Source organism: Calliopsis andreniformis, unplaced genomic scaffold (assembly GCF_051401765.1).
Source record: "Calliopsis andreniformis isolate RMS-2024a unplaced genomic scaffold, iyCalAndr_principal scaffold0001, whole genome shotgun sequence".
In the NCBI taxonomy this organism is placed as follows: Eukaryota; Metazoa; Arthropoda; class Insecta; order Hymenoptera; family Andrenidae; genus Calliopsis; species Calliopsis andreniformis.
Window position 1 is genome coordinate 15,661,577 of NW_027480422.1, and position 144,179 is coordinate 15,805,755.

Here is a 144,179-nt window from a genome sequence, read left to right on the forward strand (position 1 = left end):
ACAAACTGTTGGATTTTTATTGTACTTTATGCTTCTGGCGTTGACTTCTTAGGCCCTAACTATTCCATCTGGTGGAGCAACGCCCTAGAGTGAAGCCTAGGTTGCCCGAAGCGTAGAAATGTCCATTACTTTCACTCTGGTTGCAATTATTCCAGTTATACGATGAAAAAACTGTTCTATTTTTATTGTATTTTATGCTTCAGGCGTTGACTTCTAAGGCCGTAGCTAATCGATGTGGTGGGGCAACGCTCCACAGTGATGCCTAGGTTGCCCGGAACGCAGAAATGGCCATTACTTTCACACTGGTTGCATTTATTCGTTTTATACGATGGAAAAACTGTTGTATTTATTTTGTATTTGGTGCTTCTGGCGTTGACTTCTAAGGCCCTAACTATTCGATGTGGAGGAGCAACGCCATAGAGCAAAACCTAGGTTGCTCGGAACGTAGAAATGATCATTACTTTCACACTGGTTGCAATTATTCCTGTTATACGATGGACAAACTGTTGGATTTTTATTGTACTTTATGCTTCTGGCGTTGACTTCTTAGGCCCTAACTATTCGATCTGGTGGAGCAACGCCCTAGAGTGAAGCCTAGGTTGCCCGGAATGTAGAAATGACCATCACTTTCAGACTGGTTGCAATTATTCTTGTTATACGATGGAAAAACTGTTGTATTTATATTATATTTTATGCTTCAGCCGTTGGCTTCTAAGGCCGTAGCTATTCGATGTGGTGGAGCAACGCCCTAGAGTGAAGCCTAGGTTCCCCAGAAAGTAGAAATGACCATTACTTCCACACTGTTTGCAGTTATTCATTTTATACAATGGAAAAACTGTTGTATTTATATTGTTTTTTATAGTTATGGCGTTGACTTCTAAGGCCGTAGCTATTCTATCTGGAGGAGCAACGCCCTAGAGTGAAGCCTAGGTTGCCCGGAATGCAGAAATGACCATCACCTTCACACTGGTGGCAATTATTCCTTTTATACGATGGAAAAACTGTTGTATTTATATTATATTTTATGCTTCAGCCGTTGACTTCTAAGGCCGTAGCTATTCGATATGGTGGAGCAACGCCCTAGAGTGAAGCCTAGTTTGCCCGGAAAGTAGAAATGACCATTACATCCACACTGTTTGCAATTATTCATTTTATACGATGGAAAAACTGTTGTATTTTTATTGTATTTTAGGTTTCGGGCGTTGACTTCTAAGGCCCTAGGTATTCGATCTTGTGGAGCAACGCCTTAGAGTGAAGCCTAGGTTGCCCGAAGCGTAGAAATGTCCATTACTTTCACTCTGGTTGCAATTATTCCAGTTATACGATGAAAAAACTGTTCTATTTTTATTGTATTTTATGCTTCAGGCGTTGACTTCTAAGGCCGTAGCTAATCGATGTGGTGGGGCAACGCTCCACAGTGATGCCTAGGTTGCCCGGAACGCAGAAATGGCCATTACTTTCACACTGGTTGCATTTATTCGTTTTATACGATGGAAAAACTGTTGTATTTATTTTGTATTTGGTGCTTCTGGCGTTGACTTCTAAGGCCCTAACTATTCGATGTGGAGGAGCAACGCCATAGAGCGAAACCTAGGTTGCTCGGAACGTAGAAATGATCATTACTTTCACACTGGTTGCAATTATTCCCGTTATACGACGGACAAACTGTTGGATTTTTATTGTACTTTATGCTTCTGGCGTTGACTTCTTAGGCCCTAACTATTCGATCTGGTGGAGCAACGCCCTAGAGTGAAGCCTAGGTTGCCCGGAATGTAGAAATGACCATCACTTTCAGACTGGTTGCAATTATTCTTGTTATACGATGGAAAAACTGTTGTATTTATATTATATTTTATGCTTCAGCCGTTGGCTTCTAAGGCCGTAGCTATTCGATGTGGTGGAGCAACGCCCTAGAGTGAAGCCTAGGTTCCCCAGAAAGTAGAAATGACCATTACTTCCACACTGTTTGCAGTTATTCATTTTATACAATGGAAAAACTGTTGTATTTATATTGTTTTTTATAGTTATGGCGTTGACTTCTAAGGCCGTAGCTATTCTATCTGGAGGAGCAACGCCCTAGAGTGAAGCCTAGGTTGCCCGGAATGCAGAAATGACCATTACTTCACACTGGTGGCAATTATTCCTTTTATACGATGGAAAAACTGTTGTAGTTATATTATATTTTATGCTTCAGCCGTTGACTTCTAAGGCCGTAGCTAGTCGATATGGTGGAGTAACGCCCTAGAGTGAAGCCTAGTTTGCCCGGAAAGTAGATATGACCATTACATCCACACTGTTTGCAATTATTCATTTTATACGATGGAAAAACTGTTCTATTTTTATTGTATTTTATGCTTCTGGCGTTGACTTCTAAGTCCCTTGCTTTTCGATCTGGTGGAGCAACGCCATTGATCGAAGCCTATGTTGCCCGGAACGTAGAAATGACCTGTACTTTCAGAGTGTTTGCAATTATTCCTGTTATACGATGGGAAAACTGTTGTACTTACGTTGTATTTTATGCTTCTGGAGTCGAATTCTAAGTCCCTAACTATTCGATCTGGTGGAGCAACGCCCTAGGGTGAAGCCTAGTTTGCCCTGAACGTAGAAATGACCGTTACTTTCACACTGTTTGCAAATATACATTATATACGATGTAAATGCTGTTGTATTTATATTGTATTTTATGCTTCTGCCGTTCACTTCTTAGGTCCTAACTATTTGATCTGGTGGAACAACGCACTAGAGTGAAGCCTCAGTTGCACGGAACGTGGTAATGATCATCACTTTCACATTTGTTGCAATTATTCCCGTTATACGATGGATTAGCTGCTGTATTTTTATTGTATTTTAGGTTTCGGGCGATGACTTCTAAGGCCCTAGCTATTCGATCTTGTGGAGCAACGCCCTAGAGTGAAGCCTAGGTTGCCCGAAGCGTAGAAATGTCCATTACTTTCACTCTGGTTGCAATTATTCCAGTTATACGATGAAAAAACTGTTCTATTTTTATTGTATTTTATGCTTCAGGCGTTGACTTCTAAGGCCGTAGCTAATCGATGTGGTGGGGCAACGCTCCACAGTGATGCCTAGGTTGCCCGGAACGCAGAAATGGCCATTACTTTCACACTGGTTGCAATTATTCGTTTTATACGATGGAAAAACTGTTGTATTTATCTTGTATTTGGTGCTTCTGGCGTTGACCTCGTATGCCACAACTACTCCATCTGGTGGAACAACGCCCTAGGGTGAAGCCTAGGTTGCCCGGAACGTAGAAATGGAAATAACTTTCACACCGGTAGCAATTATTCGTTTTATACGATGGAAAAACAGTTCTATTTATTTTGTATTTTATGCTTCGGCCGTTGACTTCTAAGGCCCTAACTATTCGATCTGCTGGACCAACGCCCTAGAGTGAAGCCTAGGTTGCCCGGAACGTAGAAATGACCATCACTTTCAAACTGGTTGCAATTAATCCTTTTATACGATGGAAGAACTGTTGTATTTTTATTGCATTTTATGCTTCGGGCGTTGACTTCTAAGGCCCTAACTATTCAATCTGTTGGGTCAACGCCCTAGAGTGAAGCCTAGGTTGCTCGGAATGTAGAAATGACCATAACATTCACACTGGTTGAAATTATTCGTTTTATATGATGGAAGAACTGTTGTATTTATATTGTATTTTATGCTGCTGGCGTTCACTTCTTAGGCCCTAACTATTCGACATGGTGGAAGAACGCCCTGGGGTGAAGCCTAGGTTGCCCGGAACGTAGAAATGACCATAACTTTGACACTGGTAGCTATTATTCGTTTTATACGATGGAAAAACTGTTCTATTAATTTTGTATTTTATGCTTCGGGCGTTGAATTCTAAGGCCCTAACTGTTTGATCTGGTGAAGCAACGCCCTAGAGTGAAGCCTAGGTTGCCCGGAACGTAGAAATGACCTTAACTTTCACACTGGATGCTATTATTCGTTCTATACGATGGAAAAACTGGTATATTTATATTGTATCTTATGCTTCTGGCGATGACTTCTTAGGCCCTAACAATTCGATCTCGTGGAACAACGCTCTCGAGTGAAGCCTAGGTTGCCTGGAACATACAAATGTCCATCACTTACACACGGGTTACAATTATTCCAGTTATAGGATGGAAAGGCTGTTGTATTTTTATTGTATTTTATGCTTCAGGCGTTGACTTCTGAGGCCGTAGCTATTCGATGTGGTGGAAGAACGCCATAGAGTGAAGCCTAGGTTGCCGGGAACGTAGAAATGACCATAACTTTCATACTGGTTGCAATTATTCGTTTTATATGATGGAAAAACTGTTGCATTTATATTGTATTTTATGCTGCTGGCGTTCACTTCTTAGGCCCTAACTATTCGATCTGGTGGAACAACGTCCTGGGGTGAAGCCTTGGTTGCCGCGAACGGAGAAATGACCATAACTTTCACACTGGTTGCTATTATTCGTTTTATACGATGGAAAAACTGTTGCATCTTTATTGTATTTTATGCTTCTGTCGTTGACGTCTAAGGCCGTAGCTATTAGATGTGGTGGAGCAACGCACTATAGTGACGCCTAGGTTGCCCGGAACGTGGAATGACCATTACTTTCGCAATGTTTGCAATTATTCATTTTATACGTTGGAAAAACTGTTGTACTTATACTGTATTTTATGCTTCTGGCGTTGACCTCGTATGCCACAACTATTCCATCTGGTGGAACAACGCCCTAGGGTGAAGCCTAGGTTGCCCAGAACGTAGAAATGACCATAACTTTCACACTGGTTGCAAATATTCGTTTTATACGATGGAAAAACTGTTGTATTTATATTGTATTTTATGTTTCTGGCGTTGACTTCTAAGGCCGCAGCTATTCGATGTGGTGGAACGACGCCCTAGAGTGAAGCCTAGGTTGCCCGGAACGTAGAAATGACCTTTACTTTCACACTGTTTGCAAATATACATTACATACGATATAAAAGCTGTTGTATTTATATTGTATTTGCTGTTTCGGGCGCAGACTTCTAAGGCCCTAACTATTCGATCTGGTGGAGCAACGCCCAAGAGTGATGCCTAGGTTGCCCGGAACGTAGAAATGACCATTACCTTCACACTGTTTGTGATTATTCATTTTATACGATGGAAAAACTGCTGTACTTATGTTGTAGTTTATTCTACTGGCGTTGAATTCTAAGTCCCTACCTATTCGATCAGGTGGAGCAACGCCCTAGAGTGGAGTCTAGGTTACCCGGAACATAGAAATGTCCCGTACTTTCACACTGGTGGCAGCTTTCCTGTTATACGATGGAAAAACTGTTGCATTTTTATTGTATTTTATGCTTCTGGCGTTGTATTCAAAGTCCCTAAATATTCGATCTGGTGGAGCAACGCCCTGCAGTGAAGCCTAGCTTGCCCGGAACGTAGAAATGACCATTACCATCACACTGTTTGCGATTATTCATTTTATACGATGGTAAAACTGTTTTACAAATATCGTGTTTTATGCTTCTGGCGTTGACTTCTTAGTCCCTAGCTATTCGGTCAGGTGGAGCATCGCCCTAGGGTGAAGCCTAGGTTGCCCGGAACGTAGAAATGACCATAACTTTCATACTGGTTGCAATTATTCGTTTTATACGATGGAAAAACTGTTGTATTTATTTTGTATTTGGTGCTTCTGGCGTTGACTTCTAAGGCCGTAGCTACTCGATGTGGTGGGACAACGCCCTAGGGTGAAGCCTAGGTTGCCGGGAACGTAGAAATGGCCATAACTTTCACACTGGTTGCAATTATTCGTTTTATACGATGGAAAAACTGTTCTATTTATTTTGTATTTTATGCTTCTGGCGCTGACTTCTAAGTCCCTAGCTATTCGATCTGGTGGAGCAACGCCCTAGAGTGAGGCCTCGGTTGCCTGGAATGTAGAAATGACCAGTACTTTCACACTGTTTGCAAATATACATTATATACGATGGAAATGCTGTTGTATTTATATTGTATTTTATGCTTCTGGCGTTGACTTCTAAGGCCCTATGTATTCGATCTGGTGGAGCAATGCCTCAGAGTTAAGTCTAGGATGCCCGGAACGTAGAAATGGCCATTACTCTCCTACTGGTTGGAATTATTCGTTTCATACGATGGAAAAACTGTTGTATTTGTATTGTGTTTTATGTTTCTGGCGTTGACTTCTAAGGCAGCAGCTATTCGATGTGGTGGAAAAACGCCCTAGAGTGAAGCCTAGGTTGCCCGGAAAGTAGAAATGACCATTACCTTCACACTGTTTGCCATTATTCATTTTATACGATGATAAAACTGTTGTATTCTTATTGCATTTTATGCTTCTGTAGTTGACTTCTAAGTCCGTTGCTTTTCGATCTGGTGGGGCAATGCCCTTGAGCGAAGCCTAGGTTGCCCGGAACGTAGAAATGACCTGTACTTTCACACTGGTTGCAATTATTCCTGTTATACGATGGGAAAACTGTTGTACTTATGATGTATTTTATGCTTCAGACGTTGACTTCTAAGGCCGTAGCTATTCGATATGGTGGAGCAACGCCCTAGAGTGAAGCCTAGGTTGCGCGGAACGTAGAAATGACCATGCCTTTCACACTGGTTGCATTTATTCCTGTTATACGATGGAAAAACTGTTGTACTTATATTATATTTTATGCTTCAGCCGTTGACTTCTAAGGCCGTAGCTATTCGATATGGTGGAGCAACGCCCTAGAGTGAAGCCCAGGTTGCCCGGGAAGTAGAAATGACAATAGCTTTCACACTGTTTGCAATCATTCATTTTATACGATGGAAATGCTGTTGTATTTATATTGTATTTTATGCTTCTGGAGTTGACTTCTAAAGCCGTAGCTATTCGATGTGATGGAGCAACGCCCAAGAGTGATGCCTAGGTTGCCCGGAACGTAGAAATGACCATTACCTTCACACTGTTTGTGATTATTCATTGTATACGATGGTAAAACTGTTGTACTTATGTTATATTTTATTCTTCTGGCGTTGAATTCTAAGACCCTAGCTATTCCATCTGGTGGAGCGACGCCCTCGAGTGAAGACTAGGTTACCCGGAACGTAGAAATGACCAGTACTTTCACACTGGTTGCAGTTATTCCTGTTATACAATGGAAAAACTGTTGCATTTTTATTGTATTTTATGCTTCTGGCGTTGTATTCAAAGTCGCTAACTATGCGATCTGGTGGAGCAACGCCCTACAGTTAAGCCTAGGTTGCCCGGAACGTAGAAATGACCTTTACTTTCACACTCTTTGCAAATATACATCATAGTCAATGGAAAAGCTGTTGTATTTATATTGTATTTTATGCTTCTGGCGACGACTTCTTAGGCCCTAACTATTCGATCTGTTGGAACAACGCCCTAGAGTGAAGCCTAGGTTGCCCGGAACGTAGAAATGACCGTAACTTTCACACTGGTTGCAAATATTCGTTTTATACAGTGGAAAAACTGTTCTATTTATTTTGTAAGTTATGCTTCGGGCGTTGACTTCTAAGGCCCTAAATATTCGATCTGGTTTAGCAACGCTCTAGAGTGAAGCCTAGGTTGCCCGGAACGTAGAAGTGACCATTACCTCGCACAGTTTGCATATACACATTATATACCATGGAAAAGCTGTTGTATCTATTTTGTATTTTATGCTTCTGGCGCTGACTTCTTAGGTCCTAACTATTGGATCTGGTGGAGCAACGCCCTGCAGTGAAGCCTAGGTTGTCCGGAACGTAGAATAGACCATTACCTTCACACTGTTTGCAAATATACATTATATACCATGGAAAAGCTGTTGTATCTATTTTGTATTTTATGCTTCTGGCGCTGACTTCTTAGGTCCTAACTATTGGATCTGGTGGAGCAACGCCCAGATGTGAAGCCTAGGTTGCGCGGAACGTAGAAATGACCATAACTTTCACACTGGTTTCAATTATTCGTTTTATACGATGGAAAAACTGTTGCATTTTTATTGTATTTTATGCTTCTGGCGTTGACTTCTTAGGCCCTAACTATTCGATCTGGTGGAGCACCTCCCTAGAGTGAAGCCTAGGTTGCCCGGAACGTAGAAATGACCATTACCTCGCACTGTTTGCGATTATTCATTTTATACGATGGTAAAACTGTTGGACTTATGTTGTATTTCATTCTTCTGGCGTTGAGTTCTAAGTTCCTAACTACTCGATCTGGTGGAACATGCCCTAGAGTGAAGCCTAGTTTGCCCGGAACGTAGAAATGACCGTTGCTTTCACACTGTTTGCAAATATACATTACAGACGATGGAAATGCTGTTGTATTTATATTGTATTTCATGCTTCTGGCGTTGACTTCTTAGGTCCTAACTATTTGATCTGGTGGAGCACCGCCATAGAGCGAAACCTAGGTTGCTCGGAACGTAGAAATGACCATTACTTTCACACTGCTTGCAATTATTCCTGTTACACGATGGACAAACTGTTGGATTTTGATTGTACTTTATGCTTCTGGCGCTTACTTCTAAGGTCCTGTGTATTCGGTCTCGTGGAGCAATGTCTCAGAGTTAAGTCTAGGATGCCCGGAACGTAGAAATGGCCATTACTTTCACACTGGTTGCAATTATTCGTTTTATACGATTGAAAAACTGTTGTATTTATATTGTATTTTATGTTTCTGGCGTTGACTTCTAAGGCCGCAGCTATTCGATGTGGTGGAACAACGCCCTAGAGTGAAGCCTAGGTTACCCGGAACGTAGAAATGACCAATACTTTCACACTGGTTGCAGTTATTCCTCTTATACGATGGAAAAACTGTTGCATTTTTATTGTATTTTATGCTTATGGCGTTGAATCCTATGTCCCTAACTATGCGTTCTGGTGGAGCAACGCCCTACAGTTAAGTCTAGGTTGCCCGGAACGTAGAAATGACCTTCACTTTCACACTGTTTGCAAATTTACATTATATACGATGGAAAAACTGTTGTACTTATATTATATTTTATGCTTCAGCCGTTGACTTCTAAGGCCGTAGCTATTCGATATGGTGGAGCAACGCCCTAGAGTGAAGCCCAGGTTGCCCGGGAAGTAGAAATGACAATAGCTTTCACACTGTTTGCAATCATTCATTTTATACGATGGAAATGCTGTTGTATTTATATTGTATTTTATGCTTCTGGAGTTGACTTCTAAAGCCAGAGCTATTCGATGTGATGGAGGAACGCCCAAGAGTGATGCCTAGGTTGCCCGGAACGTAGAAATGACCATTACCTTCACACTGTTTGTGATTATTCATTCTATACGATGGTAAAACTGTTGTACTTATGTTATATTTTATTCTTCTGGCGTTGAATTCTAAGACCCTAGCTATTCCATCTGGTGGAGCGACGCCCTAGAGTGAAGACTAGGTTACCCGGAACGTAGAAATGACCAGTACTTTCACACTGGTTGCAGTTATTCCTGTTATACAATGGAAAAACTGTTGCATTTTTATTGTATTTTATGCTTCTGGCGTTGTATTCAAAGTCGCTAACTATGCGATCTGGTGGAGCAACGCCCTACAGTTAAGCCTAGGTTGCCCGGAACGTAGAAATGACCTTTACTTTCACACTCTTTGCAAATATACATCATAGTCGATGGAAAAGCTGTTGTATTTATATTGTATTTTATGCTTCTGGCGACGACTTCTTAGGCCCTAACTATTCGATCTGTTGGAACAACGCCCTAGAGTGAAGCCTAGGTTGCCCGGAACGTAGAAATGACCGTAACTTTCACACTGGTTGCAAATATTCGTTTTATACAGTGGAAAAACTGTTCTATTTATTTTGTAAGTTATGCTTCGGGTGTTGACTTCTAAGGCCCTAAATATTCGATCTGGTTTAGCAACGCTCTAGAGTGAAGCCTAGGTTGCCCGGAACGTAGAAGTGACCATTACCTCGCACAGTTTGCATATATACATTATATACCATGGAAAAGCTGTTGTATCTATTTTGTATTTTATGCTTCTGGCGCTGACTTCTTAGGTCCTAACTATTGGATCTGGTGGAGCAACGCCCAGATGTGAAGCCTAGGTTGCGCGGAACGTAGAAATGACCATAACTTTCACACTGGTTTCAATTATTCGTTTTATACGATGGAAAAACTGTTGCATTTTTATTGTATTTTATGCTTCTGGCGTTGACTTCTTAGGCCCTAACTATTCGATCTGGTGGAGCACCTCCCTAGAGTGAAGCCTAGGTTGCCCGGAACGTAGAAATGACCATTACCTCGCACTGTTTGCGATTATTCATTTTATACGATGGTAAAACTGTTGGACTTATGTTGTATTTCATTCTTCTGGCGTTGAGTTCTAAGTTCCTAACTACTCGATCTGGTGGAACATGCCCTAGAGTGAAGCCTAGTTTGCCCGGAACGTATAAATGACCGTTGCTTTCACACTGTTTGCAAATATACATTACAGACGATGGAAATGCTGTTGTATTTATATTGTATTTCACGCTTCTGGCGTTGACTTCTTAGGTCCTAACTATTTGATCTGGTGGAGCACCGCCATAGAGCGAAACCTAGGTTGCTCGGAACGTAGAAATGACCATTACTTTCACACTGCTTGCAATTATTCCTGTTACACGATGGACAAACTGTTGGATTTTGATTGTACTTTATGCTTCTGGCGCTTACTTCTAAGGTCCTGTGTATTCGGTCTCGTGGAGCAATGTCTCAGAGTTAAGTCTAGGATGCCCGGAACGTAGAAATGGCCATTACTTTCACACTGGTTGCAATTATTCGTTTTATACGATTGAAAAACTGTTGTATTTATATTGTTTTTTGTAGTTATGGCGTTGACTTCTAAGGCCGTAGCTATTCTATCTGGAGGAGCAACGCCCTAGAGTGAAGCCTAGGTTGCCCGGAATGCAGAAATGACCATTACCTTCACACTGGTGGCAATTATTCCTTTTATACGATGGAAAAACTGTTGTATTTATTTTATATTTTATGCTTCAGCCGTTGACTTCTAAGGCCGTAGCTATTCGATATGGTGGAGCAACGCCCTAGAGTGAAGCCTAGTTTGCCCGGAAAGTAGAAATGACCATTACATCCACACTGTTTGCAATTATTCATTTTATACGATGGAAAAACTGTTCTATTTTTATTGTATTTTATGCTTCTGGCGTTGACTTCTAAGTCCCTTGCTTTTCGATCTGGTGGAGCAACGCCATTGATCGAAGCCTATGTTGCCCGGAACGTAGAAATGGCCTGTACTTTCAGAGTGGTTGCAATTATTCCTGTTATACGATGGGAAAACTGTTGTACTTATGTTGTATTTTATGCTTCTGGAGTCGAATTCTAAGTCCCTAACTATTCGATCTGGTGGAGCAACGCCCTAGGGTGAAGCCTAGTTTGCCCTGAACGTAGAAATGACCGTTACTTTCACACTGTTTGCAAATATACATTATATACGATGTAAATGCTGTTGTATTTATATTGTATTTTATGCTTCTGCCGTTCACTTCTTAGGTCCTAACTATTTGATCTGGTGGAACAACGCACTAGAGTGAAGCCTCAGTTGCACGGAACGTGGTAATGATCATCACTTTCACATTTGTTGCAATTATTCCCGTTATACGATGGATTAGCTGTTGTATTTTTATTGTATTTTAGGTTTCGGGCGATGACTTCTAAGGCCCTAGCTATTCGATCTTGTGGAGCAACGCCCTAGAGTGAAGCCTAGGTTGCCCGAAGCGTAGAAATGTCCATTACTTTCACTCTGGTTGCAATTATTCCAGTTATACGATGATAAAACTGTTCTATTTTTATTGTATTTTATGCTTCAGGCGTTGACTTCTAAGGCCGTAGCTAATCGATGTGGTGGGGCAACGCTCCACAGTGATGCCTAGGTTGCCCGGAACGCAGAAATGGCCATTACTTTCACACTGGTTGCAATTATTCGTTTTATACGATGGAAAAACTGTTGTATTTATCTTGTATTTGGTGCTTCTAGCGTTGACTTCTAAGGCCCTAACTATTCGATGTGGAGGAGCAACGCCATAGAGCGAAACCTAGGTTGCTCGGAACGTAGAAATGATCATTACTTTCACACTGGTTGCAATTATTCCTGTTATACGATGGACAAACTGTTGGATTTTTATTGTACTTTAAGCTTCTGGCGTTGACTTCTTAGGCCCTAAATATTCGATCTGGTGGAGCAACGCCCTAGAGTGAAGCCTAGGTTGCCCGGAATGTAGAAATGACCATCACATTCAGACTGGTTGCAATTATTCTTGTTATACGATGGAAAAACTGTTGTATTTATATTATATTTTATGCTTCAGCCGCTGACTTCTAAGGCCGTAGCTATTCGATGTGGTGGAGCAACGCCCTAGAGTGAAGCCTAGGTTCGCCAGAAAGTAGAAATGACCATTACTTCCACACTGTTTGCAGTTATTCATTTTATACAATGGAAAAACTGTTGTACTTATATTGTTTTTTATAGTTATGGCGTTGACTTCTAAGGCCGTAGCTATTCGATCTGGTAGAGAAACGCCCTAGAGTGAAGCCTGGGTTGCCCGGAACGTAGAAATGACCATCACCTTCACACTGGTTGCAGTTATTCCTGTTATACGATTGAAAAGCTGGTGCATTTTTATTGTATTTTATGCTTCTGGCGGTGAATTCATAGTGCCTAACTACTCGAGCTGGTGCAGCATGCCCTAGAGTTAAGCCTAGGATGCCTGGAAAGTACAAATGACAATAGCTTTCACACTGTTTGCAATCATTCATTTTATACGATGGAAAAGCTGTTGTATTTATATTGTATTTTATGCTTCTGGAGTTGACTTCTAAGGCCGTAGCTATTCGATGTGATGGAGCAACGCCCAAGAGTGTAGCCTAGGTAGCCCGGAACGTAGAATTGACCATAACTTTCACACTGGGTGCAATTATTCGTTTTATACCATGGAAAAACTGTTCTATTTATTTAGTATTTTATGGTTCTGGCGCTGACTTCTAAGTCCGTAGCTATTCGATCTGGTGGAGCAACGCCCTAGAGTGAAGCCTAGGTTACCCGGGACATAGAAATGCCCCGTACTTTCACACTGGTTGCAGCTTTCCTGTTATACGATTGAAAAGCTGGTGCATTTTTATTGTATTTTATGCTTCTGGCGTTGAATTCATAGCGCCTAACTACACGATCTGGTGGAGTATGCCCTAGAGTTAAGCCTAGGATGCCCGGAAAGTAGAAATGACCATAGCTTTCACACTGTTTGCAATCATTCATTTTATACGATGGAAATGCTGTTGTATTTATATTGTATTTCATGTTTCTGGAGTTGACTTCTAAGGCCGTAGCTAATCGATGTGATGGAGCAACGCCCAAGAGTGAAGCCTAGGTAGCCCGGAACGTAGAAATGACCAGTACTTTCACAGTGGTTGCAGTTACTCCTGTTATACGGTGGAAAAACTGTTGCATTTTAATTGTATTATATGCGTCTGGAATTGCTTTCTAAGGCCCTAACTATCCGACATGGTGGAGCAACGCCCTAGAGTGAAGCCTAGGTTGCCCGGAACGTAGAAATGACCATTACTTTCACACTGTTTGCAATTATTCATTTTATACAATGGAAAAACTGCTGTATTTATATTGTATTCTATGCTTCTGGCGTTGACTTCTAAGGTCCTAGCTATTCGATCTCTTGGAGCAACGTCCAAGAGTGAAGCCTATGTTGCCCGGAACGTAGAAATGACCATTACCTTCACTCTGGTTGCATTATTCGTTTTGTACAATGGAAAACCTGTTGTATTTTTCCTGTATTTTATGCGTCTGGCCTTGTTTTCTAAGCCCCTAACTATTCGATCTGGTGGAGCACGCCCTAGAGTGTAGCCTAGGTTTCCCGGAACGTAGATATGACCATTACCTTCACGCTGCTTGCAATTATAAATTTTATACGATGGAAAAGCTGTTGTACTTATGTTGTAGTTTATTCTTCTGGCGTTGAATTCTAAGTCCCTAGCTATACGATCTGGTGGAGCAACGCCCTAGAGTGGAGCCTAGGTTACCCGGGACATAGAAATGTTCCGTACTTTCACACTGGTTGCAGCTTTCCTGTTATACGGTGGAAAAACTGTTGCATTGTTATTGTATTTTATGCTTCTGGCATTGACTTCTAAGGTCCTAACTATTCGATGTGGTGGAGCATCGCCCTAGAGTGAAGCCTAGGTTGCCCGGAACGTAGAAATGACCATAGCCTTCACACTGGTTGCAATTATACCTTTTATACGATGGAAAAGCTGTTGTATTTGTATTGTATTTTATGCGTCTGCCGTTGTTTTCTAAGGCCCTAACTATTCGACCTGGTGGAGCAACGCCCTAGTGTGAAGCCTAGGTTGCCCGGAACGTAGAAATGACCATTACCTCGCACTGTTTGCGATTATTCATTTTATACGATGGTAAAACTGTTGGACTTATGTTGTATTTCATTCTTCTGGCGTTGAGTTCTAAGTTCCTAACTACTCGATCTGGTGGAACATGCCCTAGAGTGAAGCCTAGTTTGCCCGGAACGTAGAAATGACCGTTGCTTTCACACTGTTTGCAAATATACATTACAGACGATGGAAATGCTGTTGTATTTATATTGTATTTCACGCTTCTGGCGTTGACTTCTTAGGTCCTAACTATTTGATCTGGTGGAGCACCGCCATAGAGCGAAACCTAGGTTGCTCGGAACGTAGAAATGACCATTACTTTCACACTGCTTGCAATTATTCCTGTTACACGATGGACAAACTGTTGGATTTTGATTGTACTTTATGCTTCTGGCGCTTACTTCTAAGGTCCTGTGTATTCGGTCTCGTAGAGCAATGTCTCAGAGTTAAGTCTAGGATGCCCGGAACGTAGAAATGGCCATTACTTTCACACTGGTTGCAATTATTCGTTTTATACGATTGAAAAACTGTTGTATTTATATTGTTTTTTGTAGTTATGGCGTTGACTTCTAAGGCCGTAGCTATTCTATCTGGAGGAGCAACGCCCTAGAGTGAAGCCTAGGTTGCCCGGAATGCAGAAATGACCATCACCTTCACACTGGTGGCAATTATTCCTTTTATACGATGGAAAAACTGTTGTATTTATTTTATATTTTATGCTTCAGCCGTTGACTTCTAAGGCCGTAGCTATTCGATATGGTGGAGCAACGCCCTAGAGTGAAGCCTAGTTTGCCCGGAAAGTAGAAATGACCATTACATCCACACTGTTTGCAATTATTCATTTTATACGATGGAAAAACTGTTCTATTTTTATTGTATTTTATGCTTCTGGCGTTGACTTCTAAGTCCCTTGCTTTTCGATCTGGTGGAGCAACGCCATTGATCGAAGCCTATGTTGCCCGGAACGTAGAAATGACCTGTACTTTCGGAGTGGTTGCAATTATTCCTGTTATACGATGGGAAAACTGTTGTACTTATGTTGTATTTTATGCTTCTGGAGTCGAATTCTAAGTCCCTAACTATTCGATCTGGTGGAGCAACGCCCTAGGGTGAAGCCTAGTTTGCCCTGAACGTAGAAATGACCGTTACTTTCACACTGTTTGCAAATATACATTATATACGATGTAAATGCTGTTGTATTTATATTGTATTTTATGCTTCTGCCGTTCACTTCTTAGGTCCTAACTATTTGATCTGGTGGAACAACGCACTAGAGTGAAGCCTCAGTTGCACGGAACGTGGTAATGATCATCACTTTCACATTTGTTGCAATTATTCCCGTTATACGATGGATTAGCTGTTGTATTTTTATTGTATTTTAGGTTTCGGGCGATGACTTCTAAGGCCCTAGCTATTCGATCTTGTGGAGCAACGCCCTAGAGTGAAGCCTAGGTTGCCCGAAGCGTAGAAATGTCCATTACTTTCACTCTGGTTGCAATTATTCCAGTTATACGATGATAAAACTGTTCTATTTTTATTGTATTTTATGCTTCAGGCGTTGACTTCTAAGGCCGTAGCTAATCGATGTGGTGGGGCAACGCTCCACAGTGATGCCTAGGTTGCCCGGAACGCAGAAATGGCCATTACTTTCACACTGGTTGCAATTATTCGTTTTATACGATGGAAAAACTGTTGTATTTATCTTGTATTTGGTGCTTCTGGCGTTGACTTCTAAGGCCCTAACTATTCGATGTGGAGGAGCAACGCCATAGAGCGAAACCTAGGTTGCTCGGAACGTAGAAATGATCATTACTTTCACACTGGTTGCAATTATTCCTGTTATACGATGGACAAACTGTTGGATTTTTATTGTACTTTAAGCTTCTGGCGTTGACTTCTTAGGCCCTAAATATTCGATCTGGTGGAGCAACGCCCTAGAGTGAAGCCTAGGTTGCCCGGAATGTAGAAATGACCATCACATTCAGACTGGTTGCAATTATTCTTGTTATACGATGGAAAAACTGTTGTATTTATATTATATTTTATGCTTCAGCCGCTGACTTCTAAGGCCGTAGCTATTCGATGTGGTGGAGCAACGCCCTAGAGTGAAGCCTAGGTTCGCCAGAAAGTAGAAATGACCATTACTTCCACACTGTTTGCAGTTATTCATTTTATACAATGGAAAAACTGTTGTACTTATATTGTTTTTTATAGTTATGGCGTTGACTTCTAAGGCCGTAGCTATTCGATCTGGTAGAGAAACGCCCTAGAGTGAAGCCTGGGTTGCCCGGAACGTAGAAATGACCATCACCTTCACTCTGGTTGCAATTATTCCTGTTATACGATGGAAAAACTGTTGTATTTATATTATATTTTATGCTTCAGGCGTTGGCTTCTTAGGCCCTTGCTATTCGATCTGGTGGAGCAGCGACCTTGAGTGAAGCCTATGTTGCCCGGAACGTAGAAATGACCATTACTTCCACACTGTTTGCAATTATTCATATTATACAGTGGAAAAACTGTTGTACTTATGTTGTATTTTATTCTTCTGGCGTTGAGTTCTAAGTCCCTAGCTGTTCGATCTGGTGGAGCAACGCTCGAGAGTGAAGCCAGGGTTAACCGGAACGTAGAAATGACCAGTACCTTCACACTGGTTGCAGTTATTCCTGTTATACGATTGAAAAGCTGGTGCATTTTTATTGTATTTTATGCTTCTGGCGGTGAATTCATAGTGCCTAACTACTCGAGCTGGTGCAGCATGCCCTAGAGTTAAGCCTAGGATGCCCGGAAAGTACAAATGACAATAGCTTTCACACTGTTTGCAATCATTCATTTTATACGATGGAAAAGCTGTTGTATTTATATTGTATTTTATGCTTCTGGAGTTGACTTCTAAGGCCGTAGCTATTCGATGTGATGGAGCAACGCCCAAGAGTGTAGCCTAGGTAGCCCGGAACGTAGAATTGACCATAACTTTCACACTGGGTGCAATTATTCGTTTTATACCATGGAAAAACTGTTCTATTTATTTAGTATTTTATGGTTCTGGCGCTGACTTCTAAGTCCGTAGCTATTCGATCTGGTGGAGCAACGCCCTAGAGTGAAGCCTAGGTTACCCGGGACATAGAAATGCCCCGTACTTTCACACTGGTTGCAGCTTTCCTGTTATACGATTGAAAAGCTGGTGCATTTTTATTGTATTTTATGCTTCTGGCGTTGAATTCATAGCGCCTAACTACACGATCTGGTGGAGTATGCCCTAGAGTTAAGCCTAGGATGCCCGGAAAGTAGAAATGACCATAGCTTTCACACTGTTTGCAATCATTCATTTTATACGATGGAAATGCTGTTGTATTTATATTGTATTTCATGTTTCTGGAGTTGACTTCTAAGGCCGTAGCTAATCGATGTGATGGAGCAACGCCCAAGAGTGAAGCCTAGGTAGCCCGGAACGTAGAAATGACCTGTACTTTCGGAGTGGTTGCAATTATTCCTGTTATACGATGGGAAAACTGTTGTACTTATGTTGTATTTTATGCTTCTGGAGTCGAATTCTAAGTCCCTAACTATTCGATCTGGTGGAGCAACGCCCTAGGGTGAAGCCTAGTTTGCCCTGAACGTAGAAATGACCGTTACTTTCACACTGTTTGCAAATATACATTATATACGATGTAAATGCTGTTGTATTTATATTGTATTTTATGCTTCTGCCGTTCACTTCTTAGGTCCTAACTATTTGATCTGGTGGAACAACGCACTAGAGTGAAGCCTCAGTTGCACGGAACGTGGTAATGATCATCACTTTCACATTTGTTGCAATTATTCCCGTTATACGATGGATTAGCTGTTGTATTTTTATTGTATTTTAGGTTTCGGGCGATGACTTCTAAGGCCCTAGCTATTCGATCTTGTGGAGCAACGCCCTAGAGTGAAGCCTAGGTTGCCCGAAGCGTAGAAATGTCCATTACTTTCACTCTGGTTGCAATTATTCGTTTTATATGATGGAAAAACTGTTGCATTTATATTGTATTTTATGCTGCTGGCGTTCACTTCTTAGGCCCTAACTCTTCGATCTGGTGGAACAACGCCCTGGGGTGAAGCCTAGGTTGCCGGGAACGGAGAAATGACCATAACTTTCACACTGGTTGCTATTATTCGTTTTAAACGATGGAAAAACTGTTGCATTTTTATTGCATTTTATGCTTCGGGCACTGACTTCTAATGTCCTAACTATTCAATCTGTTGGAGCAACGCCCTAGGGTGAAGCCTAGGTTGCCCGCAACGTAGAAATGGAAATAACTTTCACACCGGTAGCAATTATTCGTTTTATACGATAGAAAAACTGTTCTATTTATTTTGTATTTTATGCTACGGCCGTTGACTTCTAAGGCCCTAACTATTCAATCTGTTGAAGCAGCGCCCTAGGGTGAAGCCTAGGTTGCCCGGAAAGTAGAAATGACCATAACTTTCATACAGCTTGCAATTATTCGTTTTATTCGATGGAAAAACTGTTGTATTTATATTGTATTTTATACTTCGGGCGTTGACTTCTAAGGCCCTAACTATTCAATCTGTTGGATCAACGCCCTAGAGTGAAGCCTAGGTTGCTCGGAATGTAGAAATGACCATAACATTCACACTGGTGAAATTATTCGTTTTATACGATGGAAATGCTATTGTATTTATATTGTATTTTATGCGTCTGGCGTTGACTTCTTAGCCCCTAACAATTCGATGTGGTGGAACAACGCCCAGGGGTGAAGCCTAGGTTGCCCGGAACGTAGAAATGACCATAACTTTCACACTGGTTGCTATTATTCGTTTTATGCGATGGAAAAACTGTTATATTTATATTGTACTTTATGCTTCTGGCGTTGCCTTCTTCGGCCCTAACTGTTCGATCTGGTGGAACAACGCCCTAGAGTGAAGCCTAGGTTACCCGGAAGGTAGAAACGACCAGTATTTTCACACTGTTTGCAGTGACTCCTGTTATACGATGGAAAAACTGTTGCATCTTTATTGAATTTCATGCTTCTGGCGTTTACTTCTACGGCCCTAACTATTCTATCTCGTGTATCAACGCCCTAGAGTGAAGCCTAGGTTGCTCGGAATGTAAAAATGACCATAACATTCACACTGGTTGAAATTATTCGTTTTATACGATGGAAAAGCTGTTGTATTTAAATTGTATTTTATGCTTCTGGCGTTGATTTCTTAGGCCCTAACTATTCAACCTGGTGGAACAACACCCTAGAGTGAGGCCTAGGTTGCCCGGAACGTAGAAATGACCATCACTTCCATCCTGGTAGCAATCATTCGTTTTATACGATGGAAAAACTGTTGTCTTTTTATTGCATTTTATGCTTCGGGCACTGACTTATAAGGTCCTAATTATTCAATCTGTTGGAGCAACGCCCTAGGGTGAAGCCTAGGTTGCCCGGAATGTAGAAGTGACAATAACTTTCACACTGGTTGCAATTATTCATTTTATACGATGGAAAAGCTGTTGCATCTTTATTGTATTTTATGCTTCTGTCGCTGACGTCTAAGGCCGTAGCTATTAGATGTGGTGGAGCAACGCACTAGAGTGACGCCTAGGTTGCCCGGAACGTAGAAATGACCATTACTTTCGCAATGTTTGCAATTATTCATTTTATACGTTGGAAAAACTGTTGTACTTATATTGTATTTTATGCTTCTGGCGTTGACCTCGTATGCCACAACTATTCCATCTGGTGGAACAACGCCCTAGGGTGAAGCCTAGGTTGCCCGGAACGTAGAAATGGAAATAACTTTCACACCGGTACCAATTATTCGTTTTATACGATGGAAAAACAGTTCTATTTATTTTGTATTTTATGCTTCGGCCGTTGGCTTCTAAGGCCCTAACTATTCGATCTGCTGGAGCAGCGCCCTAGAGTGAAGCCTAGGTTGCCCGGAACGTAGAAATGACCATCACTTTCAAACTGGTTGCAATTAATCCTTTTATACGATGGAAGAACTGTTGTATTTTTATTGCATTTTATGCTTCGGGCGTTGACTTCTAAGGCCCTAACTATTCAATCTGTTGGGTCAACGCCCTAGAGTGAAGCCTAGGTTGCTCGGAATGTAGAAATGACCATAACATTCACACTGGTTGAAATTATTCGTTTTATATGATGGAAGAACTGTTGTATTTATATTGTATTTTATGCTGCTGGCGTTCACTTCTTAGGCCCTAACTATTCGATCTGGTGGAACAACGCCCTGGGGTGAAGCCTAGGTTGCCCGGAACGTAGAAATGACCATAACTTTGACACTGGTTGCTATTATTCGTTTTATACGATGGAAAAGCTGTTCTATTAATTTTGTATTTTATGCTTCGGGCGTTGACTTCTAAGGCCCTAACTGTTTGATCTGGTGAAGCAACGCCCTAGAGTGAAGCCTAGGTTGCCCGGAACGTAGAAATGACCTTAACTTTCACACTGGATGCTATTATTCGTTCCATACGATGGAAAAACTGTTATATTTATATTGTATCTTATGCTTCTGGCGATGACTTCTTAGGCCCTAACAATTCGATCTCGTGGAACAACGCTCTAGAGTGAAGCCTAGGTTGCCTGGAACATACAAATGACCATCACTTTCACACGGGTTGCAATTATTCCAGTTATAGGATGGAAAGGCTGTTGTATTTTTATTGTATTTTATGCTTCAGGCGTTGACTTCTGAGGCCGTAGCTATTCGATGTGGTGGAAGAACGCCATAGAGTGAAGCCTAGGTTGCCGGGAACGTAGAAATGACCATAACTTTCATACTGGTTGCAATTATTCGTTTTATATCATGGAAGAAGTGTTGTATTTATATTGTATTTTATGCATCGGGCGTTGAATTCTAAGGCCCTAACTATTCAATCTGTTGGAGCAACGCCCTAGGGTGAAGCCTAGGTTGCCCGGAAAGTAGAAATGACGTTAACTTTCACACCAGTAGCAATTATTCGTTTTACATGACGGAAAAACTGTTATATTTATATTGTATCTTATGCTTCTGGCGTTGACTTCTTAGGCCCTAACAATTCGATCTGGTGGAACAACGACCTAGAGTGAGGCCTAGGTTGTCCGGAACGTAGACCTGACCATAACTTTTAGACTGGTAGCAATTATTCGTTTTATACAATGGAAAAACTGTTGTATTTATATTGTATTTTATGCTTCTGGCGTTGACTTCTAAGGCACTAACTATTCGATCTGGTGGAGCAACGTCCTAGAGTGAAGCCTAGGTTGCCCGGAACGTAGAAATGACCATAACTTTCACACTGGTTGCTATTATTCGTTCTATACGATGGAAAAACTGTTATATTTATACTGTATCTTATGCTTCTGGCGCTGACTTCTTAGGCCCTAACAATTCGATCTGGTGGAACAACGCCCTAGAGAGAAGCCTAGGTTGCCTGGAACGTACAAATGACCATCACTTTCACACGGGTTGCAATTATTCCAGTTATAGGATGGAAAGGCTGTTGTATTTTTATTGTATTTTATGCTTCAGGCGTTGACTTCTGAGGCCGTAGCTATTCGATGTGGTGGAGCAACGCCCTAGAGTGAAGCCTAGGTTGCCCGGAACGTAGAAATGACCATCACTTTCAAACTGGTTGCAATTAATCCTTTTATACGATGGAAGAACTGTTGTATTTTTATTGCATTTTATGCTTCGGGCGTTGACTTCTAAGGCCCTAACTATTCAATCTGTTGGGTCAACGCCCTAGAGTGAAGCCTAGGTTGCTCGGAATGTAGAAATGACCATAACATTCACACTGGTTGAAATTATTCGTTTTATATGATGGAAGAACTGTTGTATTTATATTGTATTTTATGCTGCTGGCGTTCACTTCTTAGGCCCTAACTATTCGATCTGGTGGAACAACGCCCTGGGGTGAAGCCTAGGTTGCCCAGAACGTACAAATGACCATAACTTTCACACTGGTTGCTATTATTCGTTCTATACGATGGAAAAACTGTTATATTTATACTGTATCTTATGCTTCTGGCGCTGACTTCTTAGGCCCTAACAATTCGATCTGGTGGAACAACACCCTAGAGAGAAGCCTAGGTTGCCTGGAACGTACAAATGACCATCACTTTCACACGGGTTGCAATTATTCCAGTTATAGGATGGAAACGCTGTTGTATTTTTATTGTATTTTATGCTACGGCCGTTGACTTCTAAGGCCCTAACTATTCAATCTGTTGGAGCAACGCCCTAGGGTGAAGCCTAGGTTGCCCGGAAAGTAGAAATGACGTTAACTTTCACACCAGTAGCAATTATTCGTTTTACACGACGGAAAAACTGTTATATTTATATTGTATCTTATGCTTCTGGCGTTGACTTCTTAGGCCCTAACAATTCGATCTGGTGGAACAACGACCTAGAGTGAGGCCTAGGTTGTCCGGAACGTAGAACTGACCATAACTTTTACACTGGTAGCAATTATTCGTTTTATACAATGGAAAAACTGTTGTATTTATATTGTATTTTATGCTTCTGGCGTTGACTTCTAAGGCACTAACTATTCGATCTGGTGGAGCAACGTCCTAGAGTGAAGCCTAGGTTGCCCGGAACGTAGAAATGACCATAACTTTCACACTGGTTGCTATTATTCGTTCTATACGATGGAAAAACTGTTATATTTATACTGTATCTTATGCTTCTGGCGCTGACTTCTTAGGCCCTAACAATTCGATCTGGTGGAACAACGCCCTAGAGAGAAGCCTAGGTTGCCTGGAACGTACAAATGACCATCACTTTCACACGGGTTGCAATTATTCCAGTTATAGGATGGAAAGTCTGTTGTATTTTTATTGTATTTTATGCTTCAGGCGTTGACTTCTGAGGCCGTAGCTATTCGATGTGGTGGAAGAACGCCATAGAGTGAAGCCTAGGTTGCCGGGAACGTATAAATGACCATAACTTTCATACTGGTTGCAATTATTCGTTTTATATGATGGAAGAAATGTTGTATTTATATTGTATATTATGCTGCTGGCGTTCACTTCTTAGGCCCTAACTAGTTGATCTGGTTGAACAACATCCTAAGGTGAAGCCTACGTTGCCCGGAAAGTAGAAATGACCATAACTTTCATACTGGTTGCAATTATTCGTTTTATACGATGGAAAAGCTGTTGTACTTATATTGTATTTTATTCCTCTGGCGTTGTCTTCTTTGGCCCTAACTATTCGATCTGGTGGAACAACACCCTAGGGTGAAGCCTAGGTTCCCGGGAAACTAGAAATGACCATAACTTTCATACTGGTTGCCATTATTCGTTTTATACAATGGAAAATCTGTTGTATTTATATTGTATTTTATGCTTCTGATGTTGACTTCTAAGGCCCTAACTATTCGATCTGGTGGAGCGACGCCCTACAGCGAAGCCTAGGTTGCTCAGAATGTAAAAATGACCATAACATTCACACTGGTTGAAATTATCCGTTTTATACGATGGAAAAGCTGTTGTATTTAAATTGTATTTTATGCTTCTGGCGTTGATTTCTTAGGCCCTAACTATTCAACCTGGTGGAACAACACCCTAGAGTGAGGCCTAGGTTGCCCGGAACGTAGAAATGACCATTACTTCCATCCTGGTAGCAATTATTCGTTTTATACGATGGAAAAACTGTTGTATTTTTATTGCATGTTATGCTTCGGGCACTGACTTATAAGGTCCTAACTATTCAATCTGTTGGAGCAACGCTCTAGGGTGAAGCCTAGGTTGCCCGGAATGTAGAAGTGACAATAACTTTCACACTGGTTGCAATTATTCATTTTATACGATGGAAAAACTGTTGTATTTATATTGTATTTTATGCTGCTCGCGTTCACTTCTTAGGCCCTAACTATTCGATCTGTTGGATCAACGCCCTAGAGTGAAGCCTAGGTTGCTCGGAATGTAGAAATGACCATAACATTCACACTGGTGAAATTATTCGTCTTATACGATGGAAATGCTATTGTATTTATATTGTATTTTATGCAGCTGGCGTTCACTTCTTAGGCCCTAGCTATTCGATCTGGTGGAACAACGCCCTGGGGTGAAGCCTAGGTTGCCGGGAACGTAGAAATTACCTTAACTTTCACACTGGTCGCTATTATTCGTTTTATACGATGGAGAAACTGTTATATTTATATTGTATTTTATGCTTCTGGCGTTGCCTTCTTAGGCCATAGCTGTTCCATCTGGTGGAACAACGCCCTAGAGTGAAGCCTAGGTTGCCCGGAACGTACAAATGACCATAACTTTCACTCTGGTTGCTATTATTCCTTCTATACGATATAAAAACTGTTATATTTATATTGTATCTTATGCTTCTGGCGTTGACTTCTTAGGCCCTAACAATTCGATCTGGTGGAACAACGCCCTAGAGTGAAGCCTAGGTTGCCTGGAACGTACAAATGACCAGCACTTTCACACGGGTTGCAATTATTCCTATTATAGGATGGAAAGACTGTTGTATTTATATTGTATTTTATGCTGCTGGCGTTCACTTCTTAGGCCCTAACTATTCGATGTGGTGGTACAACGCCCTGGGGTGAAGCCTAGGTTGCCCGGAACGTAGAAATGACCATAACTTTCACACTGGTTGCTATTATTCGTTCTATACGATGGAAAAACTGTAATATTTATATTGTATCTTATGCGTCTGGCGTTGACTTCTTAGCCCCTAACAATTCGATGTGGTGGAACAACGCCCAGGGGTGAAGCCTAGGTTGCCCGGAACGTAGAAATGACCATAACTTTCACACTGGTTGCTATTATTCGTTTTATGCGATGGAAAAACTGTTATATTTATATTGTACTTTATGCTTCTGGCGTTGCCTTCTTCGGCCCTAACTGTTCGATCTGGTGGAACAACGCCCTAGAGTGAAGCCTAGGTTACCCGGAAGGTAGAAACGACCAGTATTTTCACACTGTTTGCAGTGACTCCTGTTATACGATGGAAAAACTGTTGCATCTATATTGAATTTTATGCTTCTGGCGTTTACTTCTAAGGCCCTAACTATTCTATCTGGTGTATCAACGCCCTAGAGTGAAGCCTAGGTTGCTCGGAATGTAAAAATGACCATAACATTCACACTGGTTGAAATTATTCGTTTTATACGATGGAAAAGCTGTTGTATTTAAATTGTATTTTATGCTTCTGGCGTTGATTTCTTAGGCCCTAACTATTCAACCTGGTGGAACAACACCCTAGAGTGAGGCCTAGGTTGCCCGGAACGTAGAAATGACCATCACTTCCATCCTGGTAGCAATCATTCGTTTTATGCGATGGAAAAACTGTTGTATTTATATTGTATTTTATGCTGCTGGCGTTCACTTCTTAGGCCCTAACTATTCGATCTGGTGGAACAACGCCCTGTGGTGAAGCCTAGGTTGCCGGGAACGGAGAAATGACCATAACTTTCACACTGGTTGCTATTATTCGTTTTATACGATGGAAAAACTGTTGCATCTTTATTGTATTTTATGCTTCTGTCGTTGACGTCTAAGGCCGTAGCTATTAGATGTGGTGGAGCAATGCACTAGAGTGACGCCTAGGTTGCCCGGAACGTGGAATGACCATTACATTCGCAATGTTTGCAATTATTCATTTTATACGATGGAAAAACTGTTGTACTTATATTGTATTTTATGCTTCTGGCGTTGACTTCTTATGCCCTAACAATTCCATCTGGTGGAACAACGACCTAGAGTGAGGCCTAGGTTGTCCGGAACGTAGAAATTACCATCACTACCTTACTGGTAGCAATTATTCGTTTTATACGATGGAAAAACTGTTGGATTTATACTGTATTTTATGCCTCTGGCGTTGCCTTCTTCGGCCCTAACTGTTCGATCTGGTGGAACAACGCCCTAGAGTGAAGCCTAGGTTACCCGGAAGGTAGAAACGACCAGTATTTTCACACTGTTTGCAGTGACTCCTGTTATACGATGGAAAAACTGTTGCATCTTTATTGAATTTCATGCTTCTGGCGTTTACTTCTACGGCCCTAACTATTCTATCTCGTGTATCAACGCCCTAGAGTGAAGCCTAGGTTGCTCGGAATGTAAAAATGACCATAACATTCACACTGGTTGAAATTATTCGTTTTATACGATGGAAAAGCTGTTGTATTTAAATTGTATTTTATGCTTCTGGCGTTGATTTCTTAGGCCCTAACTATTCAACCTGGTGGAACAACACCCTAGAGTGAGGCCTAGGTTGCCCGGAACGTAGAAATGACCATCACTTCCATCCTGGTAGCAATCATTCGTTTTATACGATGGAAAAACTGTTGTCTTTTTATTGCATTTTATGCTTCGGGCACTGACTTATAAGGTCCTAATTATTCAATCTGTTGGAGCAACGCCCTAGGGTGAAGCCTAGGTTGCCCGGAATGTAGAAGTGACAATAACTTTCACACTGGTTGCAATTATTCATTTTATACGATGGAAAAGCTGTTGCATCTTTATTGTATTTTATGCTTCTGTCGCTGACGTCTAAGGCCGTAGCTATTAGATGTGGTGGAGCAACGCACTAGAGTGACGCCTAGGTTGCCCGGAACGTAGAAATGACCATTACTTTCGCAATGTTTGCAGTTATTCATTTTATACGTTGGAAAAACTGTTGTACTTATATTGTATTTTATGCTTCTGGCGTTGACCTCGTATGCCACAACTATTCCATCTGGTGGAACAACGCCCTAGGGTGAAGCCTAGGTTGCCCGGAACGTAGAAATGGAAATAACTTTCACACCGGTACCAATTATTCGTTTTATACGATGGAAAAACAGTTCTATTTATTTTGTATTTTATGCTTCGGCCGTTGGCTTCTAAGGCCCTAACTATTCGATCTGCTGGAGCAGCGCCCTAGAGTGAAGCCTAGGTTGCCCGGAACGTAGAAATGACCATCACTTTCAAACTGGTTGCAATTAATCCTTTTATACGATGGAAGAACTGTTGTATTTTTATTGCATTTTATGCTTCGGGCGTTGACTTCTAAGGCCCTAACTATTCAATCTGTTGGGTCAACGCCCTAGAGTGAAGCCTAGGTTGCTCGGAATGTAGAAATGACCATAACATTCACACTGGTTGAAATTATTCGTTTTATATGATGGAAGAACTGTTGTATTTATATTGTATTTTATGCTGCTGGCGTTCACTTCTTAGGCCCTAACTATTCGATCTGGTGGAACAACGCCCTGGGGTGAAGCCTAGGTTGCCCGGAACGTAGAAATGACCATAACTTTGACACTGGTTGCTATTATTCGTTTTATACGATGGAAAAGCTGTTCTATTAATTTTGTATTTTATGCTTCGGGCGTTGACTTCTAAGGCCCTAACTGTTTGATCTGGTGAAGCAACGCCCTAGAGTGAAGCCTAGGTTGCCCGGAACGTAGAAATGACCTTAACTTTCACACTGGATGCTATTATTCGTTCCATACGATGGAAAAACTGTTATATTTATATTGTATCTTATGCTTCTGGCGATGACTTCTTAGGCCCTAACAATTCGATCTCGTGGAACAACGCTCTAGAGTGAAGCCTAGGTTGCCTGGAACATACAAATGACCATCACTTTCACACGGGTTGCAATTATTCCAGTTATAGGATGGAAAGGCTGTTGTATTTTTATTGTATTTTATGCTTCAGGCGTTGACTTCTGAGGCCGTAGCTATTCGATGTGGTGGAAGAACGCCATAGAGTGAAGCCTAGGTTGCCGGGAACGTAGAAATGACCATAACTTTCATACTGGTTGCAATTATTCGTTTTATATCATGGAAGAAGTGTTGTATTTATATTGTATTTTATGCATCGGGCGTTGAATTCTAAGGCCCTAACTATTCAATCTGTTGGAGCAACGCCCTAGGGTGAAGCCTAGGTTGCCCGGAAAGTAGAAATGACGTTAACTTTCACACCAGTAGCAATTATTCGTTTTACATGACGGAAAAACTGTTATATTTATATTGTATCTTATGCTTCTGGCGTTGACTTCTTAGGCCCTAACAATTCGATCTGGTGGAACAACGACCTAGAGTGAGGCCTAGGTTGTCCGGAACGTAGACCTGACCATAACTTTTAGACTGGTAGCAATTATTCGTTTTATACAATGGAAAAACTGTTGTATTTATATTGTATTTTATGCTTCTGGCGTTGACTTCTAAGGCACTAACTATTCGATCTGGTGGAGCAACGTCCTAGAGTGAAGCCTAGGTTGCCCGGAACGTAGAAATGACCATAACTTTCACACTGGTTGCTATTATTCGTTCTATACGATGGAAAAACTGTTATATTTATACTGTATCTTATGCTTCTGGCGCTGACTTCTTAGGCCCTAACAATTCGATCTGGTGGAACAACGCCCTAGAGAGAAGCCTAGGTTGCCTGGAACGTACAAATGACCATCACTTTCACACGGGTTGCAATTATTCCAGTTATAGGATGGAAAGGCTGTTGTATTTTTATTGTATTTTATGCTTCAGGCGTTGACTTCTGAGGCCGTAGCTATTCGATGTGGTGGAGCAACGCCCTAGAGTGAAGCCTAGGTTGCCCGGAACGTAGAAATGACCATCACTTTCAAACTGGTTGCAATTAATCCTTTTATACGATGGAAGAACTGTTGTATTTTTATTGCATTTTATGCTTCGGGCGTTGACTTCTAAGGCCCTAACTATTCAATCTGTTGGGTCAACGCCCTAGAGTGAAGCCTAGGTTGCTCGGAATGTAGAAATGACCATAACATTCACACTGGTTGAAATTATTCGTTTTATATGATGGAAGAACTGTTGTATTTATATTGTATTTTATGCTGCTGGCGTTCACTTCTTAGGCCCTAACTATTCGATCTGGTGGAACAACGCCCTGGGGTGAAGCCTAGGTTGCCCAGAACGTACAAATGACCATAACTTTCACACTGGTTGCTATTATTCGTTCTATACGATGGAAAAACTGTTATATTTATACTGTATCTTATGCTTCTGGCGCTGACTTCTTAGGCCCTAACAATTCGATCTGGTGGAACAACACCCTAGAGAGAAGCCTAGGTTGCCTGGAACGTACAAATGACCATCACTTTCACACGGGTTGCAATTATTCCAGTTATAGGATGGAAACGCTGTTGTATTTTTATTGTATTTTATGCTACGGCCGTTGACTTCTAAGGCCCTAACTATTCAATCTGTTGGAGCAACGCCCTAGGGTGAAGCCTAGGTTGCCCGGAAAGTAGAAATGACGTTAACTTTCACACCAGTAGCAATTATTCGTTTTACACGACGGAAAAACTGTTATATTTATATTGTATCTTATGCTTCTGGCGTTGACTTCTTAGGCCCTAACAATTCGATCTGGTGGAACAACGACCTAGAGTGAGGCCTAGGTTGTCCGGAACGTAGAACTGACCATAACTTTTACACTGGTAGCAATTATTCGTTTTATACAATGGAAAAACTGTTGTATTTATATTGTATTTTATGCTTCTGGCGTTGACTTCTAAGGCACTAACTATTCGATCTGGTGGAGCAACGTCCTAGAGTGAAGCCTAGGTTGCCCGGAACGTAGAAATGACCATAACTTTCACACTGGTTGCTATTATTCGTTCTATACGATGGAAAAACTGTTATATTTATACTGTATCTTATGCTTCTGGCGCTGACTTCTTAGGCCCTAACAATTCGATCTGGTGGAACAACGCCCTAGAGAGAAGCCTAGGTTGCCTGGAACGTACAAATGACCATCACTTTCACACGGGTTGCAATTATTCCAGTTATAGGATGGAAAGTCTGTTGTATTTTTATTGTATTTTATGCTTCAGGCGTTGACTTCTGAGGCCGTAGCTATTCGATGTGGTGGAAGAACGCCATAGAGTGAAGCCTAGGTTGCCGGGAACGTATAAATGACCATAACTTTCATACTGGTTGCAATTATTCGTTTTATATGATGGAAGAAATGTTGTATTTATATTGTATATTATGCTGCTGGCGTTCACTTCTTAGGCCCTAACTAGTTGATCTGGTTGAACAACATCCTAAGGTGAAGCCTACGTTGCCCGGAAAGTAGAAATGACCATAACTTTCATACTGGTTGCAATTATTCGTTTTATACGATGGAAAAGCTGTTGTACTTATATTGTATTTTATTCCTCTGGCGTTGTCTTCTTTGGCCCTAACTATTCGATCTGGTGGAACAACACCCTAGGGTGAAGCCTAGGTTCCCGGGAAACTAGAAATGACCATAACTTTCATACTGGTTGCCATTATTCGTTTTATACAATGGAAAATCTGTTGTATTTATATTGTATTTTATGCTTCTGATGTTGACTTCTAAGGCCCTAACTATTCGATCTGGTGGAGCGACGCCCTACAGCGAAGCCTAGGTTGCTCAGAATGTAAAAATGACCATAACATTCACACTGGTTGAAATTATCCGTTTTATACGATGGAAAAGCTGTTGTATTTAAATTGTATTTTATGCTTCTGGCGTTGATTTCTTAGGCCCTAACTATTCAACCTGGTGGAACAACACCCTAGAGTGAGGCCTAGGTTGCCCGGAACGTAGAAATGACCATTACTTCCATCCTGGTAGCAATTATTCGTTTTATACGATGGAAAAACTGTTGTATTTTTATTGCATGTTATGCTTCGGGCACTGACTTATAAGGTCCTAACTATTCAATCTGTTGGAGCAACGCTCTAGGGTGAAGCCTAGGTTGCCCGGAATGTAGAAGTGACAATAACTTTCACACTGGTTGCAATTATTCATTTTATACGATGGAAAAACTGTTGTATTTATATTGTATTTTATGCTGCTCGCGTTCACTTCTTAGGCCCTAACTATTCGATCTGTTGGATCAACGCCCTAGAGTGAAGCCTAGGTTGCTCGGAATGTAGAAATGACCATAACATTCACACTGGTGAAATTATTCGTCTTATACGATGGAAATGCTATTGTATTTATATTGTATTTTATGCAGCTGGCGTTCACTTCTTAGGCCCTAGCTATTCGATCTGGTGGAACAACGCCCTGGGGTGAAGCCTAGGTTGCCGGGAACGTAGAAATTACCTTAACTTTCACACTGGTCGCTATTATTCGTTTTATACGATGGAGAAACTGTTATATTTATATTGTATTTTATGCTTCTGGCGTTGCCTTCTTAGGCCATAGCTGTTCCATCTGGTGGAACAACGCCCTAGAGTGAAGCCTAGGTTGCCCGGAACGTACAAATGACCATAACTTTCACTCTGGTTGCTATTATTCCTTCTATACGATATAAAAACTGTTATATTTATATTGTATCTTATGCTTCTGGCGTTGACTTCTTAGGCCCTAACAATTCGATCTGGTGGAACAACGCCCTAGAGTGAAGCCTAGGTTGCCTGGAACGTACAAATGACCAGCACTTTCACACGGGTTGCAATTATTCCTATTATAGGATGGAAAGACTGTTGTATTTATATTGTATTTTATGCTGCTGGCGTTCACTTCTTAGGCCCTAACTATTCGATGTGGTGGTACAACGCCCTGGGGTGAAGCCTAGGTTGCCCGGAACGTAGAAATGACCATAACTTTCACACTGGTTGCTATTATTCGTTCTATACGATGGAAAAACTGTAATATTTATATTGTATCTTATGCGTCTGGCGTTGACTTCTTAGCCCCTAACAATTCGATGTGGTGGAACAACGCCCAGGGGTGAAGCCTAGGTTGCCCGGAACGTAGAAATGACCATAACTTTCACACTGGTTGCTATTATTCGTTTTATGCGATGGAAAAACTGTTATATTTATATTGTACTTTATGCTTCTGGCGTTGCCTTCTTCGGCCCTAACTGTTCGATCTGGTGGAACAACGCCCTAGAGTGAAGCCTAGGTTACCCGGAAGGTAGAAACGACCAGTATTTTCACACTGTTTGCAGTGACTCCTGTTATACGATGGAAAAACTGTTGCATCTATATTGAATTTTATGCTTCTGGCGTTTACTTCTAAGGCCCTAACTATTCTATCTGGTGTATCAACGCCCTAGAGTGAAGCCTAGGTTGCTCGGAATGTAAAAATGACCATAACATTCACACTGGTTGAAATTATTCGTTTTATACGATGGAAAAGCTGTTGTATTTAAATTGTATTTTATGCTTCTGGCGTTGATTTCTTAGGCCCTAACTATTCAACCTGGTGGAACAACACCCTAGAGTGAGGCCTAGGTTGCCCGGAACGTAGAAATGACCATCACTTCCATCCTGGTAGCAATCATTCGTTTTATGCGATGGAAAAACTGTTGTATTTATATTGTATTTTATGCTGCTGGCGTTCACTTCTTAGGCCCTAACTATTCGATCTGGTGGAACAACGCCCTGTGGTGAAGCCTAGGTTGCCGGGAACGGAGAAATGACCATAACTTTCACACTGGTTGCTATTATTCGTTTTATACGATGGAAAAACTGTTGCATCTTTATTGTATTTTATGCTTCTGTCGTTGACGTCTAAGGCCGTAGCTATTAGATGTGGTGGAGCAATGCACTAGAGTGACGCCTAGGTTGCCCGGAACGTGGAATGACCATTACATTCGCAATGTTTGCAATTATTCATTTTATACGATGGAAAAACTGTTGTACTTATATTGTATTTTATGCTTCTGGCGTTGACTTCTTATGCCCTAACAATTCCATCTGGTGGAACAACGACCTAGAGTGAGGCCTAGGTTGTCCGGAACGTAGAAATTACCATCACTACCTTACTGGTAGCAATTATTCGTTTTATACGATGGAAAAACTGTTGGATTTATACTGTATTTTATGCCTCTGGCGTTGACTTCTAAGGCACTAACTATTCGATCTGGTGGTGCAACGCCCTAGAGTGAAGCCTAGGTTGCCCGGAACGTAGAAATGACCATCACTTTCAAACTGGTTGCAATTATTCCTGTTATATGATGGAAAAACTGTTGTATTTTTATTGCATTTTATGCTTCGGGCATTGACTTCTAAGGTCCTAACTATTCAATCTGTTGGAACAACGCGTTAGGGTGAAGCCTAGGTCGCGCGGAAAGTAGAAATGACAATAACTTTCACACTGGTTGCAATTATTCGCTTTATACGATGGAAAAGCTGTTGCATCTTTATTGTATTTTATGATTCTGTCGTTGACGTCTAAGGCCGTAGCTAGTAGATGTGGTGGAGCAACGCACTAGAGTGACGCCTAGGTTGCCCGGAACGTGGAATGACCATTACTTTCGCAATGTTTGCTATTGTACATTTTATACGATGAAAAAACTGTTGTACTTATATTGTATTCTATGCTTCTGGCGCTGACTTCTAGGGCCCTAACTATTCGATCTGGTGGAGCAACGCCCTAGAGTGAAGCCTAGGTTGCCTGGAACATACAAATGACCATCACTTTCACACGGGTTGCAATTATTCCTGTTATAGGACGGAATGACTGTTGTATTTTTATTGTATTTTATGCTTCAGGCGTTGACTTCTGAGGCCGTAGCTATTCGATGTAGTGGAAGGACGCCATGAAGTGAAGCCTAGGTTGCCCGGAACGTAGAAAGGACCATAACTTTCATACTGGTTGCAATTATTCGTTTTATATGATGGAAAAACTGTTGCATTTATATTGTATTTTATGCTGCTGGCGTTCACTTCTTAGGCCCTAACTATTCGATCTGGTGGAACAACGCCCTGGGGTGAAGCCTAGGTTGCCGGGAACGGAGAAATGGCCATAACTTTCACACTGGTTGCTATTATTCGTTTTAAACGATGGAAAAACTGTTGCATTTTTATTGCATTTTATGCTTCGGGCACTGACTTCTAATGTCCTAACTATTCAATCTGTTGGAGCAACGCCCTAGGGTGAAGCCTAGGTTGCGCGGGATGTAGAAATGACAATAACTTTCACACCGGTAGCAATTATTCGTTTTATACGATGGAAAAACAGTTCTATTTATTTTGTATTTTATGCTTCGGCCGTTGACTTCTAAGGCCCTAACTATTCGATCTGCTGCAGCAACGCCCTAGAGTGAAGCCTAGGTTGCCCGGAACGTAGAAATGACCATCACTTTCAAACTGGTTGCAATTAATCCTTTTATACGATGGAAGAACTGTTGTATTTTTATTGCATTTTATGCTTCGGGCGTTGACTTCTAAGGCCCTAACTATTCAATCTGTTGGGTCAACGCCCTAGAGTGAAGCCTAGGTTGCTCGGAATGTAGAAATGACCATAACATTCACACTGGTTGAAATTATTCGTTTTATATGATGGAAGAACTGTTGTATTTATATTGTATTTTATGCTGCTGGCGTTCACTTCTTAGGCCCTAACTATTCGATCTGGTGGAACAACGCCCTGGGGTGAAGCCTAGGTTGCCCGGAACGTAGAAATGACCATAACTTTGACACTGGTTGCTATTATTCGTTTTATACGACGGAAAAACTGTTCTATTAATTTTGTATTTTATGCTTCGGGCGTTGACTTCTAAGGCCCTAACTGTTTGATCTGGTGAAGCAACGCCCTAGAGTGAAGCCTAGGTTGCCCGGAACGTAGAAATGACCTTAACTTTCACACGGGTTGCAATTATTCCAGTTATAGGATGGAAAGGCTGTTGTATTTTTATTGTATTTTATGCTTCAGGCGTTGACTTCTGAGGCCGTAGCTATTCGATGTGGTGGAAGAACGCCATAGAGTGAAGCCTAGGTTGCCGGGAACGTAGAAATGACCATAACTTTCATACTGGTTGCAATTATTCGTTTTATATGATGGAAGAAGTGTTGTATTTATATTGTATTTTATGCATCGGGCGTTGACTTCTAAGGCCCTAACTATTCAATCTGTTGGAGCAACGCCCTAGGGTGAAGCCTAGGTTGCCCGGAAAGTAGAAATGACGTTAACTTTCACACCAGTAGCAATTATTCGTTTTACACGACGGAAAAACTGTTATATTTATATTGTATCTTATGCTTCTGGCGCTGACTTCTTAGGCCCTAACAATTCGATCTGGAGGAACAACGCCCTAGAGAGAAGCCTAGGTTGCCTGGAACGTACAAATGACCATCACTTTCACACGGGTTGCAATTATTCCAGTTATAGGATGGAAAGGCTGTTGTATTTTTATTGTATTTTATGCTTCAGGCGTTGACTTCTGAGGCCGTAGCTATTCGATGTGGTGGAAGAACGCCATAGAGTGAAGCCTAGGTTGCCGGGAACGTATAAATGACCATATCTTTCATACTGGTTGCAATTATTCGTTTTATATGATGGAAGAAATGTTGTATTAATATTGTATTTTATGCTGCTGGCGTTCACTTCTTAGGCCCTAACTAGTCGATCTGGTGGAACAACGCCCTGGAGTGAAGCCTAGGTTGCCCGGAACGTAGAAATGACCATAACTTTCACACTGGTTGCTATTATTCGTTTTATACGATGGAAAAACTGTTATATTTATATTGTATTTTTTGCTACCGGCGTTGACTTCTAAGGCCCTAACTATTCGATCTGGTGGAGCAACGCCCTAGAGTGAAGCCGAGGTTGCCCGGAACGTAGAAATGACAATCACTTTCAAACTGGTTGCAATTATTCCGGTTATATGATGGAAAAACTGTTGTATCTTTATTGTACTTTATGTTTCGAGCTTTGACTTCTAAGGCCCTAACTATTCGATCTGGTGGAGCAGCGCCCTAGAGTGAAGCCTAGGTTGCCCGGAACGTAGAAGTGGCCATTACGTTCACATTGGATGCAATTATGCGTTCTATACGATGGGAAAACTGCTGTATTTATATTGTATTTTATGATTCTGGCGTTGACTTCTTAGGCCCTAACTATTCGACCTGGTGGAGCAATGCCCTAGAGTGAAGCCTAGGTTGCCGGGAACGTAGAAATGACCGTTACTTTCACATTGTTTGCAATTATTCAGTATATACGATGGAAAAACTGTTTAATTGTATTGTATTTTATGCTTCTGGCGTTGACTTCTAAGGCCATATCTATTCGATGTGGTGTAGCAACGCCCTAGTGTGAACCCTAGGTTGCCCGGTACGTAGAAATGGCCATAACTTTCACGCTGGTTGCAATTATTCCTGTTATACGATGGAAGGACTGTTGCATTGTTATTGTATTTTATGCTTCTGGCGTTGACTTCTCAGGCCCTAACTATTCGGTCTGGTGGAGCAAAGGCCTAGAGTGAAGCCTAGGTTGCCCGGAACGTAGAAATGACCTTAGCTTTCATACTGGATGCAATTATTTGTTTTATGCGATGGAAAAACTGTTGTAATTATATTGTATTTTATGCTTGTGGCGATGACTTCTTAGGCCCTAACTATTCGGTTTGGTGTAGCAACGCCCTAGGGTGAAGCCTAGGTTGCCCCGAACGTAGAAATGGCAATGTCTTTCACGCTGGTTGCAATGATTCCTGTTATACGATGGAAAAACTGTTGTATTTTTATTGTATTTTATGCTTCAGGCGTTGTCTTCTAAAGTCGCAGCTATTCGACGTGGTGGAGCAACGCCCTAGAGTGAAGCCTAGGTTGACCGGAACGTAGAAATGACCATCACTTTCAAACTGGTTGCAATTAATCCTTTTATACGATGGAAGAACTGTTGTATTTTTATTGCATTTTATGCTTCGGGCGTTGACTTCTAAGGCCCTAACTATTCAATCTGTTGGGTCAACGCCCTAGAGTGAAGCCTAGGTTGCTCGGAATGTAGAAATGACCATAACATTCACACTGGTTGAAATTATTCGTTTTATATGATGGAAGAACTGTTGTATTTATATTGTATTTTATGCTGCTGGCGTTCACTTCTTAGGCCCTAACTATTCGATCTGGTGGAACAACGCCCTGGGGTGAAGCCTAGGTTGCCCGGAACGTAGAAATGACCATAACTTTGACACTGGTTGCTATTATTCGTTTTATGCGATGGAAAGACTGTTATATTTATATTGTACTTTATGCTTCTGGCGTTGCCTTCTTAGGCCCTAACTGTTCGATCTGGTGGAACAACGCCCTAGAGTGAAGCCTAGGTTACCCGGAAGGTAGAAACGACCAGTACTTTCACACTGTTTGCAGTGACTCCTGTTATACGATGGAAAAACTGTTGCATCTTTATTGAATTTTATGCTTCTGGCGTTTACTTCTAAGGCCCTAACTATTCTATCTTGTGTATCAACACCCTAGAGTGAAGCCTAGGTTGCTCGGAATGTAAAAATGACCATAACATTCACACTGGTTGAAATTATTCGTTTTATACGATGGAAAAGCTGTTGTATTTAAATTGTATTTTATGCTTCTGGCGTTGATTTCTTAGGCCCTAACTATTCAACCTGGTGGAGCAACACCCTAGAGTGAGGCCTAGGTTGCCCGGAACGTAGAAATGACCATCACTTCCATCCTGGTAGCAATCATTCGTTTTATACGATGGAAAAACTGTTGTATTTTTATTGCATTTTATGCTTCGGGCACTGACTTATAAGGTCCTAACTATTCAATCTGTTGGAGCAACGCCCTAGGTTGAAGCCTAGGTTGCCCGGAATGTAGAAGTGACAATAACTTTCACACTGGTTGCAATTATTCATTTTATACGATGGAAAAACTGTTGTATTTATATTGTATTTTATGCTGCTGGCGTTCACTTCTTAGGCCCTAACTATTCGATCTGGTGGAACAACACCCTGGGGTGAAGCCTAGGTTGCCCGGAACGTAGAAATGACCATCACTTCCATCCTGGTAGCAATCATTCGTTTTATACGATGGAAAAACTGTTGTATTTATATTGTATTTTATGCTGCTGGCGTTCACTTCTTAGGCCCTAACTATTCGATCTGGTGGAACAACGCCCTGGGGTGAAGCCTTGGTTGCCGCGAACGGAGAAATGACCATAACTTTCACACTGGTTGCTATTATTCGTTTTATACGATGGAAAAGCTGTTGCATCTTTATTGTATTTAATGCTTCTGTCGTTGACGTCTAAGGCCGTAGCTATTAGATGTGGTGGAGCAACGCACTAGAGTGACGCCTAGGTTGCCCGGAACGTGGAATGACCATTACTTTCGCAATGTTTGCAATTATTCATTTTATACGTTGGAAAAACTGTTGTACTTATACTGTATTTTATGCTTCTGGCGTTGACCTCGTATGCCACAACTATTCCATCTGGTGGAACAACGCCCTAGGGTGAAGCCTAGGTTGCCCGGAACGTAGAAATGGAAATAACTTTCACACCGGTAGCAATTATTCGTTTTATACGATGGAAAAACAGTTCTATTTATTTGGTATTTTATGCTTCGGCCGTTGACTTCTAAGGCCCTAACTATTCGATCTGCTGGAGCAACGCCCTAGAGTGAAGCCTAGGTTGCCCGGAACGTAGAAATGACCATCACTTTCAAACTGGTTGCAATTAATCCTTTTATACGATGGAAGAACTGTTGTATTTTTATTGCATTTTATGCTTCGGGCGTTGACTTCTAAGGCCCTAACTATTCAATCTGTTGGGTCAACGCCCTAGAGTGAAGCCTAGGTTGCTCGGAATGTAGAAATGACCATAACATTCACACTGGTTGAAATTATTCGTTTTATATGATGGAAGAACTGTTGTATTTATATTGTATTTTATGCTGCTGGCGTTCACTTCTTAGGCCCTAACTATTCGATCTGGTGGAACAACGCCCTGGGGTGAAGCCTAGGTTGCCCGGAACGTAGAAATGACCATAACTTTGACACTGGTTGCTATTATTCGTTTTATACGATGGAAAAACTGTTCTATTAATTTTGTATTTTATGCTTCGGGCGTTGACTTCTAAGGCCCTAACTGTTTGATCTGGTGAAGCAACGCCCTAGAGTGAAGCCTAGGTTGCCCGGAACGTAGAAATGACCTTAACTTTCACACTGGATGCTATTATTCGTTCTATACGATGGAAAAACTGTTATATTTATATTGTATCTTATGCTTCTGTCGATGACTTCTTAGGCCCTAACAATTCGATCTCGTGGAACAACGCCCTAGAGTGAAGCCTAGGTTGCCTGGAACATACAAATGACCATCACTTTCACACGGGTTGCAATTATTCCAGTTATAGGATGGAAAGGCAGTTGTATTTTTATTGTATTTTATGCTTCAGGCGTTGACTTCTGAGGCCGTAGCTATTCGATGTGGTGGAAGAACGCCATAGAGTGAAGCCTAGGTTGCCGGGAACGTAGAAATGACCATAACTTTCATACTGGTTGCAATTATCCGTTTTATATGATGGAAGAAGTGTTGTATTTATATTGTATTTTATGCATCGGGCGTTGACTTCTAAGGCCCTAACTATTCAATCTGTTGGAGCAACGCCCTAGTGTGAAGCCTAGGTTGCCCGGAAAGTAGAAATGACGTTAACTTTCACACCAGTAGCAATTATTCGTTTTACACGACGGAAAAACTGTTATATTTATATTGTATCTTATGCTTCTGGCGCTGACTTCTTAGGCCCTAACAATTCGATCTGGTGGAACAACGCCCTAGAGAGAAGCCTAGGTTGCCTGGAACGTACAAATGACCATCACTTTCACAGGGGTTGCAATTATTCCAGTTATAGGATGGAAAGGCTGTTGTATTTTTATTGTATTTTATGCTTCAGGCGTTGACTTCTGAGGCCGTAGCTATTCGATGTGGTGGAAGAACGCCATAGAGTGAAGCCTAGGTTGCCGGGAACGTATAAATGACCATAACTTTCATACTGGTTGCAATTATTCGTTTTATATGATGGAAGAAATGTTGTATTTATATTGTATTTTATGCTGCTGGCGTTCACTTCTTAGGCCCTAACTATTCGATCTGGTGGAACAACGCCCTAGAGTGAAGCCTAGGTTGCCCGGAACGTAGAAATGACCTTAACTTTCACACTGGATGCTATTATTCGTTCTATACGATGGAAAAACTGTTATATTTATATTGTATCTTATGCTTCTGGCGATGACTTCTTAGGCCCTAACAATTCGATCTCGTGGAACAACGCCCTAGAGTGAAGCCTAGGTTGCCTGGAACATACAAATGACCATCACTTTCACACGGGTTGCAATTATTCCTGTTATAGGACGGAATGACTGTTGTATTTTTATTGTATTTTATGCTTCAGGCGTTGACTTCTGAGGCCGTAGCTATTCGATGTAGTGGAAGGACGCCATGAAGTGAAGCCTAGGTTGCCCGGAACGTAGAAAGGACCATAACTTTCATACTGGTTGCAATTATTCGTTTTATATGATGGAAAAACTGTTGCATTTATATTGTATTTTATGCTGCTGGCGTTCACTTCTTAGGCCCTAACTATTCGATCTGGTGGAACAACGCCCTGGGGTGAAGCCTAGGTTGCCGGGAACGGAGAAATGACCATAACTTTCACACTGGTTGCTATTATTCGTTTTATACGATGGAAAAACTGTTGCATTTTTATTGCATTTTATGCTTCGGGCACTGACTTCTAATGTCCTAACTATTCAATGTGTTGGAGCAACGCCCTAGGGTGAAGCCTAGGTTGCGCGGGATGTAGAAATGACAATAACTTTCACACTGGTTGCAATTATTCGTTTTATACGATGGAAAAGCTGTTGCATCTTTATTGTATTTTATGCTTCTGTCGTTGACGTCTAAGGCCGTAGCTATTAGATGTGGTGGAGCAACGCACTAGAGTGACGCCTAGTTTGCCCGGAACGTGGAATGACCATTACTTTCGCAATGTTTGCAATTATTCATTTTATACGATGGAAAAACTGTTGTACTTATATTGTATTTTATGCTTCTGGCGTTGACTTCTTATGCCCTAACTATTCCATCTGGTGGAACAACGCCCTAGAGTGAAGCCTAGGTTGCCCGCAACGTAGAAATGAATATAACTTTCACACCGGTAGCAATTATTCGTTTTATACGATAGAAAAACAGTTCTATTTATTTTGTATTTTATGCTACGGCCGTTGACTTCTAAGGCGCTAACTATTCAATCTGTTGAAGCAACGCCCTAGGGTGAAGCCTAGGTTGCCCGGAAAGTAGAAATGACCATAACTTTCATACAGCTTGCAATTATTCGTTTTATTCGATGGAAAAACTGTTGTATTTATATTGTATTTTATAGTTCGGGCGTTGACTTCTAAGGCCCTAACTATTCAATCTGTTGGATCAACGCCCTAGAGTGAAGCCTAGGTTGCTCGGAATGTAGAAATGACCATAACATTCACACTGGTGAAATTATTCGTTTTATACGATGGAAATGCTATTGTATTTATATTGTATTTTATGCAGCAGGCGTTCACTTCTTAGGCCCTAACTATTCGATCTGGTGGAACAACGCCCTGGGGTGAAGCCTAGGTTGCCGGGAACGTAGAAATTACCTTAACTTTCACACTGGTCGCAATTATTCGTTTTATACGATGGAGAAACTGTTATATTTATATTGTATTTTATGCTTCTGGCGTTGCCTTCTTAGGCCATAGCTGTTCGATCTGGTGGAACAACGCCCTAGAGTGAAGCCTAGGTTGCCCGGAACGTACAAATGACCATAACTTTCACTCTGGTTGCTATTATTCCTTCTATACGATATAAAAACTGTTATATTTATATTGTATCTTATGCTTCTGGCGTTGACTTCTTAGGCCCTAACAATTCGATCTGGTGGAACAACGCCCTAGAGTGAAGCCTAGGTTGCCTGGAACGTACAAATGACCAGCACTTTCACACGGGTTGCAATTATTCCTATTATAGGATGGAAAGACTGTTGTATTTATATTGTATTTTATGCTGCTGGCGTTCACTTCTTAGGCCCTAACTATTCGATGTGGTGGTACAACGCCCTGGGGTGAAGCCTAGGTTGCCGGGAACGTAGAAATTACCTTAACTTTCACACTGGTTGCTATTATTCGTTCTATACGATGGAAAAACTGTAATATTTATATTGTATCTTATGCGTCTGGCGTTGACTTCTTAGCCCCTAACAATTCGATGTGGTGGAACAACGCCCAGGGGTGAAGCCTAGGTTGCCCGGAACGTAGAAATGACCATAACTTTAACACTGGTTGCTATTATTCGTTTTATGCGATGGAAAAACTGTTATATTTATATTGTACTTTATGCTTGTGGCGTTGCCTTCTTCGGCCCTAACTGTTCTATCTGGTGGAACAACGCCCTAGAGTGAAGTCTAGGTTACCCGGAATGTAGAAACGACCAGTATTTTCACACTGTTTGCAGAGTCTCCTGTTATACGATGGAAAAACTGTTGCATCTTTATTGAATTTTATGCTTCTGGCGTTTACTTCTAAGGCCCTAACTATTCTATCTGGTGTATCAACGCCCTAGAGTGAAGCCTAGGTTGCTCGGAATGTAAAAATGACCATAACATTCACACTGGTTGAAATTATTCGTTTTATACGATGGAAAAGCTGTTGTATTTAAATTGTATTTTATGCTTCTGGCGTTGATTTCTTAGGCCCTAACTATTCAACCTGGTGGAACAACACCCTAGAGTGAGGCCTAGGTTGCCCGCAACGTAGAAATGACCATCACTTCCATCCTGGTAGCAATCATTCGTTTTATACGATGGAAAAACTGTTGTATTTATATTGTATTTTATGCTGCTGGCGTTCACTTCTTAGGCCCTAACTATTCGATCTGGTGGAACAACGCCCTGGGGTGAAGCCTAGGTTGCCGGGAACGGAGAAATGACCATAACTTTCACACTGGTTGCTATTATTCGTTTTATACGATGGAAAAACTGTTGCATCTTTATTGTATTTTATGCTTCTGTCGTTGACGTCTAAGGCCGTAGCTATTAGATGTGGTGGAGCAATGCACTAGAGTGACGCCTAGGTTGCCCGGAACGTGGAATGACCATTACTTTCGCAATGTTTGCAATTATTCATTTTATACGATGGAAAAACTGTTGTACTTATATTGTATTTTATGCTTCTGGCGTTGACTTCTTATGCCCTAACAATTCCATCTGGTGGAACAACGCCCTAGGGTGAAGCCTAGGTTGCCCGGAACGTAGAAATGGAAATAACTTTCACACCGGTAGCAATTATTCGTTTTATACGATGGAAAAACAGTTCTATTTATTTTGTATTTTATGCTTCGGCCGTTGACTTCTAAGGCCCTAACTATTCGATCTGCTGGACCAACGCCCTAGAGTGAAGCCTAGGTTGCCCGGAACGTAGAAATGACCATCACTTTCAAACTGGTTGCAATTAATCCTTTTATACGATGGAAGAACTGTTGTATTTTTATTGCATTTTATGCTTCGGGCGTTGACTTCTAAGGCCCTAACTATTCAATCTGTTGGGTCAACGCCCTAGAGTGAAGCCTAGGTTGCTCGGAATGTAGAAATGACCATAACATTCACACTGGTTGAAATTATTCGTTTTATATGATGGAAGAACTGTTGTATTTATATTGTATTTTATGCTGCTGGCGTTCACTTCTTAGGCCCTAACTATTCGACCTGGTGGAAGAACGCCCTGGGGTGAAGCCTAGGTTGCCCGGAACGTAGAAATGACCATAACTTTGACACTGGTAGCTATTATTCGTTTTATACGATGGAAAAACTGTTCTATTAATTTTGTATTTTATGCTTCGGGCGTTGAATTCTAAGGCCCTAACTGTTTGATCTGGTGAAGCAACGCCCTAGAGTGAAGCCTAGGTTGCCCGGAACGTAGAAATGACCTTAACTTTCAGACTGGATGCTATTATTCGTTCTATACGATGGAAAAACTGTTATATTTATATTGTATCTTATGCTTCTGGCGATGACTTCTTAGGCCCTAACAATTCGATCTCGTGGAACAACGCTCTCGAGTGAAGCCTAGGTTGCCTGGAACATACAAATGACCATCACTTTCACACGGGTTGCAATTATTCCAGTTATAGGATGGAAAGGCTGTTGTATTTTTATTGTATTTTATGCTTCAGGCGTTGACTTCTGAGGCCGTAGCTATTCGATGTGGTGGAAGAACGTCATAGAGTGAAGCCTAGGTTGCCGGGAACGTAGAAATGACCATAACTTTCATACTGGTTGCAATTATTCGTTTTATATGATGGAAAAACTGTTGCATTTATATTGTATTTTATGCTGCTGGCGTTCACTTCTTAGGCCCTAACTATTCGATCTGGTGGAACAACGTCCTGGGGTGAAGCCTTGGTTGCCGCGAACGGAGAAATGACCATAACTTTGACACTGGTAGCTATTATTCGTTTTATACGATGGAAAAACTGTTCTATTAATTTTGTATTTTATGCTTCGGGCGTTGAATTCTAAGGCCCTAACTGTTTGATCTGGTGAAGCAACGCCCTAGAGTGAAGCCTAGGTTGCCCGGAACGTAGAAATGACCTTAACTTTCAGACTGGATGCTATTATTCGTTCTATACGATGGAAAAACTGTTATATTTATATTGTATCTTATGCTTCTGGCGATGACTTCTTAGGCCCTAACAATTCGATCTCGTGGAACAACGCTCTCGAGTGAAGCCTAGGTTGCCTGGAACATACAAATGACCATCACTTTCACACGGGTTGCAATTATTCCAGTTATAGGATGGAAAGGCTGTTGTATTTTTATTGTATTTTATGCTTCAGGCGTTGACTTCTGAGGCCGTAGCTATTCGATGTGGTGGAAGAACGTCATAGAGTGAAGCCTAGGTTGCCGGGAACGTAGAAATGACCATAACTTTCATACTGGTTGCAATTATTCGTTTTATATGATGGAAAAACTGTTGCATTTATATTGTATTTTATGCTGCTGGCGTTCACTTCTTAGGCCCTAACTATTCGATCTGGTGGAACAACGTCCTGGGGTGAAGCCTTGGTTGCCGCGAACGGAGAAATGACCATAACTTTCACACTGGTTGCTATTATTCGTTTTATACGATGGAAAAACTGTTGCATCTTTATTGTATTTTATGCTTCTGTCGTTGACGTCTAAGGCCGTAGCTATTAGATGTGGTGGAGCAACGCACTATAGTGACGCCTAGGTTGCCCGGAACGTGGAATGACCATTACTTTCGCAATGTTTGCAATTATTCATTTTATACGTTGGAAAAACTGTTGTACTTATACTGTATTTTATGCTTCTGGCGTTGACCTCGTATGCCACAACTATTCCATCTGGTGGAACAACGCCCTAGGGTGAAGCCTAGGTTGCCCGGAACGTAGAAATGACCATAACTTTCACACTGGTTGCAAATATTCGTTTTATACGATGGAAAAACTGTTGTATTTATATTGTATTTTATGTTTCTGGCGTTGACTTCTAAGGCCGCAGCTATTCGATCTGGTGGAGCAACGCCCTGCAGTGAAGCCTAGCTTGCCCGGAACGTAGAAATGACCATTACCATCACACTGTTTGCGATTATTCATTTTATACGATGGTAAAACTGTTTTACAAATATCGTGTTTTATGCTTCTGGCGTTGACTTCTTAGTCCCTAGCTATTCGGTCAGGTGGAGCATCGCCCTAGGGTGAAGCCTAGGTTGCCCGGAACGTAGAAATGACCATAACTTTCATACTGGTTGCAATTATTCGTTTTATACGATGGAAAAACTGTTGTATTTATTTTGTATTTGGTGCTTCTGGCGTTGACTTCTAAGGCCGTAGCTACTCGATGTGGTGGGACAACGCCCTAGGGTGAAGCCTAGGTTGCCGGGAACGTAGAAATGGCCATAACTTTCACACTGGTTGCAATTATTCGTTTTATACGATGGAAAAACTGTTCTATTTATTTTGTATTTTATGCTTCTGGCGCTGACTTCTAAGTCCCTAGCTATTCGATCTGGTGGAACAACGCCCTAGAGTGAAGCCTAGGTTGCCCGGAACGTAGAAATGACCGTAACTTTCACACTGGTTGCAAATATTCGTTTTATACAGTGGAAAAACTGTTCTATTTATTTTGTAAGTTATGCTTCGGGCGTTGACTTCTAAGGCCCTAAATATTCGATCTGGTTTAGCAACGCTCTAGAGTGAAGCCTAGGTTGCCCGGAACGTAGAAGTGACCATTACCTCGCACAGTTTGCATATATACATTATATACCATGGAAAAGCTGTTGTATCTATTTTGTATTTTATGCTTCTGGCGCTCACTTCTTAGGTCCTAACTATTGGATCTGGTGGAGCAACGCCCTGCAGTGAAGCCTAGGTTGTCCGGAACGTAGAATAGACCATTACCTTCACACTGTTTGCAAATATACATTATATACCATGGAAAAGCTGTTGTATCTATTTTGTATTTTATGCTTCTGGCGCTGACTTCTTAGGTCCTAACTATTGGATCTGGTGGAGCAACGCCCAGATGTGAAGCCTAGGTTGCGCGGAACGTAGAAATGACCATAACTTTCACACTGGTTTCAATTATTCGTTTTATACGATGGAAAAACTGTTGAATTTTTATTGTATTTTATGCTTCTGGCGTTGACTTCTTAGGCCCTAACTATTCGATCTGGTGGAGCACCTCCCTAGAGTGAAGCCTAGGTTGCCCGGAACGTAGAAATGACCATAACTTTCATACTGGTTGCAATTATTCGTTTTATACGATGGAAAAACTGTTGTATTTATTTTGTATTTGGTGCTTCTGGCGTTGACTTCTAAGGCCGTAGCTACTCGATGTGGTGGGACAACGCCCTAGGGTGAAGCCTAGGTTGCCGGGAACGTAGAAATGGCCATAACTTTCACACTGGTTGCAATTATTCGTTTTATACGATGGAAAAACTGTTCTATTTATTTTGTATTTTATGCTTCTGGCGCTGACTTCTAAGTCCCTAGCTATTCGATCTGGTGGAACAACGCCCTAGAGTGAAGCCTAGGTTGCCCGGAACGTAGAAATGACCGTAACTTTCACACTGGTTGCAAATATTCGTTTTATACAGTGGAAAAACTGTTCTATTTATTTTGTAAGTTATGCTTCGGGCGTTGACTTCTAAGGCCCTAAATATTCGATCTGGTTTAGCAACGCTCTAGAGTGAAGCCTAGGTTGCCCGGAACGTAGAAGTGACCATTACCTCGCACAGTTTGCATATATACATTATATACCATGGAAAAGCTGTTGTATCTATTTTGTATTTTATGCTTCTGGCGCTCACTTCTTAGGTCCTAACTATTGGATCTGGTGGAGCAACGCCCTGCAGTGAAGCCTAGGTTGTCCGGAACGTAGAATAGACCATTACCTTCACACTGTTTGCAAATATACATTATATACCATGGAAAAGCTGTTGTATCTATTTTGTATTTTATGCTTCTGGCGCTGACTTCTTAGGTCCTAACTATTGGATCTGGTGGAGCAACGCCCAGATGTGAAGCCTAGGTTGCGCGGAACGTAGAAATGACCATAACTTTCACACTGGTTTCAATTATTCGTTTTATACGATGGAAAAACTGTTGAATTTTTATTGTATTTTATGCTTCTGGCGTTGACTTCTTAGGCCCTAACTATTCGATCTGGTGGAGCACCTCCCTAGAGTGAAGCCTAGGTTGCCCGGAACGTAGAAATGACCATTACCTCGCACTGTTTGCGATTATTCATTTTATACGATGGTAAAACTGTTGGACTTATGTTGTATTTCATTCTTCTGGCGTTGAGTTCTAAGTTCCTAACTACTCGATCTGGTGGAACATGCCCTAGAGTGAAGCCTAGTTTGCCCGGAACGTAGAAATGACCGTTGCTTTCACACTGTTTGCAAATATACATTACAGACGATGGAAATGCTGTTGTATTTATATTGTATTTCACGCTTCTGGCGTTGACTTCTTAGGTCCTAACTATTTGATCTGGTGGAGCACCGCCATAGAGCGAAACCTAGGTTGCTCGGAACGTAGAAATGACCATTACTTTCACACTGCTTGCAATTATTCCTGTTACACGATGGACAAACTGTTGGATTTTGATTGTACTTTATGCTTCTGGCGCTTACTTCTAAGGTCCTGTGTATTCGGTCTCGTGGAGCAATGTCTCAGAGTTAAGTCTAGGATGCCCGGAACGTAGAAATGGCCATTACTTTCACACTGGTTGCAATTATTCGTTTTATACGATTGAAAAACTGTTGTATTTATATTGTTTTTTGTAGTTATGGCGTTGACTTCTAAGGCCGTAGCTATTCTATCTGGAGGAGCAACGCCCTAGAGTGAAGCCTAGGTTGCCCGGAATGCAGAAATGACCATCACCTTCACACTGGTGGCAATTATTCCTTTTATACGATGGAAAAACTGTTGTATTTATTTTATATTTTATGCTTCAGCCGTTGACTTCTAAGGCCGTAGCTATTCGATATGGTGGAGCAACGCCCTAGAGTGAAGCCTAGTTTGCCCGGAAAGTAGAAATGACCATTACATCCACACTGTTTGCAATTATTCATTTTATACGATGGAAAAACTGTTCTATTTTTATTGTATTTTATGCTTCTGGCGTTGACTTCTAAGTCCCTTGCTTTTCGATCTGGTGGAGCAACGCCCGAGAGTGAAGCCAGGGTTAACCGGAACGTAGAAATGACCAGTACCTTCACACTGGTTGCAGTTATTCCTGTTATACGATTGAAAAGCTGGTGCATTTTTATTGTATTTTATGCTTCTGGCGGTGAATTCATAGTGCCTAACTACTCGAGCTGGTGCAGCATGCCCTAGAGTTAAGCCTAGGATGCCCGGAAAGTAGAAATGACAATAGCTTTCACACTGTTTGCAATCATTCATTTTATACGATGGAAAAGCTGTTGTATTTATATTGTATATTATGCTTCTGGAGTTGACTTCTAAGGCCGTAGCTATTCGATGTGATGGAGCAACGCCCAAGAGTGTAGCCTAGGTAGCCCGGAACGTAGAATTGACCATAACTTTCACACTGGGTGCAATTATTCGTTTTATACCATGGAAAAACTGTTCTATTTATTTAGTATTTTATGCTTCTGGCGCTGACTTCTAAGTCCGTAGCTATTCGATCTGGTGGAGCAACGCCCTAGAGTGAAGCCTAGGTTACCCGGGACATAGAAATGCCCCGTACTTTCACACTGGTTGCAGCTTTCCTGTTATACGATTGAAAAGCTGGTGCATTTTTATTGTATTTTATGCTTCTGGCGTTGAATTCATAGCGCCTAACTACTCGATCTGGTGGAGTATGCCCTAGAGTTAAGCCTAGGATGCCCGGAAAGTAGAAATGACCATAGCTTTCACACTGTTTGCAATCATTCATTTTATACGATGGAAATGCTGTTGTATTTATATTGTATTTCATGTTTCTGGAGTTGACTTCTAAGGCCGTAGCTAATCGATGTGATGGAGCAACGCCCAAGAGTGAAGCCTAGGTAGCCCGGAACGTAGAAATGACCAGTACTTTCACAGTGGTTGCAGTTACTCCTGTTATACGGTGGAAAAACTGTTGCATTTTAATTGTATTATATGCGTCTGGAATTGCTTTCTAAGGCCCTAACTATCCGACCTGGTGGAGCAACGCCCTAGAGTGAAGCCTAGGTTGCCCGGAACGTAGAAATGACCATTACTTTCACACTGTTTGCAATTATTCATTTTATACAATGGAAAAACTGCTGTATTTATATTGTATTCTATGCTTCTGGCGTTGACTTCTAAGGTCCTAGCTATTCGATCTCTTGGAGCAACGTCCAAGAGTGAAGCCTATGTTGCCCGGAACGTAGAAATGACCATTACCTTCACTCTGGTTGAATTATTCGTTTTGTACAATGGAAAACCTGTTGTATTTTTCCTGTATTTTATGCGTCTAGCCTTGTTTTCTAAGCCCCTAACTATTCGATCTGGTGGAGCACGCCCTAGAGTGTAGCCTAGGTTTCCCGGAACGTAGATATGACCATTACCTTCACGCTGCTTGCAATTATAAATTTTATACGATGGAAAAGCTGTTGTACTTATGTTGTAGTTTATTCTTCTGGCGTTGAATTCTAAGTCCCTAGCTATACGATCTGGTGGAGCAACGCCCTAGAGTGGAGCCTAGGTTACCCGGGACATAGAAATGTTCCGTACTTTCACACTGGTTGCAGCTTTCCTGTTATACGGTGGAAAAACTGTTGCATTGTTATTGTATTTTATGCTTCTGGCATTGACTTCTAAGGTCCTAACTATTCGATGTGGTGGAGCATCGCCCTAGAGTGAAGCCTAGGTTGCCCGGAACGTAGAAATGACCATAGCCTTCACACTGGTTGCAATTATACCTTTTATACGATGGAAAAGCTGTTGTATTTGTATTGTATTTTATGCGTCTGCCGTTGTTTTCTAAGGCCCTAACTATTCGACCTGGTGGAGCAACGCCCTAGTGTGAGGCCTAGGTTGCCCGGAACGTAGAAATGACCATTACCTCGCACTGTTTGCGATTATTCATTTTATACGATGGTAAAACTGTTGGACTTATGTTGTATTTCATTCTTCTGGCGTTGAGTTCTAAGTTCCTAACTACTCGATCTGGTGGAACATGCCCTAGAGTGAAGCCTAGTTTGCCCGGAACGTAGAAATGACCGTTGCTTTCACACTGTTTGCAAATATACATTACAGACGATGGAAATGCTGTTGTATTTATATTGTATTTCACGCTTCTGGCGTTGACTTCTTAGGTCCTAACTATTTGATCTGGTGGAGCACCGCCATAGAGCGAAACCTAGGTTGCTCGGAACGTAGAAATGACCATTACTTTCACACTGCTTGCAATTATTCCTGTTACACGATGGACAAACTGTTGGATTTTGATTGTACTTTATGCTTCTGGCGCTTACTTCTAAGGTCCTGTGTATTCGGTCTCGTGGAGCAATGTCTCAGAGTTAAGTCTAGGATGCCCGGAACGTAGAAATGGCCATTACTTTCACACTGGTTGCAATTATTCGTTTTATACGATTGAAAAACTGTTGTATTTATATTGTTTTTTGTTGTTATGGCGTTGACTTCTAAGGCCGTAGCTATTCTATCTGGAGCAGCAACGCCCTAGAGTGAAGCCTAGGTTGCCCGGAATGCAGAAATGACCATCACCTTCACACTGGTGGCAATTATTCCTTTTATACGATGGAAAAACTGTTGTATTTATTTTATATTTTATGCTTCAGCCGTTGACTTCTAAGGCCGTAGCTATTCGATATGGTGGAGCAACGCCCTAGAGTGAAGCCTAGTTTGCCCGGAAAGTAGAAATGACCATTACATCCACACTGTTTGCAATTATTCATTTTATACGATGGAAAAACTGTTCTATTTTTATTGTATTTTATGCTTCTGGCGTTGACTTCTAAGTCCCTTGCTTTTCGATCTGGTGGAGCAACGCCATTGATCGAAGCCTATGTTGCCCGGAACGTAGAAATGACCTGTACTTTCAGAGTGGTTGCAATTATTCCTGTTATACGATGGGAAAACTGTTGTACTTATGTTGTATTTTATGCTTCTGGAGTCGAATTCTAAGTCCCTAACTATTCGATCTGGTGGAGCAACGCCCTAGGGTGAAGCCTAGTTTGCCCTGAACGTAGAAATGACCGTTACTTTCACACTGTTTGCAAATATACATTATATACGATGTAAATGCTGTTGTATTTATATTGTATTTTATGCTTCTGCCGTTCACTTCTTAGGTCCTAACTATTTGATCTGGTGGAACAACGCACTAGAGTGAAGCCTCAGTTGCACGGAACGTGGTAATGATCATCACTTTCACATTTGTTGCAATTATTCTCGTTATACGATGGATTAGCTGTTGTATTTTTATTGTATTTTAGGTTTCGGGCGATGACTTCTAAGGCCCTAGCTATTCGATCTTGTGGAGCAACGCCCTAGAGTGAAGCCTAGGTTGCCCGAAGCGTAGAAATGTCCATTACTTTCACTCTGGTTGCAATTATTCCAGTTATAGGATGATAAAACTGTTCTATTTTTATTGTATTTTATGCTTCAGGCGTTGACTTCTAAGGCCGTAGCTAATCGATGTGGTGGGGCAACGCTCCACAGTGTTGCCTAGGTTGCCCGGAACGCAGAAATGGCCATTACTTTCACACTGGTTGCAATTATTCGTTTTATACGATGGAAAAACTGTTGTATTTATCTTGTATTTGGTGCTTCTGGCGTTGACTTCTAAGGCCCTAACTATTCGATGTGGAGGAGCAACGGCATAGAGCGAAACCTAGGTTGCTCGGAACGTAGAAATGATCATTACTTTCACACTGGTTGCAATTATTCCTGTTATACGATGGACAAACTGTTGGATTTTTATTGTACTTTAAGCTTCTGGCGTTGACTTCTTAGGTCCTAAATATTCGATCTGGTGGAGCAACGCCCTAGAGTGAAGCCTAGGTTGCCCGGAATGTAGAAATGACCATCACATTCAGACTGGTTGCAATTATTCTTGTTATACGATGGAAAAACTGTTGTATTTATATTATATTTTATGCTTCAGCCGCTGACTTCTAAGGCCGTAGCTATTCGATGTGGTGGAGCAACGCCCTAGAGTGAAGCCTAGGTTCCCCAGAAAGTAGAAATGACCATTACTTCCACACTGTTTGCAGTTATTCATTTTATACAATGGAAAAACTGTTGTACTTATATTGTTTTTTATAGTTATGGCGTTGACTTCTAAGGCCGTAGCTATTCGATCTGGTAGAGAAACGCCCTAGAGTGAAGCCTGGGTTGCCCGGAACGTAGAAATGACCATCACCTTCACTCTGGTTGCAATTATTCCTGTTATACGATGGAAAAACTGTTGTATTTATATTATATTTTATGCTTCAGGCGTTGGCTTCTTAGGCCCTTGCTATTCGATCTGGTGGAGCAGCGACCTAGAGTGAAGCCTATGTTGCCCGGAACGTAGAAATGACCATTACTTCCACACTGTTTGCAATTATTCATATTATACAGTGGAAAAACTGTTGTACTTATGTTGTATTTTATTCTTCTGGCGTTGAGTTCTAAGTCCCTAGCTGTTCGATCTGGTGGAGCAACGCCCGAGAGTGAAGCCAGGGTTAACCGGAACGTAGAAATGACCAGTACCTTCACACTGGTTGCAGTTATTCCTGTTATACGATTGAAAAGCTGGTGCATTTTTATTGTATTTTATGCTTCTGGCGGTGAATTCATAGTGCCTAACTACTCGAGCTGGTGCAGCATGCCCTAGAGTTAAGCCTAGGATGCCCGGAAAGTAGAAATGACAATAGCTTTCACACTGTTTGCAATCATTCATTTTATACGATGGAAAAGCTGTTGTATTTATATTGTATTTTATGCTTCTGGAGTTGACTTCTAAGGCCGTAGCTATTCGATGTGATGGAGCAACGCCCAAGAGTGTAGCCTAGGTAGCCCGGAACGTAGAATTGACCATAACTTTCACACTGGGTGCAATTATTCGTTTTATACCATGGAAAAACTGTTCTATTTATTTAGTATTTTATGCTTCTGGCGCTGACTTCTAAGTCCGTAGCTATTCGATCTGGTGGAGCAACGCCCTAGAGTGAAGCCTAGGTTACCCGGGACATAGAAATGCCCCGTACTTTCACACTGGTTGCAGCTTTCCTGTTATACGATTGAAAAGCTGGTGCATTTTTATTGTATTTTATGCTTCTGGCGTTGAATTCATAGCGCCTAACTACTCGATCTGGTGGAGTATGCCCTAGAGTTAAGCCTAGGATGCCCGGAAAGTAGAAATGACCATAGCTTTCACACTGTTTGCAATCATTCATTTTATACGATGGAAATGCTGTTGTATTTATATTGTATTTCATGTTTCTGGAGTTGACTTCTAAGGCCGTAGCTAATCGATGTGATGGAGCAACGCCCAAGAGTGAAGCCTAGGTAGCCCGGAACGTAGAAATGACCAGTACTTTCACAGTGGTTGCAGTTACTCCTGTTATACGGTGGAAAAACTGTTGCATTTTAATTGTATTATATGCGTCTGGAATTGCTTTCTAAGGCCCTAACTATCCGACCTGGTGGAGCAACGCCCTAGAGTGAAACCTAGGTTGCCCGGAACGTAGAAATGACCATTACTTTCACACTGTTTGCAATTATTCATTTTATACAATGGAAAAACTGCTGTATTTATATTGTATTCTATGCTTCTGGCGTTGACTTCTAAGGTCCTAGCTATTCGATCTCTTGGAGCAACGTCCAAGAGTGAAGCCTATGTTGCCCGGAACGTAGAAATGACCATTACCTTCACTCTGGTTGAATTATTCGTTTTGTACAATGGAAAACCTGTTGTATTTTTCCTGTATTTTATGCGTCTGGCCTTGTTTTCTAAGCCCCTAACTATTCGATCTGGTGGAGCACGCCCTAGAGTGTAGCCTAGGTTTCCCGGAACGTAGATATGACCATTACCTTCACGCTGCTTGCAATTATAAATTTTATACGATGGAAAAGCTGTTGTACTTATGTTGTAGTTTATTCTTCTGGCGTTGAATTCTAAGTCCCTAGCTATACGATCTGGTGGAGCAACGCCCTAGAGTGGAGCCTAGGTTACCCGGGACATAGAAATGTTCCGTACTTTCACACTGGTTGCAGCTTTCCTGTTATACGGTGGAAAAACTGTTGCATTGTTATTGTATTTTATGCTTCTGGCATTGACTTCTAAGGTCCTAACTATTCGATGTGGTGGAGCATCGCCCTAGAGTGAAGCCTAGGTTGCCCGGAACGTAGAAATGACCATAGCCTTCACACTGGTTGCAATTATACCTTTTATACGATGGAAAAGCTGTTGTATTTGTATTGTATTTTATGCGTCTGCCGTTGTTTTCTAAGGCCCTAACTATTCGACCTGGTGGAGCAACGCCCTAGTGTGAAGCCTAGGTTGCCCGGAACGTAGAAACGACCATCACCTTCACTCTGGTTGCAATTAGTCCTGTTATACGATGGAAAAACTGTTGTATTTATATTATATTTTATGGTTCTGGCGTTGATTTCTTAGGCCGTAACTATTCGATCTGGTGGAGCAACGTCCTAGAGTGAGGCCTAGGTTGCAGGAACGTAGAAATGACTATCACGTTCACACTGGTTGCAGTTGCTCCTGTGATACGATGGAAAAGCTGTTGCATCTTTATTGTATTTTATGCGTCTGGCGTTGTTTTCTAAGGACGTAAATATTCGAACTGGTGGAGCAACGCCCTAGGGTGAAACCTAGGTTGACCGGAACGTAGAAATGACCTTAACTTTCACACCGGTAGCAATTACTCGTTTTACTCGATGGAAAAACTGTTCTATTTATTTTGTATTTCATGCATCGGGCGTTGACTTCTAAGGCCCTAACTATTCAATCTGTTGGAGCAACGCCCTAGGGTGAAGCCTAGGTTGCCCGGAAAGTAGAAATGACGTTAACTTTCACACCGGTAGCAATTATTCGTTTTACACGACGGAAAAACTGTTATATTTATATTGTATCTTATGCTTCTGGCGTTGACTTCTTAGGCCCTAACAATTCGATCTGGTGGAACAACGACCTAGAGTGAGGCATAGGTTGTCCGGAACGTAGAACTGACCATAACTTTTACACTGGTAGCAATTATTCGTTTTATACAATGGAAAAACTGTTGTATTTATATTGTATTTTATGCTTCTGGCGTTGACTTCTAAGGCACTAACTATTCGATCTGGTGGAGCAACGTCCTAGAGTGAAGCCTAGGTTGCCCGGAACGTAGAAATGACCATAACTTTCACACTGGTTGCTATTATTCGTTCTAAACGATGGAAAAACTGTTATATTTATACTGTATCTTATGCTTCTGGCGCTGACTTCTTAGGCCCTAACAATTCGATCTGGTGGAACAACGACCTAGAGTGAGGCCTAGGTAGCCCGGAACGTAGAAATGACCATCACTTCCTTACTGGTAGCAATTATTCGTTTTATACGATGGAAAAACTGTTGGATTTATACTGTATTTTATGCCTCTGGCGTTGACTTCTAAGGCACTAACTATTCGATCTGGTGGTGCAACGCCCTAGAGTGAAGCCTAGGTTGCCCGGAACGTAGAAATGACCATCACTTTCAAACTGGTTGCAATTAATCCTTTTATACGATGGAAGAACTGTTGTATTTTTATTGCATTTTATGCTTCGGGCGTTGACTTCTAAGGCCCTAACTATTCAATCTGTTGGGTCAACGCCCTAGAGTGAAGCCTAGGTTGCTCGGAATGTAGAAATGACCATAACATTCACACTGGTTGAAATTATTCGTTTTATATGATGGAAGAACTGTTGTATTTATATTGTATTTTATGCTGCTGGCGTTCACTTCTTAGGCCCTAACTGTTTGATCTGGTGAAGCAACGCCCTAGAGTGAAGCCTAGGTTGCCCGGAACGTAGAAATGACCTTAACTTTCACACTGGATGCTATTATTCGTTCTATACGATGGAAAAACTGTTATATTTATATTGTATCTTATGCTTCTGGCGATGACTTCTTAGGCCCTAACAATTCGATCTCGTGGAACAACGCTCTAGAGTGAAGCCTAGGTTGCCTGGAACATACAAATGACCATCACTTTCACACGGGTTGCAATTATTCCAGTTATAGGATGGAAAGGCTGTTGTATTTTTATTGTATTTTATGCTTCAGGCGTTGACTTCTGAGGCCGTAGCTATTCGATGTGGTGGAAGAACGCCATAGAGTGAAGCCTAGGTTGCCGGGAACGTAGAAATGACCATAACTTTCATACTGGTTGCAATTATTCGTTTTATATCATGGAAGAAGTGTTGTATTTATATTGTATTTTATGCATCGGGCGTTGAATTCTAAGGCCCTAACTATTCAATCTGTTGGAGCAACGCCCTAGGGTGAAGCCTAGGTTGCCCGGAAAGTAGAAATGACGTTAACTTTCACACCAGTAGCAATTATTCGTTTTACACGACGGAAAAACTGTTATATTTATATTGTATCTTATGCTTCTGGCGTTGACTTCTTAGGCCCTAACAATTCGATCTGGTGGAACAACGACCTAGAGTGAGGCCTAGGTTGTCCGGAACGTAGACCTGACCATAACTTTTACACTGGTAGCAATTATTCGTTTTATACAATGGAAAAACTGTTGTATTTATATTGTATTTTATGCTTCTGGCGTTGACTTCTAAGGCACTAACTATTCGATCTGGTGGAGCAACGTCCTAGAGTGAAGCCTAGGTTGCCCGGAACGTAGAAATGACCATAACTTTCACACTGGTTGCTATTATTCGTTCTATACGATGGAAAAACTGTTATATTTATACTGTATCTTATGCTTCTGGCGCTGACTTCTTAGGCCCTAACAATTCGATCTGGTGGAACAACGCCCTAGAGAGAAGCCTAGGTTGCCTGGAACGTACAAATGACCATCACTTTCACACGGGTTGCAATTATTCCAGTTATAGGATGGAAAGGCTGTTGTATTTTTATTGTATTTTATGCTTCAGGCGTTGACTTCTGAGGCCGTAGCTATTCGATGTGGTGGAGCAACGCCCTAGAGTGAAGCCTAGGTTGCCCGGAACGTAGAAATGACCATCACTTTCAAACTGGTTGCAATTAATCCTTTTATACGATGGAAGAACTGTTGTATTTTTATTGCATTTTATGCTTCGGGCGTTGACTTCTAAGGCCCTAACTATTCAATCTGTTGGGTCAACGCCCTAGAGTGAAGCCTAGGTTGCTCGGAATGTAGAAATGACCATAACATTCACACTGGTTGAAATTATTCGTTTTATATGATGGAAGAACTGTTGTATTTATATTGTATTTTATGCTGCTGGCGTTCACTTCTTAGGCCCTAACTATTCGATCTGGTGGAACAACGCCCTGGGGTGAAGCCTAGGTTGCCCGGAACGTACAAATGACCATAACTTTCACACTGGTTGCTATTATTCGTTCTATACGATGGAAAAACTGTTATATTTATACTGTATCTTATGCTTCTGGCGCTGACTTCTTAGGCCCTAACAATTCGATCTGGTGGAACAACACCCTAGAGAGAAGCCTAGGTTGCCTGGAACGTACAAATGACCATCACTTTCACACGGGTTGCAATTATTCCAGTTATAGGATGGAAAGGCTGTTGTATTTTTATTGTATTTTATGCTACGGCCGTTGACTTCTAAGGCCCTAACTATTCAATCTGTTGAAGCAACGCCCTAGGGTGAAGCCTAGGTTGCCCAGAAAGTAGAAATGACCATAACTTTCATACAGCTTGCAATTATTCGTTTTATTCGATGGAAAAACTGTTGTATTTATATTGTATTTTATACTTCGGGCGTTGACTTCTAAGGCCCTAACTATTCAATCTGTTGGATCAACGCCCTAGAGTGAAGCCTAGGTTGCTCGGAATGTAGAAATGACCATAACATTCACACTGGTGAAATTATTCGTTTTATACGATGGAAATGCTATTGTATTTATATTGTATTTTATGCGTCTGGCGTTGACTTCTTAGCCCCTAACAATTCGATGTGGTGGAACAACGCCCAGGGGTGAAGCCTAGGTTGCTCGGAATATAAAAATGACCATAACATTCACACTGGTTGAAATTATTCGTTTTATACGATGGAAAAGCTGTTGTATTTAAATTGTATTTTATGCTTCTGGCGTTGATTTCTTAGGCCCTAACTATTCAACCTGGTGGAACAACACCCTAGAGTGAGGCCTAGGTTGCCCGGAACGTAGAAATGACCATCACTTCCATCCTGGTAGCAATCATTCGTTTTATACGATGGAAAAACTGTTGTATTTTTATTGCATTTTATGCTGCTGGCGTTCACTTCTTAGGCCCTAACTATTCGATCTGGTGGAACAACGCCCTGGGGTGAAGCCTAGGTTGCCCGGAACGTAGAAATGACCATAACTTTGACACTGGTTGCAATTATTCATTTTATACGATGGAAAAACTGTTGTATTTATATTGTATTTTATGCTGCTGGCGTTCACTTCTTAGGCCCTAACTATTCGATCTGGTGGAACAACACCCTGGGGTGAAGCCTAGGTTGCCCGGAACGTAGAAATGACCATCACTTCCATCCTGGTAGCAATCATTCGTTTTATACGATGGAAAAACTGTTGTATTTATATTGTATTTTATGCTGCTGGCGTTCACTTCTTAGGCCCTAACTATTCGATCTGGTGGAACAACGCCCTGGGGTGAAGCCTAGGTTGCCCGGAACGTAGAAATGACCATAACTTTGACACTGGTTGCTATTATTCGTTTTATACGATGGAAAAACTGTTCTATTAATTTTGTATTTTATGCTTCGGGCGTTGACTTCTAAGGCCCTAACTGTTTGATCTGGTGAAGCAACGCCCTAGAGTGAAGCCTAGGTTGCCCGGAACGTAGAAATGACCTTAACTTTCACACTGGATGCTATTATTCGTTCTATACGATGGAAAAACTGTTATATTTATATTGTATCTTATGCTTCTGGCGATGACTTCTTAGGCCCTAACAATTCGATCTCGTGGAACAACGCCCTAGAGTGAAGCCTAGGTTGCCTGGAACATACAAATGACCATCACTTTCACACGGGTTGCAATTATTCCAGTTATAGGATGGAAAGGCTGTTGTATTTTTATTGTATTTTATGCTTCAGGCGTTGACTTCTGAGGCCGTCGCTATTCGATGTGGTGGAAGAACGCCATAGAGTGAAGCCTAGGTTGCCGGGAACGTAGAAATGACCATAACTTTCATACTGGTTGCAATTATTCGTTTTATATGATGGAAGAAGTGTTGTATTTATATTGTATTTTATGCATCGGGCGTTGACTTCTAAGGCCCTAACTATTCAATCTGTTGGAACAACGCCCTAGGGTGAAGCCTAGGTTGCCCGGAAAGTAGAAATGACGTTAACTTTCACACCAGTAGCAATTATTCGTTTTACACGACGGAAAAACTGTTATATTTATATTGTATCTTATGCTTCTGGCGTTGACTTCTTAGGCCCTAACAATTCGATCTGGTGGAACAACGACCTAGAGTGAGGCCTAGGTTGTCCGGAACGTAGAACTGACCATAACTTTTACACTGGTAGCAATTATTCGTTTTATACAATGGAAAAACTGTTGTATTTATATTGTATTTTATGCTTCTGGCGTTGACTTCTAAGGCACTAACTATTCGATCTGGTGGAGCAACGTCCTAGAGTGAAGCCTAGGTTGCCCGGAACGTAGAAATGACCATAACTTTCACACTGGTTGCTATTATTCGTTCTATACGATGGAAAAACTGTTATATTTATACTGTATCTTATGCTTCTGGCGCTGACTTCTTAGGCCCTAGCAATTCGATCTGGTGGAACAACGCCCTAGAGAGAAGCCTAGGTTGCGTGGAACGTACAAATGACCATCACTTTCACACGGGTTGCAATTATTCCAGTTATAGGATGGAAAGGCTGTTGTATTTTTATTGTATGTTATGCTTCAGGCGTTGACTTCTGAGGCCGTAGCTATTCGATGTGGTGGAAGAACGCCATAGAGTGAAGCCTAGGTTGCCGGGAACGTATAAATAACCATAACTTTCATACTGGTTGCAATTATTCGTTTTATATGATGGAAGAAATGTTGTATTTATATTGTATTTTATGCTGCTGGCGTTCACTTCTTAGGCCCTAACTAGTCGATCTGGTGGAACAACGCCCTGGAGTGAAGCCTAGGTTGCCCGGAACGTAGAAATGACCATAACTTTCACACTGGTTGCTATTATTCATTTTATACGATGGAAAAACTGTTATATTTATATTGTATTTTTTGCTACCGGCGTTGACTTCTTAGGCCCTAACAATTCGATCTAGTGGAACAACGCCCTAGAGAGAAGCCTAGGTTGCCTGGAACGTACAAATGACCATCACTTTCACACGGGTTGCAATTATTCCAGTTATAGGATGGAAAGGCTGTTGTATTTTTATTGTATTTTATGCTTCAGGCGTTGACTTCTGAGGCCGTAGCTATTCGATGTGGTGGAGCAACGCCCTAGAGTGAAGCCTAGGTTGCCCGGAACGTAGAAATGACCATCACTTTCAAACTGGTTGCAATTAATCCTTTTATACGATGGAAGAACTGTTGTATTTTTATTGCATTTTATGCTTCGGGCGTTGACTTCTAAGGCCCTAACTATTCAATCTGTTGGGTCAACGCCCTAGAGTGAAGCCTAGGTTGCTCGGAATGTAGAAATGACCATAACATTCACACTGGTTGAAATTATTCGTTTTATATGATGGAAGAACTGTTGTATTTATATTGTATTTTATGCTGCTGGCGTTCACTTCTTAGGCCCTAACTATTCGATCTGGTGGAACAACGCCCTGGGGTGAAGCCTAGGTTGCCCGGAACGTACAAATGACCATAACTTTCACACTGGTTGCTATTATTCGTTCTATACGATGGAAAAACTGTTATATTTATACTGTATCTTATGCTTCTGGCGCTGACTTCTTAGGCCCTAACAATTCGATCTGGTGGAACAACACCCTAGAGAGAAGCCTAGGTTGCCTGGAACGTACAAATGACCATCACTTTCACACGGGTTGCAATTATTCCAGTTATAGGATGGAAAGGCTGTTGTATTTTTATTGTATTTTATGCTACGGCCGTTGACTTCTAAGGCCCTAACTATTCAATCTGTTGAAGCAACGCCCTAGGGTGAAGCCTAGGTTGCCCAGAAAGTAGAAATGACCATAACTTTCATACAGCTTGCAATTATTCGTTTTATTCGATGGAAAAACTGTTGTATTTATATTGTATTTTATACTTCGGGCGTTGACTTCTAAGGCCCTAACTATTCAATCTGTTGGATCAACGCCCTAGAGTGAAGCCTAGGTTGCTCGGAATGTAGAAATGACCATAACATTCACACTGGTGAAATTATTCGTTTTATACGATGGAAATGCTATTGTATTTATATTGTATTTTATGCGTCTGGCGTTGACTTCTTAGCCCCTAACAATTCGATGTGGTGGAACAACGCCCAGGGGTGAAGCCTAGGTTGCTCGGAATATAAAAATGACCATAACATTCACACTGGTTGAAATTATTCGTTTTATACGATGGAAAAGCTGTTGTATTTAAATTGTATTTTATGCTTCTGGCGTTGATTTCTTAGGCCCTAACTATTCAACCTGGTGGAACAACACCCTAGAGTGAGGCCTAGGTTGCCCGGAACGTAGAAATGACCATCACTTCCATCCTGGTAGCAATCATTCGTTTTATACGATGGAAAAACTGTTGTATTTTTATTGCATTTTATGCTGCTGGCGTTCACTTCTTAGGCCCTAACTATTCGATCTGGTGGAACAACGCCCTGGGGTGAAGCCTAGGTTGCCCGGAACGTAGAAATGACCATAACTTTGACACTGGTTGCAATTATTCATTTTATACGATGGAAAAACTGTTGTATTTATATTGTATTTTATGCTGCTGGCGTTCACTTCTTAGGCCCTAACTATTCGATCTGGTGGAACAACACCCTGGGGTGAAGCCTAGGTTGCCCGGAACGTAGAAATGACCATCACTTCCATCCTGGTAGCAATCATTCGTTTTATACGATGGAAAAACTGTTGTATTTATATTGTATTTTATGCTGCTGGCGTTCACTTCTTAGGCCCTAACTATTCGATCTGGTGGAACAACGCCCTGGGGTGAAGCCTAGGTTGCCCGGAACGTAGAAATGACCATAACTTTGACACTGGTTGCTATTATTCGTTTTATACGATGGAAAAACTGTTCTATTAATTTTGTATTTTATGCTTCGGGCGTTGACTTCTAAGGCCCTAACTGTTTGATCTGGTGAAGCAACGCCCTAGAGTGAAGCCTAGGTTGCCCGGAACGTAGAAATGACCTTAACTTTCACACTGGATGCTATTATTCGTTCTATACGATGGAAAAACTGTTATATTTATATTGTATCTTATGCTTCTGGCGATGACTTCTTAGGCCCTAACAATTCGATCTCGTGGAACAACGCCCTAGAGTGAAGCCTAGGTTGCCTGGAACATACAAATGACCATCACTTTCACACGGGTTGCAATTATTCCAGTTATAGGATGGAAAGGCTGTTGTATTTTTATTGTATTTTATGCTTCAGGCGTTGACTTCTGAGGCCGTCGCTATTCGATGTGGTGGAAGAACGCCATAGAGTGAAGCCTAGGTTGCCGGGAACGTAGAAATGACCATAACTTTCATACTGGTTGCAATTATTCGTTTTATATGATGGAAGAAGTGTTGTATTTATATTGTATTTTATGCATCGGGCGTTGACTTCTAAGGCCCTAACTATTCAATCTGTTGGAACAACGCCCTAGGGTGAAGCCTAGGTTGCCCGGAAAGTAGAAATGACGTTAACTTTCACACCAGTAGCAATTATTCGTTTTACACGACGGAAAAACTGTTATATTTATATTGTATCTTATGCTTCTGGCGTTGACTTCTTAGGCCCTAACAATTCGATCTGGTGGAACAACGACCTAGAGTGAGGCCTAGGTTGTCCGGAACGTAGAACTGACCATAACTTTTACACTGGTAGCAATTATTCGTTTTATACAATGGAAAAACTGTTGTATTTATATTGTATTTTATGCTTCTGGCGTTGACTTCTAAGGCACTAACTATTCGATCTGGTGGAGCAACGTCCTAGAGTGAAGCCTAGGTTGCCCGGAACGTAGAAATGACCATAACTTTCACACTGGTTGCTATTATTCGTTCTATACGATGGAAAAACTGTTATATTTATACTGTATCTTATGCTTCTGGCGCTGACTTCTTAGGCCCTAGCAATTCGATCTGGTGGAACAACGCCCTAGAGAGAAGCCTAGGTTGCGTGGAACGTACAAATGACCATCACTTTCACACGGGTTGCAATTATTCCAGTTATAGGATGGAAAGGCTGTTGTATTTTTATTGTATGTTATGCTTCAGGCGTTGACTTCTGAGGCCGTAGCTATTCGATGTGGTGGAAGAACGCCATAGAGTGAAGCCTAGGTTGCCGGGAACGTATAAATAACCATAACTTTCATACTGGTTGCAATTATTCGTTTTATATGATGGAAGAAATGTTGTATTTATATTGTATTTTATGCTGCTGGCGTTCACTTCTTAGGCCCTAACTAGTCGATCTGGTGGAACAACGCCCTGGAGTGAAGCCTAGGTTGCCCGGAACGTAGAAATGACCATAACTTTCACACTGGTTGCTATTATTCATTTTATACGATGGAAAAACTGTTATATTTATATTGTATTTTTTGCTACCGGCGTTGACTTCTAAGGCCCTAACTATTCGATCTGGTGGAGCAACGCCCTAGAGTGAAGCCGAGGTTGCCCGGAACGTACAAATGACAATCACTTTCAAACTGGTTGCAATTATTCCGGTTATATGATGGAAAAACTGTTGTATCTTTATTGTACTTTATGTTTCGAGCTTTGACTTCTAAGGCCCTAACTATTCGATCTGGTGGAGCAGCGCCCTAGAGTGAAGCCTAAGTTGCCCGGAACGTAGAAGTGGCCATTACGTTCACATTGGATGCAATTATGCGTTCTATACGATGGGAAAACTGTTGTATTTATATTGTATTTTATGATTCTGGCGTTGACTTCTTAGGCCCTAACTATTCGACCTGGTGGAGCAATGCCCTAGAGTGAAGCCTAGGTTGCCGGGAACGTAGAAATGACCGTTACTTTCACATTGTTTGCAATTATTCAGTATATACGATGGAAAAACTGTTTAATTGTATTGTATTTTATGCTTCTGGCGTTGACTTCTAAGGCCATATCTATTCGATGTGGAGTAGCAACGCCCTAGTGTGAACCCTAGGTTGCCCGGTACGTAGAAATGGACATAACTTTCACGCTGGTTGCAATTATTCCTGTTATACGATGGAAGGACTGTTGCATTGTTATTGTATTTTATGCTTCTGGCGTTGACTTCTCAGGCCCTAACTATTCGGTCTGGTGGAGCAACGGCCTAGAGTGAAGCCTAGGCTGCCCGGAACGTAGAAATGACCATAACTTTGACACTGGTTGCTATTATTCGTTTTATACGATGGAAAAACTGTTCTATTAATTTTGTATTTTATGCTTCGGGCGTTGACTTCTAAGGCCCTAACTGTTTGCTCTGGTGAAGCAACGCCCTAGAGTGAAGCCTAGGTTGCCCGGAACGTAGAAATGACCTTAACTTTCACACTGGATGCTATTATTCGTTCTATACGATGGAAAAACTGTTATATTTATATTGTATCTTATGCTTCTGGCGATGACTTCTTAGGCCCTAACAATTCGATCTCGTGGAACAACGCCCTAGAGTGAAGCCTAGGTTGCCTGGAACATACAAATGACCATCACTTTCACACGGGTTGCAATTATTCCAGTTATAGGATGGAAAGTCTGTTGTATTTTTATTGTATTTTATGCTTCAGGCGTTGACTTCTGAGGCCGTAGCTATTCGATGTGGTGGAAGAACGCCATAGAGTGAAGCCTAGGTTGCCGGGAACGTATAAATGACCATAACTTTCATACTGGTTGCAATTATTCGTTTTATATGATGGAAGAAATGTTGTATTTATATTGTATTTTATGCTGCTGGCGTTCACTTCTTAGGCCCTAACTAGTTGATCTGGTTGAACAACATCCTAAGGTGAAGCCTACGTTGCCCGGAAAGTAGAAATGACCAAAACTTTCATACTGGTTGCAATTATTCGTTTTATACGATGGAAAAGCTGTTGTACTTATATTGTATTTTATTCCTCTGGCGTTGTCTTCTTTGGCCCTAACTATTCGATCTGGTGGAACAACACCCTAGGGTGAAGCCTAGGTTCCCGGGAAACTAGAAATGACCATAACTTTCATACTGGTTGCCATTATTCGTTTTATACGATGGAAAAACTGTTGTATTTTTATTGCATGTTATGCTTCGGGCACTGACTTATAAGGTCCTAACTATTCAATCTGTTGGAGCAACGCTCTAGGGTGAAGCCTAGGTTGCCCGGAATGTAGAAGTGACAATAACTTTCACACTGGTTGCAATTATTCATTTTATACGATGGAAAAACTGTTGTATTTATATTGTATTTTATGCTGCTGGCGTTCACTTCTTAGGCCCTAACTATTCGATCTGGTGGAACAACACCCTGGGGTGAAGCCTAGGTTGCCCGGAACGTAGAAATGACCATCACTTCCATCCTGGTAGCAATCATTCGTTTTATACGATGGAAAAACTGTTGTATTTATATTGTATTTTATGCTGCTGGCGTTCACTTCTTAGGCCCTAACTATTCGATCTGGTGGAACAACGCCCTGGGGTGAAGCCTAGGTTGCCGGGAACGGAGAAATGACCATAACTTTCACACTGGTTGCTATTATTCGTTTTATACGATGGAAAAACTGTTGCATCTTTATTGTATTTTATGCTTCTGTCGTTGACGTCTAAGACCGTAGCTATTAGATGTGGTGGAGCAACGCACTAGAGTGACGCCTAGGTTGCCCGGAACGTGGAATGACCATTACTTTCGCAATGTTTGCAATTATTCATTTTATACGATGGAAAAACTGTTGTATTTATATTGTATTTTATGCTGCTCGCGTTCACTTCTTAGGCCCTAACTATTCGATCTGTTGGATCAACGCCCTAGAGTGAAGCCTAGGTTGCTCGGAATGTAGAAATGACCATAACATTCACACTGGTGAAATTATTCGTCTTATACGATGGAAATGCTATTGTATTTATATTGTATTTTATGCAGCTGGCGTTCACTTCTTAGGCCCTAGCTATTCGATCTGGTGGAACAACGCCCTGGGGTGAAGCCTAGGTTGCCGGGAACGTAGAAATTACCTTAACTTTCACACTGGTCGCTATTATTCGTTTTATACGATGGAGAAACTGTTATATTTATATTGTATTTTATGCTTCTGGCGTTGCCTTCTTAGGCCATAGCTGTTCCATCTGGTGGAACAACGCCCTAGAGTGAAGCCTAGGTTGCCCGGAACGTACAAATGACCATAACTTTCACTCTGGTTGCTATTATTCCTTCTATACGATATAAAAACTGTTATATTTATATTGTATCTTATGCTTCTGGCGTTGACTTCTTAGGCCCTAACAATTCGATCTGGTGGAACAACGCCCTAGAGTGAAGCCTAGGTTGCCTGGAACGTACAAATGACCAGCACTTTCACACGGGTTGCAATTATTCCTATTATAGGATGGAAAGACTGTTGTATTTATATTGTATTTTATGCTGCTGGCGTTCACTTCTTAGGCCCTAACTATTCGATGTGGTGGTACAACGCCCTGGGGTGAAGCCTAGGTTGCCCGGAACGTAGAAATGACCATAACTTTCACACTGGTTGCTATTATTCGTTCTATACGATGGAAAAACTGTAATATTTATATTGTATCTTATGCGTCTGGCGTTGACTTCTTAGCCCCTAACAATTCGATGTGGTGGAACAACGCCCAGGGGTGAAGCCTAGGTTGCCCGGAACGTAGAAATGACCATAACTTTCACACTGGTTGCTATTATTCGTTTTATGCGATGGAAAAACTGTTATATTTATATTGTACTTTATGCTTCTGGCGTTGCCTTCTTCGGCCCTAACTGTTCGATCTGGTGGAACAACGCCCTAGAGTGAAGCCTAGGTTGCCTGGAACATACAAATGACCATCACTTTCACACGGGTTGCAATTATTCCAGTTATAGGATGGAAAGGCTGTTGTATTTTTATTGTATTTTATGCTTCAGGCGTTGACTTCTGAGGCCGTAGCTATTCGATGTGGTGGAAGAACGCCATAGAGTGAAGCCTAGGTTGCCGGGAACGTAGAAATGACCATAACTTTCATACTGGTTGCAATTATTCGTTTTATATCATGGAAGAAGTGTTGTATTTATATTGTATTTTATGCATCGGGCGTTGAATTCTAAGGCCCTAACTATTCAATCTGTTGGAGCAACGCCCTAGGGTGAAGCCTAGGTTGCCCGGAAAGTAGAAATGACGTTAACTTTCACACCAGTAGCAATTATTCGTTTTACACGACGGAAAAACTGTTATATTTATATTGTATCTTATGCTTCTGGCGTTGACTTCTTAGGCCCTAACAATTCGATCTGGTGGAACAACGACCTAGAGTGAGGCCTAGGTTGTCCGGAACGTAGACCTGACCATAACTTTTACACTGGTAGCAATTATTCGTTTTATACAATGGAAAAACTGTTGTATTTATATTGTATTTTATGCTTCTGGCGTTGACTTCTAAGGCACTAACTATTCGATCTGGTGGAGCAACGTCCTAGAGTGAAGCCTAGGTTGCCCGGAACGTAGAAATGACCATAACTTTCACACTGGTTGCTATTATTCGTTCTATACGATGGAAAAACTGTTATATTTATACTGTATCTTATGCTTCTGGCGCTGACTTCTTAGGCCCTAACAATTCGATCTGGTGGAACAACGCCCTAGAGAGAAGCCTAGGTTGCTCGGAATGTAGAAATGACCATAACATTCACACTGGTGAAATTATTCGTTTTATACGATGGAAATGCTATTGTATTTATATTGTATTTTATGCGTCTGGCGTTGACTTCTTAGCCCCTAACAATTCGATGTGGTGGAACAACGCCCAGGGGTGAAGCCTAGGTTGCTCGGAATATAAAAATGACCATAACATTCACACTGGTTGAAATTATTCGTTTTATACGATGGAAAAGCTGTTGTATTTAAATTGTATTTTATGCTTCTGGCGTTGATTTCTTAGGCCCTAACTATTCAACCTGGTGGAACAACACCCTAGAGTGAGGCCTAGGTTGCCCGGAACGTAGAAATGACCATCACTTCCATCCTGGTAGCAATCATTCGTTTTATACGATGGAAAAACTGTTGTATTTTTATTGCATTTTATGCTGCTGGCGTTCACTTCTTAGGCCCTAACTATTCGATCTGGTGGAACAACGCCCTGGGGTGAAGCCTAGGTTGCCCGGAACGTAGAAATGACCATAACTTTGACACTGGTTGCAATTATTCATTTTATACGATGGAAAAACTGTTGTATTTATATTGTATTTTATGCTGCTGGCGTTCACTTCTTAGGCCCTAACTATTCGATCTGGTGAAGCAACGCCCTAGAGTGAAGCCTAGGTTGCCCGGAACGTAGAAATGACCTTAACTTTCACACTGGATGCTATTATTCGTTCTATACGATGGAAAAACTGTTATATTTATATTGTATCTTATGCTTCTGGCGATGACTTCTTAGGCCCTAACAATTCGATCTCGTGGAACAACGCCCTAGAGTGAAGCCTAGGTTGCCTGGAACATACAAATGACCATCACTTTCACACGGGTTGCAATTATTCCAGTTATAGGATGGAAAGGCTGTTGTATTTTTATTGTATGTTATGCTTCAGGCGTTGACTTCTGAGGCCGTAGCTATTCGATGTGGTGGAAGAACGCCATAGAGTGAAGCCTAGGTTGCCGGGAACGTATAAATAACCATAACTTTCATACTGGTTGCAATTATTCGTTTTATATGATGGAAGAAATGTTGTATTTATATTGTATTTTATGCTGCTGGCGTTCACTTCTTAGGCCCTAACTAGTCGATCTGGTGGAACAACGCCCTGGAGTGAAGCCTAGGTTGCCCGGAACGTAGAAATGACCATAACTTTCACACTGGTTGCTATTATTCATTTTATACGATGGAAAAACTGTTATATTTATATTGTATTTTTTGCTACCGGCGTTGACTTCTAAGGCCCTAACTATTCGATCTGGTGGAGCAACGCCCTAGAGTGAAGCCGAGGTTGCCCGGAACGTACAAATGACAATCACTTTCAAACTGGTTGCAATTATTCCGGTTATATGATGGAAAAACTGTTGTATCTTTATTGTACTTTATGTTTCGAGCTTTGACTTCTAAGGCCCTAACTATTCGATCTGGTGGAGCAGCGCCCTAGAGTGAAGCCTAAGTTGCCCGGAACGTAGAAGTGGCCATTACGTTCACATTGGATGCAATTATGCGTTCTATACGATGGGAAAACTGTTGTATTTATATTGTATTTTATGATTCTGGCGTTGACTTCTTAGGCCCTAACTATTCGACCTGGTGGAGCAATGCCCTAGAGTGAAGCCTAGGTTGCCGGGAACGTAGAAATGACCGTTACTTTCACATTGTTTGCAATTATTCAGTATATACGATGGAAAAACTGTTTAATTGTATTGTATTTTATGCTTCTGGCGTTGACTTCTAAGGCCATATCTATTCGATGTGGAGTAGCAACGCCCTAGTGTGAACCCTAGGTTGCCCGGTACGTAGAAATGGCCATAACTTTCACGCTGGTTGCAATTATTCCTGTTATACGATGGAAGGACTGTTGCATTGTTATTGTATTTTATGCTTCTGGCGTTGACTTCTCAGGCCCTAACTATTCGGTCTGGTGGAGCAACGGCCTAGAGTGAAGCCTAGGCTGCCCGGAACGTAGAAATGACCTTAGCTTTCATACTGGATGCAATTATTTGTTTTATGCGATGGAAAAACTGTTGTAATTATATTGTATTTTATGCTTGTGGCGATGACTTCTTAGGCCCTAACTATTCGGTTTGGTGTAGCAACGCCCTAGGGTGAAGCCTAGGTTGCCCCGATCGTAGAAATGGCAATGTCTTTCACGCTGGTTGCAATGATTCCTGTTATACGATGGAAAAACTGTTGTATTTTTACTGTATTTTATGCTTCAGGCGTTGTCTTCTAAAGTCGCAGCTATTCGACGTGGTGGAGCAACGCCCTAGAGTGAAGCCTAGGTTGCCCGGAACGTAGAAATGACCATCACTTTCAAACTGGTTGCAATTAATCCTTTTATACGATGTAAGAACTGTTGTATTTTTATTGCATTTTATGCTTCGGGCGTTGACTTCTAAGGCCCTAACTATTCAATCTGTTGGGTCAACGCCCTAGAGTGAAGCCTAGGTTGCTCAGAATGTAGAAATGACCATAACATTCACACTGGTTGAAATTATTCGTTTTATATGATGGAAGAACTGTTGTATTTATATTGTATTTTATGCTGCTGGCGTTCACTTCTTAGGCCCTAACTATCCGATCTGGTGGAACAACGCCCTGGGGTGAAGGCTAGGCTGCCCGGAACGTAGAAATGACCATAACTTTGACACTGGTTGCTATTATTCGTTTTATACGATGGAAAAACTGTTCTATTAATTTTGTATTTTATGCTTCGGGCGTTGACTTCTAAGGCCCTAACTGTTTGCTCTGGTGAAGCAACGCCCTAGAGTGAAGCCTAGGTTGCCCGGAACGTAGAAATGACCTTAACTTTCACACTGGATGCTATTATTCGTTCTATACGATGGAAAAACTGTTATATTTATATTGTATCTTATGCTTCTGGCGATGACTTCTTAGGCCCTAACAATTCGATCTCGTGGAACAACGCCCTAGAGTGAAGCCTAGGTTGCCTGGAACATACAAATGACCATCACTTTCACACGGGTTGCAATTATTCCAGTTATAGGATGGAAAGTCTGTTGTATTTTTATTGTATTTTATGCTTCAGGCGTTGACTTCTGAGGCCGTAGCTATTCGATGTGGTGGAAGAACGCCATAGAGTGAAGCCTAGGTTGCCGGGAACGTATAAATGACCATAACTTTCATACTGGTTGCAATTATTCGTTTTATATGATGGAAGAAATGTTGTATTTATATTGTATTTTATGCTGCTGGCGTTCACTTCTTAGGCCCTAACTAGTTGATCTGGTTGAACAACATCCTAAGGTGAAGCCTACGTTGCCCGGAAAGTAGAAATGACCAAAACTTTCATACTGGTTGCAATTATTCGTTTTATACGATGGAAAAGCTGTTGTACTTATATTGTATTTTATTCCTCTGGCGTTGTCTTCTTTGGCCCTAACTATTCGATCTGGTGGAACAACACCCTAGGGTGAAGCCTAGGTTCCCGGGAAACTAGAAATGACCATAACTTTCATACTGGTTGCCATTATTCGTTTTATACAATGGAAAATCTGTTGTATTTATATTGTATTTTATGCTTCTGATGTTGACTTCTAAGGCCCTAACTATTCGATCTGGTGGAGCGACGCCCTACAGCGAAGCCTAGGTTGCTCAGAATGTAAAAATGACCATAACATTCACACTGGTTGAAATTATCCGTTTTATACGATGGAAAAGCTGTTGTATTTAAATTGTATTTTATGCTTCTGGCGTTGATTTCTTAGGCCCTAACTATTCAACCTGGTGGAACAACACCCTAGAGTGAGGCCTAGGTTGCCCGGAACGTAGAAATGACCATTACTTCCATCCTGGTAGCAATTATTCGTTTTATACGATGGAAAAACTGTTGTATTTTTATTGCATGTTATGCTTCGGGCACTGACTTATAAGGTCCTAACTATTCAATCTGTTGGAGCAACGCTCTAGGGTGAAGCCTAGGTTGCCCGGAATGTAGAAGTGACAATAACTTTCACACTGGTTGCAATTATTCATTTTATACGATGGAAAAACTGTTGTATTTATATTGTATTTTATGCTGCTGGCGTTCACTTCTTAGGCCCTAACTATTCGATCTGGTGGAACAACACCCTGGGGTGAAGCCTAGGTTGCCCGGAACGTAGAAATGACCATCACTTCCATCCTGGTAGCAATCATTCGTTTTATACGATGGAAAAACTGTTGTATTTATATTGTATTTTATGCTGCTGGCGTTCACTTCTTAGGCCCTAACTATTCGATCTGGTGGAACAACGCCCTGGGGTGAAGCCTAGGTTGCCGGGAACGGAGAAATGACCATAACTTTCACACTGGTTGCTATTATTCGTTTTATACGATGGAAAAACTGTTGCATCTTTATTGTATTTTATGCTTCTGTCGTTGACGTCTAAGACCGTAGCTATTAGATGTGGTGGAGCAACGCACTAGAGTGACGCCTAGGTTGCCCGGAACGTGGAATGACCATTACTTTCGCAATGTTTGCAATTATTCATTTTATACGATGGAAAAACTGTTGTATTTATATTGTATTTTATGCTGCTCGCGTTCACTTCTTAGGCCCTAACTATTCGATCTGTTGGATCAACGCCCTAGAGTGAAGCCTAGGTTGCTCGGAATGTAGAAATGACCATAACATTCACACTGGTGAAATTATTCGTCTTATACGATGGAAATGCTATTGTATTTATATTGTATTTTATGCAGCTGGCGTTCACTTCTTAGGCCCTAGCTATTCGATCTGGTGGAACAACGCCCTGGGGTGAAGCCTAGGTTGCCGGGAACGTAGAAATTACCTTAACTTTCACACTGGTCGCTATTATTCGTTTTATACGATGGAGAAACTGTTATATTTATATTGTATTTTATGCTTCTGGCGTTGCCTTCTTAGGCCATAGCTGTTCCATCTGGTGGAACAACGCCCTAGAGTGAAGCCTAGGTTGCCCGGAACGTACAAATGACCATAACTTTCACTCTGGTTGCTATTATTCCTTCTATACGATATAAAAACTGTTATATTTATATTGTATCTTATGCTTCTGGCGTTGACTTCTTAGGCCCTAACAATTCGATCTGGTGGAACAACGCCCTAGAGTGAAGCCTAGGTTGCCTGGAACGTACAAATGACCAGCACTTTCACACGGGTTGCAATTATTCCTATTATAGGATGGAAAGACTGTTGTATTTATATTGTATTTTATGCTGCTGGCGTTCACTTCTTAGGCCCTAACTATTCGATGTGGTGGTACAACGCCCTGGGGTGAAGCCTAGGTTGCCCGGAACGTAGAAATGACCATAACTTTCACACTGGTTGCTATTATTCGTTCTATACGATGGAAAAACTGTAATATTTATATTGTATCTTATGCGTCTGGCGTTGACTTCTTAGCCCCTAACAATTCGATGTGGTGGAACAACGCCCAGGGGTGAAGCCTAGGTTGCCCGGAACGTAGAAATGACCATAACTTTCACACTGGTTGCTATTATTCGTTTTATGCGATGGAAAAACTGTTATATTTATATTGTACTTTATGCTTCTGGCGTTGCCTTCTTCGGCCCTAACTGTTCGATCTGGTGGAACAACGCCCTAGAGTGAAGCCTAGGTTACCCGGAAGGTAGAAACGACCAGTATTTTCACACTGTTTGCAGTGACTCCTGTTATACGATGGAAAAACTGTTGCATCTTTATTGAATTTTATGCTTCTGGCGTTTACTTCTAAGGCCCTAACTATTCTATCTGGTGTATCAACGCCCTAGAGTGAAGCCTAGGTTGCTCGGAATGTAAAAATGACCATAACATTCACACTGGTTGAAATTATTCGTTTTATACGATGGAAAAGCTGTTGTATTTAAATTGTATTTTATGCTTCTGGCGTTGATTTCTTAGGCCCTAACTATTCAACCTGGTGGAACAACACCCTAGAGTGAGGCCTAGGTTGCCCGGAACGTAGAAATGACCATAACTTTCACACTGGTTGCTATTATTCGTTTTATACGATGGAAAAACTGTTGCATCTTTATTGTATTTTATGCTTCTGTCGTTGACGTCTAAGGCCGTAGCTATTAGATGTGGTGGAGCAATGCACTAGAGTGACGCCTAGGTTGCCCGGAACGTGGAATGACCATTACATTCGCAATGTTTGCAATTATTCATTTTATACGATGGAAAAACTGTTGTACTTATATTGTATTTTATGCTTCTGGCGTTGACTTCTTATGCCCTAACAATTCCATCTGGTGGAACAACGACCTAGAGTGAGGCCTAGGTTGTCCGGAACGTAGAAATTACCATCACTACCTTACTGGTAGCAATTATTCGTTTTATACGATGGAAAAACTGTTGGATTTATACTGTATTTTATGCCTCTGGCGTTGACTTCTAAGGCACTAACTATTCGATCTGGTGGTGCAACGCCCTAGAGTGAAGCCTAGGTTGCCCGGAACGTAGAAATGACCATCACTTTCAAACTGGTTGCAATTATTCCTGTTATATGATGGAAAAACTGTTGTATTTTTATTGCATTTTATGCTTCGGGCATTGACTTCTAAGGTCCTAACTATTCAATCTGTTGGAACAACGCGTTAGGGTGAAGCCTAGGTCGCGCGGAAAGTAGAAATGACAATAACTTTCACACTGGTTGCAATTATTCGCTTTATACGATGGAAAAGCTGTTGCATCTTTATTGTATTTTATGATTCTGTCGTTGACGTCTAAGGCCGTAGCTAGTAGATGTGGTGGAGCAACGCACTAGAGTGACGCCTAGGTTGCCCGGAACGTGGAATGACCATTACTTTCGCAATGTTTGCTATTGTACATTTTATACGATGAAAAAACTGTTGTACTTATATTGTATTCTATGCTGCTGGCGTTCACTTCTTAGGCCCTAACTATTCGATCTGGTGGAACAACGCCCTGGGGTGAAGCCTAGGTTGCCGGGAACGGAGAAATGACCATAACTTTCACACTGGATGCAATTATTTGTTTTATGCGATGGAAAAACTGTTGTAATTATATTGTATTTTATGCTTGTGGCGATGACTTCTTAGGCCCTAACTATTCGGTTTGGTGTAGCAACGCCCTAGGGTGAAGCCTAGGTTGCCCCGAACGTAGAAATGGCAATGTCTTTCACGCTGGTTGCAATGATTCCTGTTATACGATGGAAAAACTGTTGTATTTTTATTGTATTTTATGCTTCAGGCGTTGTCTTCTAAAGTCGCAGCTATTCGACGTGGTGGAGCAACGCCCTAGAGTGAAGCCTAGGTTGCCCGGAACGTAGAAATGACCATCACTTTCAAACTGGTTGCAATTAATCCTTTTATACGATGGAAGAACTGTTGTATTTTTATTGCATTTTATGCTTCGGGCGTTGACTTCTAAGGCCCTAACTATTCAATCTGTTGGGTCAACGCCCTAGAGTGAAGCCTAGGTTGCTCGGAATGTAGAAATGACCATAACATTCACACTGGTTGAAATTATTCGTTTTATATGATGGAAGAACTGTTGTATTTATATTGTATTTTATGCTGCTGGCGTTCACTTCTTAGGCCCTAACTATTCGATCTGGTGGAACAACGCCCTGGGGTGAAGCCTAGGTTGCCCGGAACGTAGAAATGACCATAACTTTGACACTGGTTGCTATTATTCGTTTTATGCGATGGAAAGACTGTTATATTTATATTGTACTTTATGCTTCTGGCGTTGCCTTCTTAGGCCCTAACTGTTCGATCTGGTGGAACAACGCCCTAGAGTGAAGCCTAGGTTACCCGGAAGGTAGAAACGACCAGTACTTTCACACTGTTTGCAGTGACTCCTGTTATACGATGGAAAAACTGTTGCATCTTTATTGAATTTTATGCTTCTGGCGTTTACTTCTAAGGCCCTAACTATTCTATCTTGTGTATCAACGCCCTAGAGTGAAGCCTAGGTTGCTCGGAATGTAAAAATGACCATAACATTCACACTGGTTGAAATTATTCGTTTTATACGATGGAAAAGCTGTTGTATTTAAATTGTATTTTATGCTTCTGGCGTTGATTTCTTAGGCCCTAACTATTCAACCTGGTGGAACAACGCCCTGGGGTGAAGCCTAGGTTGCCCGGAACGTAGAAATGACCATAACTTTGACACTGGTTGCTATTATTCGTTCTATACGATGGAAAAACTGTTATATTTATATTGTATCTTATGCTTCTGTCGATGACTTCTTAGGCCCTAACAATTCGATCTCGTGGAACAACGCCCTAGAGTGAAGCCTAGGTTGCCTGGAACATACAAATGACCATCACTTTCACACGGGTTGCAATTATTCCAGTTATAGGATGGAAAGGCAGTTGTATTTTTATTGTATTTTATGCTTCAGGCGTTGACTTCTGAGGCCGTAGCTATTCGATGTGGTGGAAGAACGCCATAGAGTGAAGCCTAGGTTGCCGGGAACGTAGAAATGACCATAACTTTCATACTGGTTGCAATTATTCGTTTTATATGATGGAAGAAGTGTTGTATTTATATTGTATTTTATGCATCGGGCGTTGACTTCTAAGGCCCTAACTATTCAATCTGTTGGAGCAACGCCCTAGTGTGAAGCCTAGGTTGCCCGGAAAGTAGAAATGACGTTAACTTTCACACCAGTAGCAATTATTCGTTTTACACGACGGAAAAACTGTTATATTTATATTGTATCTTATGCTTCTGGCGTTGACTTCTTAGGCCCTAACAATTCGATCTGGTGGAACAACGACCTAGAGTGAGGCCTAGGTTGTCCGGAACGTAGAACTGACCATAACTTTTACACTGGTAGCAATTATTCGTTTTATACAATGGAAAAACTGTTATATTTATACTGTATCTTATGCTTCTGGCGCTGACTTCTTAGGCCCTAACAATTCGATCTGGCGGAACAACGCCCTAGAGAGAAGCCTAGGTTGCCTGGAACGTACAAATGACCATCACTTTCACACGGGTTGCAATTATTCCAGTTATAGGATGGAAAGGCTGTTGTATTTTTATTGTATTTTATGCTTCAGGCGTTGACTTCTGAGGCCGTAGCTATTCGATGTGGTGGAAGAACGCCATAGAGTGAAGCCTAGGTTGCCGGGAACGTATAAATGACCATAACTTTCATACTGGTTGCAATTATTCGTTTTATATGATGGAAGAAATGTTGTATTTATATTGTATTTTATGCTGCTGGCGTTCACTTCTTAGGCCCTAACTAGTCGATCTGGTGGAACAACGCCCTGGAGTGAAGCCTAGGTTGCCGGGAACGTAGAAATGACCATAACTTTCACACTGGTTGCTATTATTCGTTTTATACGATGGAAAAACTGTTATATTTATATTGTATTTTTTGCTACCGGCGTTGACTTCTAAGGCCCTAACTATTCGATCTGGTGGAGCAACGCCCTAGAGTGAAGCCGAGGTTGCCCGGAACGTAGAAATGACGATCACTTTCAAACTGGTTGCAATTATTCCGGTTATATGATGGAAAAACTGTTGTATCTTTATTGTACTTTATGTTTCGAGCTTTGACTTCTAAGGCCCTAACTATTCGATCTGGTGGAGCAGCGCCCTAGAGTGAAGCCTAGGTTGCCCGGAACGTAGAAGTGGCCATTACGTTCACATTGGATGCAATTATGCGTTCTATACGATGGGAAAACTGTTGTATTTATATTGTATTTTATGATTCTGGCGTTGACTTCTTAGGCCCTAACTATTCGACCTGGTGGAGCAATGCCCTAGAGTGAAGCCTAGGTTGCCGGGAACGTAGAAATGACCGTTACTTTCACATTGTTTGCAATTATTCAGTATATACGATGGAAAAACTGTTTAATTGTATTGTATTTTATGCTTCTGGCGTTGACTTCTAAGGCCATATCTATTCGATGTGGTGTAGCAACGCCCTAGTGTGAACCCTAGGTTGCCCGGTACGTAGAAATGGCCATAACTTTCACGCTGGTTGCAATTATTCCTGTTATACGATGGAAGGACTGTTGCATTGTTATTGTATTTTATGCTTCTGGCGTTGACTTCTCAGGCCCTAACTATTCGGTCTGGTGGACTAACGGCCTAGAGTGAAGCCTAGGCTGCCCGGAACGTAGAAATGACCTTAGCTTTCATACTGGATGCAATTATTTGTTTTATGCGATGGAAAAACTGTTGTAATTATATTGTATTTTATGCTTGTGGCGATGACTTCTTAGGCCCTAACTATTCGGTTTGGTGTAGCAACGCCCTAGGGTGAAGCCTAGGTTGCCCCGAACGTAGAAATGGCAATGTCTTTCACGCTGGTTGCAATGATTCCTGTTATACGATGGAAAAACTGTTGTATTTTTACTGTATTTTATGCTTCAGGCGTTGTCTTCTAAAGTCGCAGCTATTCGACGTGGTGGAGCAACGCCCTAGAGTGAAGCCTAGGTTGCCCGGAACGTAGAAATGACCATCACTTTCAAACTGGTTGCAATTAATCCTTTTATACGATGGAAGAACTGTTGTATTTTTATTGCATTTTATGCTTCGGGCGTTGACTTCTAAGGCTCTAACTATTCAATCTGTTGGGTCAACGCCCTAGAGTGAAGCCTAGGTTGCTCGGAATGTAGAAATGACCATAACATTCACACTGGTTGAAATTATTCGTTTTATATGATGGAAGAACTGTTGTATTTATATTGTATTTTATGCTGCTGGCGTTCACTTCTTAGGCCCTAACTATTCGATCTGGTGGAACAACGCCCTGGGGTGAAGCCTAGGTTGCCCGGAACGAAGAAATGACCATAACTTTGACACTGGTTGCTATTATTCGTTTTATACGATGGAAAAACTGTTGTATTAATTTTGTATTTTATGCTTCGGGCGTTGACTTCTAAGGCCCTAACTGTTTGATCTGGTGAAGCAACGCCCTAGAGTGAAGCCTAGGTTGCCCGGAACGTAGAAATGACCTTAACTTTCACACTGGATGCTATTATTCGTTCTATACGATGGAAAAACTGTTATATTTATATTGTATCTTATGCTTCTGGCGATGACTTCTTAGGCCCTAACAATTCGATCTCGTGGAACAACGCCCTAGAGTGAAGCCTAGGTTGCCTGGAACATACAAATGACCATCACTTTCACACGGGTTGCAATTATTCCAGTTATAGGATGGAAAGGCTGTTGTATTTTTATTGTATTTTATGCTTCAGGCGTTGACTTCTGAGGCCGTAGCTATTCGATGTGGTGGAAGAACGCGATAGAGTGAAGCCTAGGTTGCCGGGAACGTAGAAATGACCATAACTTTCATACTGGTTGCAATTATTCGTTTTATATGATGGAAGAAGTGTTGTATTTATATTGTATTTTATGCATCGGTCGTTGACTTCTAAGGCCCTAACTATTCAATCTGTTGGAGCAACGCCCTAGGGTGAAGCCTAGGTTGCCCGGAAAGTAGAAATGACGTTAACTTTCACACCAGTAGCAATTATTCGTTTTACACGACGGAAAAACTGTTATATTTGTATTGTATCTTATGCTTCTGGCGTTGACTTCTTAGGCCCTAACAATTCGATCTGGTGGAACAACGACCTAGAGTGAGGCCTAGGTTGTCCGGAACGTAGAACTGACCATAGCTTTTACACTGGTAGCAATTATTCGTTTTATACAATGGAAAAACTGTTGTATATATATTGTATTTTATGCTTCTGGCGTTGACTTCTAAGGCACTAACTATTCGATCTGGTCGAGCAACGTCCTAGAGTGAAGCCTAGGTTGCCCGGAACGTAGAAATGACCATAACTTTCACACTGGTTGCTATTATTCGTTCTATACGATGGGAAAACTGTTATATTTATACTGTATCTTATGCTTCTGGCGCTGACTTCTTAGGCCCTAACAATTCGATCTGGTGGAACAACGCCCTAGAGAGAAGCCTAGGTAGCCTGGAACGTACAAATGACCATCACTTTCACACGGGTTGCAATTATTCCAGTTATAGGATGGAAAGGCTGTTGTATTTTTATTGTATTTTATGCTTCAGGCGTTGACTTCTGAGGCCGTAGCTATTCGATGTGGTGGAAGAACGCCATAGAGTGAAGCCTAGGTTGCCGGGAACGTATAAATGACCATAACTTTCATACTGGTTGCAATTATTCGTTTTATATGATGGAAGAAATGTTGTATTTATATTGTATTTTATGCTGCTGGCGTTCACTTCTTAGGCCCTAACTAGTCGATCTGGTTGAACAACATCCTAAGGTGAAGCCTACGTTGCCCGGAAAGTAGAAATGACCATAACTTTCATACTGGTTGCAATTATTCGTTTGATACGATGGAAAAGCTGTTGTACTTATATTGTATTTTATTCCTCTGGCGTTGTCTTCTTTGGCCCTAACTATTCGATCTGGTGGAACAACACCCTAGGGTGAAGCCTAGGTTCCCGGGAAACTAGAAATGACCATAACTTTCATACTGGTTGCCATTATTCGTTTTATACAATGGAAAATCTGTTGTATTTATATTGTATTTTATGCTTCTGATGTTGACTTCTAAGGCCCTAACTATTCGATCTGGTGGAGCGACGCCCTACAGCGAAGCCTAGGTTGCCCGGAGCGTTGAAATGACCATCACTTTCACACTGGTTGCAATTATTCCTGTTATACGATGGCAAAAGCTCTTGTATGTATATCGTATTTTATGCTTCTGGCGCTTACTTCTTAGGCCCTAACTATTCCGTCTGGTGGAACAACGCCCTAGGGTGAAGCCTAGGTTGCCCGGAAAGTAGAAATGAGCATCTCTTTCTCACTGGTTGCAATCATGCCTGTTATACGATGGAAAAAGTGTTGTAGTTTTATTGTATTTTATGTTTCGGGCATAGACTTCTATGGTCCAACCTATTCGATCTGGTGGAGCAACGCCCTAGAGTCAAGCCTAGGTTGCACGGAAAGTAGATATGACCATACCTTTCACACTGGTTGCAATTATTCCTGTTATACGATGAAAAAACTGTTGTATTGTTATTGTATTTTACGCTTCGGGCGTTAACTTCTAAGGCCCTAAATATTCGATCTGGTGGAGCAACGCCCTAGGGTGAAGCCTAGATTGCACGGAACGTAGAAATGACCATAACGTTCATACTGGTTGCAATTATTCGTTTTATAAGATGGAAAGGCTGTTGTATTTATATTGTATTTTACGTTTCTGGCTTTGACTTCTAAGGCCCTATCTATTCGATCTGGTGGGGTAACGTCCAAGAGTGAAGCCTATGTTGCCCGGAACGTAGAAATGACCTGTACTTTCACACTGGTTGCAATTATTCCTGTCATACGATGGGAAAACTGTTGTACTTATGTTGTATTTTATGCTTCTGCCGTCGAATTCTAAGTCGCTAACTATTCGATCTGGTGGAGCAACGCCCTAAAGTGAAGCCTAGCTTGCCCGGAACGTAGAAATGACCGTTACTTTCACACTGTTTGTAAATATACATTATATACGATCGAAAACCTGTTGTATTTATATTGTATTTTATGCTTCTGGCGTTCACTTCTTGGGCCCTAACTATTCGATCTGGTGGAACAACGCCCTATGGTGAAGCCTAGGTTGACCGGAACGTAGAAATGACCTTAACTTTCACACCGGTAGCAATTATTCGTTTTACACGACGGAAAAACTGTTATATTTATATTGTATCTTATGCTTCTGGCGTTGACTTCTTAGGCCCTAACAATTCGATCTGGTGGAACAACGACCTAGAGTGAGGCCTAGGTTGTCCGGAACGTAGAACTGACCATAACTTTTACACTGGTAGCAATTATTCGTTTTATACAATGGAAAAACTGTTGTATTTATATTGTATTTTATGCTTGTGGCGTTGACTTCTAAGGCACTAACTATTCTATCTGGTGTATCAACGCCCTAGAGTGAAGCCTAGGTTGCTCGGAATGTAAAAATGACCATAACATTCACACTGGTTGAAATTATTCGTTTTATACGATGGAAAAGCTGTTGTATTTAAATTGTATTTTATGCTTCTGGCGTTGATTTCTTAGGCCCTAACTATTCAACCTGGTGGAACAACACCCTAGAGTGAGGCCTAGGTTGCCCGGAACGTAGAAATGACCATCACTTCCATCCTGGTAGCAATTATTCGTTTTATACGATGGAAAAACTGTTGTATTTTTATTGCATGTTATGCTTCGGGCACTGACTTATAAGGTCCTAACTATTCAATCTGTTGGAGCAACGCTCTAGGGTGAAGCCTAGGTTGCCCGGAATGTAGAAGTGACAATAACTTTCACACTGGTTGCAATTATTCATTTCATACGATGGAAAAACTGTTGTATTTATATTGTATTTTATGCTGCTGGCGTTCACTTCTTAGGCCCTAACTATTCGATCTGGTGGAACAACACCCTGGGGTGAAGCCTAGGTTGCCCGGAACGTAGAAATGACCATCACTTCCATCCTGGTAGCAATCATTCGTTTTATACGATGGAAAAACTGTTGTATTTATATTGTATTTTATGCTGCTGGCGTTCACTTCTTAGGCCCTAACTATTCGATCTGGTGGAACAACGCCCTGGGGTGAAGCCTAGGTTGCCGGGAACGGAGAAATGACCATAACTTTCACACTGGTTGCTATTATTCGTTTTATACGATGGAAAAACTGTTGCATCTTTATTGTATTTTATGCTTCTGTCGTTGACGTCTAAGGCCGTAGCTATTAGATGTGGTGGAGCAACGCACTAGAGTGACGCCTAGGTTGCCCGGAACGTGGAATGCCCATTACTTTCGCAATGTTTGCAATTATTCATTTTATACGATGGAAAAACTGTTGTATTTATATTGTATTTTATGCTGCTGGCGTTCACTTCTTAGGCCCTAACTATTCGATCTGTTGGATCAACGCCCTAGAGTGAAGCCTAGGTTGCTCGGAATGTAGAAATGACCATAACATTCACACTGGTGAAATTATTCGTTTTATACGATGGAAATGCTATTGTATTTATATTGTATTTTATGCAGCTGGCGTTCACTTCTTAGGCCCTAACCATTCGATCTGGTGAAACAACGCCCTGGGGTGAAGCCTAGGTTGCCGGGAACGTAGAAATTACCTTAACTTTCACACTGGTCGCTATTATTCGTTTTATACGATGGAGAAACTGTTATATTTATATTGTATTTTATGCTTCTGGCGTTGCCTTCTTAGGCCATAGCTGTTCGATCTGGAGGAACAACGCCCTAGAGTGAAGCCTAGGTTGCCCGGAACGTACAAATGACCATAACTTTCACTCTGGTTGCTATTATTCCTTCTATACGACATAAAAACTGTTATATTTATATTGTATCTTATGCTTCTGGCGTTGACTTCTTAGGCCCTAACAATTCGATCTGGTGGAACAACGCCCTAGAGTGAAGCCTAGGTTGCCTGGAACGTACAAATGACCAGCACTTTCACACGGGTTGCAATTATTCCTATTATAGGATGGAAAGACTGTTGTATTTATATTGTATTTTATGCTGCTGGCGTTCTCTTCTTAGGTCCTAACTATTCGATGTGGTGGTACAACGCCCTGGGGTGAAGCCTAGGTTGCCCGGAACGTAGAAATGACCATAACTTTCACACTGGTTGCTATTATTCGTTCTATACGATGGAAAAACTGTAATATTTATATTGTATCTTATGCGTCTGGCGTTGACTTCTTAGCCCCTAACAATTCGATGTGGTGGAGCAACGCCCTAGGGTGAAGCCTAGGTTGCGCGGGATGTAGAAATGACAATAACTTTCACACTGGTTGCAATTATTCGTTTTATACGATGGAAAAGCTGTTGCATCTTTATTGTATTTTATGCTTCTGTCGTTGACGTCTAAGGCCGTAGCTATTAGATGTGGTGGAGCAACGCACTAGAGTGACGCCTAGGTTGCCCGGAACGTGGAATGACCATTACTTTCGCAATGTTTGCAATTATTCATTTTATACGTTGGAAAAACTGTTGTACTTATATTGTATTTTATGCTTCTGGCGTTGACCTCGTATGCCACAACTATTCCATCTGGTGGAACAACGCCCTAGGGTGAAGCCTAGGTTGCCCGGAACGTAGAAATGGAAATAACTTTCACACCGGTAGCAATTATTCGTTTTATACGATGGAAAAACAGTTCTATTTATTTTGTATTTTATGCTTCGGCCGTTGACTTCTAAGGCCCTAACTATTCGATCTGCTGGAGCAACGCCCTAGAGTGAAGCCTAGGTTGCCCGGAACGTAGAAATGACCATCACTTTCAAACTGGTTGCAATTAATCCTTTTATACGATGGAAGAACTGTTGTATTTTTATTGCATTTTATGCTTCGGGCGTTGACTTCTAAGGCCCTAACTATTCAATCTGTTGGGTCAACGCCCTAGAGTGAAGCCTAGGTTGCTCGGAATGTAGAAATGACCATAACATTCACACTGGTTGAAATTATTCGCTTTATATGATTGAAGAACTGTTGTATTTATATTGTATTTTATGCTGCTGGCGTTCACTTCTTAGGCCCTAACTATTCGATCTGGTGGAACAACGCCCTGGGGTGAAGCCTAGGTTGCCCGGAACGTAGAAATGACCATAACTTTGACACTGGTTGCTATTATTCGTTTTATACGATGGAAAAACTGTTCTATTAATTTTGTATTTTATGCTTCGGGCGTTGACTTCTAAGGCCCTAACTGTTTGATCTGGTGAAGCAACGCCCTAGAGTGAAGCCTAGGTTGCCCGGAACGTAGAAATGACCTTAACTTTCACACTGGATGCTATTATTCGTTCTATACGATGGAAAAACTGTTATATTTATATTGTATCTTATGCTTCTGGCGATGACTTCTTAGGCCCTAACAATTCGATCTCGTGGAACAACGCTCTAGAGTGAAGCCTAGGTTGCCTGGAACATACAAATGACCATCACTTTCACACGGGTTGCAATTATTCCAGTTATAGGATGGAAAGGCTGTTGTATTTTTATTGTATTTTATGCTTCAGGCGTTGACTTCTGAGGCCGTAGCTATTCGATGTGGTGGAAGAACGCCATAGAGTGAAGCCTAGGTTGCCGGGAACGTAGAAATGACCATAACTTTCATACTGGTTGCAATTATTCGTTTTATATGATGGAAGAAGTGTTGTACTTATATTGTATTTTATGCATCGGGCGTTGACTTCTAAGGCCCTAACTATTCAATCTGTTGGAGCAACGACCTAGGGTGAAGCCTAGGTTGCCCGGAAAGTAGAAATGACGTTAACTTTCACACCAGTAGCAATTATTCGTTTTACACGACGGAAAAACTGTTATATTTATATTGTATCTTATGCTTCTGGCGCTGACTTCTTAGGCCCTAACAATTCGATCTGGTGGAACAACGCCCTAGAGAGAAGCCTAGGTTGCCTGGAACGTACAAATGACCATCACTTTCACAGGGGTTGCAATTATTCCAGTTATAGGATGGAAAGGCTGTTGTATTTTTATTGTATTTTATGCTTCAGGCGTTGACTTCTGAGGCCGTAGCTATTCGATGTGGTGGAAGAACGCCATAGAGTGAAGCCTAGGTTGCCGGGAACGTATAAATGACCATAACTTTCATACTGGTTGCAATTACTCGTTTTATATGATGGAAGAAATGTTGTATTTATATTGTATTTTATGCTGCTGGCGTTCACTTCTTAGGCCCTAACTAGTCGATCTGGTGGAACAACGCCCTGGAGTGAAGCCTAGGTTGCCCGGAACGTAGAAATGACCATAACTTTCACACTGGTTGCTATTATTCGTTTTATACGATGGAAAAACTGTTATATTTATATTGTATTTTTTGCTACCGGCGTTGACTTCTAAGGCCCTAACTATTCGATCTGGTGGAGCAACGCCCTAGAGTGAAGCCGAGGTTGCCCGGAACGTAGAAATGACAATCACTTTCTAACTGGTTGCAATTATTCCGGTTATATGATGGAAAAACTGTTGTATCTTTATTGTACTTTATGTTTCGAGCTTTGACTTCTAAGGCCCTAACTATTCGATCTGGTGGAGCAGCGCCCTAGAGTGAAGCCTAGGTTGCCCGGAACGTAGAAGTGGCCATTACGTTCACATTGGATGCAATTATGCGTTCTATACGATGGGAAAACTGCTGTATTTATATTGTATTTTATGATTCTGGCTTTGACTTCTTAGGCCCTAACCATTCGACCTGGTGGAGCAATGCCCTAGAGTGAAGCCTAGGTTGCCGGGAACGTAGAAATGACCGTTACTTTCACATTGTTTGCAATTATTCAGTATATACGATGGAAAAACTGTTTAATTGTATTGTATTTTATGCTTCTGGCGTTGACTTCTAAGGCCATATCTATTCGATGTGGTGTAGCAACGCCCTAGTGTGAACCCTAGGTTGCCCGGTACGTAGAAATGGCCATAACTTTCACGCTGGTTGCAATTATTCCTGTTATACGATGGAAGGACTGTTGCATTGTTATTGTTTTTTATGCTTCGGGCGTTGACTTCTAAGGCCCTAACTGTTTGATCTGGTGAAGCAACGCCCTAGAGTGAAGCCTAGGTTGCCCGGAACGTAGAAATGACCTTAACTTTCACACTGGATGCTATTATTCGTTCTATACGATGGAAAAACTGTTATATTTATATTGTATCTTATGCTTCTGGCGATGACTTCTTAGGCCCTAACAATTCGATCTCGTGGAACAACGCTCTAGAGTGAAGCCTAGGTTGCCTGGAACATACAAATGACCATCACTTTCACACGGGTTGCAATTATTCCAGTTATAGGATGGAAAGGCTGTTGTATTTTTATTGTATTTTATGCTTCAGGCGTTGACTTCTGAGGCCGTAGCTATTCGATGTGGTGGAAGAACGCCATAGAGTGAAGCCTAGGTTGCCGGGAACGTAGAAATGACCATAACTTTCATACTGGTTGCAATTATTCGTTTTATATGATGGAAGAAGTGTTGTACTTATATTGTATTTTATGCATCGGGCGTTGACTTCTAAGGCCCTAACTATTCAATCTGTTGGAGCAACGACCTAGGGTGAAGCCTAGGTTGCCCGGAAAGTAGAAATGACGTTAACTTTCACACCAGTAGCAATTATTCGTTTTACACGACGGAAAAACTGTTATATTTATATTGTATCTTATGCTTCTGGCGCTGACTTCTTAGGCCCTAACAATTCGATCTGGTGGAACAACGCCCTAGAGAGAAGCCTAGGTTGCCTGGAACGTACAAATGACCATCACTTTCACAGGGGTTGCAATTATTCCAGTTATAGGATGGAAAGGCTGTTGTATTTTTATTGTATTTTATGCTTCAGGCGTTGACTTCTGAGGCCGTAGCTATTCGATGTGGTGGAAGAACGCCATAGAGTGAAGCCTAGGTTGCCGGGAACGTATAAATGACCATAACTTTCATACTGGTTGCAATTACTCGTTTTATATGATGGAAGAAATGTTGTATTTATATTGTATTTTATGCTGCTGGCGTTCACTTCTTAGGCCCTAACTAGTCGATCTGGTGGAACAACGCCCTGGAGTGAAGCCTAGGTTGCCCGGAACGTAGAAATGACCATAACTTTCACACTGGTTGCTATTATTCGTTTTATACGATGGAAAAACTGTTATATTTATATTGTATTTTTTGCTACCGGCGTTGACTTCTAAGGCCCTAACTATTCGATCTGGTGGAGCAACGCCCTAGAGTGAAGCCGAGGTTGCCCGGAACGTAGAAATGACAATCACTTTCTAACTGGTTGCAATTATTCCGGTTATATGATGGAAAAACTGTTGTATCTTTATTGTACTTTATGTTTCGAGCTTTGACTTCTAAGGCCCTAACTATTCGATCTGGTGGAGCAGCGCCCTAGAGTGAAGCCTAGGTTGCCCGGAACGTAGAAGTGGCCATTACGTTCACATTGGATGCAATTATGCGTTCTATACGATGGGAAAACTGCTGTATTTATATTGTATTTTATGATTCTGGCTTTGACTTCTTAGGCCCTAACCATTCGACCTGGTGGAGCAATGCCCTAGAGTGAAGCCTAGGTTGCCGGGAACGTAGAAATGACCGTTACTTTCACATTGTTTGCAATTATTCAGTATATACGATGGAAAAACTGTTTAATTGTATTGTATTTTATGCTTCTGGCGTTGACTTCTAAGGCCATATCTATTCGATGTGGTGTAGCAACGCCCTAGTGTGAACCCTAGGTTGCCCGGTACGTAGAAATGGCCATAACTTTCACGCTGGTTGCAATTATTCCTGTTATACGATGGAAGGACTGTTGCATTGTTATTGTTTTTTATGCTTCTGGCGTTGACTTCTCAGGCCCTAACTATTCGGTCTGGTGGAGCAACGGCCTAGAGTGAAGCCTAGGTTGCCCGGAACGTAGAAATGACCTTAGCTTTCATACTGGATGCAATTATTTGTTTTATGCGATGGAAAAACTGTTGTAATTATATTGTATTTTATGCTTGTGGCGATGACTTCTTAGGCCCTAACTATTCGGTTTGGTGTAGCAACGCCCTAGGGTGAAGCCTAGGTTGCCCCGAACGTAGAAATGGCAATGTCTTTCACGCTGGTTGCAATGATTCCTGTTATACGATGGAAAAACTGTTGTATTTTTATTGTATTTTATGCTTCAGGCGTTGTCTTCTAAAGTCGCAGCTATTCGACGTGGTGGAGCAACGCCCTAGAGTGAAGCCTAGGTTGCCCGGAACGTAGAAATCACCATCACTTTCAAACTGGTTGCAATTAATCCTTTTATACGATGGAAGAACTGTTGTATTTTTATTGCATTTTATGCTTCGGGCGTTGACTTCTAAGGCCCTAACTATTCAATCTGTTGGGTCAACGCCCTAGAGTGAAGCCTAGGTTGCTCGGAATGTAGAAATGACCATAACATTCACACTGGTTGAAATTATTCGTTTTATATGATGGAAGAACTGTTGTATTTATATTGTATTTTATGCTGCTGGCGTTCACTTCTTAGGCCCTAACTATTCGATCTGGTGGAACAACGCCCTAGAGTGAAGCCTAGGTTGCCCGGAACGTAGAAATGACCTTAACTTTCACACTGGATGCTATTATTCGTTCTATACGATGGAAAAACTGTTATATTTATATTGTATCTTATGCTTCTGGCGATGACTTCTTAGGCCCTAACAATTCGATCTCGTGGAACAACGCCCTAGAGTGAAGCCTAGGTTGCCTGGAACATACAAATGACCATCACTTTCACACGGGTTGCAATTATTCCTGTTATAGGACGGAATGACTGGTGTATTTTTATTGTATTTTATGCTTCAGGCGTTGACTTCTGAGGCCGTAGCTATTCGATGTAGTGGAAGGACGCCATGAAGTGAAGCCTAGGTTGCCCGGAACGTAGAAAGGACCATAACTTTCATACTGGTTGCAATTATTCGTTTTATATGATGGAAAAACTGTTGCATTTATATTGTATTTTATGCTGCTGGCGTTCACTTCTTAGGCCCTAACTATTCGATCTGGTGGAACAACGCCCTGGGGTGAAGCCTAGGTTGCCGGGAACGGAGAAATGACCATAACTTTCACACTGGTTGCTATTATTCGTTTTATACGATGGAAAAACTGTTGCATTTTTATTGCATTTTATGCTTCGGGCACTGACTTCTAATGTCCTAACTATTCAATGTGTTGGAGCAACGCCCTAGGGTGAAGCCTAGGTTGCGCGGGATGTAGAAATGACAATAACTTTCACACTGGTTGCAATTATTCGTTTTATACGATGGAAAAGCTGTTGCATCTTTATTGTATTTTATGCTTCTGTCGTTGACGTCTAAGGCCGTAGCTATTAGATGTGGTGGAGCAACGCACTAGAGTGACGCCTAGTTTGCCCGGAACGTGGAATGACCATTACTTTCGCAATGTTTGCAATTATTCATTTTATACGATGGAAAAACTGTTGTACTTATATTGTATTTTATGCTTCTGGCGTTGACTTCTTATGCCCTAACTATTCCATCTGGTGGAACAACGCCCTAGAGTGAAGCCTAGGTTGCCCGCAACGTAGAAATGGATATAACTTTCACACCGGTAGCAATTATTCGTTTTATACGATAGAAAAACAGTTCTATTTATTTTGTATTTTATGCTACGGCCGTTGACTTCTAAGGCCCTAACTATTCAATCTGTTGAAGCAACGCCCTAGGGTGAAGCCTAGGTTGCCCGGAAAGTAGAAATGACCATAACTTTCATACAGCTTGCAATTATTCGTTTTATTCGATGGAAAAACTGTTGTATTTATATTGTATTTTATAGTTCGGGCGTTGACTTCTAAGGCCCTAACTATTCAATCTGTTGGATCAACGCCCTAGAGTGAAGCCTAGGTTGCTCGGAATGTAGAAATGACCATAACATTCACACTGGTGAAATTATTCGTTTTATACGATGGAAATGCTATTGTATTTATATTGTATTTTATGCAGCTGGCGTTCACTTCTTAGGCCCTAACTATTCGATCTGGTGGAACAACGCCCTGGGGTGAAGCCTAGGCTGCCCGGAAAGTAGAAATGACCATAACTTTCATACAGCTTGCAATTATTCGTTTTATTCGATGGAAAAACTGTTATATTTATATTGTATTTTATGCTTCTGGCGTTGCCTTCTTAGGCCATAGCTGTTCGATCTGGTGGAACAACGCCCTAGAGTGAAGCCTAGGTTGCCCGGAACGTACAAATGACCATAACTTTCACTCTGGTTGCTACTATTCCTTCTATACGATATAAAAACTGTTATATTTATATTGTATCTTATGCTTCTGGCGTTGACTTCTTAGGCCCTAACAATTCGATCTGGTGGAACAACGCCCTAGAGTGAAGCCTAGGTTGCCTGGAACGTACAAATGACCAGCACTTTCACACGGGTTGCAATTATTCCTATTATAGGATGGAAAGACTGTTGTATTTATATTGTATTTTATGCTGCTGGCGTTCACTTCTTAGGCCCTAACTATTCGATGTGGTGGAAGAACGCCCTGGGGTGAAGCCTAGGTTGCCCGGAACGTAGAAATGACCATAACTTTCACACTGGTTGCTATTATTCGTTCTATACGATGGAAAAACTGTAATATTTATATTGTATCTTATGCGTCTGGCGTTGACCTCTTAGCCCCTAACAATTCGATGTGGTGGAACAACGCCCAGGGGTGAAGCCTAGGTTGCCCGGAACGTAGAAATGACCATAACTTTCACACTGGTTGCTATTATTCGTTTTATGCGATGGAAAGACTGTTATATTTATATTGTACTTTATGCTTCTGGCGTTGCCTTCTTAGGCCCTAACTGTTCGATCTGGTGGAACAACGCCCTAGAGTGAAGCCTAGGTTACCCGGAAGGTAGAAACGACCAGTACTTTCACACTGTTTGCAGTGACTCCTGTTATACGATGGAAAAACTGTTGCATCTTTATTGTATTTTATGCTTCTGTCGTTGACGTCTAAGGCCGTAGCTATTAGATGTGGTGGAGCAACGCACTAGAGTGACGCCTAGGTTGCCCGGAACGTGGAATGACCATTACTTTCGCAATGTTTGCAATTATTCATTTTATACGTTGGAAAAACTGTTGTACTTATACTGTATTTTATGCTTCTGGCGTTGACCTCGTATGCCACAACTATTCCATCTGGTGGAACAACGCCCTAGGGTGAAGCCTAGGTTGCCCGGAACGTAGAAATGGAAATAACTTTCACACCGGTAGCAATTATTCGTTTTATACGATGGAAAAACAGTTCTATTTATTTGGTATTTTATGCTTCGGCCGTTGACTTCTAAGGCCCTAACTATTCGATCTGCTGGAGCAACGCCCTAGAGTGAAGCCTAGGTTGCCCGGAACGTAGAAATGACCATCACTTTCAAACTGGTTGCAATTAATCCTTTTATACGATGGAAGAACTGTTGTATTTTTATTGCATTTTATGCTGCGGGCGTTGACTTCTAAGGCCCTAACTATTCAATCTGTTGCGTCAACGCCCTAGAGTGAAGCCTAGGTTGCTCGGAATGTAGAAATGACCATAACATTCACACTGGTTGAAATTATTCGTTTTATATGATGGAAGAACTGTTGTATTTATATTGTATTTTATGCTGCTGGCGTTCACTTCTTAGGCCCTAACTATTCGATCTGGTGGAACAACGCCCTGGGGTGAAGCCTAGGTTGCCGGGAACGTAGCAATGACCATAACTTTCACACTGGTCGCTATTATTCGTTTTATACGATGGAGAAACTGTTATATTTATATTGTATTTTATGCTTCTGGCGTTGCCTTCTTAGGCCATAGCTGTTCGATCTGGTGGAACAACGCCCTAGAGTGAAGCCTAGGTTGCCCGGAACGTACAAATGACCATAACTTTCACTCTGGTTGCTACTATTCCTTCTATACGATATAAAAACTGTTATATTTATATTGTATCTTATGCTTCTGGCGTTGACTTCTTAGGCCCTAACAATTCGATCTGGTGGAACAACGCCCTAGAGTGAAGCCTAGGTTTCCTGGAACGTACAAATGACCAGCACTTTCACACGGGTTGCAATTATTCCTATTATAGGATGGAAAGACTGTTGTATTTATATTGTATTTTATGCTGCTGGCGTTCACTTCTTAGGCCCTAACTATTCGATGTGGTGGAAGAACGCCCTGGGGTGAAGCCTAGGTTGCCCGGAACGTAGAAATGACCATAACTTTCACACTGGTTGCTATTATTCGTTCTATACGATGGAAAAACTGTAATATTTATATTGTATCTTATGCGTCTGGCGTTGACCTCTTAGCCCCGAACAATTCGATGTGGTGGAACAACGCCCAGGGGTGAAGCCTAGGTTGCCCGGAACGTAGAAATGACCATCACTTTCAAACTGGTTGCAATTAATCCTTTTATACGATGGAAGAACTGTTGTATTTTTATTGCATTTTATGCTTCGGGCGTTGACTTCTAAGGCCCTAACTATTCAATCTGTTGCGTCAACGCCCTAGAGTGAAGCCTATGTTGCTCGGAATGTAGAAATGACCATAACATTCACACTGGTTGAAATTATTCGTTTTATATGATGGAAGAACTGTTGTATTTATATTGTATTTTATGCTGCTGGCGTTCACTTCTTAGGCACTAACTATTCGATCTGGTGGAACAACGCCCTGGGGTGAAGCCTAGGTTGCCCGGAACGTAGAAATGACCATAACTTTGACACTGGTTGCTATTATTCGTTTTATACGATGGAAAAACTGTTCTATTAATTTTGTATTTTATGCTTCGGGCGTTGACTTCTAAGGCCCTAACTGTTTGATCTGGTGAAGCAACGCCCTAGAGTGAAGCCTAGGTTGCCCGGAACGTAGAAATGACCTTAACTTTCACACTGGATGCTATTATTCGTTCTATACGATGGAAAAACTGTTATATTTATATTGTATCTTATGCTTCTGGCGATGACTTCTTAGGCCCTAACAATTCGATCTCGTGGAACAACGCCCTAGAGTGAAGCCTAAGTTGCCTGGAACATACAAATGACCATCACTTTCACACGGGTTGCAATTATTCCAGTTATAGGATGGAAAGGCTGTTGTATTTTTATTGTATTTAATGCTTCAGGCGTTGACTTCTGAGGCCGTAGCTATTCGATGTGGTGGAAGAACGCCATATAGTGAAGCCTAGGTTGCCAGGAACGTAGAAATGACCATAACTTTCATACTGGTTGCAATTATTCGTTTTATACGATGGACAAACTGTTATATTTATATTGTATTTTTTGCTACCGGCGTTGACTTCTAAGGCCCTAACTATTCGATCTGGTGGAGCAACGCCCTAGAGTGAAGCCGAGGTTGCCCGGAACGTAGAAATGACGATCACTTTCAAACTGGTTGCAATTATTCCGGTTATATGATGGAAAAACTGTTGTATCTTTATTGTACTTTATGTTTCGAGCTTTGACTTCTAAGGCCCTAACTATACGATCTGGTGGAGCAGCGCCCTAGAGTGAAGCCTAGGTTGCCCGGAACGTAGAAGTGGCCATTACGTTCACATTGGATGCAATTATGCGTTCTATACGATGGGAAAACTGTTGTATTTATATTGTATTTTATGATTCTGGCGTTGACTTCTTAGGCCCTAACTATTCGACCTGGTGGAGCAATGCCCTAGAGTGAAGCCTAGGTTGCCGGGAACGTAGAAATGACCGTTACTTTCACATTGTTTGCAATTATTCAGTATATACGATGGAAAAACTGTTTAATTGTATTGTATTTTATGCTTCTGGCGTTGACTTCTAAGGCCATATCTATTCGATGTGGTGTAGCAACGCCCTAGTGTGAACCCTAGGTTGCCCGGTACGTAGAAATGGCCATAACTTTCACGCTGGTTGCAATTATTCCTGTTATACGATGGAAGGACTGTTGCATTGTTATTGTATTTTATGCTTCAGGCGTTGACTTCTCAGGCCCTAACTATTCGGTCTGGTGGAGCAACGGCCTAGAGTGAAGCCTAGGCTGCCCGGAACGTAGAAATGACCTTAGCTTTCATACTGGATGCAATTATTTGTTTTATGCGATGGAAAAACTGTTGTAATTATATTGTATTTTATGCTTGTGGCGATGACTTCTTAGGCCCTAACTATTCGGTTTGGTGTAGCAACGCCCTAGGGTGAAGCTTAGGTTGCCCCGAACGTAGAAATGGCAATGTCTTTCACGCTGGTTGCAATGATTCCTGTTATACGATGGAAAAACTGTTGTATTTTTACTGTATTTTATGCTTCAGGCGTTGTCTTCTAAAGTCGCAGCTATTCGACGTGGTGGAGCAACGCCCTAGAGTGAAGCGTAGGTTTCCCGGAACGTAGAAATGACCATCACTTTCAAACTGGTTGCAATTAATCCTTTTATACGATGGAGGAACTGTTGGATTTTTATTGCATTTTATGCTTCGGGCGTAGACTTCTAAGGCCCTAACTATTCAATCTGTTGGGTCAACGCCCTAGAGTGAAGCCTAGGTTGCTCGGAATGTAGAAATGACCATAACATTCACACTGGTTGAAATTATTCGTTTTATATGATGGAAGAACTGTTGTATTTATATTGTATTTTATGCTGCTGGCGTTCACTTCTTAGGCCCTAACTATTCGATCTGGTGGAACAACGCCCTGGGGTGAAGCCTAGGTTGCCCGGAACGTAGAAATGACCATAACTTTGACACTGGTTGCTATTATTCGTTTTATACGATGGAAAAACTGTTCTATTAATTTTGTATTTTATGCTTCGGGCGTTGACTTCTAAGGCCCTAACTGTTTGTTCTGGTGAAGCAACGCCCTAGAGTGAAGCCTAGGTTGCCCGGAACGTAGAAATGACCTTAACTTTCACACTGGATGCTATTATTCGTTCTATACGATGGAAAAACTGTTATATTTATATTGTATCTTATGCTTCTGGCGATGACTTCTTAGGCCCTAACAATTCGATCTCGTGGAACAACGCCCTAGAGTGAAGCATAGGTTGCCTGGAACATACAAATGACCATCACTTTCACACGGGTTGCAATTATTCCAGTTATAGGATGGAAAGGCTGTTGTATTTTTATAGTATTTTATGCTTCAGGCGTTGACTTCTGAGGCCGTAGCTATTCGATGTGGTGGAAGAACGCGATAGAGTGAAGCCTAGGTTGCCGGGAACGTAGAAATGACCATAACTTTCATACTGGTTGCAATTATTCGTTTTATATGATGGAAGAAGTGTTGTATTTATATTGTATTTTATGCATCGGTCGTTGACTTCTAAGGCCCTAACTATTCAATCTGTTGGAGCAACGCCCTAGGGTGAAGCCTAGGTTGCCCGGAAAGTAGAAATGACGTTAACTTTCACACCAGTAGCAATTATTCGTTTTACACGACGGAAAAACTGTTATATTTATATTGTATCTTATGCTTCTGGCGTTGACTTCTTAGGCCCTAACAATTCGATCTGGTGGAACAACGACCTAGAGTGAGGCCTAGGTTGTCCGGAACGTAGAACTGACCATAGCTTTTACACTGGTAGCAATTATTCGTTTTATACAATGGAAAAACTGTTGTATTTATATTGTATTTTATGCTTCTGGCGTTGACTTCTAAGGCACTAACTATTCGATCTGGTCGAGCAACGTCCTAGAGTGAAGCCTAGGTTGCCCGGAACGTAGAAATGACCATAACTTTCACACTGGTTGCTATTATTCGTTCTATACGATGGAAAAACTGTTATATTTATACTGTATCTTATGCTTCTGGCGCTGACTTCTTAGGCCCTAACAATTCGATCTGGTGGAACAACGCCCTAGAGAGAAGCCTAGGTTGCCTGGAACGTACAAATGACCATCACTTTCACACGGGTTGCAATTATTCCAGTTATAGGATGGAAAGGCTGTTGTATTTTTATTGTATTTTATGCTTCAGGCGTTGACTTCTGAGGCCGTAGCTATTCGATGTGGTGGAAGAACGCCATAGAGTGAAGCCTAGGTTGCCGGGAACGTATAAATGACCATAACTTTCATACTGGTTGCAATTATTCGTTTTATATGATGGAAGAAATGTTGTATTTCTATTGTATTTTATGCTGCTGGCGTTCACTTCTTAGGCCCTAACTAGTCGATCTGGTTGAACAACATCCTAAGGTGAAGCCTACGTTGCCCGGAAAGTAGAAATGACCATAACTTTCATACTGGTTGCAATTATTCGTTTTATACGATGGAAAAGCTGTTGTACTTATATTGTATTTTATTCCTCTGGCGTTGTCTTCTTTGGCCCCAACTATTCGATCTGGTGGAACAACACCCTAGGGTGAAGCCTAGGTTCCCAGGAAACTAGAAATGACCATAACTTTCATACTGGTTGCCATTATTCGTTTTATACAATGGAAAATCTGTTGTATGTATATTGTATTTTATGCTTCTTATGTTGACTTCTAAGGCCCTAACTGTTTGATCTGGTGAAGCAACGCCCTAGAGTGAAGCCTAGGTTGCCCGGAACGTAGAAATGACCTTAACTTTCACACTGGATGCTATTATTCGTTCTATACGATGGAAAAACTGTTATATTTATATTGTATCTTATGCTTCTGGCGATGACTTCTTAGGCCCTAACAATTCGATCTCGTGGAACAACGCCCTAGAGTGAAGCCTAGGTTGCCTGGAACATACAAATGACCATCACTTTCACACTGGTTGCAATTATTCCAGTTATAGGATGGAAAGGCTGTTGTATTTTTATTGTATTTAATGCTTCAGGCGTTGACTTCTGAGGCCGTAGCTATTCGATGTGGTGGAAGAACACCATAGAGTGAAGCCTAGGTTGCCGGGAACGTAGAAATGACCATAACTTTCATACTGGTTGCAATTATTCGTTTTATATGATGGAAGAAGTGTTGTATTTATATTGTATTTTATGCATCGGGCGTTGACTTCTAAGGCCCTAACTATTCAATCTGTTGGAGCAACGCCCTAGTGTGAAGCCTAGGTTGCCCGGAAAGTAGAAATAACGTTAACTTTCACACCAGTAGCAATTATTCGTTCTACACGACGGAAAAACTGTTATATTTATATTGTATCTTATGCTTCTGGCGTTGACTTCTTAGGCCCTAACAATTCGATCTGGCGGAACAACGCCCTAGAGAGAAGCCTAGGTTGCCTGAAACGTACAAATGACCATCACTTTCACACGGGTTGCAATTATTCCAGTTAAAGGATGGAAAGGCTGTTGTATTTTTATTGTATTTTATGCTTCAGGCGTTGACTTCTGAGGCCGTAGCTATTCGATGTGGTGGAAGAACGCCATAGAGTGAAGCCTAGGCTGCCCGGAACGTAGAAATGACCTTAGCTTTCATACTGGATGCACTTATTTGTTTTATGCGATGGAAAAACTGTTGTAATTATATTGTATTTTATGCTTGTGGCGATGACTTCTTGGGCCCTAACTATTCGGTTTGGTGTAGCAACGCCCTAGGGTGAAGCTTAGGTTGCCCCGAACGTAGAAATGGCAATGTCTTTCACGCTGGTTGCAATGATTCCTGTTATACGATGGAAAAACTGTTGTATTTTTACTGTATTTTATGCTTCAGGCGTTGTCTTCTAAAGTCGCAGCTATTCGACGTGGTGGAGCAACGCCCTAGAGTGAAGCGTAGGTTTCCCGGAACGTAGAAATGACCATCACTTTCAAACTAGTTGCAATTAATCCTTTTATACGATGGAAGAACTGTTGTATTTTTATTGCATTTTATGCTTCGGGCGTAGACTTCTAAGGCCCTAACTATTCAATCTGTTGGGTCAACGCCCTAGAGTGAAGCCTAGGTTGCTCGGAATGTAGAAATGACCATAACATTCACACTGGTTGAAATTATTCGTTTTATATGATGGAAGAACTGTTGTATTTATATTGTATTTTATGCTGCTGGCGTTCACTTCTTAGGCCCTAACTTTTCGATCTGGTGGAACAACGCCCTGGGGTGAAGCCTAGGTTGCCCGGAACGTTGAAATGACCATAACTTTGACACTGGTTGCTATTATTCGTTTTATACGATGGAAAAACTGTTCTATTAATTTTGTATTTTATGCTTCGGGCGTTGACTTCTAAGGCCCTAACTGTTTGATCTGGTGAAGCAACGCCGTAGAGTGAAGCCTAGGTTGCCCGGAACGTAGAAATGACCTTAACTTTCACACTGGATGCTATTATTCGTTCTATACGATGGAAAAACTGTTATATTTATATTGTATCTTATGCTTCTGGCGATGACTTCTTAGGCCCTAACAATTCGATCTGGTGGAACAACGCCCTAGAGAGAAGCCTAGGTTGCCTGGAACGTACAAATGACCATCACTTTCACACGGGTTGCAATTATTCCAGTTATAGGATGGAAAGGCTGTTGTATTTTTATTGTATTTTATGCTTCAGGCGTTGACTTCTGAGGCCGTAGCTATTCGATGTGGTGGAAGAACGCCATAGAGTGAAGCCTAGGTTGCCGGGAACGTATAAATGACCATAACTTTCATACTGGTTGCAATTATTCGTTTTATATGATGGAAGAAATGTTGTATTTATATTGTATTTTATGCTGCTGGCGTTCACTTCTTAGGCCCTAACTAGTCGATCTGGTTGAACAACATCCTAAGGTGAAGCCTACGTTGCCCGGAAAGTAGAAATGACCATAACTTTCATACTGGTTGCAATTATTCGTTTTATACGATGGAAAAGCTGTTGTACTTATATTGTATTTTATTCCTCTGGCGTTGTCTTCTTTGGCCCTAACTATTCGATCTGGTGGAACAACACCCTAGGGTGAAGCCTAGGTTCCCGGGAAACTAGAAATGACCATAACTTTCATACTGGTTGCCATTATTCGTTTTATACAATGGAAAATCTGTTGTATTTATATTGTATTTTATGCTTCTTATGTTGACTTCTAAGGCCCTAACTATTCGATCTGGTGGAGCGACGCCCTACAGCGAAGCCTAGGTTGCCCGGAGCGTTGAAATGACCATCACTTTCACACTGGTTGCAATTATTCCTGTTATACGATGGCAAAAGCTCTTGTATGTATATCGTATTTTATGCTGCTGGCGTTTACTTCTTAGGCCCTAACTATTCCGTCTGGTGGAACAACGCCCTAGGGTGAAGCCTAGGTTGCCCGGAAAGTAGAAATGAGCATCTCTTTCACACTGGTTGCAATCATGCCTGTTATACGATGCAAAAAGTGTTGTAGTTTTATTGTATTTTATGTTTCGGGCATAGACTTCTATGGTCCAACCTATTCGATCTGGTGGAGCAACGCCCTAGAGTCAAGCCTAGGTTGCACGGAAAGTAGATATGACCATACCTTTCACACTGGTTGCAATTATTCCTGTTATACGATGAAAAAACTGTTGTATTGTTATTGTATTTTACGCTTCGGGCGTTAACTTCTAAGGCCCTAAATATTCGATCTGGTGGAGCAACGCCCTAGGGTGAAGCCTAGATTGCACGGAACGTAGAAATGACCATAACGTTCATACTGGTTGCAATTATTCGTTTTATACGATGGAAAGGCTGTTGTATTTATATTGTATTTTACGTTTCTGGCTTTGACTTCTAAGGCCCTATCTATTCGATCTGGTGGGGTAACGTCCAAGAGTGAAGCCTATGTTGCCCGGAACGTAGAAATGACCTGTACTTTCACACTGGTTGCAATTATTCCTGTCATACGATGGGAAAACTGTTGTACTTATGTTGTATTTTATGCTTCTGCCGTCGAATTCTAAGTCGCTAACCATTCGATCTGGTGGAGCAACGCCCTAAAGTGAAGCCTAGCTTGCCCGGAACGTAGAAATGACCGTTACTTTCACACTGTTTGCAAATATACATTATATACGATCGAAAACCTGTTGTATTTATATTGTATTTTATGCTTCTGGCGTTCACTTCTTGGGCCCTAACTATTCGATCTGGTGGAACAACGCCCTATGGTGAAGCCTAGGTTGACCGGAACGTAGAAATGACCTTAACTTTCACACCGGTAGCAATTATTCGTTTTACACGACGGAAAAACTGTTATATTTATATTGTATCTTATGCTTCTGGCGTTGACTTCTTAGGCCCTAACAATTCGATCTGGTGGAACAACGACCTAGAGTGAGGCCTAGGTTGTCCGGAACGTAGAACTGACCATAACTTTTACACTGGTTGCTATTATTCGTTCTAAACGATGGAAAAACTGTTATATTTATACTGTATCTTATGCTTCTGGCGCTGACTTCTTAGGCCCTAACAATTCGATCTGGTGGAACAACGACCTAGAGAGAGGCCTAGGTAGCCCGGAACGTAGAAATGACCATCACTTCCTTACTGGTAACAATTATTCGTTTTATACGATGGAAAATCTGTTGGATTTATACTGTATTTTATGCTTCTGGCGTTGACTTCTAAGGCACTAACTATTCGATCTGGTTGTGCAACGCCCTAGAGTGAAGCCTAGGTTGCCCGTTACGTAGAAGTGACCATTACTTTCGCATTGGTTGCAATTATTCCTGCTATAGGAAGGAAAATCTGTTGTATTTATATTGTATTTTATGCTTCTGGCGTTGACTTCTAAGGCCGTATCTATTCGATGTGGTGGAGCAACGCCCTAGAGTGAAGCCTAGGTTGCCCGGAACGTAGAAATGACCATTACTTCCTCACTGTTTGCAATTAGTCATTTTATACATGGAAGAACTGTTGTACATATATCGTATTTTATGCTCCTGGCGTTGACTTCTTAGGCCCTAACTCTTCGATCTGGTGGAGCAACGCCCTAGGGTGAAGCCTAGGTTGCCCGGAACGTAGAAATGACCATAACTATCAGACTGGTTGCAATTATTCGTTTTATACGATGGAAAGACTGTTGTATTTATACTGTATTCTATAGTTATGGCGTTGTCTTCTAGGGCCCTAACTATTCGATCTGGTGGAGCAACGCCCTAGAGCAAAACCTAGGTTGCCCGGATCGTAGAAATGACCATTACCTTCACGCTTGTTGCAATTATTCCTGTTATACGATAGACAAACTGTTGGATTTTGATTGTACTTTATTCTTCTGGCGTTGACTTCTAAGGCCCTATGTATTAGATCTGGTGGAGCAATGCCTCAGAGTTAGGTCTAGGATGCCCGGAACGTAGAAATGGCCATTACTTTCAGGCTGGTTGCAATTATTCATTTTATACGATAGAAAGACTGTTGTATTTATATTGTATTTTATGTTTCTGGCGTTGACTTCTAAGGCTGCAGCTATTCGATGTGGCGGAACAACGCCCTAGAGTGAAGCCTAGGTTGCCCGGAACATAGAAATGACCATAACTTTCCGACTGTTTGCAATCATTCATTTTATACGATGGAAATGCTGTTGTATTTTTATTGTATTTTATGCTTCTGGCGTAGACTTCTTAGGCCCTAACTATTCGATCTGGTGGAGCAACGCCCTAGAGTGAAGCCTAGGTTGCCCGGAACGAAGAAATGACCATTACCTTCACACTGGTTGCAATTATTCCTGTTATACGATGGAGAAACTGTTGTACTTATGTTGTATTTTATGCTTCTGGCGTTGACTCCTAAGGCCGTAGCTATTCGATGTGGTGGGACAACGACCTAGAGTGAAGCCTAGTTTGCCCGGAACGTAAGAATGACCTGTACATTCACACTGGTTGCAATTATTCCTGTAATACGATGGAAAAACTGTTGTACTTATGTTGTATTTTATGCTTCCTGCGTCGAATTCTATGTACCTAACTATTCGATCTGGTGGAGCAACGCCCTAAACTGAAGCCTAGGTTGCCCGGAACATAGAAATGACCTTTACTTTCACACTGTTTGCAAATATACATCATATACGATCGAAAAGCTGTTGTATTTATATTGTATTTTATGCTTCTGGCGTTGACTTCTTAGGCCCTAACTATTCGATCTGGTGGAACAACGCCCTAGGGTGAAGCCTAGTTTGGCCGGAACGTAGAAATGACCATAACTTTCATACTGGTTGCAATTATTCGTTTTATACGATGGGAAAACTGTTGTATTTATATTGTATTTTATGCTTCTGGCGTTGACTCCTAAGGCCGTAGCTATTCGATGTGGTGGGACAACGACCTAGAGTGAAGCCTAGGCTGCCCGGAACGTAGAAATGGCCATAACTTTCACACTGGTTGCAATTATTCGTTTTATACGATGGAAAAACTGTTCTATTTATTTTGTATTTTATGCTTCTGGCGCTGACTTCTAAGTCCCTAGCCATTCGATCTGGTAGAGCAACGCCCTACAGTTACGCCTAGGTTGCCCGGAACGTAGAAATGACCTTTACGTTCACACTGTTTGCAAATATACATCATATACGATGAAAAAACTGTTGTATTTTTATTGTATTTTATGCTTCAGGCGTTGACTTCTAAGGCCGTAGCTATTCGATGTGGTGGGGCAACGCCCTAGAGTGAAGCCTAGGTTGCCCGGAACGTAGAAATGACCATTACCTTCACAATGTTTGCGATTATTCGTTATATACGATGGTAATACTGTTGTACTTATATCGTATTTTACGCTTCTGGCGTTGACTTCTTAGGCCCTAACTATTCGATCAGGTGGAGCAACGCCCTAGGGTGAAGCCTAGATTGCCCGGAACGTAGAAATGACCGTAACTTTCATACTGGTTGCAATTATTCGTTTTATACGATGGAAAAACTGTTGTATTTATTTTGTATTTGGTGCTTCTGGCGTTGACTTCTTAGGCCCTAACTGTTGGATGTGGTCGCCCAACGCCCTAGAGTGAAGCCTAGGTTGCCCGGAACGTAGAAATGACCATATCTTTCAGACTGGTTGCAATTATTCCTGTTATACGATGAAAAAAATATTGTATTCTTATTGTATTTTATGCTTCAGGCGTTGACTTCTAAGGCCCTAACTATTCGGTGTGGTGGAGCAACGCCCTACAGCAAAACCTAGGTTACCCGGAACGTAGAAATGACCATTACCTACACGCTTGTTGCAATTATTCCTGTTATACGATAGACAATATGTTGGATTTTGATTGTACTTTATGCTTCTGGCGTTGGCTTCTAAGGCCCTATGTATTCGATCTGGTGGAGCAATGCCTCAGAGTTAAGTCTAGGATGCCCGGAACGTAGAAATGGCCATTACTTTCACACTGGTTGCAATTATTCACTTTATACGATGGAAAAAGTGTTGTACATAAATCGTATTTTATGCTTTGGGCGTTGACTTCTAAGTCCCTAACTATTCCATCAGGTGGAGCAACGCCCTAGAGTGAGGCCTAGGTTGCCCGGAACGTAGAAATGACCGATACTTTCACACTGTTTGCAAATATGCATTATATACGATGGAAAAGCTGTTGTATTTATTTGTATTTTATGCTTCTGGCGTTGACTTCCTAGGCCCTAACTATTTGATCTGGTGGAGCACCGCCCTGTAGTGAAGTCTAGGCTGCCCGGAACGTAGAAATGACCGTTACTTTCACGCTGTTTGCAAATATACATCATATACGATGGAAAAGCTGTTGTATTTATATTGTATTTTATGCTTCGGTCGCTGACTTCTTAGGCCCTAACTATTGGATCTGTCGGAGCAACGCCCTAGGGTGAAGCCTAGGTTGCCCGGAACGTATAAATGACCATAACTTTCATACCGCTTGCAATTATTCGATTTATACGATGGATAAGCTGTTGTATTTCTAATGTACTTTATGCTTCTCGCGTTGACGTGTCAGGCCCTAACTATTCGAACTGGTGGAGCAACGCCCTAGAGAGAAGCCCAGGTTGCCCGGAACGTAGAAATGACCATTACTTCCTCACTGTTTGCAATTATTCATTTTATACATGGAAAAACTGTTGTATTTATATTGTATTCTATGCTTCTGGCGCTGACATCTAAGGTACTAGCTATTCGACCTCTTGGAGCAACGTCGAAGAGTGAAGCCTATGTTGCCCGGAACGTAGAAATGACCATTACTTTCACACTGGTTGCAATTATTCGTTTTGAACAATGGAAAACCTGTTGTATTTTTATTGTATTTGATGCGTCTGGCCTTGTTTTCTAAGGCCCTAACTATTCGATCTGGTGGAGCACGCCCTAGAGTGAAACCTATGTTGCGCTGGATGTAGAAATAGCCATTTCTTTCACACTGTGCGCAATTATACCTGTTTTACGACGGAAAGACTGTTGTATTTATTTTGTATTTGATGCACCTGGCGTTGGCTTCTAAGGCCCTAACTATTCGATCTGGTGGACCAACGCCCTAGGGTGAAGTCTAGGTTGCCTGGAACGTAGAAATGACAGTAACTTTCATACTGGTTGCATTTATTCGTTTTATACGATGGAAAAACTGTTGTATTTATATTGTATTTATGCTTCTGGCGTTGACTTCTTAGGCCCTAACTATTCTACCTGGTGTAACAACGCCCTAGAGTGAGGCCTAGGTTGCCCGGAACGTAGAAATGACCTTTACTTTCACACTGTTTGCAAATATACATTTTATACGATGGAAAAACTGTTATACTTATGTTGTATTTTATCCTTCTGGCGTTGACTTCTTAGGCCCTAGCTATTCGATGTGGTGGAGCCACGCCCTAGAGTGAAGCCTAGGTTGCCTGGAATGTAGAAATGACCAGTACCTTCACATTGGTTGCAATTATTCGTTTTATACGATGGAAAAGCTATTGTATTTATATTGTGTTTTATCCTTCGTGCGTTGACTTCCAAGGCCCTAACTATTCGATCTGGTGGAGCAACGCCCTAGAGTGAAGCCTAGGATGCCCGAAACGTAGAAATGACCATAACTTTCACGCTGGTTGCAATTATTCCTGTTATACGATGGAAAAGCTGTTGTATTTTTATTGTATTTTATGCTTCTGGCGTTGACTTCTTAGGCCCTAACTATTCGACCTGGTGGAGCAATGCCCTAGAGTGAAGCCTAGGTTGCCGGTAACGTAGGAATGACCGTGACTTTCACATTGTTTGCAATTATTCATTTTATACGATGGAAAAACTGTTTTATTAATATTGTATTTTATGCTTCTGGCGTTGACTTCTTAGGCCCTAACTATTCGGTCTGGTGGAGCAACGGCCTAGAGCGAAGCCTAGGTTTCCCGGAACGTAGAAATGACCTTAGCTTTCATACTGGATGCAATTATTTGTTTTATGCGATGGAAAAACTGTTGTATTTATACTGTATTTTATGCTTCTGGCGATGACTCCTTAGGACCTAACTATTCGGTTTGGGGTAGCAACGCCCTAGGGTGAAGCCTAGGTTGCCCGGAACGTAGAAATGACCATTACTTCCTCACTGTTTGCAATTAGTCATTTTATACATGGAAGAACTGTTGTACATATATCGTATTTTATGCTCCTGGCGTTGACTTCTTAGGCCCAAACTCTTCGATCTGGTGGAGCAACGCCCTAGGGTGAAGCCTAGGTTGCCCGGAACGTAGAAATGACCATAACTATCAGACTGGTTGCAATTATTCGTTTTATACGATGGAAAGACTGTTGTATTTATACTGTATTCTATAGTTATGGCGTTGTCTTCTAGGGCCGTAGCTATTCGAGGTGGTTGAGCAACGCCCTAGAGTGAAGCCTAGGTTGCCCGGAACGTAGAAATGACCATAGTTTTCATACTGGTTGCAATTATTAGTTTTATACGATGGAAAAACTGTTGCAATAATTTTGTATTTGGTGCTCCTGGCGTTGACTTCTTAGGCCCTAGCCATTGGATCTGGTGGACCGGCGGCCCGGAGTGTAGCCTAGGCTGCCCGGAACGTAGAAGTGACCATAGCTTTCACACTGGTTGCAATTATTCCTGTTATACAAGGGAAAAACTGTTGTATTTATATTGCATTTTATGCTTCTGGCTTTGACTTCTTAGGCCCTAACTATTCGATCTGGTGGAGCAACGCCCTAGAGTGAAGCCTAGGTCGCCCGAAACGTAGAAATGACCATTACTTTCACTCTGGTGGCAATTATTCATGTTATACGATGAAAAAACTGTTGTATTTTTATTGTATTTTATGCTTCTGGCGTTGACTTCGAAGTCCCTAGCTATTCGATCTGGTGGAGCAGCGCCCTACAGTTAAGCCTAGGTAGCCCGGAACGTAGAAATGACCTTTACTTTCACACTGTTTGCAAATATACATCATATACGATGAAAAAACTGTTGTATTTTTATTGTATTTTATGCTTCAGGCGTTGACTTCTAAGGCCGTAGCTATTCGATGTGGTGGGGCAACGCCCTAGAGTGAAGTCTAGGTTGCCCGGAACGCAGAAATGGCCATTACTTTCACACTGGTTGCAATTATTCGTTTTATACGATGGAAAAACTGTTGTATTTATTTTGTATTTGGTGCTTCTGTCGTTGACTTCTTCGGCCCTATTGGATCTGGTGGACCAACGCCCTAGAGTGAACCCTAGGTTGCCCGGAACGTAGAAATGACCAGAACTTTCACACTGTTTGCAATCATTCATTTTATACGATGGAAATGCTGTTGTATTTTTATTGTATTTTATGCTTCTGGCGTAGACTTCTTAGGCCCTAACTATTCGATCTGGTGGAGCAACGCCCTAGAGTGAAGCCTAGGTTGCCCGGAACGAAGAAATGACCATTACCTTCACACTGGTTGCAATTATTCCTGTTATACGATGGAGAAACTGTTGTACTTATGTTGTATTTTATGCTTCTGGCGTTGACTCCTAAGGCCGTAGCTATTCGATGTGGTGGGACAACGACCTAGAGTGAAGCCTAGTTTGCCCGGAACGTAAGAATGACCTGTACATTCACACTGGTTGCAATTATTACTGTAATACGATGGAAATACTGTTGTACTTATGTTGTATTTTATGCTTCCTGCGTCGAATTCTAAGTACCTAACTATTCGATCTGGTGGAGCAACGCCCTAAACTGAAGCCTAGGTTGCCCGGAACATAGAAATGACCTTTACTTTCACACTGTTTGCAAATATACATCATATACGATCGAAAAGCTGTTGTATTTATATTGTATTTTATGCTTCTGGCGTTGACTTCTTAGGCCCTAACTATTCGATCTGGTGGAACAACGCCCTAGGGTGAAGCCTAGTTTGGCCGGAACGTAGAAATGACCATAACTTTCATACTGGTTGCAATTATTCGTTTTATACGATGGGAAAACTGTTGTATTTATATTGTATTTTATGCTTCTGGCGTTGACTCCTAAGGCCGTAGCTATTCGATGTGGTGGGACAACGACCTAGAGTGAAGCCTAGGCTGCCCGGAACGTAGAAATGGCCATAACTTTCACACTGGTTGCAATTATTCGTTTTATACGATGGAAAAACTGTTCTATTTATTTTGTATTTTATGCTTCTGGCGCTGACTTCTAAGTCCCTAGCCATTCGATCTGGTAGAGCAACGCCCTACAGTTACGCCTAGGTTGCCCGGAACGTAGAAGTGACCTTTACGTTCACACTGTTTGCAAATATACATCATATACGATGAAAAAACTGTTGTATTTTTATTGTATTTTATGCTTCAGGCGTTGACTTCTAAGGCCGTAGCTATTCGATGTGGTGGGGCAACGCCCTAGAGTGAAGCCTAGGTTGCCCGGAACGTACAAATGACCATTACCTTCACAATGTTTGCGATTATTCGTTATATACGATGGTAATACTGTTGTACTTATATCGTATTTTACGCTTCTGGCGTTGACTTCTTAGGCCCTAACTATTCGATCAGGTGGAGCAACGCCCTAGGGTGAAGCCTAGATTGCCCGGAACGTAGAAATGACCGTAACTTTCATACTGGTTGCAATTATTCGTTTTATACGATGGAAAAACTGTTGTATTTATTTTGTATTTGGTGCTTCTGGCGTTGACTTCTTAGGCCCTAACTGTTGGATGTGGTCGCCCAACGCCCTTGAGCGAAGCCTAGGTTGTCCGGAACGTAGAAATGACCATCACCTTCACACTGGCTGCAATTATTCCTGTTATACGATGGAAAAACTGTTGTATCTATTTTGTATTTTATGCTTCTGGCGCTGACTTCTTAGGTCCTAACTATTGGATCTGGTGGAGCAACGCCCTTGAGCGAAGCCCAGGATGCCCGGAGCGTAGAAATGACCATAACTTTTTTACTGATTGCAATTATTCGTATTATACAATGGAAAATCTGTTGTATTTATATTGTATTTTAACCTTCTGGCGTTGACTTCTAAGGCCGTAGCTATTCGATCTGGAGGAACAACGCCCTAGAGTGAAGCCTAGGTTGCCCGGAACGTAGAAATGACCATCACTTTCACACTGGTTGCAATTATTCTTGTTATACAATGGAAAAACAGTTGTATTTATATTGTATTTTATGCTTCTGCTGTAGACTTCTTAGGCCCTAGCCATTCGATCTGGAGGAACAACGCCCTAGAGTGAAGCCTAGGTTGCCCGGAACGTAGAAATGACCATGTCTTTCACACTGGTTGCAATTATTCCTGTTATACGACGGAAAAACTGTTGTACTTCTATTGTATTTTATGTTTCTGGCGTTGACTTCTTAGGCCCTAACTATTTGATCTGGTGGAGCAACGCCCTAGAGAGAAGCCTAGATTGCCCGGAACGTAGAAATGACCATAACCATCAGACTGGTTGCAATTATTCGTTTTGTACGATGGAAAGACTGTTGTATTTATATTGTATGTTATAGTTATGGCGTTGTCTGCTAGGGCCGTAGCTATTCGATGTGGTTGAGCAACGTCCTAGAGTGAAGCCTAGGTTGCCCGGAACGTAGAAATGACCACAGCTTTCATACTGGTTGCAATTATTCGTTTTATACGATGGAAAAACCGTTGTATTTTTATTTTATTTTACGCTCCAAGCGTTGACTTCTAAGTCCCTAGCTATTCGATCTGGTGGAGCAACGCCCTAGAGTGAAGCCTAGGTTGCCCGGAACGTAGAAATGACCACAGCTTTCATACTGGTTGCAATTATTCGTTTTATACGATGGAAAAACTGTTGCATTTATTTTGTATTTGGTGCTCCTGGCGTCGACTTCTAAGGCCCTAACTATTCGATGTGGAGGAGCAACGTCCTACAGTGAAGCCTAGGTTGCCCGAAACGTAGAAATGACCTTTACTTTCACACTGTTTGCAAATATAAATTGTATGCGATGGAAAAACTGTTGTATCTATTTTGTATTTTATGCTTCTGGCGTTGACTTCTTAGGACCTAACTATTCGACCTGGTGGAGCAACGCCCTAGGGTGAAGCTCAGGTTGCCCGGAACGTAGAAATGACCATCACTTTCACACTGGTTGCAATTATTCCTGTTATACAATGGAAAAACTGTTGTATTTATATTGTATTTTATGCTTCTGGTGTAGACTTCTTTGGCCCTAGCTATTCGATCTGGAGGAACAACGCCCTAGAGTGAAGCCTAGGTTGCCCGGAACGTAGAAATGACCATATCTTTCAGACTGGTTGCAATTATTCCTGTTATACGATGAAAAAAATATTGTATTCTTATTGTATTTTATGCTTCAGGCGTTGACTTCTAAGGCCCTAACTATTCGGTGTGGTGGAGCAACGCCCTAGAGCAAAACCTAGTTTGCCCGGAACGTAGAAATGACCATTACCTACACGCTTGTTGCAATTATTCCTGTTTTACGATAGACAATATGTTGGATTTTGATTGTACTTTATGCTTCTGGCGTTGGCTTCTAAGGCCCTATGTATTCGATCTGGTGGAGGAATGCCTCAGAGTTAAGTCTAGGATGCCCGGAACGTAGAAATGGCCATTACTTTCACACTGGTTGCAATTATTCACTTTATACGATGGAAAAAGTGTTGTACATAAATCGTATTTTATGCTTTGGGCGTTGACTTCTAAGTCCCTAACTTTTCGATCAGGTGGAGCAACGCCCTAGAGTGAGGCCTAGGTTGCCCGGAACGTAGAAATGACCGATACTTTCACACTGTTTGCAAATATACATTATATACGATGGAAAAGCTGTTGTATTTATTTGTATTTTATGCTTCTGGCGTTGACTTCCTAGGCCCTAACTATTTGATCTGGTGGAGCACCGCCCTGTAGTGAAGCCTAGGCTGCCCGGAACGTAGAAATGACCGTTACTTTCACGCTGTTTGCAAATATACATTATATACGATGGAAAAGCTGTTGTATTTATATTGTATTTTATGCTTCGGTCGCTGACTTCTTAGGCCCTAACTATTGGATCTGTCGGTGCAACGCCCTAGGGTGAAGCCTAGGTTGCCCGGAACGTATAAATGACCATAACTTTCATACCGCTTGCAATTATTCGATTTATACGATGGATAAGCTGTTGTATTTCTAATGTATTTTATGCTTCTCGCGTTGACTTGTTAGGCCCTAACTATTCGAACTGGTGGAGCAACGCCCAGAGAGAAGCCCAGGTTGCCCTGAACGTAGAAATGACCATTACTTCCTCACTGTTTGCAATTTTCATTTTATACATGGAAAAACTGTTGTATTTATATTGTATTCTATGCTTCTGGCGCTGACATCTAAGGTACTAGCTATTCGACCTCTTGGAGCAACGTCCAAGAGTGAAGCCTATGTTGCCCGGAACGTAGAAATGACCATTACTTTCACACTGGTTGCAATTATTCGTTTTGAACAATGGAAAACCTGTTGTATTTTTATTGTATTTGATGCGTCTGGCCTTGTTTTCTAAGCCCCTAACTATTCGATCTGGTGGAGCACGCCCTAGAGTGAAAGCTATGTTGCGCTGGATGTAGAAATAGCCATTTCTTTCACACTGTGCGCAATTATTCCTGTTTTACGACGGAAAGACTGTTGTATTTATTTTGTATTTGATGCTCCTGGCGTTGGCTTCTAAGGCCCTAACTATTCGATCTGGTGGACCAACGCCCTAGGGTGAAGTCTTGGTTGCCTGGAACGTAGAAATGACAGTAACTTTCATACTGGTTGCATTTATTCGTTTTATACGATGGAAAAACTGTTGTATTTATATTGTATTTATGCTTCTAGCGTTGACTTCTTAGGCCCTAACTATTCTATCTGGTGTAACAACGCCCTAGAGTGAGGCCTAGGTTGCCCGGAACGTAGAAATGACCTTTACTTTCACACTGTTAGCAAATATACATTTTATACGATGGAAAAACTGTTATACTTATGTTGTATTATATCCTTCTGGCGTTGACTTCTTAGGCCCTAACCATTCGATCTGGTGGAGCAACGCCCTAGAGTGAAGCCTAGGTTGCACGGAACGTAGAAATGCCCATTACTTTCACACTGGTTGTAATTATTCCTGTTATACGATGGAATAACTGTTGTATTTATATTTTATTTTATGCTTCTGCTGTAGACTTCTTAGGCCCTAGCTATTCGATCTGGAGGAACAACGCCCTAGAGTGAAGCCTAGGTTTCCCGGAACGTAGAAATGACCATCACTTTCACACTGGTTGCAATTATTCCTGTTATACAATGGAAAAGCTGTTGTATTTATATTGTATTTTATGCTTCTGGTGTAGACTTCTTTGGCCCTAGCTATTCGATCTGGAGGAACAACGCCCTAGAGTGAAGCCTAGGTTGCCCGGAACGTAGAAATGACCATCACTTTCACACTGGTTGCAATTATTCTTGTTATACAATGGAAAAACTGTTGTATTTATATTGTATTTTATGCCTCTGGCGTTGACTCCTAAGGCCGTAGCTATTCGATGTGGTGGAGCGACGCACTAGAGTGAAGCCTAGGTTGCCCGGAACGTAGAAATGACCATTACCTTCAGGCATGTTGCAATTGTTCCTGTTATACGATGAAAGAACTGTTGTATTTTTATTGTGTTTTATGCGTCTGGAGTTGTTTTCGAAGTCCCTAACTATTCGACCTGGTGGAGCAACGCCCTAGAGTGAAGCCTAGGTTGCACGGAACGTAGAAATGCCCATTACTTTCACACTGGTTGTAATTATTCCTGTTATACGATGGAATAACTGTTGTATTTATATTTTATTTTATGCTTCTTGCGTTGACTTCTCAGGACCTAGCTATTCGATCTGGAGGAACAACGCCCTAGAGTGAAGCCTAGGTTGCCCGGAACGTAGAAATGACCATCACTTTCACACTGGTTGCAATTATTCTTGTTATACAATGGAAAAACTGTTGTATTTATTTTGTATTTTATGCCTCTGGCGTTGACTCCTAAGGCCGTAGCTATTCGATGTGGTGGAGCAACGCACTAGAGTGAAGCCTAGGTTGCCCGGAACGTAGAAATGACCATTACCTTCAGGCATGTTGCAATTGTTCCTGTTATACGATGAAAGAACTGTTGTATTTTTATTGTGTTTTATGCGTCTGGAGTTGTTTTCGAAGTCCCTAACTATTCGACCTGGTGGAGCAACGCCCTAGAGTGAAGCCTAGGTTGCACGGAACGTAGAAATGCCCATTACTTTCACACTGGTTGTAATTATTCCTGTTATACGATGGAATAACTGTTGTATTTATATTTTATTTTATGCTTCTTGCGTTGACTTCTCAGGACCTAGCTATTCGATCTGGTGGTGCAACTCTCTAGAGTGAAGCCTAGGTTGCCCGGAACTTAGAAGTGGCCATCACCTTCACTCTGGTTGCTATTATTCCTGCTATACGGTGGAAAAGCTGATGTATTTTTATTGTATTTTATGCTTCGGGCGTTGACTTCTAAGGCCGTAGCTATTCGATCTGGTAGTGCAACTCCCTAGAGGTAAGTCTAGGATGCCCGGAACGTAGAAATGGCCATTGCTTTCGCACTGGTTGCACTTATTCGTTTGATACGATGGAAAAGCTGTTGTACATATATCGTATTTTATGCTTCTGGCGTTGACTTCTTAGGACCTAACTATTCGACCTGGTGGAGCAACGCCCTAGGGTGAAGCTCAGGTTGCCCGGAACGTAGAAATGACCATCACTTTCACTCTGGTTGCTATTATTCCTGCTATACGATGGAAAAACTGTTGTATTTTATTATATTTTATGCTTCTGACGTTGACTTCTAAGTCCCTTGCTATTCGATCTGGTCGAGCAACGCCCTTGAGCGAAGCCTAGGTTGTCCGGAACGTAGAAATGACCATCACCTTCACACTGGCTGCAATTATTCCTGTTATACGATGGAAAAACTGTTGTATCTATTTTGTATTTTATGCTTCTGGCGCTGACTTCTTAGGTCCTAACTATTGGATCTGGTGGAGCAACGCCCTTGAGCGAAGCCCAGGATGCCCGGAGCGTAGAAATGACCATAACTTTCTTACTGATTGCAATTATTCGTATTATACAATGGAAAATCTGTTGTATTTATATTGTATTTTAACCTTCTGGCGTTGACTTCTAAGGCCGTAGCTATTCGATCTGGAGGAACAACGCCCTAGAGTGAAGCCTAGGTTGCCCGGAACGTAGAAATGACCATCACTTTCACACTGGTTGCAATTATTCTTGTTATACAATGGAAAAACAGTTGTATTTATATTGTATTTTATGCTTCTGCTGTAGACTTCTTAGGCCCTAGCCATTCGATCTGGAGGAACAACGCCCTAGAGTGAAGCCTAGGTTGCCCGGAACGTAGAAATGACCATGTCTTTCACACTGGTTGCAATTATTCCTGTTATACGACGGAAAAACTGTTGTACTTCTATTGTATTTTATGTTTCTGGCGTTGACTTCTTAGGCCCTAACTATTTGATCTGGTGGAGCAACGCCCTAGAGAGAAGCCTAGATTGCCCGGAAAGTAGAAATGACCATAACCATCAGACTGGTTGCAATTATCCGTTTTGTACGATGGAAAGACTGTTGTATTTATATTGTATGTTATAGTTATGGCGTTGTCTTCTAGGGCCGTAGCTATTCGATGTGGTTGAGCAACGTCCTAGAGTGAAGCCTAGGTTGCCCGGAACGTAGAAATGACCACAGCTATCATACTGGTTGCAATTATTCGTTTTATACGATGGAAAAACTGTTGTATTTATTTTGTATTTGGTGCTCCTGGCTTTGACTTCTTAGGCCCTAGCTATTGGATCTGGTGGACCAACGCCCTAGAGTGAAGCCTAGGTTGCCCGGAACGTAGAAATGACCATAAATGCATACTGGTTGAAATTATTCGTTTTATACGATGGAAAAACCGTTGTATTTTTATTTTATTTTACGCTCCTAGCGTTCACTTCTAAGTTCCTAGCTATGCGATCTGGTGGAGCAACGCCCTAGAGTGAAGCCTAGGTTGCCCGGAACGTAGAAATGACCATCACCTTCACTCTGGTTGCAATTATTCCTGCTATACGATGGAAAAACTGTTGTATTTATATTATATTTTATGCTTCAGGCGTTGACTTCTAAGGCCGTAGCTATTCGATGTGGTGGAGCAACGCCCTAGAGTGAAGCCTAGGTTGCCCGGAACGTAGAAATGACCACTACTTCCACACTGTTTGCAATTATTCATATTATACAGTGGAAAAACTGTTGTATTTTATTATATTTTATGCTTCTGACGTTGACTTCTAAGTCCCTTGCTATTCGATCTGGTGGAGCAACGCCCTTGAGCGAAGCCTAGGTTGTCCGGAACGTAGAAATGACCATCACTTTCACACTGGCTGCAATTATTCCTGTTATACGATGGAAAAACTGTTGTGTCTATTTTGTATTTTATGCTTCTGGCGCTGACTTCTTAGGTCCTAACTATTGGATCTGGTGGAGCAACGCCCTTGAGCGAAGCCCAGGATGCCCGGAACGTAGAAATGACCATAACTTTCTTACTGATTGCAATTATTCGTATTATACAATGGAAAATCTGTTGTATTTATATTGTATTTTAACCTTCTGGCGTTGACTTCTAAGGCCGTAGCTATTCGATGTGGTGCAGCGACGCCCTGGAGTGAAGCCTAGGTTGCCCTGATCGTTGAAATGACCATATCTTTCACACTGGTTGCAATTATTCCTGTTATACGATGGAAAAACTGTTGTATCTCTATTGTGTTTTATGCTTCTGGCGTTGACTTCTTAGGCCCTAATTATTCGGTCTGGTGGAGCAACGCCATAGAGAGAAGCCTAGATTTCCGGAACGTAGAAATGACCATTACTTTCAGGCATGTTGCAATTGTTCCTGTTATACGATGAAAGAACTGTTGTATTTTTATTGTGTTTTATGCGTCTGGAGTTGTTTTCGAAGTCCCTAACTATTCGACCTGGTGGAGCAACGCCCTAGAGTGAAGCCTAGGTTGCACGGAACGTAGAAATGCCCATTACTTTCACACTGGTTGTAATTATTCCTGTTATACGATGGAATAACTGTTGTATTTATATTTTATTTTATGCTTCTGCTGTAGACTTCTTAGGCTCTAGCTATTCGATCTGGAGGAACAACGCCCTAGAGTGAAGCCTAGGTTGCCCGGAACGTAGAAATGACCATTACTTTCACACTGGTTGTAATTATTCCTGTTATACGATGGAATAACTGTTGTATTTATATTTTATTTTATGCTTCTTGCGTTGACTTCTCAGGACCTAGCTATTCGATCTGGTGGTGCAACTCTCTAGAGTGAAGCCTAGGTTGCCCGGAACTTAGAAGTGGCCATCACCTTCACTCTGGTTGCTATTATTCCTGTTATACGGTGGAAAAACTGATGTATTTTTATTGTATTTTATGCTTCGGGCGTTGACTTCTAAGGCCGTAGCTATTCGATCTGGTAGTGCAACGCCCTAGAGTTAAGTCTAGGATGCCCGGAACGTAGAAATGGCCATTGCTTTCACACTGGTTGCACTTATTCGTATGATACGATGGAAAAGCTGTTGTGCATATATCGTATTTTATGCTTCTGGGGTTGACTTCTTAGGACCTAACTATTCGACCTGGTGGAGCAACGCCCTAGGGTGAAGCTCAGGTTGCCCGGAACGTAGAAATGAACATAACTTTCATGCTGGTTGCAATTATTCGTTTTATACCGTGGAAAAACTGTTGCATTTATATTGTATTTTATGCGTCTGGAGTTGTTTTCTAAGGCCCTAGCTATTCGACCTGGTGGATCAACGCCCTAGAGTGAAGCCTAGGTTGCACGGAACGTAGAAATGCCCATTACTTTCACACTGGTTACCATTATTCCTGTTACACGATGGAAAAACTGTTGTATTTATATTGTATTTTATGCTTCTGCTGTAGACTTCTTAGGCCCTAACTATTCGCCCTGGTGGAGCAACGCCGTAGAGAGAACCCTAGATTGCCCGGAACGTAGAAATGACCATTACCTTCAGGCTTGTTGCAATTATTCCTGTTATACGATGGAAGAACTGTTGTATTTTTATTGTATTTTATGCTTCTGGCGTTGTATTCAAAGTCCCTAACTATTCGATCTGGTGGAGCAACGCCCTCGAGTCAAGCCAAGGCTGCGCGGAACGTAGAAATGACCATTACTTTCACAATCGTTGCAATTATTCGCTTTATACGATGGAAGAACGGTCGCATCTTTACTGTATTTTATGATTCGGGCGTTGAATTCAAAGTCCCTAACAACTCGATCTGGTGGAACATGCCCTAGAGTTAAGCCTAGGTTGCCCGAAAAGTAGAAATGACCATAACTTTCACACTGTTTGCAATCATTCATTTTATACGATCAAAAAGCTGTTGTATTTATATTGTATTTTATGCTTCTGGAGTTGACCTCTTAGGCCCTAACTATTGGATCTGTTGGAGCAACGCCCTAGGGTGAAGCCTAGGTTGCCCGGAACGCATAAATGACCATAACTTTCATACTGATTGCAATTATTCGTTTTACACGATGGATAAGCTGTTGTATTGCTATCGTATTTTATGCTTCTGGCGTTGACTTCTTAGGCCCTAACTATTCGATCTGGTGGAACAACGCCCTAGAGTGAAGCCTAGGTTGCCCGGAACGTAGAAATGACCATGTCTTTCACACTGGTTGCAATTATTCCTGTTATACGACGGAAAAACTGTTGTACTTCTATTGTATTTTATGTTTCTGGCGTTGACTTCTTAGGCCCTAACTATTTGATCTGGTGGAGCAACGCCCTACAGTTAAGCCTAGGTTGCCCGAAACGTAGAAATGACCATAACCATCAGACTGGTTGCAATTATTCGTTTTGTACGATGGAAAGACTGTTGTATTTATATTGTATGTTATAGTTATGGCGTTGTCTGCTAGGGCCGTAGCTATTCGATGTGGTTGAGCAACGTCCTAGAGTGAAGCCTAGGTTGCCCGGAACGTAGAAATGACCACAGCTTTCATACTGGTTGCAATTATTCGTTTTATACGATGGAAAAACCGTTGTATTTTTATTTTATTTTACGCTCCTAGCGTTGACTTCTAAGTCCCTAGCTACTCGATCTGGTGGAGCAACGCCCTAGAGTGAAGCCTAGGTTGCCCGGAACGTAGAAATGACCACAGCTTTCATACTGGTTGCAATTATTCGTTTTATACGATGGAAAAACTGTTGCATTTATTTTGTATTTGGTGCTCCTGGCGTCGACTTCTAAGGCCCTAACTATTCGATGTGGAGGAGCAACGTCCTACAGTGAAGCCTAGGTTGCCCGAAACGTAGAAATGACCTTTACTTTCACACTGTTTGCAAATATAAATTGTATGCGATGGAAAAACTGTTGTATCTATCTTGTACTTTATGCTTCTGGCGTTGACTTCTTAGGACCTAACTATTCGACCTGGTGGAGCAACGCCCTAGGGTGAAGCTCAGGTTGCCCGGAACGTAGAAATGACCATCACTTTCACACTGGTTGCAATTATTCCTGCTATACGATGGAAAAACTGTTGTATTTATATTATATTTTATGCTTCAGGCGTTGACTTCTAAGGCCGTAGCTATTCGATGTGGTGGAGCAACGCCCTAGAGTGAAGCCTAGGTTGCCCGGAACGTAGAAATGACCACTACTTCCACACTGTTTGCAATTATTCATATTATACAGTGGAAAAACTGTTGTATTTTATTATATTTTATGCTTCTGACGTTGACTTCGAAGTCCCTTGCTATTCGATCTGGTGGAGCAACGCCCTTGAGCGAAGCCTAGGTTGTCCGGAACGTAGAAATGACCATCACTTTCACACTGGCTGCAATTATTCCTGTTATACGATGGAAAAACTGTTGTATCTATTTTGTATTTTATGCTCCTGGCGCTGACTTCTTAGGTCCTAACTATTGGATCTGGTTACCTTCAGGCTTGTTGCAATTATTCCTGTTATACGATGGAAGAACTGTTGTATTTTTATTGTATTTTATGCTTCTGGCGTTGTATTCAAAGTCCCTAACCATTCGATCTGGTGGAGCAACGCCCTGGAGTCAAGCCAAGGCTGCGCGGAACGTAGAAATGACCATTACTTTCACAATCGTTGCAATTATTCGCTTTATACGATGGAAGAACGGTCGCATCTTTACTGTATTTTATGATTCGGGCGTTGAATTCAAAGTCCCTAACAACTCGATCTGGTGGAACATGCCCTAGGGTGAAGCCTAAGTTGCCAGGAACGTAGAAATGACCATAACTTTCATACTGGTTGCAATTATTCCTTTTATACGATGGAAAAACTGTTGTATTTGTATTGTATTTTATGTTAATGGCGTTGACTTCTAAGGCCACAGCTATTCGATGTGGTGGAACAACGCCCTTAAGTGAAGCCTAGGTTGCCCGGAGCGTAGAAGTGACCATTACTTCCACACTGTTTGCAATTATTCATATTATACAGTGGAAAAAATGTTGCATTTTTATTGTATTTTATGCTTCTGGCCTTCACTTCTTAGGCCCTAACTATTCGATCTGGTGGAGCAACACCCTAGAGTGAAGCCTAGGTTGCCCGGAACGTAGAAATCACCTTTACTTTCAGACTGTTTGCAAATATACATTATATACGATGGAAAAGCTGTTGTATTTATATTGTATTTTATGCTTATGGCGTTGACTTCTTAGGGGTTAACTATTAGATCTGGTGGAACAACGCCCTAGAGTGAAGCCTAGGTTGCTCGGAACGTAGAAATGACCTTTACCTTCACACTGTTTGCAAATATACATTATACACTATGGAAGAGCTGTTGTATTCATATTGTATTTTATGCTTCGGGCGTTGACTTCTAAGGCCCTAACTATTCGATCTGATGGAGCAACGCCCTAGAGTGAAGCCTAGGTTGCCCGGAACGTAGAAATGACCAGTCCTTTCACACTGGTTGCAGTTATTCCTGTTATACAATGGAAAAACTGTTGCATTTTTATTGTATTTTATGCTTCTGGTGTAGTATTCAAAGTCCCTAACTATGCGATTTGGTGGAACAACGCCCTACAGTTAAGCCTAGGTTGCCCGGAACGTAGAAATGACCATTACCTTCACACTGTTTGCAAATATACATTATATACCATGGAAAAGCTGTTGTATCTAGTTTGTATTTTATGCTTCTGGCGCTGACTTCCTAGGTCCTAACTATTGGATCTGGTGGAGCAACGCCCTGCAGTGAAGCCTAGGTTGCCCGGAACGTAGAAATGACCATTACCTTCACACTGTTAGCAAATATACATTATATACCATGGAAAAGCTGTTGTATCTATTCTGTATTTTATGCTTCTGGCGCTGACTTCTTAGGTCCTAACTATTGGATCTGGTGGAGCAACGCCCAGGTGTGAAGCCTAGGTTGCCCGGAACGTAGAAATGACCATAACTTTCACACTGGTTTCAATTATTCGTTTTATACGATGGAAAAACTGTTGCATTTTTATTGTATTTTATGCTTCTGGCGTTGACTTCTTAGGCCCTAACTATTCGATCTGGTGGAGCAACGCCCTAGGGTGAAGCCTAAGTTGCCAGGAACGTAGAAATGACCATAACTTTCATACTGGTTGCAATTATTCCTTTTATACGATGGAAAAACTGTTGTATTTGAATTGTATTTTATGTTAATGGCGTTGACTTCTAAGGCCACAGCTATTCGATGTGGTGGAACAACGCCCTTAAGTGAAGCCTAGGTTGCCCGGAGCGTAGAAGTGACCATTACTTCCACACTGTTTGCAATTATTCATATTATACAGTGGAAAAAATGTTGCATTTTTATTGTATTTTATGCTTCTGGCCTTCACTTCTTAGGCCCTAACTATTCGATCTGGTGGAGCAACACCCTAGAGTGAAGCCTAGGTTGCCCGGAACGTAGAAATCACCTTTACTTTCAGACTGTTTGCAAATATACATTATATACGATGGAAAAGCTGTTGTATTTATATTGTATTTTATGCTTATGGCGTTGACTTCTTAGGCGTTAACTATTAGATCTGGTGGAACAACGCCCTAGAGTGAAGCCTAGGTTGCTCGGAACGTAGAAATGACCTTTACCTTCACACTGTTTGCAAATATACATTATACACGATGGAAGAGCTGTTGTATTTATATTGTATTTTATGCTTCGGGCGTTGACTTCTAAGGCCCTAACTATTCGATCTGATGGAGCAACGCCCTAGAGTGAAGCCTAGGTTGCCCGGAACGTAGAAATGACCAGTACTTTCACACTGGTTGCAGTTATTCCTGTTATACAATGGAAAAACTGTTGCATTTTTATTGTATTTTATGCTTCTGGTGTAGTATTCAAAGTCCCTAACTATGCGATTTGGTGGAACAACGCCCTACAGTTAAGCCTAGGTTGCCCGGAACGTAGAAATGACCGTTACCTCGCACTGTTTGCAAATATACATTATATACCATGGAAAAGCTGTTGTATCTATTTTGTATTTTATGCTTCTGGCGCTGACTTTTTAGGTCCTAACTATTGGATCTGGTGGAGCAACGCCCTGAAGTGAAGCCTAGGTTGCCCGGAACGTAGAAATGACCATTACCTTCACACTGTTTGCAAATATACATTATATACCATGGAAAAGCTGTTGTATCTAGTTTGTATTTTATGCTTCTGGCGCTGACTTCCTAGGTCCTAACTATTGGATCTGGTGGAGCAACGCCCTGCAGTGAAGCCTAGGTTGCCCGGAACGTAGAAATGACCATTACCTTCACACTGTTTGCAAATATACATTATATACCATGGAAAAGCTGTTGTATATATTTTGTATTTTATGCTTCTGGCGCTGACTTCTTAGGTCCTAACTATTGGATCTGGTGGAGCAACGCCCAGGTGTGAAGCCTAGGTTGCGCGGAACGTAGAAATGACCATTACCTTCTCACTGTTTGCAAATATACATTATATACCATGGAAAAGCTGTTGTATCTATTCTGTATTTTATGCTTCTGGCGCTGACTTCTTAGGTCCTAACTATTGGATCTGGTGGAGCAACGCCCAGGTGTGAAGCCTAGGTTGCCCGGAACGTAGAAATGACGATAACTTTCATACTGGTTGCAATTATTCGTTTTATACGATGGAAAAACTGTTGTATTTATTTTGTATTTGGTGCTTCTGGCGTTGACTTCTAAGGCCGTAGCTATTCGATGTGGTGGGACAACGCCCTAGGTTGAAGCCTAGGTTGCCGGGCACGTAGAAATGACCATTACCTCGCACTGTTTGCGATTATTCATTTTATACTATGGTAAAACTGTTGTACAAATATCGTGTTTTATGCTTCTGGCATTGACTTCTTAGTCCCTAGCTATTCTGTCAGGTGGAGCATCGCCCTAGGGTGAAGCCTAGGTTGCCCGGAACGTAGAAATGACCATTACCTCGCACTGTTTGCAAATATACATTATATACCATGGAAAAGCTGTTGTATCTATTCTGTATTTTATGCTTCTGGCGCTGACTTCTTAGGTCCTAACTATTGGATCTGGTGGAGCAACGCCCAGGTGTGAAGCCTAGGTTGCCCGGAACGTAGAAATGACCATAACTTTCACACTGGTTTCAATTATTCGTTTTATACGATGGAAAAACTGTTGCATTTTTATTGTATTTTATGCTTCTGGCGTTGACTTCTTAGGCCCTAACTATTCGATCTGGTGGAGCACCTCCCTACAGTGAAGCCTAGGTTGCCCGGAACGTAGAAATGACCATTACCTCGCACTGTTTGCAATCATTCATTTTATACGATGGAAATGCTGTTGTATTTATATTGTATTTTATGCTTCTGGAGTTGACTTCTAAGGCCGTAGCTATTCGATGTGATGGAGCAACGCCCTAGAGTGAAGCCTAGGTTGCCCGGAACGTAGAAATGACCATTACCTCGCACTGTTTGCGATTATTCATTTTATACGATGGTAAAACTGTTGTACAAATATCGTGTTTTATGCTTCTGGCATTGACTTCTTAGTCCCTAGCTATTCTGTCAGGTGGAGCATCGCCCTAGGGTGAAGCCTAGGTTGCCCGGAACGTAGAAATGACCATTACCTCGCCCTGTTTGCAAATATACATTATATACCATGGAAAAGCTGTTGTATCTATTTTGTATTTTATGCTTCTGGCGCTGACTTCTTAGGTCCTAACTATTGGATCTGGTGGAGGAACGCCCTGCAGTTAAGCCTAGGTTGCCCGGAACGTAGAAATCACCTTTACTTTCAGACTGTTTGCAAATATACATTATATACGATGGAAAAGCTGTTGTATTTATATTGTATTTTATGCTTATGGTGTTGACTTCTTAGGCGTTAACTATTAGATCTGGTGGAACAACGCCCTAGAGTGAAGCCTAGGTTGCTCGGAACGTAGAAATGACCTTTACCTTCACACTGTTTGCAAATATACATTATACACGATGGAAGAGCTGTTGTATTTATATTGTATTTTATGCTTCGGGCGTTGACTTCTAAGGCCCTAACTATTCGATCTGATGGAGCAACGCCCTAGAGTGAAGCCTAGGTTGCCCGGAACGTAGAAATGACCAGTACTTTCACACTGGTTGCAGTTATTCCTGTTATACAATGGAAAAACTGTTGCATTTTTATTGTATTTTATGCTTCTGGTGTAGTATTCAAAGTCCCTAACTATGCGATTTGGTGGAACAACGCCCTACAGTTAAGCCTAGGTTGCCCGGAACGTAGAAATGACCATTACCTTCAGACTGGTTTCAATTATTCGTTTTATACGATGGAAAAACTGTTGCATTTTTATTGTATATTATGCTTCTGGCGTTGACTTCTTAGGTCCTAACTATTCGATCTGGCGGAGCACCTCAATAGAGTGAAGCCTATGTTGCCCGGAACGTAGAAATGACCATTACCTCGCACTGTTTGCAAATATACATTATATACCATGGAAAAGCTGTTGTATCTATTTTGTATTTTATGCTTCTGGCGCTGACTTTTTAGGTCCTAACTATTGGATCTGGTGGAGCAACGCCCTGAAGTGAAGCCTAGGTTGCCCGGAACGTAGAAATGACCATTACCTTCACACTGTTTGCAAATATACATTATATACCATGGAAAAGCTGTTGTATCTAGTTTGTATTTTATGCTTCTGGCGCTGACTTCCTAGGTCCTAACTATTGGATCTGGTGGAGCAACGCCCTGCAGTGAAGCCTAGGTTGCCCGGAACGTAGAAATGACCATTACCTTCACACTGTTGCAAATATACATTATACACGATGGAAGAGCTGTTGTATTTATATTGTATTTTATGCTTCGGGCGTTGACTTCTAAGGCCCTAACTATTCGATCTGATGGAGCAACGCCCTAGAGTGAAGCCTAGGTTGCCCGGAAAGTAGAAATGACCATTACTTCCACACTGTTTGCAATTATTCATTTTATACGATGGAAAAACTGTTGTATTTTTATTGTATTTAATGCTTCTGGCGTTGTCTTCTAAGTCCATTACTTTTCGATCTGGTGGAGCAACGCCATTGATCGAAGCCTATGTTGCCCGGAACGTAGAAATGACCTGTACTTTCACAGTGGTTGCAATTATTCCTGTTATACGATGGGAAAACTGTTGTACTTATGTTGTATTTTATGCTTCTGGAGTCGAATTCTAAGTCCCTAACTATTCGATCTGGTGGAGCAACGCCCTAGGGTGAAGCCTAGTTTGCCCTGAACGTAGAAATGACCGTTACTTTCACACTGTTTGCAAATATACATTATATACGATGGAAATGCTGTTGTATTTATATTGTATTTTATGCTTCTGCCGTTCACTTCTTAGGTCCTAACTATTTGATCTGGTGGAACAACGCCCTAGAGTGAAGCCTCAGTTGCACGGAACGTAGAAATGACCATCACTTTCACACTGGTTGCTATTATACCTGTTGTACAATGGAAAAGCTGTAGCATTTATTTTGTATTTTATGCTTCTGGCTTTAACTTCTAATGCCGTAGCTATTCGATGTGGTGGAGCAACACTCTAGGGTGAAGCCTGGGTTGCCCGGAACGTAGAAATGACCATAACTTTCATACTGGTTGCAATAATTCGTTTTATACGATGGAAAAACTGTTGTATTTTTATTGTATTTTATGCTTCAGGCGTTGACTTCTAAGGACCTAGCTATTCGACCTCTTGGAGCAACGTCCAAGTGTGAAGCCTATGTTGCCCGGAACGTAGAAATGACCAATTGCTTTCACACTGGCTGCAATTATTCCTGCTTTACGATGGAAAAACTGTTGTATTTATATTGTATTTTATGCTTCTGGCGTTGAATTCTTAGGCCCTAACTATTCGATCTGGTGGAGCAACGCCCTAGAGTGAAGCCTAGGTTGCCCGGAATGAAGAAATGACCATCGCCTTCACATTGGCGGCAATTATTCTTGTTATACAATGGAAAAGCTGTTGTATTTATTTTGTATATTATGCTTCAGCCGTTGACTTCTAAGGCCGTAGCTATTCGATGTGGTGGAGCAATGCCCTAGAGTGAAGCCTAGGTTGCCCGGAAAGTGGAAATGACCATTACTTCCACACTGTTTGCAATTATTCATTTTATGCAATGGAAAAACTGTTGTATTTATATTGTGTTTTATGCTTCTGGCGTTGACATCCTGGGCCCTAACTATTCTATCTGGAGGAGCAACGCCCTATACTGAAGCCTAGGTTGCCAGGAATGCAGAAATGACCATCACTTTCACACTGGTGGCAATTATTCCTGTTATACGATGGAAAAACTTTTGTATTTTTATTTTTATTTTATGCTGCGGTCGTTGACTTCTAAGGTCCTAACTATTGGATCTGGTGGAGCAACGCCTTAGGGTGAAGCGTAGGTTGCCCGGAACGAAGAAATGACCATAACTTTCATACTGGTTGCAATTATTCCTGTTATACGGTGGAAAAGCTGTAGTATTTATATTGTATTTAATGCTTCTGGCGTTGACTTCTAAGGCCATAGCTATTCGATGTGGTCGAGCAACGGCCTAGAGAGAAGCCTAGGTTGCCCGGAATGAAGAAGTGACCATCACTTTCATACTGGTTGCAATTATTCGTCTTATACGATGGAAAAACTGTCGTATTTATATTGTATTATATGCCTCGGGCGTTGTCTTCTAAGGCCCTAACTATTCGACCTGGTGGAGCAACGCCCTAGGGTGAAGCCTAGGTTGTCCGGAACGTAGAAATGACCGTAACCTTCACAGTGGTTGCAATTATACGTTCTATGCGATGGAAAAACTGTTGTATATTTATTATATTTTATGCTTCGGGCGTTGACTTCTCAGGCCCTAACTATTGGATCTGGTGGACCAAAGCTCTAGAGTGAAGTGTAGGTTGCCAGGAACGTAGAAATGCCCATCACTTTCACACTGTTTGCAATTATTCCTGTTATACGATGGAAAAACTGTTGTATTTATATTGTATTTTATGCTTCTTGCGTTGACTTCTAAGGCCGTAGCTATTCGATGCGGTGTAGCAACGGCCTAGAGTGATGCCTAGGTTGCCCGAAACGTAGAAATGACCATTACTTTCACTCCGGTTGCAATTATTCATGCTATACGATGGAAAAACTGTTGTATTTTTATTGTATTTTATGCTTCTGGCGTTGACTTCTTAGGCCCTATATATTCGATCCGGTGGAGCATCGCCCTAGAGTGAAGCCTAGGTTGCCCGCAACGTAGAAATGGCCGTTACTTCCACAATGTTTGCAATCATTAATTGTATACGATGGAAAAACTGTTGCATTTATATTGTATTTTATGCTTCTGGCGTTGACTTCTAAGGCCGTAGCTAATCGATGTGGTGGAGCAACACCCTAGAGTGCCGCCTATGTTGCACGGAACGTTGAAATGACCATCACTTTCACTCTGGTTGCAATTATTCATTTTATACGATGGAAAAACTGTTGTATTTATATTGTATTTTATTCTTCTGGCATTGACTCTTAAGGCCCTGACTATTCGATGTGGTGGAGCAACGCCCTAGAGTGCAGCCTATGTTGCACGGAACGTAGAAATGACCACAAGATTCACTCTGGTTGCAATCATTCGTTTTATACAATGGAAAAATTGTTCTATTAATTTTGTATTTTATGCCTCTGGCGTTGACTTCTAAGGCGCTAGCTATCCGATCTGGTGGAGCAACACCCTAGAGTGTAGCCTAGGTCGCCCGGAACGTAGAAATGACCATCACTTTCACTATGGTTGCAAGTATTCCTGTTATACGATAGAAAAACTGATCGATTTTTATTGTACTTTATGCTTCTGGCGTTGACTTCTAAGGCCCTATCTATTCGATCTGGCGGAGCAATGCCTCAGAGTTAAGTCTAGGATGCACGTAACGTTGAAATGGCCATTAGTTTCACACTGGTTGCAATTGTTGATTTTATACGATGGAAAAGCTGTTGTATTTATATTGTATTTTATGCTTCTGGCGTTGTCTTCTTAGGACCTAACTATTCCATCTGGTGGAGCAACGCCCTAGAGTGAAGTCTAGATTGCCCGGAACGTAGAAATGACCATAACTCTCACACTGGTTGCAATTATCCGTTTTATACGATGGAAAAGCTGTAGTATTTATATTGTATTTTATGCTTCTGGCGTTGACTTCTAAGGCCCTAACAATTCGATCTGGTAGGGCAACGCCCTGGAGTGATGCCCAGATTGCCCGGAACGTAGAAATGACCATTACCTTTACGCTTGTTGCAATTATTCCTGATATACGATGAAAAAACTGCTGTATTTTTATTGTATTCTATGCTTCTGGCGTTGACTTCTTAGGCCCTAAATATTCGATCCGGCGGAGTGTCGCCCTAGAGTGAAGCCTAGGTTGCCCGGAACGTAGAAATGACCGTTACTTTCACAATGTATGCAATCATTAATAGTATACGATGGAAAAACTGTTGTATTTTTATTGTATTCTATGCTTCTGGCGTTGACTTCTTAGGCCCTAAATATTCGATCCGGCGGAGTGTCGCCCTAGAGTGAAGCCTAGGTTGCCCGGAACGTAGAAATGACCGTTACTTTCACAATGTATGCAATCATTAATAGTATACGATGGAAAAACTGTTGTATTTTTATTGTATTTTATGATTCTGGCGTTGACTTCTAAGGCCGTAGCTAATCGATGTGGTGGATCGACGCCCTAGAGCGAAGCCTAGGTTGCCCGGAACGTAGAAATGACCATTAGTTTCACACTGGTTGCAATTATTCATTTTATACGATGGAGAAACTGTTGTATTTATGTTGTATTTCATGCTTCTGGCGTTGTCTTCTTAGGACCTAACTATTCCATCTGGTGGAGCAACGTCCTAGAGTGAAGCCTAGGTTGCCCGGAACGTAGAAATGACCATTACTTTCACACAGTTTGCAATTATTCATTTTATACGATGGAAAAACTGTTGTATTTGTATTGTATTTTATGCTTCTGGCGTTGTATTCTTAGGCCCTAACTGTTCGATCTGGTGGAACAACGCCCAAGAATGAAGCCTAGGTTGCCCGGAACGTAGAAATGACCATTACTTTTACACTGGTTGCTCTTATTACTTTTTTTTATATGATGGAAAAACTGTTGTATTTTTATTGTATTTTATGCTTCTGGCGTTGACTTCTTAGGCCCTGAATATTCGATACGGTGGAGCGTCGCCCAAGAGTGAAGCCTAGGTTGCCCGGAACGTAGAAATGACCGTTACTATCACAATGTTTGCAATCATTAATAGTATACGATGGAAAAACTGTTGTATTCATATTGTATTTTATGCTTCTGGCTTTGACTTCTAAGGCCGTAACTAATCGATGTGGTGGAGCAACGCACTAGAGTGCAGCCTATGTTGCACGGAACGTTGAAATGACCACAAGTTTGACTCTGATTGCAATCATTCGTTTTATACAATGGAAAAACTGTTCTATTAATCCTATATCTTATGCTTCGGGCGTTAACTTCTAAGGCCCGAACTATTCGATCCGGTGGAGCAACGCCCTAGAGTGAAGTCTAGATTGCCCGGAACGTAGAAATGACCATTACTTTCACACTGTCTGCAATTATTCGTGTTATACTATGGAAGAACTGTTGTATTTTTATTGTATTTTATGCTTCTGGCGTTGACTTCTTAGGCCCTAAATATTCGGTCCGGTGGAGCATCGCCATAGAGTGAAGCCTAGGTTGCCGGAACGTAGAAATGACCGTTACTTTCACAATGTTTGCAATTATTCCTGTTATACGATGGAAAAACAGTTGTATTTATTTTGTATTTTATGCTTCTAGCGTTGACTTCTTAGGCCCTAACTAGTGGATCTGGCGGAGCAACGCCCTAGGGTGAAGCCTAGGTTTGCCCGGAACGTAGAAAAGACCAAAACTTTCGTACTGGTTGCAATTATTCGTTTTATACGATGGAAAAACTGTCGTATTTATATTGTATTTTATGCCTCGGGCGTTGCCTTCTAAGGCCCTAACTATTCGACCTGGTGGAGCAACGCCCTAGGGTGAAGCCTAGGTTGTCCGGAACGTAGAAATGACCGTAACCTTCACAGTGGTTGCAATTATTCGTTCTATGCGATGGAAAAACTGTTGTATATTTATTATATTTTATGCTTCGGGCGTTGACTTCTCAGGCCCTAACTATTGGATCTGGTGGACCAAAGCTCTAGAGTGAAGTGTAGGTTGCCAGGAACGTAGAAATGCCCATCACTTTCACACTGTTTGCAATTATTCCTGTTATACGATGGAAAAACTGTTGTATTTATATTGTATTTTATGCTTCTTGCGTTGACTTCTAAGGCCGTAGCTATTCGATGCGGTGTAGCAACGCCCTAGAGTGATGCCTAGGTTGCCCGGAACGTAGAAATGACCATTACGTCCACACTGTTAGTAATTATTCGTTTTATACGATGGAAAAACTGCTGTATTTGTATTGTATTTTATGCTTCTGGCGTTGACTTCTAAGGTCGTCACTATTCGATCTGGTGTAGCAACGCCCAAGAGTGAAGCCTAGGTTGCCCGGAACGTAGAAATGACCGTTACTTTCACAATGTTTGCAATCATTAATAGTATACGATGGAAAAACTGTTGTATTTATATTGTATTTTATGCTTCTGGCGTTGACTTCTAAGGCCGTAGCTAATCGGTGTGGTGGAGCAACGCACTAGAGAGCAGCCTATGTGGCACGGAACGTTGAAATGACCATATGTTTCACTCTGGTTGCAATCATTCGTTTTATACAATGGAAAAACTGTTCTATTAATTTTACATTTTATGCTTCGGGCGCTGACTTCTAAGGCCCTAACTATTCGATCCGGTGGAGCAACGCCCTAGAGTGAAGTCTAGATTGCCCGGAACGTAGAAATGACCGTTACTTTCACAATGTTTGCAATCATTAATTGTATGCGATGGAAAGAGTGTTGTATTTTTATTTTATTTTATGCTTCTGGCGTTGACGTCTAAGGCCCTAACTACTCGATCTGGTAGAGCAACGCCCTAGAGTGAAGCCAAGGTTTACCGGAGCGTAGAAATGACTATTACCTTCACACTGTTTGCAATTATTCCTGTTATGCGATGGAAAAACTGTTGGATTTTTATTGTATTTTATGCTTCTGGCGTTGACTTCTTAGGCCCTAAATATTCGATGTGGCGGAGCAACGCCCTAGAGTGAAGCCTAGGTTGCCCGGAACGTAGTAATGACTAATACTTTCACACTGTTTGCAATTATTCATTTTATACGATGGAAAAACTGTTGTATTTATATATTATTTTATTCTTCTGGCATTGACTTTTAAGGCCCTAGCTGTTCGATCTGGTGGAAGAACGCCCTAGAATGAAGCCAAGGTTGCCCGGAACGTAGAAATGGCCATCACTTTCACACTGTTTGCAACTATTCCTGTTATACGATGGAAAAACTGTTGTATTTATGTTGTATTTTATGTTTCGGGCGTTGACTTCTAAGACCCTAGCTATTCGGACTGGTGGAGCAACGCCCTAGAGAGAGTCCTAGGTTGCCCGAAACGTAGAAATGACCATTACTTTCACAATGTTTGCAATTATTCATTTTATACGATGGAAAAACTGTTGTATTTATATTGTATTTTATGCTTCTGGCGTTGACCTCTTAGGCCCTAACTGTTCTATCTGGTAGAACAACGAACTAGAATGAAGCCAAGGTTGCCCGGAATGTAGAAATGGCCATCACTTTCACACTGGTTTCAATTATTCATGCTATACGATGGAAAAACTGTTGTATTTTTATTGTATTTTATGCTTCGGGCGTTGACTTCTAAGGCCCTAGCTATCCGATCTGGTGGAGCAACGCCCTAGAGTGTAGCCTAGGTCGCCCGGAACGTAGAAATGACCATCACTTTCACAATGTTTGCAATCATTAATTGTATACGATGGAAAAACTGTTGTATTTATATTGTATTTTATGCTTCTGGCGTTGACTTCTAAGGCCGTAGCTATTCGATCTGGTAGAACAACGCCATAGAGTGAAGCCTCAGTTGCCCGAGCCGTAGAAGTGACCATTACTTTCACACTGTTTGCAATTATTCATTTTATACGATAGAAAAACTGTTGTATTTATATTGTATTCTTTTATTCGGGCATTGACTTCTATGGCGCTACCTATTCGATCTGGTGGAGCAACGCCCTAGAGTCAAGCCTATGTTGCACGGAACGTAGAAAAGATACATTCCTTTCGCACTGATTGCAACTATTCATTTTATACGATGGAAGATCTGTCGCATTTATATTGTATTTTATGCTTCTGGCGTTGACTTCTAAGGACGTAGCTATTCGATCTGGCGGAACGACGACCTAGACTGAAGAAAAGGTTGCCCGGAACGTAGAAATGACCATCACTTTCACACTGTTTGCAATTGGTCCTGTTACACGATGGAAAAACTGTTGTATTTATATTGTATTTTATGTTTCGGGCGTTGACTTCTAAGGCCCTGGCTGTTCGATCTGGTGGAGCACCGCCCTAGAGAGAAGCCCAGGTTGCCCGAAACGTATAAATGACCATTACTTTCACTCTGGTTGCAATTATTCATGCTATACGATGGAAAAACTGTTGTATTTTTATTGTATTTTATGCTTCTGGCCTTGACTTCTTAGGCCCTAAATATTCGATTCGGTGAAGCAACGCCCTAGAGTGAAGTCTAGATTGCCCGAACGTAGAAATGACCATTACTTTCACACTGTTTGCAATTATTCCCGTTATACTATGGAAAAACTGTTGTATTTTTATTGTATTTTATGCCTCTGGCGTTGACTTCTTAGGCCCTAAATATTCGATCCTGTGGAGCATCGCCCTAGAGTGAGGCCTAGGTTGCCCCGAACGTAGAAATGACCATTACTTTCACAATGTTTGCAATCGTTAATTGTGTACGTTGGAAAAACTGTTGTATTTATATTGTATTTTATGCTTCTGGCGTTGACTTCTTAGGCCCTAACTGTTCGATCTGGTAGAACAACGACCTAGAATGAAGCCAAGGTTGCCCGGAACGTAGAAATGACCATTACTTTCACACTGTTTGCAATTATTCCTGTTATACTATGGAAAAACTGTTGTATTTTTATTGCATTTTATGCTTCTGGCGTTGACCTCTAAGGCCGTAACTATTCGATCTGGTGTAGCAACGCCCTAGAATAAAGCCTAGGTTGCCCGGAACGTAGAAATGACCATAACTCTCACACTGGTTGCAATTATCCGTCTTATACGATGGAAAAACTGTAGTATTTATATTGCATTTTATGCTCCTGGCGTTGACTTCTAAGGCCCTAACAATTCGATCTGGTAGGCCAACGCCCGCGAGTGATGCCCAGATTGCCCGGAACGTAGAAATGACCATTACCTTTACGCTTGTTGCAATTATTCCTGATATACTATGAAAAAACTGCTGTATTTTTATTGTACTTTATGCTTGTGGCGTTGGCTTCTTAGGCCCTAACTATTCGATCCGATGGAGCAACGCCCTAGAGTGAAGTCTAGATTGCCCGGAACGTAGAAATGACCATTACTTTCACACTGTTTGCAATTATTCATTTTATACGATCGAAAAACTGTTGTATTTTTATTGTATTTTATCCTTCTGGCGTTGACTTCTTAGGCCCTGAATATTCGATCCGGTGGAGCGTCGCCCAAGAGTGAAGCCTAGGTTGCCCGGAACGTAGAAATGACCGTTACTTTCACAATGTTTGCAATCATTAATAGTATACGATGGAAAAACTGTTGTATTTATGTTGTATTTTATGCCTCTGGCGTTGACTGCTAAGGCCGTAGCTAATCGATGTGGTGGAGCAACGCACTAGAGAGCAGCCTATGTGGCACGGAACGTTGAAATGACCATAAGTTTCACTCTGGTTGCAATCATTCGTTTTATACAATGGAAAAACTGTTCTATTAATTTCACATTTTATGCTTCGGGCGTTGACTTCTAAGGCCCTAACTATTCGATCCGGTGGAGCAACGCACTAGAGTGAAGTCTAGATTGCCCGGAACGTAGAAATGACCATTACTTTCACACTGTTTGCAATTATTCCTGTTATACTATAGAAAAACTGTTGTATTTTTATTGTATTTTATGCTTCTGGCGTTGACTTCTTAGGCCCTAAATATTCGGTCCGGTGGAGCATCGCCCTAGAGTGAAGCCTAGGTTGCCCGGAACGTAGAAATGACCGTTACTTTCACTATGTTTGCAATCATTAATTGTATGCGATGGAAAAAGTGTTGTATTTTTATTTTATTTTATGCTTCTGGCGTTGACGTCTAAGGCCCTAACTACTCGATCTGGTAGAGCAACGCCCTAGAGTGAAGCCAAAGTTTACCGGAGCGTAGAAATGACTATTACCTTCACACTGTTTGCAATTATTCCTGTTATGCGATGGAAAAACTGAAGGATTTTTATTGTATTTTATGCTTCTGGCGTTGACTCCTTAGGCCCTAAATATTCGATGTGGTGGAGCAACGCCCTAGAGTGAAGCCGAGGTTGCCCGGAACGTAGTAATGACTAATACTTTCACACTGTGTGCAATTATTCATTTTATACGATGGAAAAACTGTTGTGTTTATATATTATTTTATTCTTCTGGCATTGACTTTTAAGGCCCTAGCTGTTCGATCTGGTGGAAGAACGCCCTAGAATGAAGCCAAGGTTGCCCGGAACGTAGAAATGGCCATCACTTTCACACTGTTTGCAACTATTCCTGTTATACGATGGAAAAACTGTTGTATTTATATTGTATTTTATGTCTCGGGCGTTGACTTCTAAGACCCTAGCTATTCGGTCTGGTGGAGCAACGCCCTAGAGAGAATCCTAGGTTGCCCGAAACGTAGAAATGACCATTACTTTCACTCCGGTTGCAATTATTCATGCTATACGATGGAAAAACTGTTGAATTTTTATTGTATTTTATGCTTCTGGCGTTGACTTCTTAGGCCCAATATATTCGATCCGGTGGAGCATCGCCCTAGAGAGAAGCCTAGGTTGCCCGGAACGTAGTAATGACAAATACTTTCACACTGTTTGCAATTATTCATTTTATACGATGGAAAAACTGTTGTATTTATATTTTATTTTATTCTTCTGGCATTGACTTTTAAGGTCCTAGCTGTTCGATGTGGTGGAACAACGCCCTAGAATGAAGCCTAGGTTGCCCGGAACGTAGAAATGACCATTACCTTTACACTGGTTGCTATTATTCGTTTTATATGATGGAAAAACTGTTGTATTTATATTGTATTTTATGCTTCTGGCGTTGACTTCTTAGGCCCTAGCTGTTCGATCTGGTGGAAGAACGCCCTCGAATGAAGCCAAGGTTGCCCGGAACGTAGAAATGGCCATCACTTTCACACTGTTTGCAACTATTCCTGTTATACGATGGAAAAACTGTTGTATTTATATTGTATTTTATGTTTCGGGCGTTGACTTCTAAGACCCTAGCTATTCGGTCTGGTGGAGCAACGCCCTAGAGAGAATCCTAGGTCGCCCGAAACGTAGAAACGACCATTACTTTCACTCCGGTTGCAATTATTCATGCTATACGATGGAAAAACTGTTGTATTTTTATTGTATTTTATGCTTCTGGCGTTGACTTCTTAGGCCCTATATATTCGATCCGGTGGAGCATCGCCCTAGAGTGAAGCCTAGGTTGCCCGGAACGTAGAAATGGCCGTTACTTTCACAATGTTTGCAGTTATTCATTTCATACGATGGAAAAACTGTTGTATTTATATTGTATTTTATGCTTCTGGCGTTGACTTCTTAGGCCCTAACTGTTCCATCTGGTAGAACAACGACCTAGAATGAAACCAAGGTTGCCCGGAGTGTAGAAATGGCCATCACTTTCACACTGGTTTCAATTATTCATGCTATACGATGGAAAAGCTGTTGTATTTATATTGTATTTTATGCTTCTGACGTTGACTTCTAAGGCCCTAACAATTCGATCTGGTAGGGCAACGCCCTCGAGTGATGCCTAGATTGCCCGGAACGTAGAAATGACCATTACCTTTACGCTTGTTGCAATTATTCCTGATATACGATGAAAAAACTGCTGTATTTTTATTGTACTTTATGCTTGTGGCGTTGACTTCTTAGGCCCTAAATATTCGGTCCGGTGGAGCATCGCCCTAGAGTGAAGCCTAGGTTGCCCGGAACGTAGAAATGACCGTTACTTTCACAATGTTTGCAATCATTAATTGTATGCGATGGAAAAAGTGTTGTATTTTTATTTTATTTTATGCTTCTGGCGTTGACGTCTAAGGCCCTAACTACTCGATCTGGTAGAGCAACGCCCTAGAGTGAAGCCTAGGTTTACCGGAGCGTAGAAATGACCATTATCTTCACACTGTTTGCAATTATTCCTGTTATGCGATGGAAAAACTGTTGGATTTTTATTGTACTTTATGCTTCTGGCGTTGACTTCTAAGGCCCTATCTATTCGATCTAGTGGAGCAATGCCTCAGAGTTAAGTCTAGGATGCCCGTAACGCTGAAGTGGCCATTACTTTCACACTGGTTGCAATTATTCGTTTTAGACGATGGAAAAGCTGTTGTATTTATATTGTATTTTATGCTTCTGGCGTTGACTTCTAAGGCCCTAACAATTCGATCTGGTAGGGCAACGCCCTGGAGTGATGCCCAGATTGCCCGAAACGTAGAAGTGACCATTACCTTTACGCTTGTTGCAATTATTCCTGATATACGATGAAAAAACTGCTGTATTTTTATTGTATTTTATGCTTGTGGCGTTGACTTCTTAGGCCCTAACTATTCGATCCGGTGGAGCAACGCCCTAGAGTGAAGTCTAGATTGCCCGGAACGTAGAAATGACCATTACTTTCACACTGTTTGCAATTATTCATTTTATACGATCGAAATACTGTTGTATTTATATTGTATTTTATTCTTCTGGCATTGACTTTTAAGGCCCTAACTATTCGATGTGGTGGAGCAACGCCCTAGAGTGAAGCCTAGGTTGCCCGGAACTTAGTAATGACTAATACTTTCACACTGTTTGCAATTATGCATTTTATATGATGGAAAAACTGTTGTATTTATATTGTATTTTATGCTTCTGGCGTTGACTTCTTAGGCCCTAGCTATCCGATCTGGTGGAGCAACACCCTAGAGTGTAGCCTAGGTCGCCCGGAACGTAGAAACGACCATCACTTTCACTCTGGTTGCAATTATTCCTGTTATACGATAGAAAAACTGATCGATTTTTATTGTACTTTATGCTTCTGGCGTTGACTTCTAACGCCCTATCTATTCGATCTGGTGGAGCAATGCCTCAGAGTTAAGTCTAGGATGCACGTAACGTTGAAATGGCCATTAGTTTCACACTGGTTGCAATTATTCATTTTATACGGTGGAAAAACTGTTGTATTTATATTGTATTTTATGCTTCTGGCGTTGTCTTCTTAGGACCTGACTATTCCATTTGGTGGAGCAACGTCCTAGAGTGAAGTCTAGTTTGCCCGGAACGTAGAAATGACCATTACTTTCACACAGTTTGCAATTATTCATTTTATACGTTGGAAAAACTGTTGTATTTGTATTGTATTTTATGCTTCTGGCGTTGTCTTCTTAGGCCCTAACTGTTCGATCTGGTGGAACAACGCCCTAGAATGAAGCCTAGGATGCCCGGAACGTAGAAATGACCATTACTTTTACGCTGGTTGCTATTATTCGTTTTATACGATGGAAAATCTGTTGGATTTTTATTGTATTTTATGCTTCTGGCGTTGACTTCTAAGGCCCTAGGTATTCGATCTGGTGGAGCAAAGCCCTAGGGTGAAGCCTAGGTTGTCCGGAACGTAGAAATGACCGTAACCTTCACAGTGGTTGCAATTATTCGTTCTATGCGATGGAAAAACTGTTGTATATTTATTATATTTTATGCTTCGGGCGTTGACTTCTCAGGCCCTAACTATTGGATCTGGTGGACCAAAGCTCTAGAGTGAAGTGTAGGTTGCCAGGAACGTAGAAATGCCCATCACTTTCACACTGTTTGCAATTATTCCTGTTATACGATGGAAAAACTGTTGTATTTATATTGTATTTTATGCTTCTTGCGTTGACTTCTAAGGCCGTAGCTATTCGATGCGGTGTAGCAACGGCCTAGAGTGATGCCTAGGTTGCCCGAAACGTAGAAATGACCATTACTTTCACTCCGGTTGCAATTATTCATGCTATACGATGGAAAAACTGTTGTATTTTTATTGTATTTTATGCTTCTGGCGTTGACTTCTTAGGCCCTATATATTCGATCCGGTGGAGCATCGCCCTAGAGTGAAGCCTAGGTTGCCCGCAACGTAGAAATGGCCGTTACTTCCACAATGTTTGCAATCATTAATTGTATACGATGGAAAAACTGTTGCATTTATATTGTATTTTATGCTTCTGGCGTTGACTTCTAAGGCCGTAGCTAATCGATGTGGTGGAGCAACACCCTAGAGTGCCGCCTATGTTGCACGGAACGTTGAAATGACCATCACTTTCACTCTGGTTGCAATTATTCATTTTATACGATGGAAAAACTGTTGTATTTATATTGTATTTTATTCTTCTGGCATTGACTCTTAAGGCCCTGACTATTCGATGTGGTGGAGCAACGCCCTAGAGTGCAGCCTATGTTGCACGGAACGTAGAAATGACCACAAGATTCACTCTGGTTGCAATCATTCGTTTTATACAATGGAAAAATTGTTCTATTAATTTTGTATTTTATGCCTCTGGCGTTGACTTCTAAGGCGCTAGCTATCCGATCTGGTGGAGCAACACCCTAGAGTGTAGCCTAGGTCGCCCGGAACGTAGAAATGACCATCACTTTCACTATGGTTGCAAGTATTCCTGTTATACGATAGAAAAACTGATCGATTTTTATTGTACTTTATGCTTCTGGCGTTGACTTCTAAGGCCCTATCTATTCGATCTGGCGGAGCAATGCCTCAGAGTTAAGTCTAGGATGCACGTAACGTTGAAATGGCCATTAGTTTCACACTGGTTGCAATTGTTGATTTTATACGATGGAAAAGCTGTTGTATTTATATTGTATTTTATGCTTCTGGCGTTGTCTTCTTAGGACCTAACTATTCCATCTGGTGGAGCAACGCCCTAGAGTGAAGTCTAGATTGCCCGGAACGTAGAAATGACCATAACTCTCACACTGGTTGCAATTATCCGTTTTATACGATGGAAAAGCTGTAGTATTTATATTGTATTTTATGCTTCTGGCGTTGACTTCTAAGGCCCTAACAATTCGACCTGGTAGGGCAACGCCCTGGAGTGATGCCCAGATTGCCCGGAACGTAGAAATGACCATTACCTTTACGCTTGTTGCAATTATTCCTGATATACGATGAAAAAACTGCTGTATTTTTATTGTATTCTATGCTTCTGGCGTTGACTTCTTAGGCCCTAAATATTCGATCCGGCGGAGTGTCGCCCTAGAGTGAAGCCTAGGTTACCCGGAACGTAGAAATGACCGTTACTTTCACAATGTATGCAATCATTAATAGTATACGATGGAAAAACTGTTGTATTTTTATTGTATTTTATGCTTCTGGCGTTGACTTCTAAGGCCGTAGCTAATCGATGTGGTGGATCGACGCCCTAGAGTGCAGCCTATGTTGCACGGAACGTTGAAATGACCATAAGTTTCACTCTGGTTGCAATCATTCGTTTTATACAATGGAAGAACTGTTCTATTAATTTTATATTTTATGCTTCGGGCGTTGACTTCTAAGGCCATTACTATTCGATCCGGTGGAGCTACGACCTAGAGTGAAGTCTAGATTGCCCGGAACGTAGAAATGACCATTACTTTCACACTGTTTGCAATTATTCACTTTATACGATGGAAAATCTGTTGTATTTATATTGTATTTTATTCTTCTTGCATTGACCTTTAAGGCCCTAACTATTCGATCTGGTGGAGCAACGCCCTAGAGCGAAGCCTAGGTTGCCCGGAACGTAGAAATGACCATTACTTTCACACAGTTTGCAATTATTCATTTTATACGATGGAAAAACTGTTGTATTTGTATTGTATTTTATGCTTCTGGCGTTGTATTCTTAGGCCCTAACTGTTCGATCTGGTGGAACAACGCCCAAGAATGAAGCCTAGGTTGCCCGGAACGTAGAAATGACCATTACTTTTACACTGGTTGCTCTTATTCGTTTTATATGATGGAAAAACTGTTGTATTTTTATTGTATTTTATGCTTCTGGCGTTGACTTCTTAGGCCCTGAATATTCGATACGGTGGAGCGTCGCCCAAGAGTGAAGCCTAGGTTGCCCGGAACGTAGAAATGACCGTTACTATCACAATGTTTGCAATCATTAATAGTATACGATGGAAAAACTGTTGTATTCATATTGTATTTTATGCTTCTGGCTTTGACTTCTAAGGCCGTAACTAATCGATGTGGTGGAGCAACGCACTAGAGTGCAGCCTATGTTGCACGGAACGTTGAAATGACCACAAGTTTGACTCTGATTGCAATCATTCGTTTTATACAATGGAAAAACTGTTCTATTAATTTTATATCTTATGCTTCGGGCGTTAACTTCTAAGGCCCGAACTATTCGATCCGGTGGAGCAACGCCCTAGAGTGAAGTCTAGATTGCCCGGAACGTAGAAATGACCATTACTTTCACACTGTCTGCAATTATTCCTGTTATACTATGGAAGAACTGTTGTATTTTTATTGTATTTTATGCTTCTGGCGTTGACTTCTTAGGCCCTAAATATTCGGTCCGGTGGAGCATCGCCATAGAGTGGAGCCTAGGTTGCCGGAACGTAGAAATGACCGTTACTTTCACAATGTTTGCAATTATTCCTGTTATACGATGGAAAAACAGTTGTATTTATTTTGTATTTTATGCTTCTAGCGTTGACTTCTTAGGCCCTAACTAGTGGATCTGGCGGAGCAACGCCCTAGGGTGAAGCCTAGGTTTGCCCGGAACGTAGAAAAGACCAAAACTTTCGTACTGGTTGCAATTATTCGTTTTATACGATGGAAAAACTGTCGTATTTATATTGTATTTTATGCCTCGGGCGTTGCCTTCTAAGGCCCTAACTATTCGACCTGGTGGAGCAACGCCCTAGGGTGAAGCCTAGGTTGTCCGGAACGTAGAAATGACCGTAACCTTCACAGTGGTTGCAATTATTCGTTCTATGCGATGGAAAAACTGTTGTATATTTATTATATTTTATGCTTCGGGCGTTGACTTCTCAGGCCCTAACTATTGGATCTGGTGGACCAAAGCTCTAGAGTGAAGTGTAGGTTGCCAGGAACGTAGAAATGCCCATCACTTTCACACTGTTTGCAATTATTCCTGTTATACGATGGAAAAACTGTTGTATTTATATTGTATTTTATGCTTCTTGCGTTGACTTCTAAGGTCGTAACTATTCGATCTGGTGTAGCAACGCCCAAGAGTGAAGCCTAGGTTGCCCGGAACGTAGAAATGACCGTTACTTTCACAATGTTTGCAATCATTAATAGTATACGATGGAAAAACTGTTGTATTTATATTGTATTTTATGCTTCTGGCGTTGACTTCTAAGGCCGTAGCTAATCGGTGTGGTGGAGCAACGCACTAGAGAGCAGCCTATGTGGCACGGAACGTTGAAATGACCATAAGTTTCACTCTGGTTGCAATCATTCGTTTTATACAATGGAAAAACTGTTCTATTAATTTTACATTTTATGCTTCGGGCGTTGACTTCTAAGGCCCTAACTATTCGATCCGGTGGAGCAACGCCCTAGAGTGAAGTCTAGATTGCCCGGAACGTAGAAATGACCGTTACTTTCACAATGTTTGCAATCATTAATTGTATGCGATGGAAAGAGTGTTGTATTTTTATTTTATTTTATGCTTCTGGCGTTGACGTCTAAGGCCCTAACTACTCGATCTGGTAGAGCAACGCCCTAGAGTGAAGCCAAGGTTTACCGGAGCGTAGAAATGACTATTACCTTCACACTGTTTGCAATTATTCCTGTTATGCGATGGAAAAACTGTTGGATTTTTATTGTATTTTATGCTTCTGGCGTTGACTTCTTAGGCCCTAAATATTCGATGTGGCGGAGCAACGCCCTAGAGTGAAGCCTAGGTTGCCCGGAACGTAGTAATGACTAATACTTTCACACTGTTTGCAATTATTCATTTTATACGATGGAAAAACTGTTGTATTTATATATTATTTTATTCTTCTGGCATTGACTTTTAAGGCCCTAGCTGTTCGATCTGGTGGAAGAACGCCCTAGAATGAAGCCAAGGTTGCCCGGAACGTAGAAATGGCCATCACTTTCACACTGTTTGCAACTATTCCTGTTATACGATGGAAAAACTGTTGTATTTATGTTGTATTTTATGTTTCGGGCGTTGACTTCTAAGACCCTAGCTATTCGGTCTGGTGGAGCAACGCCCTAGAGAGAGTCCTAGGTTGCCCGAAACGTAGAAATGACCATTACTTTCACTCCGGTTGCAATTATTCATGCTATACGATGGAAAAACTGTTGAATTTTTATTGTATTTTATGCTTCTGGCGTTGACTTCTTGGGCCCTATATATTCGATCCGGTGGAGCATCGCCCTAGAGAGAAGCCTAGGTTGCCCGGAACGTAGTAATGACAAATACTTTCACACTGTTTGCAATTATTCATTTTATACGATGGAAAAACTGTTGTATTTATATTTTATTTTATTCTTCTGGCATTGACTTTTAAGGTCCTAGCTGTTCGATGTGGTGGAACAACGCCCTAGAATGAAGCCTAGGTTGCCCGGAACGTAGAAATGACCATTACCTTTACACTGGTTGCTATTATTCGTTTTATATGATGGAAAAACTGTTGTATTTATATTGTATTTTATGCTTCTGGCGTTGACTTCTTAGGCCCTAGCTGTTCGATCTGGTGGAAGAACGCCCTCGAATGAAGCCAAGGTTGCCCGGAACGTAGAAATGGCCATCACTTTCACACTGTTTGCAACTATTCCTGTGATACGATGGAAAAACTGTTGTATTTATATTGTATTTTATGTTTCGGGCGTTGACTTCTAAGACCCTAGCTATTCGGTCTGGTGGAGCAACGCGCTAGAGAGAATCCTAGGTCGCCCGAAACGTAGAAACGACCATTACTTTCACTCCGGTTGCAATTATTCATGCTATACGATGGAAAAACTGTTGTATTTTTATTGTATTTTATGCTTCTGGCGTTGACTTCTTAGGCCCTATATATTCGATCCGGTGGAGCATCGCCCTAGAGTGAAGCCTAGGTTGCCCGGAACGTAGAAATGGCCGTTACTTTCACAATGTTTGCAGTTATTCATTTCATACGATGGAAAAACTGTTGTATTTATATTGTATTTTATGCTTCTGGCGTTGACTTCTTAGGCCCTAACTGTTCCATCTGGTAGAACAACGACCTAGAATGAAGCCAAGGTTGCCCGGAGTGTAGAAATGGCCATCACTTTCACACTGGTTTCAATTATTCATGCTATACGATGGAAAAGCTGTTGTATTTATATTGTATTTTATGCTTCTGACGTTGACTTCTAAGGCCCTAACAATTCGATCTGGTAGGGCAACGCCCTCGAGTGATGCCTAGGTTGCCCGGATCGTAGAAATGACCATTACCTTTACGCTTGTTGCAATTACTCCTGATATACGATGAAAAAACTGCTGTATCTTTATTGTACTTTATGCTTGTGGCGTTGACTTCTTAGGCCCTAAATATTCGGTCCGGTGGAGCATCGCCCTAGAGTGAAGCCTAGGTTGCCCGGAACGTAGAAATGACCGTTACTTTCACAATGTTTGCAATCATTAATTGTATGCGATGGAAAAAGTGTTGTATTTTTATTTTATTTTATGCTTCTGGCGTTGACGTCTAAGGCCCTAACTACTCGATCTGGTAGAGCAACGCCCTAGAGTGAAGCCTAGGTTTACCGGAGCGTAGAAATGACCATTATCTTCACACTGTTTGCAATTATTCCTGTTATACTATGGAAAAACTGTTGTATATTTATTGTATTTTATGCATCTGGCGTTGACTTCTTAGGCCCTAAATATTCAATCCGGT